The sequence below is a fragment of the Cylas formicarius genome, unplaced genomic scaffold (genome assembly GCF_029955315.1).
Source record: "Cylas formicarius isolate icCylForm1 unplaced genomic scaffold, icCylForm1.1 PGA_scaffold_12__32_contigs__length_19106922, whole genome shotgun sequence".
Lineage (NCBI taxonomy): Eukaryota > Metazoa > Arthropoda > Insecta > Coleoptera > Brentidae > Cylas > Cylas formicarius.
Window position 1 is genome coordinate 10,259,285 of NW_026844225.1, and position 144,179 is coordinate 10,403,463.

At 33.5% G+C, this 144,179-nt stretch overlaps 3 protein-coding genes across 4 annotated transcripts in view; 2 read left to right on the plus strand and 1 right to left on the minus strand.

The window, feature by feature from the left end:
- Nucleotides 1-23,850: 23,850 nt before the first annotated feature.
- LOC132695769 (cell surface glycoprotein 1-like) lies at nt 23,851-34,403 on the plus strand. Its single transcript, XM_060660225.1, has 5 exons — nt 23,851-23,854; nt 23,927-24,095; nt 24,169-24,269; nt 31,977-33,175; nt 33,255-34,403. The coding sequence occupies exons 1-5, from the start codon at nt 23,851-23,853 to the stop codon at nt 34,401-34,403; spliced, it is 2,622 nt and encodes an 873-aa protein (XP_060516208.1).
- A 5,818-nt stretch (nt 34,404-40,221) lies between these two features.
- LOC132708611 (ras-specific guanine nucleotide-releasing factor 2-like) lies at nt 40,222-116,163 on the minus strand. The gene is made up of 21 exons (XM_060681041.1): nt 116,031-116,163; nt 105,445-105,620; nt 71,849-71,980; nt 69,765-69,871; nt 59,665-59,812; nt 51,829-52,306; nt 51,582-51,775; nt 50,147-50,272; nt 49,764-50,091; nt 49,588-49,706; nt 48,231-48,498; nt 47,723-48,067; nt 47,480-47,665; nt 46,653-47,101; nt 46,289-46,605; nt 46,003-46,207; nt 45,853-45,950; nt 45,517-45,799; nt 45,267-45,464; nt 42,491-42,715; nt 40,222-42,397 (listed from the first exon to the last, which is right to left on the minus strand). The coding sequence occupies exons 2-20, from the start codon at nt 105,601-105,603 to the stop codon at nt 42,524-42,526; spliced, it is 4,332 nt and encodes a 1,443-aa protein (XP_060537024.1). The 5' UTR covers nt 105,604-105,620; nt 116,031-116,163; the 3' UTR covers nt 40,222-42,397; nt 42,491-42,523.
- Nucleotides 116,164-131,228: 15,065 nt separating this feature from the next.
- Nucleotides 131,229-144,179, plus strand: part of LOC132708634 (apolipophorins) — a 219,457-nt gene continuing 206,506 nt past the window's right edge. For both annotated transcript variants that reach the window (XM_060681081.1, XM_060681082.1), the window contains exons 1-4: nt 131,229-131,378; nt 132,967-133,014; nt 140,598-141,163; nt 143,396-143,832. In XM_060681081.1, coding sequence (XP_060537064.1) covers nt 131,312-131,378; nt 132,967-133,014; nt 140,598-141,163; nt 143,396-143,832 — 1,118 coding nt within the window. In that variant the 5' untranslated portion in view covers nt 131,229-131,311. The remainder of the gene's footprint in view (nt 131,379-132,966; nt 133,015-140,597; nt 141,164-143,395; nt 143,833-144,179) is intronic.

Consider the following 144,179-nt stretch of genomic DNA (forward strand, 5'->3'; position numbering starts at 1 on the left):
ATAAAAAATTTCATAGAATTTATTTGAAAGGACCAAGCGTAGATACACATAATTCTAAAGAAAAGAAAAGAGAAGAAATGGAGGGGAAGGAAAGGAAAGGGGCACATGTTTTGTAGAAGAGCTTAATATTAGTGCGTACGTAACAACTGCTTTTTGAAATTGACTAATTGGACTGATTAATATTAAAATTAGTAATAGAGTTAATGCAAATGGCTATATTATAGGAATATGATCTTCTAAATAATTCTTTGCGGTGACGGGGTATAACTAGTCGGTGTCTACCACGCAGATTCAAATTGTGTATTGATATGTTAAGAGTAATTTTTCTGTAAAGATAAAAAGGTAATTTTGTTTTAAGGATGTTGAAATAAAGGGAACTCATTCGTAATTTGCATCGAAGGTGCATATTAAGCCAACCCGACGCAGCAAGGTACGGGGAGATATGATCTCTCTTCCTTACCCCATAAATTAGCCTTAGACAGGAGTTTTGAACCTTCTGGACACGGTAACGATCGGACGCATCCAGGCACGGTCCGTACACAGCAATGCAGTGATTAAATTGTGACAGAACAAGTGATTCCCACAGCAGCTTACGAGTTCTCTGACAAAGTACATGTCTACTGCCATAAATTAATTTTAAATTAGCATAGGCAACCCTTAGTTTATTAGTAATATGTTCTCTGAAACGCAACTGCGAATCAAGAGTGAGACCCAAGCTTTTGCATGACTCAGAGAGTGGCAATTTTATGTTATTAAGTTTAATTGTTATGTTATACTTTGCATGAGTTACATGATTATCATTTCCAAAGAGTATTACTGAAGATTTATTAGGGTTAAGCTTTAGGAGGTGATCTGTTGCAATGTTAAAAAAAATTGATAAATCAGTATTGGTGACATCCTCCGCGGTAGCTATTTCTTGAGGAAAAAATGAGTAGTAAATTTGAGTGTCATCCGCATAAAAATGACAGTTGCATTGGTGGAGGGCTCCAATGAAGTTAATAGTAAAAATAGTGTATAACAAGGGACCAAGAATGCTGCCCTGTGGAACACCCATGCGAACACCTAGGAACGATGACTGCTGCTGATTGTAGACAACCCGTTGTGTCCGACCTGACAAAAAGGAACACAGAAACTTTCGAGCACCTTCGGAGAAACCAACGTAATGGAGAATGGCCAAGAGAATTGAATGATTTATCATATCAAATGCCTTACTGAAATCCAACAATATTAAAGCCGTTATCTTTCCATCGTCAGTCGCTCTAAAAATGTTGTCAGTAATGTCCAGCATTCCACTCTCACAACTGTGATTAGGTCTAAAACCAGACCATTATCTAAGTGACTTGGCAAAGTACCCCTGTTACATTTTACAACATTAAGTTTCCTTAGTTCGTTCCATTTCTCTTTGGCATTACAAAACTTAGTTCTCAAATAAGCTTTTTTCTCTGATCTAATGGCCGAATTTGTATAATCACGTAATTGTTTGTAATGCTCGTAATGTGCTGGAAGTTTAGTCAGTTTAAATTTTTTTAGCGCTTTATTTCTCAGCTTTTGTAGCAGTTTTATGTTTTCTGTTATCCAAGGCGCATAGTTATAGTTCTTATTCTTCCTAAAGCGTTTTAACGGCGCGTGCTTATTAAATAGTTCCAATATGCAAGTATTTAAGAGGTTTAGCTTTTGTTCAATGTCACAAAAATAAGTTATTTAACGGTAAATCTAGTAGATCCCTCTTAAACTCCTGAAGATTAATGGTTTTTAATGATCTATAATAAAAACTTACAGGTTCATTATCTGGCAAGTCTAGACTGAATTTTATGTATGTCAAAACGTGATCAGTGATGTTATTGTCGACAAACCCTACATCAGACACGTTTTTTACGTTGGTAAATATTAAATCTAAGAGCGACATAGAATGTAATGCAATGCGGTTAGGTTCTTGTATACATTGGTCCATATTGAAAGTAGAAAACACAGAAGTTAATCTAGTTCCAAGATCAGTATTTAAATTAAGCATATTGATATTGAAGTCACCAAAGCATATTAAGTTATTATAGTCCGAGTATATATTAAACAAGGATTCCTCAAGGGTATTAAAAAATTGTGATACGTTAGTATTAGTTGGCCTGTAAACAGTACCCACGATAAAGGTTCGATTATTTAACAGTACTTTAACCCATATGTATTCAATATGCTCAAGACAAGCAGAGGCCAAAACTTCACACCTTAAGTTATTTTTAACGTACACTCCCACACCGCCTCCGCTCCTCTCCAGACGATTGTGATGCAGAAAATTATAATTCGGAATGCCTACCATCTGATCAACCCCCGCACCCAGCCACGTTTCAGATACACCAACGATATCATAATTGTTACTCAATAACTGGCTTAGAAAAGAGTCAAAATTGGCCAGCAAGGACCTTACATTAACATGTGCGGCACAAAAATTAAGATCCATTGAGAACTAAAGGAGGGAAGGTTAAGAAGGCAGGAAATAATTATCAAATTCAAACGAGCAGTGGAAAGTACGAGGGTACCAAAACCAATAAAGTTGGTGCTGTATGTAACCTAAAGTTAATTTGAAGTTCGTGTATTATACAGAAACATATAAATACTGAAAAAAGCCTGTATCGTACATGTGGCATACGTGACATACCTAAATTACAAGATATAAAAACTATTCTTCGAAAAGTATATTATAATTGACTAATCTCACCATTGCACGAGCGTCTGCACTATGGAACTGAATTAAAATAGCCGGCGGCTTGTTTACTATCGGATTTTTTGCTCCTACTCTATAGCAGTTTTTTTATATCATTGTTGTCATTAGTAATGTTCATCTTTTGTTGAAATACTTTCTTTACGGTGTTCAAAATATTCTCATCCTTTTCGAAATGGACACCGAAAAGACGAATATTCTGATTGCGGCTATGTTGTTCCTGCTGATCAAGTCGTTGTTTTAATTCCTTATTTTCCTGCGCCATCCTATTCACCTCTTTGCGCAAATTGGATACTTCGCTCTCAACCCTCTCTATTTTTGACACAATTTTTTCTTCGAGTTTGGCAAGTAGAGAGCCAATAAGTCGGTCTTGAAAATTTGATCCTCAACAATCTTCCGAATATCCTCAATATCATTCCTTAACAGCACCATTGTATAGGTTAGGTGTACAGCAACCGCACGGGAAACAAAACACTTATGCCCTCACGATAGAAATGACAAAGCAACTTCCACCACAGTGCTTTAGAAGAAAGCAACACCGATTTAGTAGCGAAATTAAGTTTTTCAGTATAAATCAAGTAAATTTGAGGACACACAGCACACCGATACTTTCTACTCCAGCGCCATCTAAATAATTCGTGACAAAGCTTTAAATCTCCGTTCATCTTCTACCCAGAATCACATTCAGAAATTGGAAAAACTAACGTCAACACTAAGGAAACTATCAAACTCTTCTCAACTTCCAAACATAAATGTATCATCGCACCAACTTTCGGAAACGGAAAAATCAGTTCTTTTAAAAGTTCCAACTTTGCCCTTGCCCCACGTATTATCCCAAGAGAAGAAATCAGTTCAAATGTCGAATATATCCTAAAGAAACTACCATCTCAAACAACTAATGAAATTCGATTTGAAAAAGCAAAAATCCTTAAAAAATCAAAACCCTCTAAATCTAATATTATATAGACTGAACGCATTGCCCTAAAATCTCTAAAATCTAGTCCCGACATCTTAATCCTAAAAGCAGATTAAAAATGCTACGGTGGTCATGAACACAACTGCATATCAGGAAAAGATTCAAGATATTCTTTTAGACGGATCATATCGTCAACTTAAAAAAGATCCCATGTCATCTATGGAACGCCTTCTTGAATCCATCATTAAGGCTTCTTCTCTATCAGACTCGGTGAAAAAATCTGTCAGCCCTCTTGACTCTAAAATTCCTCGCCTCTACGAACTCCCAAAGATCCACAAACCAGGATTACTTCTTCGATCTACTGTCACCACCATTGGTTCTCCAACATATTCTCTAGCTTCCTTATTAAAACCCTTTACATGGATAACTGACAGTTTCGTACTTAATTCCTTTCACTTCGTTGAACAATTAAAAAACATTATATTAGATAAACAAGATATTCTAGTTAGTTTCGACTTAGAATCCCTTTTTACCAAAGTTCCTATTCCTGAAACTGTCGACATCATTTCAGATACATTAATATCCGAGAATCAAACCAAATTTTTGAACAAATGTCGGGAACAGCTGTGGGTTCTCCACTATCACCAGTAATTTCGAATATATTTATGGAAGCCTTTGAGAAGAAAGCTCTCGACACCTTCCATCTATAACCAAAATTATGGAAACGCTACGTCGATGATGATGACGTTATTTGTCCTCATGGTCAGGAATCCCTAGTAGACATTTAAGCTCTATACAACCTAACCTACGTTTTCCCATTGAAATCGAAACTAATAACAATCTCCCATTCTTAGATATTCTTATCAATAGAAAATCAGACCTAACATTGAGTCATTGTGTTTACAGAAAATCTACACACCTTATGCATTGTCACAATAATGCATAATAACCCTTACACACAAAATGTCCGCCTTTTATTCTTTTATCAACAGATCACTTAATGTACCACTCTCTACAGAAAATTTTGAAAAAGAATTAAATATTATAAAACAAATAGCTTTTAACAATGGTTACGACCCCTCTTTGATAGAAAAGATTATAACTAAAAAGCAATAAAACAAATAACTCTGAACTCTATCTATCCCATATTAAACACCGAAAAAATAAAAATAAAACAATAAAATTGTGTTTACAGAAAACCTACACACACAGACCGATACCTTAATGCATGGTCACATCACCATCCGGCCCAAAAATCATCGGTTATCGACTTTCTTGTTTACAGAGCCGTAAATCTATCTCAGTCCAAGCCATTTCCACATCAAAGATTTTAACCGTTCCATCACAAAATACACTTCACCACAACCTTCCAATAGCAATGAGGCCGAAAACAATCCCACACTTTTTACTGTTGTCCTTTCTTACATTCAAAACATCACTGACCACATATTGAAATATAACTTCAAAACCAGATTTACCAATTGTCCAAAAATCTTCCGACATCTTCGATCCTTCAAGATGCCACGAGTTTAAAGCATTTCATCATATGCGGCATGGAATACATTGTAGAGACCAGACGAAAAATATCAACTCGACTCAAAGAACATGAAAGAGATTTAAGACTAAGACAAATAACTCATCATCAATTGCCGAACACAATCGCGAAACCGGACATTTTCCATAAAACTAAAATTCTTGCACGTAATCAATTCTTCTACCAACGAAGAATCCCAGTATAGAAATCTATAAGCAACCTAACAATCTTAACCGCGACTCAGGTCTCTACCTGTCACCAATATGGGAATCAGTCATCCGAGACGGTGTTTATGCATGTACAGAGTAAAATGCTAGCCAGTTTCAGTCAAGCTCTGAAGAAGTCAACAGGATGATTGGCGAAACGTCAGCAATTTCGACTCAAAACCCGACTCAGGAGGAATCCAGAAGTTTTATAAAAAGTAACAAATAAGATCTTTGAAATTCGGACCACCCCGTACTGATTTTATTTGGCGCCCTGTACTCAATACGCGTGAAGCAATTTAAGTCGGTTTCTTTTTAAAAATACAAATATATCATTTCAAATGTAGCGGCGTATATATTTCGCGAAAAAATAAAGGGCCTATATAGGTCTGAAAAAGATTGCGGCTATATGGGGGCGGCTTAAGTGAGCTTTGCGATAAACTCTGTCTATATTCACGATGCTTTACTACAACCCTATAGGCAGACGTCTTATGTTTACTAACTACTTCACCCGCTATAAGTTCGCCGGCTGTATTTATGTATTTACGGCAATGATATCAACTAACAATACTAAGTTGTAAAAATTAACAGTGGATGAAATAATAAATACATTTGGGAAATTTGAAACCCCAATTTTTTCATTGACTTTGAATTGTCCAATTGGGTAACACCAATGTCGTGTTAATATCGGTAATAGATAAAGTATGTTCAGAATAGTTTTTGTTACGCCAATGTTGTTTTCGCTGACACGATAGTAAGGTTTCGTTCTGACAGCGAGACATGCCAAGGAGTGCACAGACATGCGAATTCCTCATCAACATATATCCCAATTTTTTTGAAGACGAATGTTCTATCAAAGCCGCGTGAATTTGAAGGTTCAATTCGCGCTCTGTGTTTTGTTATTGCCGATTTTAAATACAGGCTTAATATTATAATGACGATCAAATACTTGAAAGAATAGACGATTGGGAATAAATTATAATGTTAGGATTACCTGTAACTTAACAAAGACAAAGTTAGGAACATCGACTCAAGGTAAAGAGTGTAAAATAAATGCCACATAGGAAACATACAAAATCCAAAAATCGGTAATTGCGAAACTTGTATGAATCAAAGAACATACGAGTATCAGATGGGCAGTACCGGTTTGATTAATTTCGAAACTGAGGTCTACTAAGCTAAATGTTGGGTTATTTGGTATATATAATGTAGTTTCTTACCTTGCATGGTTTTGTTGTAGAATGTGAGTTTAGAGTAAGTTGGGGTTTGATTTTGGTGGTTTTGGTTAGTTAGTCAGTTGGGTAATGAATGCCTGTGTATTTAATCAGTTTTTTAATGAAAGTGTTCCGCCTCCTGCTGGTGAAGAGCAGGCTAATAAAGATATAATTTGGGAATTGTATTTGGGCCGTGTTTATGACGAAATTGCTAATCAGCTTAACTTTGCAACCGTAATAGAGGAGAATGTGGAGAGAATATTTTCCAGAATTCAATCAAACGCAACGGATGTGGACGGCATCGATCTAAAAATAATTTCTCTAATTACACCTAATTTGACACCATTGGTGACGTTTATTATTAACCAATGTATTATTACCAGCAAATTTCCCTCATTATGGGAGGAGGCTAATATAACACCTGTTGCTAAGATAACTTCACCATATCAAATTTCACATTTTCGCCCTATTAGCTTACTCTGTGTAATGTCTAAAATATTGGGTTATATAATGATAATGATTCGAATATTTTGCCCGCCTCCCAATTTGGGTTTAGACCCGGGCACAGTACGATTACAGCACTGCTTAATGTCACTGATGACCTTTTTAGGGCACAAGATGTGTCAAGAAATACTTGTTTGATTTTGTTGTATTATCTTACATTAAATCATAGTCTTATTATAAAGTTAAAGTTCTTGGGTTCGACCCACCCTATGACTATTATGAAAAGTTACTAGGGAGGCAGAGGATTACGTTGGGATTAGCGGTGTCTGCCTTTCTACCAATTTTAAGGGGAGTTCAGCAAGGCAGCATTTTGGGACCTTTATTGTTCTTTATTTACACCTCTGACGTCTCTAGGCACCTAAATAAAAGCTATTCTCCTCAGTATGATGGTATATAGTTATCATTCTCGATCAAAGATGTAGCTTTGTCTTTCAATGGCATAAATGAGGGTCTTGAAGTGATTTCAGGAATCTGCAAAGCCCATGGTCTGAAATTAAATGATTCCAAAATCCAGATTGTTCTTTTGGCAATTTAAAAAAATAGGAAATTATCCATTAGAATGATCTGAAACTTTTTTTAAATGGTACTCCGCTTGAATTTGTCGACAAATGTAAAAACTTAAAGGTAAGCTGCTTTTTGATTCTCACTTGTCTTATTTACTGCTGAAGTCCTACTGGAAACTGAAAGTACTTTACGTGTATAAAGACTACTTATCTACTAAGATTCGGACGTTGTATACTGGCCGATTCTAAGATGGATAGACCAATACAGCTTACAAAAATTTTAAAATGATGCCTGCTTGAGATACAGCTATGGTTTGCGCAAATTTGAGCATACGAGTATAACCCGGCACTCAAGTAATCTCAGTGGTTAAATCTGTCTGTTATTTACGTATGTTAATTATCCCCATTTGATTTGTTTAAAATTGTCAAGTTGTGAATTTAGGTGGCCTTAAGGGACTTATTTATATTTGTTAGTTGTTTTTTCTTGTTAAATTCTTAATAGTTTACTACATTGTATCGGTGGTTAGGTGGAGTAGCGCTGCTAGACCTCGCCACCTCTTCAACTCAATTGTGGTATATTCTTTTTGTTGTATTTTAATAAAATCTATTTATTATTATTATTATTTCCCATATTGAAATTTAGCAACCCTATCGCGTCTCTCAATATATTCTGTCTTTGCTAAGATCGGGCAAGGTGAGTTGTTTCATCCTGTCTTTGCACATTCTGCATTTTAATTCAATATTTTGCCCAATAACGTTTTTGGAGAAATATTTGGTATTAATAGCTTGATCTTGAGCCCCTATAACTAAACTTTCAGTTTCTCCTTTTAATGTAGCACGGATAAGCCATTTCAGACTATTTTCTTTGTGGACGGATTGGTTGTTGACCATCGGTGATGGACATTGGCCGTGTATTGCTTTTCGCATATTGCTTATCCGATAGTAACTTTTTATATAGCCATTTGCGTTCTTGATTTGCATCTGTCATTTCTTTACCCAGTTCTGTCCTGATCTGTGTTGCCGCCTTACTTATGGACTACACACTTATCAGGTGCTTTCTCAAGATAGTGAGATATACTGAGTATAGTAGCTTTATAGGCAGCTTCAACATGTTGCAAGCCTCTGCCGGCATTTTTCCTCGACATATATAGACGTTCAGTGTCAGCTCGTGGGTGATGCATCCCGTAGAGCGTAAGATATTTTCTAGTTTTTCGATCTAGTCATTTTATTTCATCGGCTCTCTCAATTTATCACTCCAAAGCTGTATAAAAGAACGGGGATTGGAAATTTTCCTATGGCTCGTAGCTTATTTCTGCTGTTCAACTGGGTGTTCTCACTCTTTTATTATATTCTTTTTTTAGCCCCTCTTTTATTTTAACATGGTCTAGTCCGTCACTCTCTTCTATCCCAAAATACCTATAGGTCTCTTCGCCCTCAAGCTGCTTAAAGTCGCTCACTATTATATTCTCTTGATTTTTTAGCTTGCCTCTTCTGAATATTGGTTTTGCACACTTTTCTAGCGCAAACTGCATATCAATATCTTTACTAAAGTTTCGTATTGTAGCTATTTGTTCTTCTAAGTCGGTCTCGGTTTTGCGTATCAGTTTTAAGTCATCTTAAGGTGTACCCAGTTTTCGTTCTGTTTAATTCGGTACACAGTAGTATTAGGGGTATAGAGAACAGGAGAGGTGAGACCGAATCTCCTTGGAATATCCCTTTGCTGATTTTAATGCCTGGGATTGTTATTTCCGAGTCTCTCGTTCTTAGGTGCAGTGTGGTACTCTAATTCGTCATCATATTTTGGCATGTCTTTCTAATATTTTCATACACCTAGTTCAAGGCTTTTTAGGATCTAGGAATGAGGGACATTGTCAAACGCCTTTTTATTATTATCATTATTATTATATTATTATTTTTATTGTTATTATTATTATTATTATTATTATTATTATTATTACTATTATTGAATTATCTGTTTTCAGGTGATACTAGTTAAGTATAGGAAAAATTATGTTATTTTCCAGTTTTTATAGCGATTACGCGTGACACGTTAATTTTTTGTTTAGTGGAGTCGATAATTCTTTCGGCGTTAATCGAGGGTGATATTTTTCGTTGCGTATAAACGCGATAATAATGCCTAATAGTCGGGGATGTCTTCGGTGTCTGCCCGAATATAACTAAGTCATGAACGGCAAACAAAATGGGTTTTTCGCGTGATATAAACCCGTCCGGATTTTAACCTTTGATTTGTTTAGGAAAAGTGAAAAGTCCTCCGGAGAACAATTTTATCGTTGATTACATCCATGGCACATTTCGGTCGCATTACCATAAGGAAATTTAAAGACAAACTTTGTAAAACCGTTTTTGCTGGGACTACACCCGACGGTTTAGAAGGATAAGCGAATACAAAGGAACGGATATTTTGCCGGAAAAGAGATTTTAGTCAGTAATTTAAAATAACGCGTTTGTCGCACGCAAATATGAACTACACCTAATAAAATCAGTATACAGGGTGAGCATGATCATTTTATAAGTTTTGTTTGGAAATTCCGGGTGTTGTTTTTTAATAAATAGGCAATTTTGTTTTAGCAGTATTACAATTCCTTGGGCGAATATGAAAGGGGCCATAGTAAGCACAATTTCATATCAAAGTGTACTTTTGGCAGATTTTGGAATCTGATATAGGAATGTCAAAAATATTTGCATAGATAGATAGATAGATAGATAGATTCATTTATTGACTACGTTTCGTACAAAAGGAACGTACAATTGTAGCAAGTTAGAAGTTATGTTCAAGTGTAATAAAATCACATTAAAAAATAACATAAAAACACACATCTAATACGAACAAAATTATACTGTACTATACAGTTTTATAGCGCATCGATACCAGTGACAGTATCAATGTATGCTCGCAAGAAGTAAATACAATGACGTTGTAGGAATTCTTTAATAGTATGTTTACATTTTCTATTGCTCATCTTTTTCACGGTACCTGGCAAAACGTTATACAATTTCAGGTTCAACGAGTTGCTCTCAGACTTCCTCAGTCTAAACCTGGGCCGTCTAAGGAGATCCCCCGAACGAGTTGGATAGGCATGGCAATCAGAATTAGCGCTAAAGTTTCCTTTCGTTCTTTGTATCTCTAATAACTGGTAATAGATATAGATGCAAGGAAGGGGAATCACTTTAAATTTTTTAAAATAAGGTTGACAATGGTCCCTATATCCTATATTAGCAACGACTCGAGTGGCCCTTTTCTGCATTCTAAAAATCTCCACAGCAGCTGAGGAATCACCCCACAGCACCGTGCCATAGCATAAGTGCGAATGCAACAAAGAATAATAGACCATAAGCAGAGTCCTTGTTCCTATCAGGCCTCTCAGTCGTCGAAGAACGAATATGTTGCTGGACAATCTATTTTTCAGGTCTGAGATATGTTGTTTCCAATTTAGACTATCATCGATCCTAATGCCAAGCAACTTGACGGACTGTCCACTATTTACCAAGCAATTGGAGGAAAGCACAATAAATTTAATTTAAGATAATTATTTTCGAACCAGACATTAGCCCTGTTCTCCAACATGCCAACCCTAACGGACAACTCCTCCACACTCTTAGCAGATGTAATGAAGGATTTATCGTCGGCAAACATCACGCAGTGATTGGGGGCCAAGAAATGATAAGGTCATTTATGTAGATTGTAAATAGTAGCGGCCCCAGGCACCCCGCTTACTACTGATTCAAGTGATGAACGGTCATCCTGGTATTCTACAAACTGCTGTCGGCCCTGCAAGTACGATCTAAGGGCGGACCTCGTATACCATATCTATATAGCTTTTTAATAAGAAGCTGGTGAGAAACACAGTCGAAGGCCCTGGATAGATCACACAAGGTCAATCCAACTAATTCACCCCCCTCGAGGCCCTCAACTATCCCACCCACAACTTTAGACACTGCTTGGATCGTCGAACACCCTTCCCTAAATCCAAACTGACCAGCACAAAGACATTCCTTTATCCATATATATCCATATCCTTTATACCAATTTTCAAGCCGCCGTAATATGTTTTTATATTTAATTGGCAGTTGCAGTTGTCTTACTGAAACACTATGTAGGGTAAAGGAGCCTAATTTGGACCACCCCTCATTTTTTCTTTTTAATCAGCATAATTTTAAGCAAATGTAAATATGCCAGAATATTATTCCGATTATATGTATTACCAAAAAGAAAACACAATATTAAAAAGGAAATTATAAATCATATATTTTCTGGAAAAATAAAATTTGTTTAAAAGTTCAGTTTAAGAAACCGGTTTAGTATATTTAACCGGGTGCGTCCTAAATTGGACTGAATATAAAAAACTTCAAAAATACGAGAGATATAGAATATAATCGCATTAAATATTTTTAACAATTTTAAAACAAAGTTAACCTATACTCAGTTTCTACAAACATATTTCTTCATTTTCTGAGAGACATTTGAACATTTGGCATGATGCATGTCTACGACAGTAGTGGATTTGTCAAACCTAAGTTTCACTTGAATTCTTCTAAATCATTTTTGTATGGAGAACTGGGTTAATTTTACTACCTCTTGCTTTCTTGCCACTTTTTTAGAAACTGTTTCTTTGCATAGTGGTAAAGGAGAAATTTCCAATCGAAGTGGATTCGGGCTGGCGTAAAGAGAGTTCTTATGGACCAGTTCAATCTAAAACACCCGATACGGTCTAATTTAGGCTAACCAGCTGAAAATATATTTACAATGACATTCGCATCGGAAGGAAAGGATGATTGGTTGAGTTAAAGATAGGAAAATGTTGAGAAATAAGTCACCTACTAAAATATTCTATAAAATCATAATGATTCCTTATCCTACAATCTGCAGCACTAATGGTAAGTTGCTCAATTTTAACAAATTTCGTAAGTAAAATCAAGAAAACGCAATATTATCGACAAAGCAATCGTGAGCTGTCTCGCGTTCATTCCACGGCGTAAATATTATGAGTTCAACGTATTTTCTGTAAGACGATGCTGCGTTTACTGTTTCTAGCCGAGAAATTGCGGTGATCCAAATTATGGAACTCTCCCCTATTGATTTAATTTTAATCTACTGCACTAAGAAATGCACCAACAAATTATTGAAGATAAATGAGACTAAGCTCGTTGGGACAGAGTTTGACCATTTCAATTTTGATACATCCCTATATTCCTCATTTTCATTCTTTATAAAATTAGTTATTGTCCTATTTAAAAAAGTTTTTATTATCAATTACTAATATTAACGTCCCATATTATCCATTCATTCGACATAATAGCTTTAGAAAGTCTTATAGAGGACGTTTGTTATAACCTTTCAAATTTTACGCATTAACATCATATTTACGTATTACTTAACTAAATTTTTAACATTTAAGTAACAGTGAAGCTGAATAATATAGAAAACTTAACCTCATAATTATCGAATTCCTTAAATTAGTGAAATATTTTATCACACCCAGTTTAAAACACGGTTCATATAAATTAGGGACTTTTCGCTTTTGATTACGCTTTTATTTTATTCGTTGCATGAAACCAAAACGGCACACTATTTGACAAAAAAAAACCTTTTTCGCGTTAAACGTTACGTTATGGGACAAAGGTGATTCGTATAAATCAGAGCTTTATGATTATCAGCGCGGGCCGCACAAAAGGGAGCATATATGAAGCTTTTAATGCGTTACAAATTCAAATAATATTTTTCTGGCAAACATTCGTTACACGCAACGTTTATTTTTTGTTTATTTCACATTCTGAATGCAGTCCCGCGCAGCTTTTAAATACTTAAAGGCAATTATCAATTAATTATGGCAAACTGGCCTTTATTTAAATCGATTTTGTCGTATACAAATATTTAAAAATTAGACTTGCATTTATACCTACTAATGATGGCAGCTAATTAATAGTTTCGCATTGAGCTTTAGGATTTTAAAAATATACTAACTGGGACTATTGTTGATTAGTGACCATATTATTCATTTTATGACAAAGTCGTTCTTCACTTGTTAATCCTAAAAAAAATTGTGAAAAATGTTGAAGGTGTGTCACGTCTATAAGTTTTCTGTTACACTTTAATTTCCTAAAGAATTAGAACTAATTACTATTAATTAATGAAGTATAGACGCGGACACGCCTTGTCTACTCCCACTATTGTACGAAAAATTAACCAATTCATTATCGAAGTTGAACAGAAACTATCGAGTGTTAAATCCAAATTAAAAATATAAAAGATAAATTTCCGTCGTTTCTGCTCGTTTAACCTTCAAGTACGGCAACTGATGCTTTTTCCGGATTTGAATTAATGGCCGTCGGCAACTATGATTTAGTTAATACATGTCGCCACAAATTGGATTAAAATTTTTAAAAGAAAAATGGTCTTCAGTTTTTCGCCCCATGGTGTGTTTTTATTACCATTAAATTAGGCCAGCCTAATAATATATTATAATTTTAATAACTTTGAAATCTACAGTAATTCTTAATTCACCAAATAGTTTTAGGGTATTACAATCATTTTAGGAAAAGAGAGTTTAATAAAATAAAGGAGAGATATGACAGGGAGAAAATGGGGTTCTGAGGTGTTGTTCTGCAACTAAGATCATATTTGTTGAATGGAAAGGAGTACGTGTAGTGTTATGGCCGCAAAAAGACTGTGACAAATCATTGTGGCGTCCCTCGGGGAACTGTACCAGGGCCCTTGCTGTATTCCCTTTTTGTTCTAAATATGCGAGAGCGTAGTGCTATACCTGTGCGGATGACAGAGTAATGTCATATGTGGTGTGTAACTGACTGATTTGCTCAACAGCGACTTAACAAAATATTACAATTGGGTGTTACATGAAAACCGCAAAATTGATTTAAAGAAAACTAAATACGTGATCTTTAAACAAAGCAATGAACAAACAGGTGCTGCGAGTAGTGTTCTTCTCTTCTTAATTGACTAGTAAATTTCGATCAAAATGTATTAAATAACGATTTTAGAGTACTTTTTACAAAACTTCTGTATTCCTCCTGCGTCGGTTTTTTGCAGAGTCGAACTTGCTGACGTTTTGCCAATCGTCTTGTTGGCTTCTTCAGAGTTTGACTGAAACTGAAACAGCAAGTTCGACTCAGCAAAAATCGACGCAGGAGGAATCCAGGAGTTGTGTAAAAACTATTACAGTAGGGAAGTTTCTTTGAAAAACGATTGTAGAGTGTTATCTTCATTATTTAATAATCATATGTATTTTATAATAAATTATGCGTCTGTGATGTCCAATTTACCCATAACTCTCTTCAAATATGCCAAAATATAAATAAATTAATATAAATTTAATTGCATTTTTAAAATTATTCCACAACCCTAACTGCCTGATCAAAATTAACAATGGGCCGCATCCTGGATGAAAATCTGTATTGAAGTAAAAGCAAAAGCAAATTTTTAACAAATAATGAACTAACATATTTGTCACCTGTTCGGGTATTTGTGGGAAACCGAATTTCAGTAAAATACAAGTCCTCCAGAATAAGACTCTAAAGACTCTCTTTGGTCTGTATTATCGGACTTACACAGAGGATCTCTTTAGAGTGCTAAACGTTTTGTCAGTTTCTAGTGTGCTTAAAAATGAGACTATTCACAGTAACGAAGTTCAATCCCACTATACAAGGTGAAGCAACGATACCCATACATTTAAAAACAAAGAAGGTTCTCTGTAATCAATCCCATCAGTGAACTGCCAATCACATTTAATAATCTTCCAGCGATGATTAAAAGCCAAGTATCTTTAAACTAATTTAAAGAAAAATTGAAAGCTTATTATATTATTATTATTGTTATATGTATTACAAAAAATAAATAATAAACCAGTGGTGTTGGAGTGACAACATTCAATTCAATCAATTCAATGAAAATAGGAAACGTCCATTCGGAACTGGCGACTTCGTCTTTGGGAAATATACATTTATAAAACTTGTGGAATATTAATAAATTGTATTAATAGTGTAATTCCAAAAGTGAAAATGACAACTCGAATTCTGATGTCAATATTTAAGAGAAAATTGTTTGGAAAAATCGGTCCGCCGTTTTCAAGTTACACAACTCGACAATAAAACGGAACAAAAGCTTTATGTGAGTACAAAAGCTTTGAAATACTAGCAATTTAGACTGAGATGATTTATGTTCTGAGTTAAGAACAACAAGGGCCAATTTAAAGGCATGGCAACTACAATTATAACGTATCCCATTGTCCACTTCCCGCATATAGTTATTCAAGCAATGTAAGGCTTTGCTATTCACAAGACTTCGGCTACCGATTAATTGAAGACCTTGCCGGTGCAGAGTTCATTTGCATAACGGCGGTTTCGGCTAGGTTCAAATCTTAAAGTTAACAATAGAGATTGTGGCTTTACGAATTCAATAAAGATACGTTATAACCAGGTTAAAAGTTCGCCTAAATTACATTTTCGATATTATTTCCCCGTGAAAATGAAAGTAAAAAAAAAACACTCTCGAAACTTGATTCCTTCAAAAATGAGGTGAGTCAAGATAGCTCATAAACGATACGAGAAAGAAAACCAAAATGTGAAACAACTATGACATAAACAGTTTTAGTTATGCAAAATAAGTCACGAAATACTTAGTTGTTGCATAAAATAATAATAATAATAATAACAATAATATGGTATGGTTCCTTTGAATCCATCTTTCATCGGTCCTCTAAGTATAGGGGAATAAGCCATAAACAGTTTGGATTGAAACCATTATTGCCGCAATTTGTTGTTTACTTAAAAGCGAAGTGTTTAATTAAAATTTAATTTAATTGAAGACTTCATCTTCAAAAATTTTGAAAGATTGTTATTTTTTCATCGACAAAACTGTATGCCGCACCATAGCATTAAATCCGATTTATCTTCATTTTATGGGATCGCAGTAATTTCTTCCACGTCATTATCTTCATCATCTTTCTTATCCGATTCATCAGTTTTTCTTTGTTGGCAGTATTAGGAAAATTCGCTATGGATCTTTCAAATTCTACTTTGCATGGTGAAGCGGTCATGATTTGTGATTGGGAAGATATATTTCCTTTCTCGAATAAATTGGTAATGTAGCTCTCCTAAATTATGGTTATGAACTGCTTGTATAGCTATCCTCAAGTTTTTCTTACATTTTTTTTAAGTGTATTATGAATTCGTTCTCGACATGGCAACTGAAAGCAATCATTACAATTAAGATGGGCTCATTTTCAGGGACAAAGTGTCCCAAATTCCAAACTGTGAACGTCTAACAAAAGTACTAAACTTAAATTTTGTCAGGTCAAATATCGAACTGTGTAAAACCTTTCAACTATCGCAGAAATGAAACTTTAACGGTAAGTCAACAGAGATTTGGTAGTTGATGAGATAAATTTATGATAGGTCGCTTTGTAAAAATATCAAGTTGCTCCATATTAATAGCCCATATTATTAATATCCTCTCTTTTATGCAATTATCCCACATCGTGTAATGTTTATTTAGTAATTTGCCGAATGTATATTAATTAATTTTGTTCGATTATAAGTCTGTTTAATTATGGAAATCCTGATGTTAATCAGTTAATCGTTTTGGCTGTGCCTTTACTGAAAATTGCTCAAATAGTCAGCCGAGTATCACTGATTGAAACTGAAATGTTTCCGGGCCGATAGGTTTCGAAGAAATTTTCGACGCTAGTTAATATCAACAGAACAATTTAATCCGCATGTGACTCTTCCATGTCGCTGACATTTACGCAATAAATTTCGATTTATGCAAACATAAATAAAAGCAATTCAATTAGTTCCCACGCTTTGAGCGAAACAATGCCTCAAAGAAATTTGCATTATCCCGATATTGGAATCATATAAGAAACAAGTTGTGGGGAAACGATAGAAATTCCTATTAAAAACTATTATTTTAACGACTTTTCAAATTTATGCCTCTGATGTTGCAGTTTTGGGGGAAAAGCAACTTGGATCTAAAATTTTCATGCGTTTTATTTTATGATTGGTATTATTAGTACTAGTTCTGTCCACTAGCGCACCAACGGTCGGAGTGGGAGAACACCTGTGGTAGGGAAAGGTGAACTGTTGCGTGTGAATGCGTTCGGTAGGAAAGTTGCCGTTTTGCGCAAATGTCACCGTACGACAGTTGCTCAATCGTAATGTTTTCGGTCCCTTCTCTGTTTTGATTTTTAATTAAATAAACATTATTTGTGTTAGTGGTGCGTTATCTGTCATTTCCTGTGGTCCTGACGTCGACCGGACACGTAGCAGGTATGTTAAATTTTATTTGTATGTTTACGTCAAATAATTGCATTCATTGATTTTTTGTACATTCTTCATAGATGTAATTTTTCAATAGTTCAAAATTTCTTTGAATTAATTTAAATGTGTTTTAAATCTGACCTTTTGATATTTTTTTTCGATCAAGAGCTTGAATTTTATTTTATTCTTTTTAGTTTTATAGGAGATATGATATGATATTTTTTTTGTGTCAAAAAATATATAACTTTATTTTAAAATTTATAAATCTAACTTTTTATCTGTAATTGTCCGGTCAGGTTACACTTTTCATGTTTATTTTACAAATAAAAACGGAATGCTACCCCAAATTTGCTCGACGTACGCCTATGACCTTAAGACTTATTTCGTTTAATAAACGCGTTATTTTCTGTTTAGGGTATTTTTGAAATATTGTACATTAATTAATAAATTAAATGTTAAAAATGGCTATTATTGAATCACAAATTGTTTTACATTTTAATTTCGCGTCTCCCTTGATCGATAATACACATAAGCACAATATATATAAACGAATTTTTTGAAACATATCGGGTTCTTGTTTAAATTATACTGCAACCTCCACTGATTAAGAAATATTTCGTTTAAATGGCTGCTACCTTACATTCTTTTCTTTGCAATAAATAATTAAAGGGGTGTGCGTGCGTATTAATGAACGAAAGAGATAAGTGGAACAACAAAAATTTGTTAATTGATTATTAAAATACCGAATTGTTATATTTCTTTTTTTTTTAAATTAAAATGAAAGAAAATGTTATTTACTAATCGTCATTTTTTAAAATTTTTAATTTATGAGTAAATGCACAATATCTGAAAAACATCAATTGTCATCCTTTTTACAAAACTTCTGGATTCCTCCTGCGTCGGTTTTTGCTGATTCGAACTTGCTGACGTTTCGCCAATCATCCTGTCGGCTTCTTCAGAGCTGAAACTGGCTCGCATTTTACTCTTTACCTACTTATATATTGTTTGAGGGGTCGGAGCTAAAAGAGGGGCATGGTTGATTCCCATATGGTGACAGGTAAAGACCTGAGTCGCGGTTAAGATTGTTTGGTTGTTTATAGATTTCTATAAATTCTCGGATTTGTCGTTGATAGAAGAATTGATTACATGCAAGAATTTTAGTTTTATCGAATAAAATTTTATGTCCGGTTTCGTGATTGTCTTGGGCAACTGCTGGTGAGTTTATTTGTCTTAGTCTTAATGCTCTTTCATGTTGTTTGAGCCTAGTTGCTATTTTTCGTCTGGTCTCTCCAATGTATTCTTTGCCGCGTATGCATATAATACTGTAAACTCCTGGCACCTCAAATGGACGGATCGAAGAAGTTAAGAGATTTTTGAAGAAGTGGTTTTGATATTATATTTCTTTAGAACTTTTGATATGTGGTCAGTGATGTTTTGAATGTAAGAAAGGACCCCAGTGGCAAGTGTAGGATTGCTATTGCTATTGGAAGGTTGTGGTGAAGTGTGTTTTGTGATGGAACGCTGTGCCTTACATTCCATCACAAAATACACTTCACCACAACCTTCCAGTAGCAATGAGGCCGACAACAATCCTACACTTGCCACTGTGGTCCTTCCTTACATTCAAAACATCACTGACCACATATCAAAAATTCTAAAGATATATAAAGTCAAAACCAGATTTACCACTTGTCCAAAAATCTCTCAACATCATCGATCCGTTAAAGACAAAATTCCATATGAGATGCGAGGAGCATATGCGGCAAAAAATACATTGGAGAAACCGGACGAAAAATATCAACTAGGCTCAAAGAACATGAAAGAGCCTTAAGACTAAGACAAATTAAAATTAATTCATCGGCCGAATACAATCACGAAACCGCACATAAAATTATATTGGATAAAACTAAAATTCTTGCATACAATCAATTTTTCTACCAACGAAAAATCCGAGAGTCTATAGAAAACTATAAAGAACCTAACAATCTTAACCTCGACTCAGCTCTTTACCTGTCACCAATATAGGAATCAGAAATCCGTTTATGCCCCTCATTTACCTGCGCCCTCAAACAGTATATAAGCAGGTACAGAGCAAAACACGAGCCAGTATCAGTCAAGCCCTGAAGAAGCCACAGGATGATTGGCGAAACGTCAGCGAGTTCAACTCAGCAAACAACCGACGCACGAGGGATCCGGAAGTTTTGTAAAAAGTATTACAGTATGTGGAAGTTTCTTTGCAAAAAAATCAATTGTCATCAAAAATACGTAAGAGGAGACAAATCATGAAGAGTAAGAGATCCGCTATTTAAGCGTTCTTTTTTTTTATTGAATTAAAAAGAAAAGTGTAACCTAATAATAGAATTGTACACACAAGTTTGTTTTTAAAAAAGCTTGGAGTTTTATGAATAATAATGTTTTTTCTTTTTAATATTTATTAATGTATTTCTGAAAACGGGCCTAATGAAAGTCGTACAGAGAATCCATCATTAGCGGGGTGACCCATTTTGTATATTTTATCACACACGGCAATAGCACTTTTATCTTTTTATTCAAAAATTAAAATGGTCATTGTTATAACGTTTAATTCAATTTGAATTTATCAATTGTCGACATGAAAATGACTTCAAGTCCAGTAAAAACCAGATTTTTTTTTGTTACATTTTTACGTAAGGTATTACGGGAGGGGTAGGAAAATTCCAGGATAAGCTTTCAAAACTTGAAACTTGCCAATCATATCTACATCATACAAATTCATATACTGTCTTCAGCTTGATTTTTAGTGACATTTCAGCTCACTTTGCTTTTTCGAGATATGTATATATTAAATGTATTTACAGTTTTGGATATTGCTGTTTTTCTGCCAGCAGTGAATTCGGCACAATTTGGTAGCCCCCTACTTCCAGGTAAATAATATTTTAACTGAATTTTATAATTGCAGGAATATCAGGTATTACTTCCTTGCTGCCCTAAACACCTATGTCATTCACTTAAGGCGGTTTCCTGGTAAGTCCCGTATTAAATGCTAATTATGAGTTTCAACTTTAACGCGCGATATACATTCCCCCTCCTCCTCCGCATCCCATCCAATTGTTTTGAAATTATTTCAAAATGTTTAACAAAATGTAAATTGCTAAGAGTATTTCTGGCAATAGATTGTTGTTGCGAAATTTCCTTTTGTGATCTTCACAGTTTTGACGCCAAAGTATCGTTTATGTACTTGGATATATTATGTTTGTGTAAAATCTATTTTCTAGGTAGCGGAAAGTTTTAATTAAATGTTGTTTACACAACCCTATGGATTTTCTCATTCCTGTTCGCTCTACGCTGCATCGCCGGTTACCCTGATTGCAATATTGTTAAATTATAGTCAGTTTGTCTCCGTACGTGTGGAAAATATCTAAAAAGAAATCCTAAATAAATAAAGCAATATAGGGAGATAAAAAAACTGAAACATGAAAATTAAGCCTCAACTTGTATTGGTCCCATATAGAGCAACATGTGTGTCGCTGTCGATGGTTATCGAAACATTAAAATGATTTTTAAACGGAGAAAAATATGATATTCAAAATGACTGTACTATCGTTGTCAAGGTGAAAAGTTCGGTATTAGTTTGAACATAATTTGTAGAATATATTTTCATTCCTTCTATTGCTATCATTTTTTAAAGTAATTGTCTTTATTCTGAGAAGCTGGGACTGTTCCCACTTCATACTTTCTGAGTATTTATTATCGTTTTCAGTTATTATAAAGTCATATTGACTTAAATAATAATGATAATAATAAAGGCCTTTATTCGATTTCGAAGGAGATAGCTTACAAAATATATAACTGTGGGGACGGCATCCAACATAGTTGCTTTCATGCAACCCCGTAAAACGAGCATATGGCACTGCACTAAAACAAAATATAGCAAAATGGTAGAATTAAATTGTGAAAGAAAATTTTTTTTTATTAACTTTAACACTGCTAGAGAGAATTCAAAAAAGAAATACATATATACAATTTCACTGCTACTAATTTTATGATCGGTGTCCAATATGATAATTGTATTGTTTAAGTTTTTGTTTGAATGAAGTTAGTGAGGTGATTGATCTCAGTTTTAGAGGGAGTTTGTTGTAAGCCTTCATAGCATTATACGTGAAATTGCGCTGGAACTGTGCTCAAGTATGTTTGGGAACGGTAAACAGCCCCCTATGGCGAGTATTAACCGAATTAACATCTGATCCAGGAGTAAGTTTGTCAAAAAGATACGTCGGACGTTGGAGAGATACTACTTTTTTAATTAAGACTAAAAGCTGCGATTTAAAACGTTCGTCTAACGCTGGCCAGCGAGAATCCTCTAGGCTAGTAGATATGTGATCAAATTTACGAATGTTGTATGAGAATCTGAGACATGCATTCTGAAGACGCTGAAATAGGGCAGGCCAGTATACTACCATACAGTATGAAATGGAGGAGAGAATTAAGGAATCAGTTTTAACTTAATTACTGTGGCCAGAATATCTTTATTACAGTAGAGAATCCGAAGCTTGTAAAACGATTTCTGGATCAATGAGATTATTATCCAAATGCAGACCCAGATTTTTTGCATTCGGCAACCGGCCGTAAGAGAAGGTCCTATAATAAATAAAAATATTTTGTACATTAAGCAAGTGATATATATTTACCTGTTAACCCGCAAGCTAGTTATTTGCGTTTAAAAAAATTACATTTCCAAACTTTTTTTTTATTAGCAACAAACGTGTAATCATTTTCGCGATCGGGATTGAATCGAGTGTTGCTGGAAATGCGATATATATATTTTTCTGCTACTACTAGCCGGATGTTTTGCATACGTTGCTACCGATTATAAAATTCGATCAAAAATCAGTTTTTAATTGGACAGCATTTTAATAGAGGCGGATCGCGTATTGCCGAACGTTCAGATGTAATGTATTTCGTTTCGGCATTAATATGTATGCCATATCGCGTGCTTATTAAAAATAAAAACTAGTTCGAAAAAGCGTTAATGTTACTAACAGATTTAGAACCTTACTCTTTAGAAGATTTTTTTTCTGTACTTCTTAATTACTTATTTATTAATAGATTGTAAGTAAATGAGATTTGTAATAGAATCTAGTATCTTTTCCTATTTTAACGCCGATTTCCTTTGTATTGGATATGTTATTTTTATGTAATGTATTTGTAACATATTGTGAAATAAAGTTTATTATTATTATTATTATTGTTATTATTATTATTGTTATTATTATTATTATTATTATTATTATTATTATTATTAAATTAGATTATTAAAACGAAACAAGTTAACTCTACAAGTTCGAGACTAATTTACTGGTACAATAGCGATCTAAGTTGCCTGCATGATAAGCTCTTACATGTAAAGGCCATGGCCAAAGCGTCTGGCAGCCCGGATCATTGGCAGGAGTATAGAAATTTAAATAAACGCTATAAAAAAGAAGTTCAGTCGACAAAAGCTACAGCTTATGGTCAGTTTGTAAACAACTCTGACAATATTGGTCGGAGCTGCTGGAAACTTATTAACAGTGAGAAAAATCTTAATCGCTGTTGTACCAATTGCAGTATTACTCCCAATGATTTCAACTTATATATTTCTCAGGTGGCATCGAATATTACTGCCAAAATAAATAAAACAAATAAATGATCCAATGCTCTATATGAGAAGGCAATCAAGTCGCACGAGGTCGTTTTTCCTGGATCCGGTTTCCAGTGAATTAGTCTATAGCACAATTCTACATTTGAGTAAGTCTAATTCTTTAGACGTCTACAACCTAAATGCAAAAACAAACCGCAACTTTTTTAGCTGACCCTATAGCTCATCTAATTAACCAGATGTTTAAAACTAGAATATTTCCAGAACAGTTAAAAATAAGCAGGATTGTGCCACTACACGAGAATTGAGATACCAACGTCCCCTCAAATTATAGACCTATTGCAATCATCCTTATAATGGGTAAGATCGTCGAAATAATCTTAAAAGATCGTTTGCTGAACAATTTTGAAAAACACAAACTTTTGTGCAAAGAACAGTACTGGTTTTGGGGCGGAAGGTCCACCACGCATGCTTTGCTAAGTCTTGTGGGGAGCATTGTCGAGGGCTTTGACGCTGGTGAAATAGCGGAGGCCACCTTTTGCTATCTCTCGAAGGCTTTTGATTGTGTGGATCATGGAGTGCTGATGCAGAAGCTCGAGTGGTATGCCTCACATATTATTGCGCTCTTACCTTAGCGGTAGCCTTCAGTGTGTCGAAGTGAATGGAAAATTCAGTAGTTCTGGCTTGCCGGTATCGTTTGGAGTGCCGCAGGGCTCGGTGCTCGGGCCCCTGCTGTTTATACTTTACATCAACGATTTGCCTTCCCACATACCATGTAAAACTACGCTCTAAGCGGATGATACAATTGTTTTATCACGAGCTAGGAACCCATATGAACTTAGTATTGATAGTGTGGCCAATAAGACTAGAGCGCGTGGTTGGTGCGGGTCGAACTCTTAACTTACTTAAACTTAACTACAGTTAACCGAAAATAAAACGAACAATCTTATTTTCTCTTGTAGCCAGGTGCACAATTTAAACAATGCTCCGGTTAAGGTACTTGGAGTCTGGATCAATCGTACTCTTTCTTGGAAAGATCACATTGAACACCATTGCCACAAACTGTCAAGTCAATTGTTTCTAATTAGATACTTAAACAAGTCAATCATTCCTATCATGTCAAGACTTGCTTATTTCGGATTGTTCCATTCTCACTTAGCGTACGCTATTGTTTTGTGGGGTGGTTCCGTGCATGCCCGCAAGGCTTTTCTTGTGCAAAAAAGAGCGATATGTGTGATTGTGAATGCAAAACCTCGTGATCAATGCCGTCCGCTCTTCTCAAAGCTTAATATTTTGACCTTACCATCACTATTTATTTACTATACAGTCACTCGCATACATGAGCTAAAGAACGATATGCCTAAGCACTGTGATCGCCACAATCACTACATCAGGGGATCTGAATTAATTGTCCAGGACCATTCTAGTCTGCGCACATCCGAGTTAAATAAATTGTATATTAATTACTACAATGTTCTGCCAATCGTTGTCATGGATCCGCCATTCACTAAATTTTGTAAGATAATAAAACAATTTCTATTGGAGAACGCATTCTGTACTGCAGGTGAGTACATCCGTGAGAGCGTCAAGCGCGCCTCCAAAATACTAATTGGGAAATTATTTTTTACTAATTCTTGTTTCAATGTTTAATGTTTGTCTACCTGATAATTATGTTGCTCTCTATGAATGTTATTAGAATGTGTTTGGTATTGTGTTAATTTATTTTCATTCTGAGATGTGACTTGCCATTTCTTGTTCTTGTAATGTATTTAATGGCCAATAGAATCTAAAGTCTAATGTATATTATTATTATTATTATTATTATTATTATTACTATAATTATTATTATTTTTATTATGAATATTATTATTTTATTTTTATTTTTATTTTATTTTTACAGCATCGACTTCTAGACCATTAGGTGATTCCTTTGTATTTTATCAGATTTCCAGGGTTCAGTATATAGGGGTGGTGGGTAACATCGATAATGATTAATTATAAAACTAGGATCTTAATAGGTTTAGTGCTAGCTTGTGAGAGTCGTTGTTGCAGTCCGGTCTAGATGCGGTTAACTATGCCAATTTATCTAATAAATTCAAGTGTTTTTGCCGTTTCAGTTTGGTTGGCAGATAGACATCTTCTTAAGTTATTCGGCATTTTCAGTTTTAGGCGGAGGCTTAAGTAGTGAGGGCATTCGGTCATAATATGTTTCACTGTTAACTTAATTCCAGGACAGTAATCACAGGTTGAGGGTGGAGTTCCTCACAGGAGGTACATTGAAGTAATATTTGTATGGCCAATTCTCAGTCTTGTCATTATAGATTGTTCCATCCTAGTCAGGAATTTTATTATTATTATTATCATTATTCAGTATTTGCCCTTGATACAGAATTTTATAAATAATAAATTTGAAATAAATTTCCATGACCTGTTAGGGTTTGTCGAATGGGAATTAAAAGGGTTCTTGCACCATCATAATTATTCTGAAAACATTAAATTACGTGCTCTGTATTTCGCGATCGGTTTGGCGGCACGGCCCTTAAAATGCGAATCATCCGAAAATACGATATTTTCTCAATCTTCAATACTCCAATTTTCATGCTCCAAACACATATTTAAGCGGTCAGCTAATTTTTGCGTTGAAAGTTCTGGAATCCTTGACTGTCTTTTGCTAAATAATTAATAATATTTAATTTTATCTGCTAGCAATTTTTTGGAATATTTAAAATTTGCAATATTTAAAATTTATTATTTAATGTGTTAAACCTCCTGTCTACAGGATGTCCATTTTTCGATACTTTTATAGGTTGCTCAAATAACCATTGTTATCATAACACAGTTACATTTTCGTATCTTCAAATCGGCAATAAGCTGCCAAATTTCAAACAAATCCATCACAAGATATTTGAATTAATTTAAAAGAATAATAATAAAAATAAAGTTAACATCTGTATCTTGGAAATAATGCATTTTCGGACCTACATTTATGACAACTTTTTTCATAAATGGTAAAATTTCAAAGCGGGAAGGAAATTTTATATGAAATCTTCTGGGGAATTTTAAGTTGATAGTTGTTTTAATGGGCAAAGCGTTTGTAACGTGATTAATAATTATTAAATAAAACACTGAAATATACGCTTTACACAGTATCTATCCCCCGTTTCATCTATAGGATTTGTCCATCTATCATTGGGCATTTGGTTTACCCAACGTGAGAAAAAAAAATAAAATTTGGCTTCCGTAAAAGAGCTTTGTGAAAAGTAATTCTTTTACTCTGCGCGAGGTGTTTCTCTGGCCATTATCCCCGTCGGTCCCGATAAAAAATTTATTCTCATATATTTTTCATTGTTCAAAAAATGTGTTTGGCTTGGACAAGTTGAATTTTTTATTTTGGCTTTTTTGCTTGTTTTGATAAATTATCTTACTTAGAGAGAAGAATGATACGTTAAGGGATATAACAAAAAAGTATTACGTTCCTTCGCACGGAATCCGTATAAATTACCGTTCGTCAAGTTTAATAAAATCCGATCGCCGATTTTCTGAACACACGCCCCCTCGCCCGTCCCACCCTGGGCGAATGGTAAACTCCTTCGATTTTAGTGGATCATTATTGTTTATCTGATGTTCGTAACCGAAGAAGAAAAATTATAAGTTGTGAGAAAAAAATCAAGACGGTCCGAAATATTCTATAAATTACATGAAGGTGTATATGATTATTTTTATGAAGTTTGCTAACTAGAAAAAAAACTTTTAAAAGTATTCTTTGACTCTATTTGCACCTTATTAGGTTTTTTTCAACAGCCTTACTGACTTTTATTGCAGTGTTTGTCGTTCTGGTTTCGTTTGAATTCAAAAGTACCATGTTTCTTCAAATGGCATCCACCTTCGTGAAATTTGAACTTGTTTGACAATTGACAATATTTTTTTGAATGTTTATCTTTAGCGATTAAAATGTTATTTGTTAGGAATAGGTAAAATTTGCGCTTTTCCGTGTAGGAAGCCTTATAGCTTGTGACGTGATCTTATAATGTGTTGTTTTTACCAAGCATTGGCCACGATTCGTTATCTCGTTTCCGTTTCTTCCGTTTCGGTTTATTTTTTGCGTTCATCGAGTTGTATGTTTAAGGAGTGTTTTGTCGCTTCGATATACGAATCGTCGCATTCAGAAGGTGTCGACAAAATATACTCTTTCTTTTGATTAAGATTTTTTGGGTTTCAAGAACTGAGACATGAAAAGGCAAACTACTTTCTGCCACCAAAATAAAAAAAAATGCTTCATTGTTTATGGTTTTAAAAACCTTTTTTTTATTTTTATTATCATTAAGGTTATTATTATTATTATTAATATTATTATTGTTATTTTCATTATTGTTATTAATATTATTATTATTATATTATTATTGTTATTGGAGCACACCACAGAAATAAACTTCTAATGTGGTCCCAGAATTGAGAAATAAAAAATTAATTTAATTCTCACACTCACTCACACTCGCAAAATTAATAAAAATTTACTATAGGCCGCGTTATTTAAAGTTTACAGAAAAATATACCGATAGAAAGGAAATTCTAATATATATTTGAATTTTTAAAAACGGGTTATTAGTATTAGCTTAATTAACCTGAATATTGAGTAGCGGTCATGCTAGGTTCTCTAAACGAGTTTCGGTCTCTCTTACAATTCTGGGGCTCGTATACATAGCCGATATTAAACAAACATTGCTTGCCCTGGGGAAGTTGAAATTTTAATAAAAATATGCTGCCGATAAAAATCTTTTGGTATTAACAAAATTTATTAAATCTAGCAGACAATTTTATATAGGTATTAAAACAGTAGAATTTAACATTTCGTTATTTTGTAACCTAATTATTTGAACGATTTTTGATATTTTTCGAAAGATTTCTGCGGTAATAGAGAATTATAATTTGCGCATTTCGGTGAATTGTGGCTAGTTCTTGGCGAAATGAAATTTGTCTCGGAAATTTGCCATGGTGCTCTTATTTTTTGAAATACCTTGTGATTTTACAAATTTTTCGAAATAGCGAAAACTGATAGAAATGTTTGTCGGTGGCATTGTCAATTTGTATTAAATTCATTTCTCTTTTTACCAATTAAGACCGCAAGCTCTATATGAGCATTCCAGTAATATATTAAACATTCCTTAGAATTAAGCAATCTAAAAATTACATTTAAAAAGAACCAGTCATATAAGTGAAATCTTATTTCGACCGTTAAAGTTAAAATGGAAGAGCGTTATACTACATATTAGTTATTAAATTTGTTGGTCTCGGATAGTACCTAGAATATTATTTTTTATCAGTTTTTGTTTTCAGGAAAAAGACGGTTGGACTACTTCATGCAATGTTTTTAAAGAAAAACGCCTTTTTCCGAAAGGATCATTAGGTATTCTTTTATGCGTCCATGCTTTTTATGGTATTCCTGTTATTTTTTTATTTCCATTTTGTTCTGAGTTTAATAATAATCTTGATATCGTTTTTAAACTACGAAGGCGGTATTTGATAAGCCAAATATGGAAATATTTTTTTAAACAAGAATATCTTTAATGGTTTTTTACTGAACAAGATTTCGGTAATGGTAATTAAGTTATGAACATAATAATTATATGTTAATTCCATTTTATTTTGAGTTCAATAGTAAATTTAATAACTTTTTTTTTCTCTTTGAAACTACAAACCAAACATGTAAAAATCCTAGACAAATTTAAATTGTTTTTATAGAACAACGTAATTTTCCAAACTCATTTTTTTATCAGGAAATAAGATAGATCTTTTTGAACATCGGTATTTCTTTGGTCAGAAAATAGCCAATATTGAGCTTGCAGCTTCTGAAACAGCCTGTATAATGGCGATGCGTTGAAAAAACTTGAAGTACCGAAATAAAAAATTAAAACCTGTTGAAATTCGAGACCGCATTGCGAACACGTTACGTTGTGTTAAAAATGTCAAATATTAAAAAATACTGGGAACGCTATATGGTTTTTAAAATTTCAAATGTTTGTAGGTTAGCTAGAATAACTAGAATATAATAATAGTAATAATAAATTATTCTTGCAACACGCTCCCAAGCTATGGCAGTCATGTCGTCGGACACCGTGTATATTACGTACCTCAAAAAATCACGATTTCGTAGTAGCAACTCGATAGATGGGCAACAGGCAAGCCCCGCCCTTAGACCGCTATAGATTAGCACTCGTTTATGTAATAGTTTTGACGCCCTAATTTCAATTAAAGGATTAAATTAAATTAAATAATTTTTTAAAGTTTTTTTTTTATTTGCTTGCAAAAAGAAAACAATGAAATTAATTCAATGGAATACACAGTTGCACCTTTGAAGTCATGGGCGATCTTTTCGTGCCTGAAAGGTGTGTCGTACATTTCTTTATAATTAGTTTTTTGCACGTTGGAAAATCGAAAAATATTGACGTTTAATCAGCCACAGCGTCTTGTTTATACGTTTGCTTCGTTTATTTGTTTTAATTCGGTGCTGATAAAAATAGGCGCAATATTTTCAAAACGTTTTTCCCCATCTGTCGACAACTCGAGTCAGTTAACCGAGGTTTTAGCTTTTTTTCGTAACACGGGAAGCTTGTATTTAAAAAGTGGAAATAAAGCAATGAAAAATGCTCCAATTCGTTTCGCTGTTCCGCGCGACAACAGATTTCGTTACACGATTTTTGAATCGCGTTTTTCGCAAATTCCATTCGCACGTGCCACGTCCCCGTTTGTTCTTTTTTTTTTGGTTAATCTAGCAGCTTCAAGTCGCCGGATTCTTCCATTAATGCAAATTAGAAAAATATTATGTTTAAGAATTGGTTAAAAATTCACTTTCGATTTTTTGTTTTGTGTAACAGAGATTGTTTTTAATTTTTTTAGTTATTTTCATAAGTATTTACTAATCATTCTTGTTAAAATATAGAAATAATGTTCATGTGTGTCGGCTCTGCTCAGAACTTAATATCATTAACTTAAGGGCAAGTCGTTGAAACTCTGTTATGCAAGTCTGCATCCTTTAGTAGGTACTGATGATCTTAGTAAAACATTAAGGCAATAGATTCCAGATCTATTGGGATGCGCGTCAGTATTTTTTTTTAGGTCTTGTTATACAGTGTATTCAATATAAACCATTGGAAATACTGAGTGAGTTACTTAGAGGAACTTCGCAAAATGATTCCAACGTAAATCGTTTCTGTAAAATGCAAGAAAATATAAATAGTTGGATTTTGTATTTTTGTCTGTTTAGGACAAAATACGGCAACTTTGATCTAGGGATTATTATTACATTATAAGGACAATATGAGACACAAGAAAAAACATAAATGCTCTTTCAAATACAAATCATATATATTTAATTTTAATAACAACAATAATTATGATGATGATAATAACAGTAACAACACTAAAAATAATTGATTATTTATTAGAAAAAAGGTAGGTACCTATCAAATTAAACTCGTGCGTGCGCCATGACAGAAGGAAGAGAAGACAGAAAAAATGTAAATTAAAAGTACGAAATGTCACGACTGCTTGATAAGTAAAGTGCATTAAAAAAGCAAGGAACACTTCTCATTGACATACTTATAAAATAAAGAAAATTATAGATATGCTATTAAGCTCTTATGTATTACATAATTTTGAAAAGTGCAGAATAAGCCTTATAGAATTTTTAAAAGACATACAACATGATCTTTAAAAAAAATCTCAAAATTAGTTTATATACTAAAGTTTCTAAGTTTCAAGATAGCTAGTACATTTCTACTTGTACCATATTAATAAGAGTAAATGAGACACACTTTATATGAGAAAAATTCATTAGAGTACCATTCATACACAGATGATGTGGCGATAATGTTAAATCTTATCCATCGTTAGACGTTAACTTTTTACTGCATAACTTTAGAGGGCAGAAATGTCGATCCGTGGCTAGTTAACTTTATAGACCGTTTTGGACTTTTTATTTGATTTCAATACTTTAATATATCAACGATGAGGAATTACATTGCTCTTTTGACATCTAGGATTTAAATTTAATATCCGACGCTAAAATCGTTTTCCAACCAACATCATTTGACGGCAAGCGGGTAGGAAAAATGTAATTTAAATTTTATTTGAATATTTATGTTAGTTATATCTCAAACAAGTATACAAACTATTTTTAATGCAGCAAAACTAAGTTCATCAAATTTGGAGCTTTGAGGTTTGCGTAAGCGAGAAATGGTCATTGTTTGCGCCAAGTTATCAAGAGTCCATATTTTATGAAATTTTCTGACCGCTTTTAAACTATTTTGTGCCGATACGCAGAGTGTATATTCATAGTAATAATAGGATTGGAACTAATCTTTATTTTCCTGGTTGCTTCACGTAAAATGAACCATACAGTGCCCGTACGCATTGATTTTGTTTCAACGTCAGTGTGTTTTTCTAGTTAAATCTGGCAGAAAACGAGCCTGTTTTTCTTTTTCAGATTTAAAGATGTCGGACAAAATTTTTGACAATTTATATTTACCCGCGATAACTAGAGAATTCGGCAATTTTGACGCGAATCATGATCACGAACACGTAACAAATAATGAGAGCGTACTCCAAGATATCCATATTCAACCAATAGAACCTACGGGACAACCAATTTTACTTCCCGATTATCTAAGCGCATTCAATGAACCGACGCCACCTGTATCTACCAATTATCCGAGCATAGCCAATGAACCTGCGGTACCTTTATCTATCGATGATCCGAGCACATCCAAGGACGCGACGCTAAATTTACCTATCGATTATCTGAGCATATTCGATGAAGAGACTCAACCTGTACCTACCGATTATCCGAGCATAGTCGATGAAGAGACTCAATCTGTACCTACCGATTATCCGAGCATATTCGATGAAGAGACTCAACCTGTACCTACCGATTGTCCGAGCATATTCGATGAAGGAATTCAACCTGTACCTACCGATTATCCGAGCATATTCGATGAAGAGACTCAACCTGTACCTACCGATTGTCCGAGCATATTCGATGAAGAAATTCAACCTGTACCTACCAATTATCCGAGCATAGCCAATGAACCTGCGGTACCTTTATCTATCGATGATCCGAGCACATCCAAGGACGCGACGCTAAATGTACCTATAGATTATCTGAGCATATTCGATGAAGAGACTCAACCTGTACCTACCGATTATCCGAGCATAGTCGATGAAGAGACTCAATCTGTACCTACCGATTATCCGAGCATATTCGATGAAGAGACTCAACCTGCACCTACCGATTGTCCGAGCATATTCGATGAAGGAATTCAACCTGTACCTACCGATTATCCGAGCATATTCGATGAAGAGACTCAACCTGTACCTACCGATTGTCCGAGCATATTCGATGAAGGAATTCAACCTGTACCAACCGATTATCCGAGCATATTCGATGAAGACACTCAACCTGTACCTACCGATTTTCCGAGCATATTCGATGAGGACGCTCAACCTGTAGCTACCGATTATCCAAGCATATTCGATGAAGAGACTCAGCCTGTACCTACCGATTTTCCGAGCATATTCGATGAAGACGCTCAACCTGTACCTACCGATTATCCGAGCATATTCGATGAAGACGCTCAACCTGTACCTACCGATTTTCCGAGCATATTCGATGAAGACGCTCAACCTGTACCTACCGATTTTCCGAGCATATTCGATGAAGACGCTCAACCTGTACCTACCGATTTTCCGAGCATATTCGATGAAGACGTTCAAACCTGTACCTACCGATTATCCGCGCATATTCAATGAAGAGACTCAGCCTGTACCTACCGATTTTCCGAGCATATTCTGTAAAGAGACGCAACCTGTACCTGCGGATTATCCTAGTATATTCACTAAACCGTCGGTACCTGTATCTACCTTTTATCCGAGAATATTCAATGAACGGACGGCGCCTGTATCTACCGATTATCCGATCATATTCAATGAACCGACACTACCTGTATCTACCTATTATCAGAGAATAATCAATGAACCGACGGTACCTGTATCTACCTATTATCCGAGCATATTCAATGGACCGGCGGTACCTGTACCTACCGATTATCGTACAATAGGCAATGAACCAACGGTACCTGTATCTACCTATTATCCGAGCATATTCAATGGACCGACGGTACCTGTACCTACCGATTATCGGACAATATTCAATGAACTGGCGGTACCTGTATGTACCGATTATCCGAGCATATTCAATGAACCGGCGGTACCTGTACCTACCGATTATCCGACAGTATTCAATGAACCGACGGTACCTGTATCTACTGATAATCAGAGCATATTCAAATATCCGACTTTACCTGTATCTACCTATTATCCTAGAATATTCAGTGAACCGACGGTATTTGTATCTAAAGTTTATCCGAGGATATTCCATGAACCGGCGGTACCTGTATCTACCCATTATCCCAACATATTCAATGAACCGACGGTACCTGTATCTGCCGATTATCCGAACATATTCATTGAATCGACGGTATCTACATATAAGCAAGCAATTACTTATAAATCTTCCATGAGACCATATTTGCCGTACCAAAATTTTAATAATTCGCCTCTTTCTCAATACAAACAATATCAATCGATGGTTATGCCTGAAACATATCTGACTCCGTTTAGTGCTCAACCCGTGTTATTCAATGTACACCGTCCGATTCTTTCCGATTATATGAATCAGCCACAATATTATTGCAACCTGAAACCCCCTGCCCATCCGCCGTTTCCACAATTCCCTTCACCATTTACTATGGGATATATTCAACATACCACTTCCACCTACACGACTTGGTCTGCAAATTACTCTTCAATTTATGACGGAGGGCTTAACTATCAACCATTCACTTATCCGTACTAGCAAAAAATTTTTTAACTGTTCTCGTTTGACATTCATCAATATTTTTGATTTTCGTTCTCAATACTCATTTTAATGAGCCATATTTTATGTTTTTTTTCCAAAATGTCTACTATTTTCGCGAACCACGAGGCAAATGAATATATTATACTGTGTTCGGTGGTTGCATTGCCTATGAAAATGGGGTCGATTTGGTGATTTCATTTAGCACGGTCTCCTGAATCAGTATTCATTGGAAAGATATCGCCAAGAACGATCGAACGCTTATTCGCCGAAAGTAAATGTATAAAATAACTATTAATTAAAACTCTTCGGCTTTTGTAACTCGAAAATTAATTGTTTAGCTAGGAAACTGTTCCGGTATCTTGAAAATTCCCAAGCGACTTTCCATTCCACAATGCAATATGAAAGGAAAACAGTAAATTCACCTTTATATTGTTTGTTACAATTTTATATTTTTTAAGACCAAAAGGAGCAGATTTGATCTATTCAAAATATCTGGCTTGAATAATTTTAAGATTCTTTTTTATAGTTTTTTTATCAGTATTACTATTTTATGTTGCTGTATGGATTTGTATTAATTTTACGTTTATATGCATATAATTTTTTAACCAATAAGTTAGCTTCTATATTTATAGTTTTTATTATCTTCTTCTTCTCTTGGTCATTAGAATCTCCAACCCCATTTTCATAACAATCCTCAGAATTTTTTAAAATTTTGTTGCTTGAATAATTTTAAGAATTTTATATAGTTTTTTATTGTTTTTACTATTTTATATTGCTGTATGGATTTATCTTAACTTTAATAAATTGCTTTCTACGTAGCCTTGTTTTTTCGTCTGAATTTGGTTTAATTCTGATGCAATTTCTCACGCCGAACATACGATTTATCCGTCTTGACGTATTTAACTCTGCAGGATTTATTTCTAAGCAAAATTCCCAAGACAATGCGTTTAATTCGGGAAGAATTATTATGAGGCATTATTGAGCAAATCTTGCTCGCAACGGTTTTCGCTCGTTTTGAGTAACACGGTTTATAATAATGGAATTTTACGCCGGAGCGCGTAGCAGAAGAGTTGAAAATAATATACTGCGGCACTAACAGAATCCTCTAAACTTGGCCCCGCTCAGGAATTTCGCAACATGACTTCCAAACTAACAGGAAATTTACGGAACAGCCAGTCGTAGCGAATTACTTACGGTTTTCCGTTAAGTTCAACCCCTTTAATATTAAACCGGTCAATGATGGTTTTGGTGTGACAAAAATACTACGAGCGCACCCCAACGTGGGTGGCATTTTGGTTTTTACACATCAAAAACCTCAGTGGTTTAAAATTCCTTGTTGAAAATCAACATATACGCAGTAAATCCACGTTGGTACGGCCTGCGGGATAATTTTGGTTTTGGGGGGGGGGGGGGGGGGGGGAGAACAATATTTGAAAGCTTTATGAATGATTCCGATTAAAATTTTTCAAGTTTCAATAGAAAAAGCGCGCTGGAAAAGGTAACACTGAATTTGTGTTTTTTCCTTTTTATTTTTCGGTTCTTAATTATTCCATCTACATTTTGTATTCCTTTCCAACATTGAGATTGTTTCAGAAAATATATGGTTTTATACTTATACTTTATATACTATGCGGAGTCTACCTTTTTTTACCGAAAATTTGTTTATGAAACGTGATGTATGAAGATTTTATACAGTGTGTCCAGAATTTGAGATGTGACTTTCTTAAAACGTGAATAATAAGCAATAAAATATACTTATTCCTTGTCATTTCAAAGACATTAAAGAAGCAATATCTAATTCCGAAATTAATTCAATTGTTGATATCAAACTCCAACGAACAATACTCTTCTCGATCAAATATGCAACTTAATAATTGTTTGAACTTGATAATTGAATTAACTTTAAGTAGATTTTTCCATTCTTCGAATTGAATAATTTTTGTTTGTTAATTTTATTAAAAATGACAAGGTATAAAAAATGTGTTCAACTCTAAAAATTGTTATGAAATTTCTGAAATTTGGAACACGCGGTATAATGTTCGAAAAAAAAAACTTTCTCACGACGAGAAATACAAATATAATAGAATTTCTGGTAGCCTAGCCACTTAAATCCTGACTATTTAGCCATTAACAAATAATTAATAAGTATTCAAATATTATCTTAAACGGCGGCGTGTCCTTGTTTCCGTCTCACTTCTCTTCGTGCATAATAATCAAGAATGGCTTGATTTCCCCTGAGAGAATATACACCCCGGTCTATTGCAGAATTTAGGTTTCCACTTGAGCCACTAACTATGAAAATAAAATGAATCTCCTTTTGGTTACGTTGCGGATGGATTGTTAATTAATAATGAAATTTGTTTAACGATTCAAGGCGGATCCGGTTTATGGAGTTGCCTCCCTTTCTTCAGCTTTAATTTAGCATTTAGAGGAAGGGCAAAGGCGTTTCGGAATGTATCCGTCAATTTAGAATATCATTTCGGGGATATTCATTCGGAAACGAAACGTCCTCTTACGTAAGTGTGTTAATTAACTCTTCAATTAAGAACTATCGTCGAAAACCATCCATCCCTCTTGGAAACTGATGAGTCGGAGCGATACCGTCGTCTCCTATCTTATCCGGATGTTTCACCCACCCTTGTTAAAGGCAAAGCTCTATCTTTTAATCTCTAAGGCTCGAATGCAAACATTCGTTCGCTTCTTTACTCGGCTTCAATTAATTCGGTTGCTATCATTTATTTCTGTCGATTTTGATTTCCAATTCCAATGATGTAGTTTATAATAAGTATATCACTTCACTATCATATATTCGTCTGGAATTGTTGTACTGCCCGACACTCTGGCTCCACCTTCAGGCCGGAGGCGGAAACGGTGCGGCAATGCTTCGAAAGCTGATCTATAGGGGAGTCTGAATAAAAATACTACATATCTTTTTTTAGTAAAAACTAGCGAAACGCTTAAATATCTCCAAATCTGTTAAAGCTGAAGCTTTGACAGATTTGGATTAATAAAAAAAATTCTTAACATCCTCACAATTTTGAAGGTTTTCGTGCATATGGAACTTTAGGTGTATCAGTAAAAGGGTACCAGAATTCTAAATATCATCGCCATGTCTGACAATATTGCTGTTGGCATTTTTGAATTCTGCGTATTTAAAAACCCCGGGAATTAAATTTTATCGCTCCAGTTTTGGCAGTTTTGAAAATATTTACTTCTTACTAACCAAAACATACCTGTTGTCTTTATTAATCGTTTATTAATTATTTTTATAATTTTATATTTCTTATATCTGGCGACATTACTGATTAATATTTCTATATTTTTTCACACATTGATACTACGCTAAAGAAGAAAGGGGAATATTCTGGGAGATTTTCAAATAATGGTCAACTTTGGTTGCTAATGCCGTCTAAGCTTTAGCAGCAATCGTGTAATCGTGTGTAAAAACGCATGGAATTGATAACGTTTACAGCGAGTCAAGTAAATGTATGTGTCTACTGCGCCAGAGAATGTACCTACAGCTGTTTCTAATGCAAATTTCATTTTAAACAACATTTTTGGGTGACAAAATAAATAAGAACTAAAACTCCAGATTTTCACGACATTATATGACAACACACATAACAATTGTTTCGACAACGCCGTGTCTTTATCAAGTGTAATATTTACAAATTACCTGCTACTATATATATATATCGAAGGATGACAATAAAACCATAATTAATGTTGTGAGGATTTAAGTTCAATAAAGGAGAGGTATTTAAATATAATTGATCGTTAAGGAATACATTTGAATGTCTCATTTTGCTAATCTTCATGGCTTCCAATATATTTAATTTTCTACTTTTTGCGGCTGTATATAAAATATCAAAATTGTCGTCAAAAATGTGTTTTTCTGTGTTTAAGTGTGTAGCATAATTAGAATCTACACTATTGTTTTTAAACGCTATTTTATGTTCGTTAATGCATAAATTATAGGACAAGATCCGCATTTCAACCAGTAGACACCTGATTTTTGTGATTTTTGACCCTTCGTTTTATTGTGTTTTAAAAATTTTCCTATTGTGTTGTTAGTTCTGAAAGTTATTTTTAAACCACATAAATGTGTTTTGAAACTTTTTGACTGGGTTCTCGTATGTATGTAATTATTTTAAATTGTTCGTGCTCTGTATTAGGCTTCGGACAAATAGAGTTTACTGTTGTCTGGATTTGTTTTTTATTTATAATTTTCTCGATAATGCACGGATTGTAGCCGTTGTTCAGTGCAATTTGTTTAATGATATTAAGTTCTTTGTTGCAATTTTCCGTTGAGAATAGCGTATTAAGAAGTATGTGTATAAAAAAGTGAAATGCAGCCATTTTGTGTGTATAAGGGTGAATTGAGCTGTTATGTATGACTGTGTCCGTGTGTGAGGGTTTATATTAAATTAAAAAATCTAATTTGTTTTGCGTTTTCGTAATAGTTAAACCTAAAAAATTAATAGAGTTATCCTGTTCAATCTCGAAATGGAAATTCATACGATTATGTAATGAGTTAATATAATTTAAAAAAGAATTCAATTATCTGTTCGTTCCAACAAAGCAAGCAGACATCATCCACGTATCTATACCACCATGTAAAACTTTTACTTAAAGCGTGTTTTTGTATTATATTTTCCAAGTTATCCATAAAAGTCTCGGCTAGCACAGGACTAAGTGGGTTTCCCATAATCAAACCTTCCTTAGAGACATGACTGGTCTAATGGGCATATCTTGTTTATGTAATTTAACTAAAAAATATAATTTCGGCGGTGGTGGATTCATAATTGTTAATAAATACTTGTCTTCGTCACTAAATAGTATAGAGTTAGTAATTACTTCCTTGACTTGTCTTTGATATAACTCGGTAGGATCGTGTTTGATACATTGGAAAAGTTCTGGTCTGGCTCGTGTAAATATTATGTTATTTTCAGAAGCTTTGTTTTTGATACATTTTACTAGTGACATTTGAGAAATTAGTTGGTGTTTGTTGTTATCTATTAATTGAGAGTTTATTATATTCGCTAATGCATATTTGTTTAAATTGTAATCGTTAATGTCCTTAATTGCTAATTCACAGTCGATCCCTAAACAGTCTCATTCTCTATTAACGATCGAGTGCTGTAAGTTAAAGTTGAAACCTTTTTCCGGAAATGCAACTTCATTTTTAGAAAATGTTGTGTCTATTAAGTTTATGAATCTGTGTAAAATTTGTGGTCGGTATGCTTTGTAATAACTGGCTTGCTGTTAGATATGTTTGTATTAGAAATTAATTTGTCTAACTTTAGCTTTTGTCTAAGAAACTTTTTATTCTAATTATGCTACACACTTAAACACAGAAAACATCTTTGGCGACAATTTTGATATTTTACGTACCGCCACAAAAAGTAGAAAATTAAATTTATTGGACGCCATGGAGATTAACAAAATGAGACATTCAAATGTATTGCTTAACGTTCAATTAGATTTAAATAGCTCTCCATTATTAAACTTACATTCTCACAACAACATTAATTTGGGGTTTAATGTCATTTTTCAGTGTATATAGTAGCAGGTAGTTTGTAAATATTACATTTGATAAAGACACGGTGTTGTCGAAACAATTGTCATGTGAAAATATATAATTTCGTGAAAATATAAACTTTTAGTTCTTATTTATTTTGTTAAATGGATTTTCATCAAGTAAAAGCCACCTGAGTTCAATTTTCGGGCCCATATTTACCTAGTAGAATTGCTATAAAACCTGTATTTCGCCAGAAATGTATTAGGGATTTAAATAAAACAACGCACTCGTAGATAATGAGAGTTATATTAAAAATTTGTGGGGAACACTATAAAAAGATATGTGTACATATTGTCTTAGACGATAAATTTTCTAAATAGTAATGTACTCTTTAACAATCCATATGGTACATGAACACTGTCACAACAACCTCAGTTTCATTCAAACGTGAATTATTTGTTTCCTATAGTTTGACAGTGTTATGACTGGGTTATCCAGTTTCCCAAACCAGTTTTTGCAACAGTGTCATGTATTTCCTAAAATTAATTTAACATTTCTGTACACAAGAAGATCAAAATTTTTGGGTATGTAAGTTGTTCGTCTCTGGACGGAAAAACAAAACAATTTTATTATATATAAGAAATATTAATGAGACCCATATTTCTTGAGAAATTTTGTTTTTTTGGTTTACTATAATGACTATGTAAAACGATTTTGCGTTTTAAATTTGAGGAAATAATTAACATTTCAAGGAACATTAATTAAGCACATTGAAATTTTGAGCAGACGGACTACGTACACGTAGTTAATACGGTTATTATAATCAACATTGAGACATTAAAGTTAAATCCACTTATAATAAGCTCAAAACACTGAACATTGTATCAATACGTCAAAGTTGTTGTACACAACATTCAACGTTTAAAAAAGGTACTTCTAGTAGCGGAACTTCCCAAACGTTTTTACTTTGGAGAAGAATGTAGGTTTTTGACCAAAATACAAAGATAATAAATAATAACTAATGAATATTACACGTAGATATAGTTTTATCGATCATTTTCTCCACATCTACGAGGAATAAAACTTTTTTTTTTCAGTGCAGTTCAAGCATTTCTGTGTCATCGTGAAGTTTTTCAAATTGTTATAAAGAGCCAACATAAATTGAATTGGTAATGTCAAATTGAGATAGGTAGTTAAAAAAATATTTTCGTGCTTAATATCACCGAACTGTGTGCTTCTTGGAGGGACTTACGTGCTTTTTATTAAATTATTATATTACCGAACTTGTATTATATTTTTCACGAGACAAAAATAGAAGACATATTTTAAAATTAACAATATAATATTCATTTGATGCGTAATAACAACCCTAAATTGCATTTCAAACTTGCGTTTTTGACAAATATCACAAACGTTAATTTTGTTTTTTTTTTTGGTACGTTCTTTTAAAGTTTATTGTGGGAAAGGATATAACATTTGGTTCTTTGGCACAATTTTCAAAGTAATTATTGAAATATGTAAATTAAATTTTGGCACAGGTTCATAAGAGTTGTTGTTTTTCAGTAGTTTCTGCAACATCGAAATAAACCCATTTATATACACATATATAGAGCAAAAATTTGTTGAATATATTTGTGAACATGCAATTTTTAACATTTTCTGATATGACGTAACGTGTAGCAGTTGTTGAATGTTAAAATCAATCACAGATAATTGACGTATTTTTATAATATATATACAAAGACTTATTCTAAACTGTTATACTTTCTCTTATTAACACATATTTTTTTTAATATGCATATGTTAAAGTGGCGCGAAAACGTACAATTTCCTACGTGTTTTATTTATTTAAGTAATCACATTAAAATAGTTTTGTTTTTTATTTGGTTAATGATTGTTTAATAATTGGTGCAGAGAAATCCATATAGAGTATGTCTAGATATTACTATATAATTACTTTCATGTTTAAAGGTTAAGAAGTGAGCCCAAATTTAAAAATTACGTTTTAAAAGTTGAAATATACGACACTTAATAAGTATTTTAAAATAATAACTTCTATTCACCTCATTTTAGGCCTGGTGATCTGTTTGAAAAATCAGATATATTTTTCTTGAGGTTATTTAGAATTGCTACACATTATCCTTGTATGAAATATACAGAAATATGTACTTATATACATTGTCGAATGATTAAGAATATTTATTTCTCACTAGGTAGAAGAGATAGTTCGTTAAAATTTGAAAGTCTTTTATGTACATCTACCAAATTTCAAGACACATTTAAATGCAGAAATATACAAGGAACAACATTCAACAACATTCTGCTTCATATGTAACTAATTTGTCAAATTCATCTGTATTCGGTATCAGAATTATTTTATCTGCATTCTCAGATACCGATTGCCAACTTTTTGTTGTTGCGAAGGAATTCAAGCAACTTCTCTTACTATGAAACTATCCATCCAACAAAGCTAGAACGAAATGTTTGTTAGTTTTGGGTTCACGCCAGTGAAAACGGGCACCATACAAAACGAATTCGACCTGAAAAATCGATATTTGCCCACCTTGTTGTAATTATAATTGCTGTCGAAAGTAATTTAACATTTGCTAAGACTTGACTGAGTGACAAGCCGTGCAGATCGAGGTTCTAATTGTAGAGATATGCCATATAACTCTTCGTCGTCCATTAGCAGGGAAGTGTCTAACAAATAGTTGGACACTCTGGTTATCAAATCGATTTTATACGCTGTCTGCTGGAAATGTCGTATTTCCCTGATTACGTGGGCAATCTGAAAAGTAAGGAAAACTTTTGGGGTGTTTATATGTGTGCGCGTGTGTTCTTTTTTCTGGGCTTAGCAGCGACATTAAGGTTTAATGGTTATTTAAACAAATAGTTAGACGTGCAGCAAGTAGCACAGCATTATGATTAACTATGAAACATTCTATATGCAACCCACTGCCTTTTATAACGTCAGAAAAATACGCACAAAATAAACTATTTTCGACGGCCCAGAGTAAAACTGTGAAACTTCTGCTGCAAGGAATGGTACCAAGTAAATTGACCAAAGAAAATAATTTTCTGGTTCACTACGACAGTATTATTAGTATTTTCTTATATATGTGAACTCCTACCATCGGAAAAATTATTGTTGACTAAAAACGACCCAGTTTTTATATTTCCACCAACTTTTGGCTGCTCTTAAATCAGTAATCATTATTGTAGACATAGTTTTTTGGTTTACTATTGCTTGTTTACTTCATTTACAACAAATCTGCTTCCTGCCATTTATCAACATGGTTTTTGCGATCGCGACGCGGGAATTCTGTTGCATTGTTGTTTTTATAGGATACTATGGAAGGTAATCCTAACTGGTGGTGTTTGTTGAGGGTCTCAGAGTGCGACTGTAGTCTAATCGAAAGCGATAACGATAGGGAAAGAAACTAAGCCAAAGGAACCGTCCAGTAACTGTGCAATCGTTGATTTTTTGGAAGTTCGTTAAATATCCAAGTGCTGAAGCAAGAATTTATAGTTGTTACTTGGGTTATAGGATTACGTAGATGATGTTTTAGGTTATCTCTGTCGCTATCGCTTTGGTTTGAAGAGGCTTACCCCAGGTCTATGATAGCAGATAAACGTCGTACCAGTGTGAAGTCATAAATGTCCAAAAAATGGTTACAGCTTCACTGGTTAATTGATTCCCTCTCTCTTCTTTGAGTTAGGGGTCATAATTATTTGATACGGATTTTAGAAGTAATGGTCAATCAGTAACGGAACAGTTTTTAAAACTGTTTGTTAAACCATAGAAGAGGAATGTTTGAGAATTACAGAAAGCCCGTGCTTGGCTTTCCTTTAATTAACATTATGTTACCCCACGGTGAGAATGGGACGATTTTCGGAAATTTTTAATGTTTTCAGGCAGCTCGAAATTGGTTGTTTCATAAAAAAATCATAAACATATTTTGTGTTTTTAATAAACGATATTAATATAAAGAATAATAATAAAATTAGCCCCCGAATTTAATTAAATAATCTAGGAATACGTAACAAAATTTGAAGAAAGTTTAATTAATGTCATGGAGCTATTTTGATGCCAACAGAGAAATACAATAGTGTTTCGCACAGATATAATGAATATTTTATAGACTTTCTTGCGTTACCCTGTATAATTTTAAGTCTGTGCTGTTGTAGACTTTTCTTCAATTGGGTATTGTCGGAATACTTTTCGACGAAACATTTTCCACCCGTATAGTATAGAACCAAAACCTGGCAACAATTGCTAGTAACGAAGCAACAGGAAAAATTATAACGAAATTCGTATCGCGTTCCAGAAGACGATGGATCGCGAAAATCGACCAGGTCCTGGTGGTGATTTCCCGCCACACAAACCACGTGCTAGCGGCGACAGCGCCTCTGGTGCTAGCAGCCACAACGACACGGCTAACGAACGTTTCGGAGGTCCACCGCCACCAACTCGTCGTGGCGAACGCTCTGCAAGTGCCAGAGCTTACGAGGATCCGGCGGAAGACAAACCGAAACGCACCAGAAGCCAGTAAAAATTGGTTTCGGCCCTTTTCATTATTATAATTAATATGACTAAACTCACACCAGCCTACCGCATTTATTATCATTAAATGCTTTAGGAGCAATTGCGACCGATTTTTTAATACGGTTTTCGTATTATAAGGGCACCCAAAAATTCACAGTGATATTAATCTTACGAAACGTCACCATCAAGCGACCTTACGTTCCTTATCGAATTTTTGCGGTATCGTACCAGTGAACCACCATATTATTATTATCAGTGAACCGCATTATTTTGATATTAGTTATAAGTCATTTCCATTTTTCATAACCTATCTTTATCAGTCCAAAATATGTTTGGAAAATTGACCACACGCGAACAATTGCTCTGAAAACATTAGAAATAATTTTATTTTTGTTGCGTTCTTGCTAATGTTAATACATTCATTATGTAAAATTCCGGAAAACACTTTGCATTAGAAACACCATTCATTTGATTGAAAATTTGTCATCATCAATATCATCAATATTATATAATCTAGTTATTAATAACTTTCTCTATTTAGTTATTGTTTGCTCTCTTATTAATATTAGCGATGTAATTCCGGAATACACTTTACATTGGAAACACCATTCATTCGATTCAAAATTTGTCATTCCTCGTCAATATTATATAATATAATTATTAATAACTTTATTGTTTGCTTAGTAATGTCTTATTAATATTAGCGATATAAAATGTAGGCTTTTCGTATAATCTCAATTTTGTAATCAGCTTTGAAATAAAAATATCAAAGTGTAATCTTTTTTTTTCTCACCATCCTCATCTTTGAAAAATTTAATAGTCCTTCGTCCGTAAAATTAGGGGTCCCCTCTTCTATGAACGACAAATCCGTCAGGTACATGCCCAAATACGGTATGCAGGGTGGATCGCATCGATGTAAAGCATCCCTAAGCGATCTAAATCTTCCGTCCGATGAAACGATATTTTGCAACTTTTCTATAGTCTGCTTAGTCTGAAAATACGGAAACAATTTAGGATTAGGTGTCGTTTAGCTGTCAACTTACAGTTTTCGACACTTTTTCCCATGTTTTCTTTAAACGAAAAATTGAAGTGTTTGTGAACGCGGAACATATTTCCAATACACCATTGAAATTGTGCAAGCATCGGGCAATATCGGCGACGGCCGCCCATTTCTCAATTGTAGCTACTCTAGATGTCAAGGAAGAACGTCTGAGAATTTCAGAAGTCACCAATCTAGACACGTCGTTGAAACGTTTAGTCATCATTAGTATATGAGGGGCTTTCTTTTCCTTATCCCCTTTCATCCAAGCTTGCCCCAGAAATTCTCTAAAACATGACGTTTGTTATCGAGGCTTTCTTGAAGGGAAGAAAACGCTTACTCGCTGGCTATAGAAACAAAAATGTGATGCTCTATAAAAGTAAGTTGTTCTGCAATTTCCAAAGCCGATAAAGTTTCGATATTTTCCTGACTCGGTAGCTAAAACTTCAGCTTTATTAAACAATACGATATATTTGAAATGCGAGCCTACAGCAGGTGGCAGAAGAAGCTTCTGAAGGTCCAATCTGGGATTCTCCACTTCTTCTTTAGTTAGAAGTCGAAGAAGTTGAGCAGCCGCTTTGTGTTCGGCGGGCAACAAATTAGGACTGTATACGATATCCTCCAAGAATTCAATCGTCAAGGCTTTTAGACGCAAGTCGTTTTCAAAATCCTGACTGTGCTTAGATATCCAATGCCTGCAAGTAATCTCATAATTAATATTTCGCGTTAGAAGTTGTAAAACCTCAAACGTGAAGCATGTTAAACTTTAAGGTCACCTCAAAACGTTGAGCACTCTCATCGTCGCAGCAGTAGACATGACACTTTCTTTGTGCCTAGCTCTCTCCGCTTGTTCATCTCTAACTTCGTGTAAATTAGTAATATCTCGAGGATTACTAGAGCCTGAAGTAGCTATAGCAAATGCCGTTGCGGAAGTCGATGTGCTACTTCTTCGTTTAGATTGCCTGAATGATGTGATAACAACACCCACTTTGCTGATTTTGTGCGGGGAGTCGTGCTGGAAGCTGGACCGCGTGAGGGAAGATTCGCCATCTTGCATTGATCGCCGCGCGCTGTAGTAGCTCTGGAAAAAGTACTAAACAATAGCCTTAGAATGGGAGTTCGGTTTGAAATACTTCTCACTTGTAAGACGCCGCTAGTGGTCGAAGTAGATATACTTGCCGATCTAGAAGATCCGCAAGAAGATCTATGTATATGACTGTAAGGATAAGCGGGTTTTTCTTCAACCGGCTCCTCACTTTCAACCGAGACGCTTCTTTTGGTTTGGATTTTATGTTTCCTTTCCGAAGCCGGAGAAGTTCCCCGTTTGATAACTCTCTTCTTATCGTCGCTTTTCTTCTTTTCTTCCCTCGGTTTTGTGGCGCTTGCGTCAAAAGACGATCGCTTCTTTTCTTCTGGTTTTTTTCTGTCTTCCGGTTTCAGTTCCGTTTCTTTGAGTATCGTTTTCGGTGGAGATTTTGTAGCTGCTGAAGTTGTTGCCGTATCGGAACCCACATCAGATGGCGATGGGGATGAAGCAACCAAAGTGGTTGAACTAACATTTGACCCTGCAGCGCTCAATACTGTTACGTCTACAAAATTCACATGAATTTAGTGTTTTTTGCTATGACAACACCTAGCTTAGTTCATTAAGTTAATTTTTTAGAGACGATATTTCATTTTTCTATTATTAGGAATTTGAAACTCGTGAAGTTAATACTTCTTCATTTTAAGCGATTAGCGATATTGTCAAGGATGTTGGTAGAAAATGTTTCAAAAAATAGTTTCGTATGGTACTTCTTTTACACCATTTAAGATAGACTTAGTTGTTTTATTAATATAGCTGTTACTAAGCTAATTTAATTTGTTTGAAAATTGTTGGATTCCAAGAAAGTAATGTTCCTTCATTCATAAAAGATTGTGGCCTATCATAGAGGCTATATTAGTTATAGATATATAGTTAGGCATACCTGTTAGAGTTTCGCTGCTACTAGATGTATGCACTTTAGGAATACTAAGATGGTTTGAGCCACCTTCTGCTTGCGTATCGTCTGCAGTTTCGACTCTAATTGCGATTGTTTTTTTAGTTACCGGTCCCGGTTGCGTTGGGCTTGCTTGAGACTTGGTTTTTTCCGTCTCTTGCATTTCTTCGTCATCTGAAATGTTAAAACGTAAAATCATCCTAATTGTCAGTTTAGGGAGTCCTAGGTTACATTTTGGTAATGACGCTTTCCATTGTCTGTGACCTTGGGAATCATAACTAAGTGATCTATCTCTCTCGCTGGCTTCAGAACCATAACCTGAAACGGAGCTAGCACCACTAGTTCTTCTAGGTGTAAACAAACTACTTCTCCTCCTACTATCATCGAACAGTTGAAGAGTATTTTCGTCCTTGGGTTGATATCCTTCCAAAGAAATCACAGAACCTTGTCTTTCGTGGTCCACGTTTGTACTATAAAAAACTTTTTTCAAGCCTTCAAGTACGACCACTCCGTCGGTAAATACTCTATACGTTAGAAGGAACGTATTCAAAAAATCTATCGACAAGAATCTCAGATCTGAAAACGAAAGGGTTGAGTTTTTGTGACGATCCAAATCAGAACTTGTACCTGAGGAACATTGCTGAGAAAGTGGGGTTGCATGCAACACAACACATGAGCGAAATATAAAAATGAACGGTGAAAACACAGTGCTATTTAAAAAATTGTCGGTTTCATTTACCGGTTAAGCGTTGAAGAAGTCTTTCGGGAGTGGCATATCGTATTTGAGGGACTTTGCAAGAGTTTAGCGTTCTGCAAAATCTAATATCGGCTTCGTCCTTAAATAACTTTGGATCGTTTTTTATCGAATGGGGTAAACTTATCGAGCTACTATCTGTCATTTGAGGTCTTATCAAATCGTTAAACTGGACGTTGTCTAAACTTTGACTTATATCCGAAATCCATGCCGCTTTTTCTTGGATCGTTGCTGCCGCCAGATGAACGCACATCTGAAATCAAATAATATATACGTCACTACTACATAAAACAATCAATTGGATTTATGAGGGTCGCCCTAAATATTTCCAGACGGGTTACTTCGATTTCGAATCAATTCTGCTTCATTGATCTAGAAGCGTGCAGGGAGTTTTATTCGGATTAAAGCCCTTTAAACGGTTAAGCTCTCAGCGTACAGATGTCGCCGTTATCGTTTCACCAAACATTTAAAAGCCAATACTACGGTGTTTTCTGTAACCGTCCGTATAATGAGAATTTTGGTTAATTTCCAGTTTTGTCGACGGTTTGGTTTTTGGTTTTAATATGGTAAAAGCGTTTCAAAATGCGCGCTTGTGGCAAACGTGCGGCATAAGGAGACGTTACGATGTAACCCGCCTTATAGGACCGTAGCAGTTTTATTTAATGGGTTTCTAAGAATGGGACAAGTCTTTGAATTGGAAACCAAAAATTAAATATGGCTGAATTTAATATGATAAGTACTCAAAATAGATATTTTCGAAAAACAGGAAATGTTAGTTTGTTAAAAATTTAGTCACATGCTGGCAGTGTTCCCGCTTCTAATGGAAACTAGGTGCAATTTTTGATTTTTGAACTATATTTTGTCCTGATTTGTTTTCCGCAGTCGGTGTCTGATCATTTTTGTAAGATATTTTCCTATACCGAGATGTGAATTACTTTCCTATTTAAAAAATCAGTACAACACTAAAACGTTGACGAATCCATTATATCAAAAAAATGAATCAGGATTTAAATTTCCTTGCTAGTATAAATTTCATGGAGTATTCTGAGTGGTATGAAAAGAAAAACAATGTCCAACGATGTCCTGCAAAAGAATATAGCTCCGCGCTTTCTCTATATCGAAAAATCTCCCCATTTTCCTGAACAAACAAATGAGGAAAGGTTCAAAATATTTACATTTGATGATTACAGGCTTTACTTAGAGTTCGTACTGTATGTATCCACGATTTTACTGAAAAGAATATTTTCGGACGTAATTCAATTAAAGTAACTTTTGCAAGTAACAAATAAAGAAACTTTGAAGTTTGTTTAGTAGCGTCAAACTATACTAAACTATACATCACCTGCGTGGGCTGCAAGGTTGTTTTGTTTTCCACAATTATTTTAAAATCGCGGTTATGCAACGCTGTTGGAGACGAGTCGCTCGCTTGTGAGGATTGACTCGAAACTGATGCCACTGATTCTGAAAGAAAAATTTGAATAACTTAGGGTGATGCCTCGTGTCCAAAATACCAAATACCTTCATCATCCCCTCCTTCCGATGGGTCCTCAATCAACAACGCATCTGCCAGAGCAATTTTTCCAATGTCTGGAACCAAGTGGAGTTTTCCGCTCGACGATCTCGTAGCTATTATTAAGTGGTTAGAGAAAAGGAAACACTGCCTGACGACTTCCTTTTCTGTTTTAAATCCAAGCTTCGATTTTGAGCCTTTGGGTTTCTTCGTGGGCAATTGTATCAAACTACCTTGTCTCACAAAAACTTGATTTACGTCTAGCAGTATGTCGCATCCTTCGACTATCATTCTTTCCACCGCTAAGTTTTTCCGTAGATTTTCAGTTTCCGATACCTGCAACGCAAACGTGTAAAACATTCTTTCACTTTTAATGGGGGAAGTTTCATACTTCGTCGTGCATCTGCCTCGATAAATCTTCCAATTGTCTCCTGGAATTCTGCAAACATTTTCTTTCGACGTGATCGTGAGGTGTGTGCGCAAGCAGTTCATGTAAGGTGATAATATACCTGGGTACCTAAAAAAAAGCAGTCTTCCGAAATCCAAATTTACATCATTTCACCCTGGGAAAATGTACGAACCTGCAAATTTCAACTTATTTGTTTCCCAAATAAGAAAGACGAGTATCGCATTTTGGTCGAAGCACATTCAGAGGAAATTGCGAAAGTAATAAACAGTGACGGTGAAGCAATTTTGGAAAACTCATAAATACGATACGCTTTGCATTAAAAAAAAAGTCGTTGAAAGCGACGTTATTTAGTTTGCGAGGAAAACTTTTATTTCGCAATTTAGATTTGAAAACGGAGCCGGTTAGTTACTTGTGAACTCTGTGTAATATACTAGAAGAGTGGTTAATTACGAACTGAAGTTTTTGAGAATCATCAGTCAAATAGTTTTCGTTACTCTGCTGAGGTTCGTATGACTGGCAGTGAGAGGTAAATTTATATTACCTGGTTAATTACGTTTTTGAGATGCATCAATATGTGCGAAGGTGTCCCAGTGGTTCATATAAATCATATAAACATTGCTGTAACTAAGGGTCATTTATTTAAAAATGTTTCCTGAAGTTCCTATATCTGACAGCGAGATGCGAATTTATATCACCTGGTTAATTACTTAATGAAGTATTTGAGAAGCAGCAATATTAATTTGTAGAGCGGATCCCAATCGATAGACGTGGTGTATCAGTTTACCGTGGCACTGCTTCAACACTCTGTAATACATTTAAAATGAACCGAAAAAATCATATAAACATTACTACAACAAAATGTCGTTTACTTATAAATGTCTCCTGAAGTTTATATCGCTGAGAGTGAGAAGCAAATTTGTATAACCAGTTTAATAACATTCTGGAGTTTTTAAGAAGTTCATAGATATTAGAAAGTGACTAACTGATACGAATTAAGGAAGACTCGCACATATTTTGCATAATTCGCACACGCAAACTTAAACTAAGTAGTATACCAAACCAAAGAAACGCAGTTAGGTATAAAATTATTTTCTATCACCGACCACAATTATACCTGAATTTAAATTCTGAAACTTTAGGTAATAATCTTGTTGGATTGTATGTCAATGACCACCCTTACTTAATCCCATTGGAAAGCAATTGGCCACTTTCTTATATTTACAGCACTGCTTTACTCTTACACTCTATAATGCAATTAAAATCAGCAGAAAAAATAATGTAAACATCGCTGTAACTAAGTGACATTTATTTAAAAAAGTCTGCTGAAGTTGGAATAGCTTCTAATAGTGAGAAGCAAGATGATGGCACCTGGTATAAACAAAATTTAAATTTCCTCGCTTGAAATTCATACACTCACCTGATGCATGGGGTAAGTTAAAAAAGTTTCCAACGATCGGCCACTACACGCAGGTTTAGTTTCTAATCTTTTCAGCATCGCTGAGAACGCTTGAGACTGCTTACACTCGGTTAAAACCTGAAGGGAATAGTGATGATTCCTTACGTATTCTTGGTAAATACTCAACATCGGAAGCAGCATCGAAAATAAATCTCCTACAAAAGACCGTCGCTGCTTGATGGGAGCAATTTGTATAGCGTCGGCTTACCTAACACTAATGTAGGCCAACTTTCTAGTCTCGAAGTAAGCCCTTTTAGAAATATCTGATGTAGAAATAACACTGTCTCGCTATTTAGGAAAATCGAATTAACATCTTCATGGGTGCACGGCGGCTTTTTAGACGAAGCCGCCATTTTGAATGGCCTGAGGAAACAAGTAACGAGTACTTCCATTTGTTCCATGTATTCTTCCTCAGCTTCGACCATCCGGAATACTAAACTGTTTCGTTTTCTCATACTTTCCGCGTGAGGACTTTTGATATACTGTTCAACTATTTGTTTCCATCTACGCCTGCAGAGCCAGCCGCGGAAAAAGCTTTGCACTTTTTTTATTTTCCTTAATTCGGTCGAATCTTGATCTAAGCTCGCAAATTGTCCGCATAAACCGCTCGAAGTTGAAGTGCCTTGGCACGAATGCAAGCTGCATGTTGATTGATTCGTTCTCCATTCCCTCTTTAAAGCGAACAACTACCAAACATTACGTCGAGTTACTTTTTTTACATTGCTGCAGTTTTCGATTAAAATTGAATACACATTACTATGTTCGTACTAAAATTTGCATCTCAAAGATTCTTATATAAACTAAATTATCATTTTAATTTTGATGGCAATGGGGGAAGTATTGAAATTATCTACTACTTCTTCGTTCGTGGAAAAAAAACGCTAGAGGTGTTAAATGGAAGCTTCTAAAATTTCTCAGTAAAATCTAGTGTAGTCCTTTAAAAAGTTATTTCTGGTTACGTTGGACTGTCTGGATACAAAAACTTTTATATCACATCGTAACTCCAAAAAAATAAAAAAGAGATAAACATTTTTAGAGTTCTAAACTTGTATTGCAATAAGTGCTGAATCATAGTCCCTTAAATAATCATTTCTAAATTATATAACAAGTGATGTATTGAATAAATTGTTGCAGATGATGTAAAAATATTTAAAATTGTCTATAGTCAAGATAACTGTCGCCTTCTTCAGAGGGATCTTCAGACTGCTGACTGCTGGTGTAAATTCTGTTGAGTTTACACCAGCCTGTTGGCTGCCATTGAATATTGACAAATGTTTTTCTGTTAGTTTTTCGAACAGGGTTGGTTGTATTGGTTTCCATTGTAATCTAGGCAATATAATAATAAAACGATGTTATAGCTACAAATATTTGTTAGTTTTATTTGATTTGATAAGGTTTCGTTTCCTAACCATATCGTTCAATCTCGTTAAAAATGTTAGGATTTATATTCCGAAATGCTAGTGAGTTTACAAGCAAACAGTCTAAGCTGCAGTATATAGAATTCTATTTTCACTGAATACTCAGAGAAAACTTTTAAAATTTTCAGCTATTAAATGTGAAGGCTATTCAAAATACGAGCTTTAATTAATCGTAGGAACTGTACATCAGATAGATTTTTGTTCTTAAGTAAATTATGAACTGTTTTCAATTTTGGTTAGAAATCCACTCTTTCAAGCACTGAACATTTTTAATTCTATTTGTAGTCAAAGTTATACATACTTTTTCATTAAAGGATAAATTTTTCATGTGACTATTTTAGGTACTGCTATTTTTTGATCTTAATTTTTGTTATTTGTATATATATATATATATATATATATATATATATATATATATATATATATATATATATATATATATATATATATATATATATATATATATATATATATATAATTCTCTGTATGATTGCTTTTGTTTGGTTCAGTTTTTACTATATCGTTATATTCAGTACATATTCAGTATTCGTTATTTTCATTATTTGTATATCTTGTCCTGGTGACTATTCTTAGCGGTATGATAAGTGTTAGACAATAAAGCTTATCATTAATATTATTTCTAGTTAAGTTCGACAAGCTCGATTATTTACAAGAATTTTTAAATCACATGAAAATATAGTAATACTTATTTAAATTAATATATTGTAAATATTTATTTTGAGTTACGTTCGACAATCTTGGCTATTGATAAGAACTTTTAGATCGCACCTTTAAAGTCTAAGTAAGTGGGAGGTGAAATTCCTCGTCAAATATTTTTTACTTTCCAGGGATTTTAATTGTATTATTCTTCCAAGAAAAGAGGGTTTTAAATTTGTTTGAGGCCAAAACCGTGTTTAACTCCGCCTAGATTATACACTAGTTTCAGAAACTCTAATGCATAATCTAGCTGGTTCCAAGCCCAGTAAAGGAGGAGGAGGCACACTCACACAAACACCACACACACTTTCTGGCTGATAAGGCTCATGCCGTAATTGTAGTATTTTCAAAGCCCTAAAATTTCGCATGACCTTACCATCCATTTCTATAGTATTTGATAAATCCGTTGAAAGCATTTTTATTTTTTCATGGAATGGAATGGAATTGTTGTATCAGAGCTCATTAGGGCTGGTAAGTGGTGTCAACAGATTCACCAAATACCTCATTAGAGTTTAAATAAACTAATTTGCGTATTCTGTCCTTAGATGAACGATTGGCTTACGTCAGCTTGCGAACGTCTGTTTTTCGTGAAGGTGAGTATCGATAAATATGACAATAATAAAAAAAAATACTGCTGGTTTGGATGGAATTAGTTTTCCGTTTTGTTTTTAGCAAAATACAAAACAACCTGTCCTGTTGTGATTATTTCAACAAGACGCGATTAATAATGGAAAGAAGAATGCTGCGCTTTATCCTTCAGACCGTCTTCCACATTCATTAAAAAGGCATTGGTGAGTTATGTAGAAATTAATAATTTGTCAAGAACATTTAATTAAAACTTAATTGTAAACGACATAATATTTTCTAGTCGGCACCGGGCAAAATGTCATTTAAAAACATTCCGCCGTGTAAAAAAGAAATTGGCCAGTTGGGATGGAAAAAGTTTGCGAAATTTAAACAGATTATTACTGTGCTTCGCAGGGGTTTAAAAATTTCGCGTTTTAATCTTGGAGAGAAGAGTTGCTTACCGCAGCCTGAAAATCATTTCGATATTAAAGTCGAACGGTAAACGGAAGTTTTGCCTAAACTTTATACGGATTAGTACAAAACCAAAGGGGCTGGAAAACGATCCAGAATCAGTATGAAAAGTACGAAAAGTAGTTAAATTTCTTTTTATTATGTTGAAATATTTGATTCCCCAAGGGTGTGCGCTATTGAAATATCCCACTATATTAACTATTGGGTAAACACATATATCGTTATTTTTTTGAATTTCCCTACCTCCATTAGGTGTGATCATCAATTTCCGGCATACCCTCTACCCTAAATGCCGTCAAAACTTAAAAAAAAATGATACGTCAATTGATGGCGAAAGTAAATAATTTTTAATTGCCACCAAAGGAAAAGTCATGGGGTTTGGTTTTGAGCATACCAGGGCAGCGCCAAAATTTCCCGGCCTGAATATGAAAGAAACAAATTAGAGTAACAATTTTTTATTGTTTTTCAATATAATCCCCTTAACTTCAATTCGCTTATTACATCCCTTTATTAATAACTCAATCCCTTTAAAAAAAATATTCTTTTGGTTTGTCTGCAAAATGAGCTAAAACAGCCTCTTCTAACCCAACTACGTCGTTAAACGGCCGTCCACGTAATTCAAATATCCACACAAATAATAGACGCTGGGGGCCATATCTGGACTATAAGGAGGATGATCTATATGTTGCGACCCACACTCTAAAATGGCGACTTGTGGAACACTAGCAGTATGGACAGGTGCATTATCGTGCAAAAGACGCACGCCTCTGGTCAGTTTTCCTCGCAATTTATGTGATAATGTCGCGTAATACTTACCATTGACAGTGGTATTAATTTTTTTAAAATCTATTAAAAGAATTCCTTCACAGTCCCAAAAGATCGTGGTCATCACCTTTTTTGTTAACTGGTAGACTCTGAATTTCCTTGGAGGTGCTTCACCCTTACTACGCCACTTCATTTATTTTATTTTTTTTTCGATAGAGGGTCATAATAGAGAACCACAGTTTCATCACCTGTCACAATAGTTTCTATCACAGGCTTCGGTTCCGACCCACAGACCGCGCACACTCGACACGGCGTTGTTTTTGAATAGCTGAAAGGTTATTCCCATCTTGCACTAACCTCATGCATACCTAAATGATCGTGCAGGATTCGACGGACACTTGTATCAGAAACCTTAGTAATTTCTGAGATTTCCAGATGTATTATCGTGCAAAAGACGCACGCTCATGGTCAGTTTTCTTTGACGTTTTGATGAAAATTTACCACTGACAGTGGTATTAGTTTCTTTGAAATCTTTCAAAAAAATTCCTTCACAATCCCAAAAGATCGTGGCCATCACCTTTTTTGTTGACTGGCAGACTCTGAATTTTCTTGGAGGTGCTTCACCCTTACGACGCCACTCCGATCGAGGGTCATAATAGAGAACCATAGTTTCTATCACAGGCTTCGGTTCCGACCCACAGAGTTCCAAAAAAGACCGCGCACACTCGACACGGCGTTGTTTTTGAATAGCCGAATGGTTTTTAGGAACCCATCTTGCATTAACCTTATGCATACCTAAATAATCATGCAGTATTCGACGAATACTTGTATTAGAAAGCTTAGTAATTTCTGAGATTTCCTTGACCTTTAAACGTCGATCACTCAATACCACCTCTTCCACAATCGCAATAATATCTTCCGTTATAGCCTCCACTGGTCGACCAGTTCTTGAATCATCTTCAAGGGACTCCTGCCTCATTCGAAAACGTTTTGCCCATTCTTTCACTACAGAATACGAAGGAGAACTTTGGCCGTACACACCATCCAGCCTTTCTTTAATAATTTTGGTGCAAACCCTTCTTTTGTCAAAAACTTTATGACTGCTCTATACTCATTTGCGTTATTTGCGACATTTTTCCGGATACGTCTTGTTTAAAATTCTGTCAATAAAAAGCTATTTAACGCAAGACTTCATTTTTTTTTCGCAGCTTACTAAGATATATATTTAAAAGAAGACAAAGATTTATCGTGATACTGGAGCTGCATCTATGTCAAGTCGGGAAATTTTGGCGCTAACCTCGTAACTTTTAAAATATGTTCCACAGGATATATTTCTATTACAATAATATCGTGTTAGTTTTTGATTCCGTGATGCACTCGAATAGGTAGGATGTCACCAAAGCCAACAAACTGAGAAGGCTTCTCAAGGTGCATGATTGACGAAGATAATTATCCCCATATTAGGCAAGACAGAAACAAAAGGATCCATTGTCCAAGTCTCCCGGATTTTTATTTGTCGTGACTCTTCGAATACTTCTTGAAGTAACCTTTGAAGGTGTCAGTCGTGATAACATTTTCCCAGGAACTTTTTATACCATTTTCTTCTGAAGTAGCTGAACTTGTTCATTTATTTCTCCAAATGATTGGCGCGGTTGGTCGATATTATTCATTCCTTGTACACACGTTAGTTTCTTCTCTTGACTCGCTTCACGAGCGATTGAATTTCGTCCAATAAAAGAATGCCTTTGCGCAAATAATTCGCGGAAATTGAGATAATTGAGACTTACGATCACAGGCCGCGGAAGTAACTTTTGACGTTTAAGGCAGAAATCGTTTTCCAAACCGACCGTAGTTTATATTTATTCGAATGATGCTGACGTAACGCAATTTCCGATGAAGTTTCGCGGAACTATCATCATATTTCAGGGTTGCAGCTTTCTTCCCCTTCGCTTCGAATTGGGACGTATATTTCAACTGAATTATTCTTGCGTCGTGTTTTGCCTGAGATCAGGGCTGGCACTTTCGCCTTTTAGAGATTTTGTCAACGACAAAATACGTCTTTTTAAATTTAATAAATTTATATGCATTGGAAAAGAGATAAAGGATATTCGCTATCAACTGTCTCGTGAAAAAGAGAAAATTTATTGTATTGCCGCTTTCTTCTTCCTTCCATTGTTGTAAGTTTGCAGGAGACTGATTCGTACTTTCTGATATCGTAAACGCCCTCGAACAGGATTTTTGATTTATTTGGAGTTTATTTTGTCTTGTTAGTCTAACCATGCGTCATGCACACCGGCAAAATTAAAATAACTTAGGACAAGAGAATATGATAACTTAAGCCAAATTGAATACATTTGGGACATGAGTTTTAAAGCCTAAATCTATATCTAGAAATAGTTCCAAATTTGGTCAAATAGTATAAGACAAAATTTTTTTCATTAAAATCTAGTTGATGGTCCTCAAAAGACTCAACAATGATTTAAGAATCTTCGTCGATATTCTAATTCTCTGTCAATATAATAATATTGTTCAAAGATCTAAGAAAATTGTGATTTTCCATAAAAAAAATAGGGCATATTAATTACATTCGCAGTATTTTGGCTGTCTTAAATTACAAAGTGGTTGATATGATCACCCTGATAGGTCTGATCATTTTTTTATGCTGTTTATGCTTACACCTGGAAATTAGGACCCGTGCGGGTTATTCAAATTTTTCACCACGTTAAAAAATGCCTTGATATCTCACAAATGCCTCACATCAACTGGAATATCTTAACAAAAATGCACTAATATTTCGCGTAACATTTCTACAGTATTTGATGGATCCATTGCAATCAAAGATAAAATTCTCTGCATTTTTCTTTTTTCATATAAAACCTTTTTGCTAAATATTTTTTTCTATTTTTGCTTAATTTCCAAACAGTTTAGTGGTTAGTTTTATGTCGCACATAGTAGGATTAATATGCCATATCTACAGAAACTATGGTTATAAAGAAATTGTGTCGTATAAATTTTCCTTTGTACAGAATGGGCCAAATTGAAAAATTTAAGTTAAACTCCCCTGTTTCAAAGGAAATAAACGAAAACTAATATCGGTTACTTTAGCTCGATTTTTTTAAACGGTAAAAACTCATATGGATATCAATACGTTTTCAAAGTTTGCTATAATTTATTGGTTATTGAAAATTTTTTGTTTCTATAAAAGCAATCGAAAGAACCTGAAATTACCTTGCTGAAAATATAGCATGCTTATGGCATTTTGCACTTTGAACAAATAGTTTTAATTTGTTTTGGTTGTGTTGTTGTGGTTGTCAATGACGTCGAAAATAATGCAGAATATTACATTTAAAGATCCTGTTGATATTGCCTTTGAGATATTTCATCACTTTTTATTAGAAATCAAAATATACAAAATTAACTTCTTCAGGATTTCAAGCAATTAATTCAAAATACTTTCAAATTTTAACTCCATAACGCAAAATTGTCACTTAATGATCAAACCAAAACCATCAAAATTCGAATGTGCCTTTTGATGTCTGACAACTATTATCTCAAATTAATTGACGTCTTGATAGCGAGACACGTTTTTCAAGAAAACCGCAGAAATTGGTTTTGCGTTTTATCCAGACAACTTGCCTAGTCCTGTCCTGTGCCAGGGACCCTTAAAATGCCTGGCGTCGTTATTCGAATGTCAATAATTCAGCGCCCAAATTTATAAAGTGGTAAAAAATTCACGGAGGCTTGAGTTTTTCCGTTATTTATAACTGCAATTTATTTTTTTTTTTGGACGCAAGGAAAATTCGCTTAAATTTCACTTTCCGATAGAGAAACAACGAATTGCACTGAAAGTTTGGTTTGACGCCGTTGAGAAAAAGAAACTGCTGAATAATTATTTACAAAAACGTTTTGTATCTGCCCTGAAGTATATTCATAGTTTGTCAATCAATCGTATCTGATCTGAAACTTGTTAGAAATATGCAAAAATTTAAGAAGGCTTTGTTAACAAAATATTCATTTCATGCTGCCTAAAATTTTGAGGAGTAATTATGATTAGAAATATAAATGTCGCTGAAAAATTAAAATCACATATTCAAAGAAATCATTACCTCAGCTCTGAGCTTCTTAATTTCTGCTGCCAACTCCTCGCATTGCTGTGTATACTGCCATTTGGCAGTTTTCTCCGATTCAACAATCTGCAACAGGTGTAAATGTTTCTGCTCTAGTTCCTCCCTTTGTAGAAGCAATTTGTTGAAGCTGGAAAAAATTAATATTTTTTTAACGTTTTAATTGTAATTTACCGACGTGTGTTTAAGGTAACTAATTTGGTGAGTGTATCAAGCAATGATAAGAAATGTTTTGTTCATATTTCTACATACATGCCAAAAAAATAAGTAAATTCATATACGAGGTTAGCGCCAAAATTTCCCGGCCTGACATAGTTGCAGCTCCAGTATCACGATAAAACTTTGTCTTGTTTTAAATATATATCTTAGTAGGCTGCGCAAAAAAATTGAAGTCTTGCGTCAAATAGTTATTTATTGACAGCATTTTAAACAAGACGTGTCCGAAGAAATGTCTCAAATAACGCAAATTGAGTATAGAGCAGTCAGAAAGTTTTTGACCAGAGAAGGGTTAGCTCATAAAATTATTAAAGAGAGGGTGGATGGTGTGTACGTCTAAAGTTCTCCTTCGTATTCTGCAGTGAAAGAATGGGCAAAACGTTTTCGAATGGGGAGGTCAAAACGGAAGATATTGTTGCGATTGTGGAAGAGGTGGTATTGAGTGATCGACGTTTAAAGGTCAAGGAAATCTCAGAAATTACTAAGCTTTCTGATACAAGTATTCGTCGAATACTGCATGATCATTTAGGTATGCATAAGGTTAATGCAAGATGGGTTCCTAAAAACCATTCGGCTATTCAAAAACAACGCCGTGTCGAGTGTGCGCGGTCTTTTTTGGAACTCTGTGGGTCGGAACCGAAGCCTGTGATAGAAACTATGGTTCTCTATTATGACCCTCGATCGGAGTGGCGTCGTAAGGGTGAAGCACCTCCAAGAAAATTCAGGGTCTGCCAGTCAACAAAAAAGGTGATGGCCACGATCTTTTGGGATTGTGAAGGAATTTTTTTGATAGATTTTAAAGAAACTAATACCACTGTCAGTGGTAAATTTTCGTCAAAACGTCAAAAAAAACTGACCATGAGCGTGCGTCTTTTGCACGATAATGCATCTGTTCATACTGCTGGTGTTGCACAAGCTGCCATTTTAGAGTGTGTGGGTTCCAACAGATAGATCATCCTCCCTATAGTCCAGATGGGCCATATTATTTATTATTACTATTATTTGTTTGGATATTTGAAAAAGGACTTACTTAACGACGAAGTTGGGTTAAAACAGGCTGGCATTTTGCAGGCAAACCAAAAGAATATATTTTTTATGGGATTGAGTTGTTAATAAAGAGATGTAATAAGTGTATTGAAGTTAAGAGGGATTATATTGAAAAATAATAAAAAATTGTTACTGTACTTTGTTTCTTTAATATTTAGGCCGATACATTTTGGCGCTGCCCTCGTACATTTTTAAATTGACTAATGGGATTATCCAGATTTTTGGATTATAAGCCTCCATAAAATAGGGATACGTACTTCTCTTTTGTTTTGTTTCATGATTTGTAAAATGAGAATTTAGCTTCGTTATTATTTAGCTTTTGTTGTATTTTCCTATTGAACTGAGAAGGCTTTTACTTGATGAAAATCCATTTGATCCAAATGAATAAGAACTAAAAGTTCAGATTTTCATGAAATTATATATTTTGACATGACAATTGTTTCGACAACACAGTGTCTTTATCAAATCAATCAAATCAAATCAAATCACATTTGATAAAGACACGGTGTTGTCGAAACAATTTTCACGTCAAAATATATAATTTCGAGAAAATTTGAACTTTTAGTTCTTATTTTCCTATTCTTTGTGGAAAGAAAATAAAATAATGTTGCTACCATAAGGACGCAGATATAGTTAGTTATTCGGTTTGTGTTCTTTACGGGACACAGTCGCATTTATATTTCTCTCTTTATTTGTACATTTCTTACTGGAACGTATCCACATATAACATAAAATGCATGGCAAAGTTAAATCCCGCTGATTTCATTATGTCGTATGTGAATAATATATTTCTGCTCCTAAGAGAAAAGTGAAACCAATAATATTTGGTATCATATTCTATCAGCTCATAACATGTTTAGAAACATTCGTTCGAAGCTAAATATTGCTATTTAAATGTAACATTTTTGCCATTTTCAGCAATTCCAATCGATTTTTCATTCATCCACTTTCTAACAAATACGCAGGCCAGAAATGGAAAGTCACTCACTTTTCCCCCACTACCTGAATTTTGGGCATACAACAGGATTACAACCTGACCATGTAGTGGTCAGCTGAATATATTTTAAAATAGCATTAACCCTTTTAGGATTTATATTCCGCAACTGTTTTATTTCGTCAAACTCGTGACTAAAGTACCAAATACGAAATAAACATCATTCGTGCATAATTTGGTATTTTAGAGGAGGTAGTAGGAAAAATATATCAAAGCAATTCCATTCTAGTCCAAAATGACCATTGAATTCCCCTTGAAAAAAGGTATCGAAAATATATATTTCGACATTGCTCATATACCGGATCACGTGGACTTTTCGTATGCATAACCCATAATATAGTCGTTGCCCAGTGAAAAATTCTTTTTAAAAGACAACTATCGATTTTTAATCCCCATTAAAAATGTTATACTTTTTTCCAACTTTCCTTTTTTTTTAATGAACTCTTCCTATATAGTTGGAAAAGCGATTCCAAACTTGCCTAAAATGAGAACCTCCAAGGAAGTAGCAGCAAACTCTGTAGTTGTATTATTTACTATAAGCAATGTCTTTAACAAATTCTATAACGGTTTTAGTACAACTTGTGTACTTCCTAGTAATTCCTACTTCATATGTGCACGAAAATTAGCAAAATTAGATGAATTATGTTTAGTTCGATGAAATCGTGTGATATATTTGTTGGCAAACTTTATACAATTTAGCCATCATATGAGCGTAGGAAGTACAAGCAAAATTTATTTTATCATATATTGTTCGCTGCCTCATTTAATATGTATTGAAACTTGTTAGTTAACTTAGACAAATTCCAAACTTTGTCTTTTGGGTATTAGTTATTATTGTTCCTATGAACTAGCTACCTATTAATGGCATGTATTGTATTATCGAATCGAACTCAATATTACTGGTATCATAAACCGAAATATAGAGGAAACCGTTCGTTAAATGCATCGAAATTCAAAAATTTCAAGTATCACGATTAGAAACTTACTTATCGTAATATTTCTCAGGGATGGAAAAAGACGTATATCCGTAGTTCATGTGTAAAGTCTGTTCATAGATATAGGAAAGTGAGCAACTGATAATTAAGGAACGAACCGCGCAAGCTGTAAGAATGAAATATGGCCGAACAGGTCCGTACTTTGCTTAGAATTTAATTATTTGGGGTTTTATTCCATTAAAACTTGCCTTCTGTCAATTTTTTTAATCTAAAACCCATGTTTTGAGTACACTTCCATAAGGTAGTTCTGCCACATTTAACACCGGTTTCATCTTTTTCAAGAATATTAAACACAAGTAGGTATAAAATTATTTTCTATAACGGACCACAATTTTACCTGAATTTAAATTCCGAAACTTTAGGTAATAATCTTATTGCATTGTATGTTAATGACCACCCATTCAAAAGGAAGTGGTCACTTTCTTATATCTATGAACAGACCATACCATTCACATCAATACAGCTTTTGGTTAAAAATTACCAATACCCTCTTCTGGAATCACGGATCCAGAGATGTAAACAAATATATGTAGATTTAGATCTGTCATATCCCAGACATGTAATAAATCTGGTGACCTTCGGAATCATAGAAGAACTATCATAGAAGAAATACCAACCGAGGACTGTAGTCCATAAGCTACAATGTTCCGATAAATAGAACTTATCGATGGTCGAACCGTAGCTACACTGCGTTCATGTGCGATTGTGCTGGGTTGTGAGGGCATTAAGTCTTAGAAGCCGTTCTTCGAGATCGCCGATCCTTTGACCTTACTATTTCATAATACACGTCACTCACCCAAATGCAATAAAACTGTATAGCTCTAAGCAATTGATGGTTAAAAAAAACGATTTTTTTTTTGGATCTAACACACAACATCCAGTTCCTAGTTGCCTCCAAAAAGTACTTACCACGTATGCACTCTCAATATTAATGGGAAGATTATCCTCATTACAGTTTTGCATTTTTGCATATGTTATCACGGATAGGTAATTAAGTCAACTTTATTAATGTTTTTTAAAGAGAATTAATTAAACGCTCTACAAAAATGGTCTTTTATACTTTTTCGATAAATCCGCATCAAAGATGGAAGAATTGAATAAAAAATACGTTTTTGTTCTGAATTTTGTTATTGACTACAAAATAATTATCGTGAAATGTTTTCATTTATTCTTATAGGAAATTAAATGCTCTACAAAAAAGTCTCATGTGGTTTATCGATTACTCGAACCATTTTAAAGATATTTGCATTTTAATCCCAATGGGTATTTATGGCTTTTAATAAATATTTTTAATTTTTCACTGAATTAATAAATTTGTTGCTGGAAAAAAAGTTCTTTATTCAAGAAATACCAATAAATGAGTTAATAGAAAAAGAATTTTGTTCCACAATTTGAAATTTTATATATTAATAAATACAGTATTAATACAAAATATACATTCTTTAAATTTAGTTATACAAATCGACTTTTATTACAGCCCAGAAATAGTCCTCAATGTTCCTTGACAGGTTGCAGCAAGTATTGAAGCTGTTGATTACTCCACGCTCTGCTACAACTTTGATTTTTTTTTAAACACTCTTCATTTTTCTTATTACTCCCATCTGAAGCCCACAATGCAATATCAACATCAAAGAACTCATATGGTAGGTCTAGAGTTTTGAACAAATTCAACGATTTTTGAGAAACTAAGTCACTCAAATCCTCTTCATTAATATTAAGATCATACGTGGTAAGTACTTTCTACAGATAACTAGTTTTTGTATGTCAGATCCAAAAAAATTCGTTTTTTTACCCACCCTAATAGCTTAAATTTTTCTATGTTACACAATATAGAAACATGAAGCAGGTGATAAGCAAAGTGGTTTCAGTTTAATCACGCTATCAAATAATCCTTTCAATTTTTTTCTTCAATTTGCATCAATTAACACTTTGATTAGTCAATTGTCGATGTTTTAATGTTTCGCGAAACGTTATTATAAAATAAATATTCTCGATAAACGTCGGCTTGGCTTATTTCGCTTTTCGCCATAAAATGATATTTGTTAATTAACGAATTTATTGGAAATGATGCAAATAATGTAATTTTATTAAGCGCACACGATTCTGATAGTCCATTTTTGTTGCCCCGTCTGAAATTGGTTTTCCATTGTAGTTTGCAAATACCTACGTGAAGCTAACGCATTCGCGTTAATTGATATGAGATTTTTACGTGCTCCTTTTTGATCAGTTCGCGTTGTAATTAAACTTGTACGGCGATTTAAGCGTATCAAAGGGGTTGGATCTGAAAGTCGCCATTGTTAATTGTCCTTTGACGTCGATGTGTGGGACTGTCACTTGGTCGACCTTTTTGCTAGTATTTTCAGAAAACAAAAACGTCAGTATAGCGAAGAGCCGTGTTGAAATAGCCGGCTAATTTGCTTTTTACCTCTGATATTGAGTTACGTCAAAAAGGCCTATTACTGATGGTTTAATGTACATTAATTTTGTGTGGGTGTTGGGTAAAATGACCATACGTCCCGTTTTGAACGGGACTGTCCCTTTTATAGGTCACCTGTCCCGTTGTCCCCAAACAAAGCTCCGGGACGCAAAATTGTCCCGTTTTGTGAAACAGCGCGAAAATTTAAATCATGTAGCTCACGAAACACGCGCGGGCGGGGATTCACAGACGATTCGCATCACTGTCGATCGGTGATTCCCCCCGCCCGCCCGTGCACGCTGTTCGTTACTTTTTATTGTTTATTAGGCTATTGACTCACCCGCACTCAGACTTCTCGTTATTGTTTTGTTTGTACGTAACGTTTGTTAAGTAGTTTAGTGATAAACTACTATATAATTATTTTTTTATATTATTTTGGATTTTTGCCTATAGTTATGCCGAAACGCAAGTGTTCATTTAATGTCAACTTACAAGCAAAATACCCTTTTATTAAGCAAACTGATACTCCTTCAGATGTCAGATGTGAAAAGTGTCGCACAGAGTTTAGTGTTTAGTGGTGCTGGTGATATTGAACAGCATTTGAAGTCAGAAAAACATAAAAATGCCGATCGTGCCGCTGCTTCCAGTTCTTCAATGTTAAACTTTTTCAAGAACCCAAACGCGCCAACTTCAAAGGATTTGGATATTGCTGCTGCAGAAGGCGTCTGGGCTTATCACACCATACAAGAAAACCACAGTTTTCGTTCCAATGATTGTGCGTCGAAATTAATTCAAACATGTTTTGATCCGAAATTCACATGCGCGCGTACAAAAACCGAAGCTATTGTGGTAAATGTTTTAGGGCGTTCAGCAATCGACAGTTTAAAAGATGATCTTAATAAGTCCAATTGTATAACAGTTTTAAACGACGCTTCAAACCACGTTAACAAAAAAATTTGTCCTTCCGTAGTGCGCTTTTTTCAACCTTATGAAGGCGTGCAAGTAAAAATTTTAGACATCCAAGAGCAACCAGGTGAAACTTCTGACATCATTGTAGATTATTTACATCAAGTATTAATAGAAAATAAATTGACAAAAAAAGTCGTGGCATTTTGTGGTGACAATGCTAATATCAATTTTGGAGGTGTAGCTAGGCGAGGAACTAACAATGTATTAGCCAAGTTACAATCATCTCTGAAAAAACCGTTGATAGGTATTGGATGTGGAGCCCATATAATTCACAATGCAATAAAATCCGCTGCAGATGATCTACCTTTAGACTACGAAAGCATTATTGTCAAAATATATTCATTTTTTTATATTTACACGGTTCGAGCGGAAGCTCTCAAGGAGTTTTGCGCTGAAGCTGAAATAGAACAACACCAAATGTACAGTTAAACCAGGTGGCTTGCGCTTATGCCTGCTTTGGAGAGAGTTTTAAAAGTGTTCCAACCGTTAAAAGACTATTTTTTGAGCATTGAAAAATGTCCCAAATTGTTGAAAAACTTTTTTGAAGATCCCACGTGAGAACTAGGGCTTAATTTTTTACGCGCTCAGTCAGCAAGTTTTCATCAAGCTGTATTGAAGGTCGAGGGTCAGACTGTATCGGCAATTGATGCGGCAAAAGAAATCAATCATCTCAAAGACAATTTGGCACAGAAACAGATGAACCAGTTTCTTCCATTTACTGTTCGTAGTTTAATTGTGAAACTAAAAGATAATGGCACTAATATTAATGAAGACTTGGTGAAAAATACGGCAACAGAATTTTATAAAACTAGCCGTGAATACTTGAAACAGTGGACTTGCTTTCTTACTAAAGAAATAGAGATATTTAATTGGGCAGATTTAAGAAAAGTACTCGCATGGGAAGATATTCAAAACGCAGTGGATATATTGATTGAAAAGGGATATATTCACTGTAATAAAGATACAGAAGTATTTGACGAATACACATTAATTTCAAACTACGTCACTACCCAAAAAATTACTGAATGGGGTAATTTAAAAGTCTCAACAGAAACCCGTTGGGTGGAACACTTTCGTTCTAACAATTTTAAACATGAAAATTTTTGTATTTTAATTGAATACATTTCATGTCTACCTGGAACAAATGCTCCAGTAGAAAGAGTCTTTTCTCTCATGAACAAACTGTGGACATCCGAAAAAAATCATTTACAGGTTCCAGTGTTGAAAGCGATGTTGATAACTAAGGTTAATGTAAAAAAAACGTGCCAAGAATTTGATTCTTATTTAAAGTCATCGCAAACTCTATTAAACCAAATTTGTTCCTCTGAAAAGTATAAAAACAATTAAAAAAAAATGCGTTACATATATTTTAATAATTATTGACAGATCAAAGTTCCTTGATTAGTAAAGCTGGTGATTGATTTTAATTTTTCACAACTTATTTTTTAATTACTTAATTAATATGAAAATAATTATAGTGTATAATTCCATTAAGTAACACTTATTCTAAATAAAGAAAATTAAAAAGTTGTGTTTATTTTCTTTGTTAGCCTGAAGGCTAAATGTAAAGGTCTGGCGAGAAATTTAAATTTTAAACAGTTTTTAAATATCGATTTAGAGTAACGTAAATAAATATTTTTTAGTGTCGCGAAATCGAAAACCCTATCTAAGTTTTGACTAATTTGGTTACAATTAGAAAAAATACTGTTTAAAATTTGAATTTTCCGCCAGACGTTTAACGTGAAGCTTAAATTTTTTTGTCCCGTTTTGAGTTAAAAAATAAATGGTCACTTTAGTGTTGGGTCACATTAAGCAATATTAAAAGTTTTATTTAGTCCTTCATTTATTAAATTTTTATTACTTCGCGATATTAACTAACTATTATTCATTGTTTCATTGTATTAAAGAAGTATTTAAACATCGTATATCAAATTTCTATCGCTTCAGACTGAGGGAAAAAGATATGCTGCTACTTTATCAAATACGACTAATGATAGTAGAGGGTTTAACGATTTAATGTGGTTTTTAAGTAAAGATTTTTAAATTATTGGGTATTGAATTCGGACAATAGGAAGAAGAATAATTCTGATCTATTTTTGACAAACAACTTTTTTCGTTTTGGAAAAATAGGGTACTGAAAAAGTATAATTTCATACATTTTCTATTTATGATTAATTAGGCAAATGGTAACTAGTACCATAATTTCCCAAAAGAAATTACGAGACCCTGTTCAGCATCTAACGTAAAAATAAATTAAAAGGAAATTACCTCTCTTGCAATTTAATCGTGTTTTTTTTTGCGATGTTGCTCTAACGAAGTAATTGATTAAATGTATACAAAGTGAAGTACCTTATTATTTTTCACTGACAAACAGAAAACAAATTGAATTTTATACAATTTTTTTGTCTCAAAGTTTTGTCGGAGAGATTACCAAACACCTTTTATTGGGTTTCTTTTGCATTAGATTAATTTTAGAGCAGAGAATTACTTTAATTTTTATTGAAAGCGATAATTTATTTATGCTCTGTAGCTAGAAACGTACGAAATTTTGATAATTATTTATAAAGAAAGTTCACACAGTATATTCTTTGTTTTGAGAATCGAAAGCGCTTAATTTATGCACAGACATAATTCCTCCATTAATATTTTGGTGAAAGCCGTCTGAAGCTTTTTCATAATGAATCAATGTCGTGACTATTTGACAAAATAATCGCTTAAATATTTCGTTCGACCTAGAATCCCTTTGGCTTTTTACTAGAATATCGGATTTCTAAATAATGCATTCCTCATAAAGCATAAATGGTGGAAAATCGATATAAAGTTACTTAAAGGACAGATTTAGGTTGTAAACGTAAGCGCTACTCGTATAAAGAAATCCGGTGCAACAGCTTCTTCGGTATTTTTAAAAACTACCTCTACATTTTGTAGGACACAATAATCTGGATAGCGAGCATAGTTCCTAATTGGCTCTCTAATTTAATTTGCAAGGCTAGGATAACTTGTTTTTCGGAGTTCTACAGGGAAAATTCGCTTTATTGTTATCCCCCCCGTGTGTTTGTTTTGGTTCAAGTTATTTTGCTGTTACAACATCATTATGGGACCATTACGATTTTGCTTAAAAGGGTATACGTTTACATTAGCCACGATATCTCAAAATTGTTATATTATTAACTTATATGCTTCGGCATTATCGGTTTATAAGTGTATATATTAATAATATTTATAAGTTTATAAATATTATTAATATTATTACTATGACTACTATGCTTAATCAAAATTCTAGACGCGCGTTGGGCTAACCCAGTTATAAACACTACGCCTAGTTATTCAAAATAGATTATGGTAACATTTTTTAAATGTGATTTACGGGAAACAGCCTCACTGTGTGAGTTAAAACGAATGTATTAAATAATTGCAGTACACTTTTTAAACATTAATAATTTACCTTGCATCCCTTATAGCTTCTATCCAATTCTTACAATCCATCTCGCTGGATGCGCATAGTTCATATTGCCTGATATTTTCTTTTCTGTAGGAGATTGCGAAACAGTGCTGAAAGAAAAATAGAAACTTTTGAGTTGGAAATATTCACGTTGGCACATGTGCGCGTACGGGGAACTAATAAAATTCAAGTTTTCCTAATTACATCTCGCTTGCTTGTGGGATGTTCTATTCAGCCCTCGTTCCCTTTAACTGAGTTTCAGTTTGTTGTTGTATAATTAATATCGGATATCTAGTTTCCGTCCGCTGAATATTAAATAATTAAAAATACACTTTCGTAAATATTTTCTTGGAATTTGACGTTTCGAAAGTGACGACAATTCTTAAGGGCCTCGGCATTAACACTAGAGTTGAAAACAAATAAAAAAAAACAGCGAGAGATACCGGAAAACAATTTCCACAAATTAACGCCTGACTGTAAGAAGCGGGAAGATTAAAAATGTTCCGGTCTAAAAATAGATTTCTGCCTTTCTCGGATGTCGATTGTTCACATTGGGAGAAAAGCGTTTGGTTTTCGGAATCAGTTTTTAATCAAGTTTTAAAATATATCTTGAAATGAGATTTGTTTTTCGAAATATTACGTTGCTTTTGGCTACGTCTTTTTTATCATACCCTACTGTCGAAAACAAATTAAGCTCAATGCTAAAGTATAAATGAATGGATATAAATAACAAATATCAAATGTTTTTCAAACCTCGTTTTGTCCTTCTTTTATTATTACAAGGGTTAGGATTTTATGTAAAAAACATCTTTTATATTATTAATAAATAAAAATATTGGGTTGATATATATATATATATATATATATATATATATATATATATATATATATATATATATATATATATATATATATATATATACATATATATAAAATGAAGGGCATAATAGTATATAGATGGTAGAAAAGAGCATATATTTGACATATTTTATGGAAAAAGCATACACATTTATGGGCATATTTTAAGCATTTTCTGTGTATAGAGATCCGAACTCTAATTATTACAAAGGCTGTTTTTGTAATGTTCTACAAAGGCAACGTAGCCCATCTCCTTTGATGTGATGTTGCACAATGTAATTTCCTGAAAAGCTAGGGAGATTGTAAAAATGTAGGTAATTGATTGCTATGGGTAGTATTAACAATAGAAGTTAATTAATGTTTTCTTTTTATACAACATTGAATCAATATATGGTTGGACGTTATTTGTTAAATTATATTGAACCTTCGATATTTCTTTTGTTAGCTTATTGATTGATAAGTTACTATTTCAATTAAGTTAATTGTTTCGCCAGGGCTAAAAGTTTAATCTCTTTAGAACTGCCCAGAGGCCGAAAGTCTTTCGATTAAATCGAGAATTTCAATCGGCTTTATAATGTGTAATTACGTAAATGTGCAATATCGTTGCGATTTTATTTGAAATTTCTGGTTGTTCTTAAAAAATAGAGGATGCACTTTTATTGGACGGGTTTCCGTTTTCGAGACGTTCAAGACATTAAAATCGATAATCTCCAATACTATCCCGTATATACGAATAACCATAACTCATGATATACGTTTATGGTATAGCAAATTTTTTATTATTATATTAAATCTATAATAGTTTATAATGCTCTAAAAGTTATAACCCCTTGAAAGTTTGTGTCAACATAAATAACCGTAGCGATCTAATATAGTTAGTAGGACATGCAGTAAAGGTAGATTCCCTCAGTAGCTTATATTTAAATGTACATACACAACAGTCTATTTTCTGCTCCTTTGTTATATCTAATTGGTCTAAAATCGATACTGTAAAACCATTCAAACATCTACTTGCTTGAATATTTAGATTCCTGCTCTAGGAAAGACAGGTATCTGTCCTGATTTAAGACTCTAAATGGAAAGCAAACCTTGCTAAGTTTAAACATGTTTTCTAATTAATTAATTTGTGTAAGCAATTAAGTAAGGGCATTATTAACATCTTACATTATCGAAATTTTCGATATCGGGAAACAAATTTGTGCCAAATACGATGTGCAAGATATATTTACCTGTTTGTCGAATTTATCTTTGGACTTGGACACACTTTCCGGAGTAATAAGTCTCTCGCAGTAGCAACCCTCCAAAAGTAGAATTCCCGAAGGCCTGTGACAATGTTCGGTATCGTAGTAGAAGAGCATATTCTGAAAATATAAATCAATATAGTTTTTTTTCTGTTCTATAGTTTTTATCCGTCTGGATTATTATCTAAATATGCAGGTATTTGTTTATTTAACTTTAAACACATTAGTACTTCGTGGTGAATATGTACAGTGCATTTAACCGACTACTATATTTTGGCTATTTAAATAAATACAGATTATGCGGGTTGATGTTTTACATTTTATCAAATACTCGACTGAAATTTAATTATTTTGAAAAGAGGCTTACTGCAAATCCAGAAACAGCGTAAATTTTCAATATTTTCCATCGCGTTAGATATCCGATAACGTTGTTCCGAATAGTATTTTAACTCGCAAGTACTAAAGTTTATTACAAAACTCCCATTTCTAGTTTTTTCATTATTTTGATCAATACACGTAATACACAAGTTGATTTCTTTATTCCAGAAATTACTAATATTGTGAGTCATGGAATTGATTTTTTTTTGTAAAATAAATAACACTAACAAAAAGGAATAATTAGTTTGTTTTAAGAAAACAATTATTTTTTAATATTGATTAAATTTTAAGAAAATAATTAAAGCAATAATTTTGATAGCACTAACGACAATTTATGAAATGCCATCTCGATGGCCTAGTTTTCCATTTATTGGAATGCATTTTTCCAATCTTTTAAGGTTCTGGATACCCGTCTAAGTTTCCTGACAGGCTTATCTTATTCTGGCCCAAAGTTCATATCGATTTCTGTTCCTTGTTTTATAAACTTTGCTTCTTATCAGTCATAAAAAATAAAAATTGAGTGGTGTAATATCAGGGGAGCTGGGAGGCCAGAGTTGAAAAGGACTGTTTCGTCCTATACAGCTCATAGGAAGACGAACAGCAATCCTTGAATGTGAAATTTGCCCATCGCAAAAGTTAACTAAACGACCAGCATTTAATGATCCATTAAACAAAATAGGTTCTATTATTTACTCTCCCAAAATTTCACACCAGAGATTAGCCCAGTATCTACACTTTTGCGACTCTAAGCAAATATTATGGACACACTCTTTCACAGAAAATTACGATACGGCATCAACAGTTTATGTCATAAAAATTTAAACAGTAATTTATGTTTTTTGTAATCAATAGTTTAGTACTGTAAAGTAAAACTGCTGACTCAAACAAAGATTCTCCATTATTAGCAAGTATCAAATTTCTAGTGATCGTAAATTCACTTCCTTTACAAATTGTAAAATTTGTCGCCCCATAACTTTTGAATAAAATTTAAAAATCTGCTGTAGCCATTATTGCCAGCTTGTATAACATATAAAACTAACCAAAACTTCGATAATTGTTTAAAGAAAATTTCTACCACGTTTAAGAGTTTAGGTTTATATTTAATATTTTAACTGAGAAATTACATTTAAAATGTAAAAGATAAATTTTAAAACTCCTTTTCCTAATAATATACTTTTAACTTGATATTTCCTCTATTTTGAATGAATGAATGACTTAAAGATTACGACCCTCTCTATAGAAAATTGGGCGGTTTCCCGGCTCATTTCTCTGCTCCAATCATAGAAGTAATTAAAAAAAAAATTAATTTCATACGAAATTCTAATTCGAAGAGATTTTAGAAGCTATGTGGAGTACATTGAAAATGAAATTCCTTACGACCACAAAAAGTTTTGCCAATTTGTGTCAGTTAAAAGTTACTCCTTTGTTCCGCCTCAGATGATTAATAAAGGGTAATGCGGAGACATGTAATTTGTTTGCGAAGTTGTTTGACGGCACATTTGTTGCTCGAAGACTACATTGGACACCGTGCCTCAGCTCATACGCCGAGCAGCGGTGCTTTAAGAGCCCTTTCTCTAAGCAACAGTGAAGTACTCGAAGTACTCAACCCGCTGCATCCTAACAAACGTTGTGGTTGGAACGGAATTTCGCCATTTTTCGTAGTTTATTTAATTATTGGCTCGCGGTGTCTTTCCAGAAATATGGAAGCTATCTGATGTCGTTCCGGTTCAGGAAAATGGTCCAAAATACGGTTAATAATTATGGTCAAAAGTTTTAAGTGTTCGCTAAAATTTTCGAGAAACTTGCAAATAAATCCTTTTTTAATTTGGTAAAAAGGCAAATTATTCCAGAACAATCTTATTCAGGTGTCATACACTTTGCCATCTCCAGGATCCCTCAAAATGTTTTCAGCATAGCAAATTTTGTTTGTATGTTGAAGATGTAAAAATTTTAATATTCAAGGCTTTGGATCGTTCTGTAGACATAATAGTCTTTTCATAAACATCTAAAAATTCTGTGTTATATCTTTTACTAGAAACTGGGACTTTTCCCTTCAACTACTCTGTAAATAACAGCACTCTGTAAAGAGTAACAGACTTGAAGTATGTGTGATGCTTTAATAATAGGCAAATAAATATTTTCAACAGGGCTTACGCATGCCTTAGCCTGTATTACTGGAATGTTTTTAAATTTTGAAGCATTTGAAGTTCTAGGAACAATGCATACGAAAATAGGATTAAAAGTTTTGCAGAGCAAATTCTTGAAATGCGTCTCTTATAAAAAAAAAGTCTTAACTAAATAGCCCAAGACTTAACCACTGAAGAATGCATTATAAACTCTTAACAATGGAATATCGAAGAGTAAACACCGACATTCTTTTCTTGCATAAAATTTTAAATGACAGCGTGGAGATATGAAAACCATGCCTTTATTTAGTATTCCCTTGAAAAATACCAATAACCACCAAAAGAGCTGCAAATATTCAATGCTTAGAGCTTAACTTGTTCACAATCTCACATGATTCCTTAAAGTAGATCCTAACTGTTAGACTTTTGAATAGATCCTCATAATTTATAATTCGAAATCATTTCATGACTTTACTAATTTAAAGCATACTACAAAATAACTTAATAAATAAATAGAATAATTCTATCTTCTAATTTTCAATAAATAAATGGAATGAAATCTAAAAAAGGAGAAAAAAAACTTGTTCTTTCCTTCTCCAGAAATAAGTTGTTAACTAAACTTTGCATATTATTTTTAGTTCTATTGTAGTTCTTACCAGGACAATGTTGTAGGCTTAACCTCTTTTTGCCCTAAAGTGCAAACAATAAATACATAAATTGACTGTTTTCCTTTATCACAACTAAAATTCAAACCCGTTTAGCTTCCGAGTGAAGGAGCATGGGTAATTATACACCTACGATCTTGGTTAATTTGTATTTAGTAATGGCGACAATTGGGCCTTTTGGTTTGTTTACGTTTCGAGCGAAATTCAAACATACCGAATTGAAAATCGTTCAACCCTCTCTATAATAATGTTTCGAAACTGGATACGGGAACTAAGCAAATAAAAATTGTGGACTGTTTTCATGGGTCTCTATTGGCAAACCTAATTAAAACATTTGAACAAGGATTTCGCTGTATAAAGGTTTCTTTTTATGAGACGTTATGTTTAATAGATTAAGACCAAAGTGCAATTATTAGAAGCGAAAACCAGCAAACGATTGTAGTATGTTAATTTTCAATAATTTCATTTTCATTTATAAGCTGTGAAAATGCTGCTGAACCGTTGAGATTGTACAGGGATCGGTATCCTGCGAATCCCAGATGTTTACATAGTTAATTCAAAGGGCAAGGGACACACAAAATACCTCCACAAAACGTGCAAATGGAAGAGGAAATTATAATTATATACGGCCATGTCCCATTAAGGCACAGTAAAGTCTGGGGAGAAGACTAGTTGTACCCTTTTCATGTACATGTTCAGACTTTAATGCCACAAAATCACCCGCAGCGCGTACGTTATTGCCCTCTTATAGCAAGATTGAAACGAAGTTTTGTAAAGAGGAATTAATAACTTTTGAAAACACCTATGTGTGGTCATTAGAAAAACGAATTTTCTAGACACGTTTTCTCTAAATGCTGCTGCCGAAACTTTTGATTACTGGCAATAAAACGTAAGGTTGCAAATTATTTGTAAATATATATTTTTTAATGACTAAATAATTTGTTTTGAAATAACATAATTTTATATTTCGCATTCACGTCAATTTTGACAGTAGTTTAAATATTTAGTGCACCGAGGCTATTCAACATGCATTCTTTGGAATATATCGCTTTTTATGTAAGAAATAGTTAAAAACTAAAACTGAATTTGCAAGTAAATCCAGCCATATCGCGTTTCGTTAAAGCATACGATGACGACCTGCTGCAAGCTACATTGCTTGAACTTCAGGTTTTAAGTTTTTTGAAAAGTTTGATGTATTTGGATCAAAATTAAGATAGCTTGCGTATAGTAATTCCATATTATCTCTTACAAATATAAAATCTGGTTAACAACAGTCCCTATGTGCATGGCTTTGAGTAATTTTTTCATATCGGAACAAATTCTTCGATAATTCAGTTTATTGGACAACTTCGCTGTCGAGTTCAATATTAATAACCAAAGTTTTAAAAATCATCGAATCGGAACAATTTAAATTGAAAAATTAAATTTTACCATGAGAGGAAATATATTCTCTTAAGAGAAAAGAGGACAGAAACTGAAGCCTCTACTTTCTCCGAAAGTGTGCTCACCTGTTTATCAATCGATCAAAAAAATAGGCTACGAAAAGACTTAAACTTTGACGAATAATTTAAATAGAAATTGTTTCCGAAAAACTTTCCTTTTAGCATTTCTTAAGAATTTTATTTTTATATGAATAATGCTTATCGGAGTAACAACTGTGAAAAGAATTTGTTTGTGAGGGGCACAAAAATGAGAATTATTTTGTTATTATAAGCCAAAGATTCGAATTTTTCGTTTTATTAGTTTGGCATTTTTTACATCACTTTTATTAAAATTTTCTAAAACTGGTTTTTCAATATATCCAAAAAGCACGAAGTAACTAAGGCAAAAATTCGTATAAAAATAATATAACGGGCGCAAAACAGTTTCACAGTAACTGGCATTGCCATTTTCTATTTTCGATATTTTTTGCATTAAAGTTTTCCAAACCCGATTTTTCAATATTTCCAAAAAACACCAAGTAAGTAAGGCAAAAATTCGTATAAAAATAATATAACGGGCGCAGAACAGTTTCACAGTAACTGGCATTGCCATTTTCTATTTTCGATATTTTTTGCATCACTTTTATTAAAATTTTCCAAACCCGATTTTTCAATATTTCCAAAAAACACCAAGTAAGTAAGGCAAAAATTCGTATAAAAATAATTTAACGGACGCAGAACAGTTTCACAGTAACTGGCATTGCCATTTTCTTTTTTCGATATTTTTTACATTACTTTTATTAAAATTTTCCCTACCCGACTTTTCAATATATCCAAAAAACAAGAAGTAACTAAGGACAAAATTCGTATAAAAGTAATATAACGGACACAGATCAGTTTCACAGTAACTGGCATTGCCATTTGCTATTTTCGATATTTTTTACATCACTTTTATTAAAATTTTCTAAACTCGATTTTTCAATATATCTAAAAAACACGAAGTAACTAAGGCAAAATTCGTACAAAAATAATATAATGGGCACAGAACAGTTTCAGGCATAAAATTAAATTAGAATTTGATACATAAAGCAATTTAAAATTCTGTAATTAATAATAAAATCCTTTTCCATATGACGCGAAATTTTTGCAATGCGCTCTGTATCCAAAACAATATTTTTAGAAGCATTCGTGTTTTTGTTACTTCAAATGTTTCGTATATTTCAACCAGTAACCGAGTTTAAGCGCCATTTGGTTATTAATAACGAAAAGCTATTTACATATTAAATAAAGCTACTTTTTCCTGTCATTCATCCACTCTAAAAATTACCTTCTTGAAGGGTATAGAGCTTGAAGCTAAATATCGGTGTTCTCGCCTCGGGTCCCACTTTAATTCTCAAACATTTTAGTTTGAATAGCGTTTGTAAATAAATTATTATTAGCCTATCCGACTGAATAGAATGTCGGCTATTTTGAAACTGTTTTGTTTCTAAATGTCGCAAATATTCCTGGTTCACAGAAGACTGTAGGTTATTGAAATGATTCGTTTTTCTTTAAATCAAGCGGTGTGTTCGTTTTTAATTTCCGTAATTAATTCAAGCCTAATCGGCAGAAATGCAACTGATTGTTTGCTGTAATTGCCGATTACAGCATTCGTTTAATTAATTAGTGCCACAATGTAGTTCAGGTTTGTGCCTAATTAAATTCATATATACGAGAATTTATAACCGTCAGTTCTAAACCGAAAGTTTTAAAGGGCATTTCGGAAAGTTATATGAATTTCCTTTCATTTAATATAGATTTTTTTTCGTTGCCATTTATACCGGTTATTATAAATACTTTTATTTAGTTGTAAAATGTAGAGTATTAATGTCACATATTAACAGAATTTCCCTTTATTAATAATGTCTTTAATTATAATCGCTTTTATTTAGCTTTAAAACAAAGGATATTGTTGATTGTCAATTTTGATGTATCCTTTTCAATCTAATTATGTCAACAAATGATCATTGTTATATATTTTTTTCAAAGAAACTTCCATAGGCTACTGTAATACTTTTTACAAAACTTCTGGATTCCTCCTGCGTCAGTTTTTGTTGACTCGAAATTGCTAACGTTTCGCCAATCATCCTGTTGGCTTCTTCAGAGCTTGACTGAAACTATGAAAATGTTGAGAGATTTTTGGACAAGTGGTAAATCTGGTTTGGACGTTATACTTCTTTAGAACTTTTCATATGTGGAGTGTGAAGGACCACAGTGGCAAGTGTAGAATTGCTTTCGGCCTCATTGCTATTTTAAGGTTGTGGCAAAGTATATTTTTTGATGGAAATTACTAGAGAGAAAAGCAGAGGTAAGGTGTTTGAATTCTGGGTTCAGTGACTCGAGCTGAGATAGTTTTACAGCTCTGTAAACAAGAGAGTTGATAAACGATGATTTTTGGGCCGGATGGTGATGTGACCATGCATTAAGGTATTGGTCTTTGTGCGTGTATAGAGTTTAAATGTCTAAGAAATACTACTAGGGTTTCTTGACCATGAGGCAAATAAGAAAGGTATCATCGACGTAGCGTTTCCATAACTTTGGTTTCCATAAATATATATCACTGGTGATAGTGGAGAACCCGTAGCTGTTCCCGACGTTTGTTCAAAAATTTGACTTTTATAAGAAAAATATGTTCCCGACATGCATTTTTCAATTAAGGTGAGAAGGTTTCGTTCCAGATTCTCGTACTTTAATGTATCTGAAATGGTGTTGAGAGTTTCAGGAATAGGAGCTTTGGTAAAGAGGGATTCTACGTCGAAACTAACTAGAATATTTTGTGTATCTAATGTAATGCTTTTTTTGTTCAATGAAGTGGATGGAGTTAAGTACGAAACTGTCAGTTTTCCCTGTAAGGGGTTTTAGTAAGGAAAGTAGAGATTTTGTTAGAGAATATGTTGGAGAACCAATGGTGCTGACAATAGGAGGAAGGGGTAATCCTGGTTTGTGAATCTTTGGGAGACCGTAGAGACTTGTCGTAATATTTCTGCAGATTTTAAAACTGGTAACGCTTAAAATTAAATAAAGGGCATCTTAGCCTGGTTTTGTTGCTTCACTCATGTCCTACTTAAATTTAAAATGAGATTTATATGATGATCAGATCCCGTATGAATCGATTCATATAAAAAGTTCCAAAGTATCTGCTAGCATTTCCAGTGCTTGGTATAATGTCATTGATTAGTTATCAGCTAAAGAGCTTATAAAAAAAGAGAAGATTTTTATCACTATTTAAAAATGTGAGTGGTCGTTTTATATATATTATATTGTTGCCATTAACCCCATTTTCCACATTGTTTTTATTAAAATATTTAGCTAAGATTGAATTATAAGGACCTTTTAATGTCTAATTATTAAAACGGACAATCTGTTTCAGAGCTTACTTACGACTTAGCGAATGCGATGATAAATCTGTGTTTTGTTTTCATTATTCTATAAGCACAATCCGGATTCAAAGAAAATGGGGTGTATGAGAATGATCAAAATCATTTTCAGCATTGGCTAAAAATTATAGTTCTACGAAACTTAGGCATATTTAAACAGATCCTTTAAATCTTTAAGTATGCCATCGTGCAATTATATTATAATAATTATTATTTATTATTAATTATAATAAATAATCCATTTTATGGATTTTGTATTGTTTGAACTTTTTTTGTCCAAGACAAGTTTAATATTTTCGCGATTTGGTTCAAAATCCAAATTTCTACTTTACCAAACCTTTTTGGGTTGTATAGATTTTCAGCATATTTTGTTAAAGCTGTGCATTTGTGAGTAGAACGAAATGTAGAACGTAGAAATCACCGTCTATGACGTATAACCCGACGAATTGTTTTAACATATTGATTAAAATGTTTTTCCCATATTTTCCAAAATTAAATTGGAGATCGGCAAGTGCGTGTTTTTTTTTTTTAATTTGTGACTTTGCTCCATGATATTTATTCTATTATATAGGCTTTGTTGACACGTTTCCTATATTATCGCTTACTCAAATCTCGATTTATATTGCGGCCATTGATGGTTTAACGTCTCGGTAGTAATAAAACGATATTAGCTTATTGCCGCTATCGTGACATAAAAGGGGTTGGCCCTATAAGCTTCTGTAATGGCTATCGCGCATAATTTCCTTCCGTTTAACATTCGATGTGCTTCGACTACACGATTAAAGCAAAAATCCATTATAGCTCAGATACAACCCTATATGTAATGTGATTAATCTATCGGCCAAACATCAAAGTCGGTCATTTAAAATCGGAAGCTTTCTCTGTATGTAGTCGTATCGTAATTTTCAATGTGTTCATCATGACTTTAACGGAGTTAATCGAGGAATGTGCCTTTTAACGCTCGAATGGACAATTCCAAATAAAATATTTATCTGTCTTATATAATAATAATAATAATTATTATTATTGTAATAAAGGTTTTTATTCGAATTGTAAACAATACACCAATAACAAATTAACAATTTGATAAAAATGAGAAATTGAATATAATAAATATTAGTATACTGTTGAATCAAACCTAAGGAAAAAGATAATATATAAGTTGTAAATTATATCAAACAAAAATAATTAGAGTTCCCGCGAAAATCAAATACAAAGTTGTAATGATATTTCATTTCATTTAACACAGAGTTACCTAGAGATTTCTTTAATTTTTTATTTTATTTGGCAAATTATTTTAATATGAAACAATATTATATGAAAAGGGGCATTTAATAATTTCAGTTGCCTGCGTTGACGCAGTAAGCATTTCCTTAAACCGTATATTAAGATTATGTACGTCAGAGCGATAGCTTATTTTATTAGAGAGGTATGGAGGACATTTTCCACTTTGTATTCTTGTACCACAGAATGAAAAAAGTCTATTTTGAACTGAGGTGGCTTTGACTTGATGAAAATCCATTTAATAAAATACAGGTTGAAATTTTCACGAAATTATATATTTTCACATGACAATTGTTTCGAGAACACCCTGTCTTTATCAAATGTAATATTTACAAAATACCTGCTAATGTATATACCGAAAAATGACCATAAAACCTTAATTAAAGTTGTTTCGAGAATTTAAGTTCAATAAACGAGAGGTATTTAAATCTAATTGATCGTTAAGTAATATATTTGAATGCCTAATTTTGTTAATCTCCATGGCTTGCAATAAATTTAATTTTCTACTTTTTGTGGCTGTATGTAAAATATAAAAATTGTCGCCAAAAATGTGTTTTGCTTGTGTGTAGCATAATTAGAATCTAGACTATTGTTTTTAAACGCTCTTAATGCGTTTCTTGAAGGATCTACCTGTTTGTCCAATATAAATTTTAGGACACGATCCGCATTTCAACCTGTATACATCTAATTTTTGAGAATTAGGACATTTCATTTTATTATTTTTTTTTTATGATTTTCCTATTGTGTTGTTCCGAAAGGTATTTTTAAACCACATTTTGACAAATGTTTTGAAACTTTTTCACTAGGTTCTCCTATGTATGTAATTGTTTTAAATTGTTCGTGTTCTGTATGTAATAGAGTTTACTGTTGTCCTTCACACACGGACACAGTCATACATAACAGATCAAATCACCCTTATAAACACAAATTTCCTGCATTTCACTTTTTTATACACAGACTTCTTAATACGCCACTGTCAGCAGAAAATTACAACAAAGAACTTAATATCATTAAACAAATTGCACCGAACTTCGGCTATAATCCGTTCATTATTGATAAAATTTTAAATAAAAAACAAATCCAGACTACATTAAACTCTATTTATCCGAAACCTAATACAGCATACGAACAATTTGAAACAATTACATACATAGGAGAACCCAGTGAAAAAGTTTCAAAACATTTGTCAAAATGTGGTTTAAAAATAGCTTTCAGAACTAACAACACAATAGGGAAATTTTTAAAAAACAATAAAACGGAATGTCTACAATCTCAAAAATCAGGTGTCTACAGGCCGATCTTGTCTTAAAATTTATATTGGACAAACAAGTAGATCCTTCAAGAAACGCATTAACGAACATAAAAGAGCGTTTAAAAACATACATTTTTGACGACAGTTTTGATATTTTACATACAGCCACAAAAAGTAGAAAATTCAATTTATTGGAACTTGCGAATCCCAAAAATCAATCTTAGACAGGAAATTTCAAGCTTTTGAATTCGGCCTTTATCAAAATAGTGTACACATGACTGCAATTAAGAGATTCTTAGAGCATTATTTTATGTTTCCTCCTTAAAAAATCACCATTTTTATAGATAAATTTATCTTAAGTTCACTAATAGGCGTAATTATAAAAAAATATTGGCAAATATCAATGCCTGATTTAATCTTTAAAGTTTTATAATTGTCCAAAATATACAAGGTGTTTCGTTAAGATACAATATTGTTGAGCCAAAGTCATTGAAAACTTTTAAAGTCATTTTAAAAAATTCAACAATGTTTTCTATCAATAGCATATTTTATTTTATCCATCTAATTGAGCAACGCCAATATTAAAAAAATTTGAAAGAATAATATTCCCTTGTCATTTAGCGACTGTTTTTGAAGGTAAGTTTTAAAGCACTTCTCTTTTTACTACTCACAATCTTTTTATCAACCTAAGATCAGCATTAGAAATAGGTACCCGCTTATATAATATGTATGTTAACAATTATGAGCATTTATTTTTATTATTTTTTACAACATACTATAGTTCAAGATTCTAAAAATAAGTTACCCAAACTAGTACAGATCCCTGATTAACCGACAGATACAGAAGATTCACTAGAACTTGAAGTTTCATAAAATTTGATTTTATATTTTATATATTATATTATACAAATATATTGATTCACGGATGGAAAAATGTGAATACAATATATTCCGGGATATCATCGGTTCATTTGTTGAACTCCGACTAGAATCCTGCAGACGTTTCGCCAAGCTCTCAATTGGCATCTTCAATGCTCGCGCTCCTAAAACACTTCGAACACTGGGAGGTTATTGGCGATGCGTGCGGTATTCATAACCTGGGCCGAAGGTATATAACGAATCTGTCAGAACACTGCCTGAAAAATGTACGTTACGTACAACGGGAAATTATATCGGCAAGTGGATGGAGCGGCAATGGGATCATATCTTTCACCTGTGATAGCCAATCTCTTCATGATTTACTTCGAAAAGAAAGAAATAGAAACGGCAAATCTGAAGCCAAAACTATGGACAAGATAGGTTGATGACGTATTTGTTGTATGGTCTTTTGGCAAAGACGAGCTGTTGAAATTCCTAAACCATCTGAATTCCATCCAAGGATTCAATTCACAATGGAACTTGAAGAGGATAACAGTCTGTCCTTTCTAGATGTACACATCACAAGGACCGAAGATGGACACTTGGAACACACTGTCTGAAACTGAAAACCAACACACACCAATAGATATCTGACCGCTGAGTCTCACCACCACCCATCACAGATACAGGCAGTGGCAAATACATTAATTGTTCGGTCCTTCAGGCTTACGAACAAGAAGAACAGAGATGATGAACTGAAGAAAATTAGTACCTGTTTTCGGCAAGACGGATACCAAAGGTGCAGCAGGGCAATAAGCAAACAACAGCAGCCGCAACAGAGAGTACAGGACGAAACCCAAGAGACATCAAGATATCGATAGATATATATCTGGTGGTATCTTCTGATCCTGTTGTTTGCTACGTGAATCTGTAAATACCTTGCAATTGGATATAGATAATTAACTGAATAAAATGCAATTTAAATATACAAAATACTTATATCAAACATGAGTACATGCCAATGAAAATATTTATATCGATGTTAATATATTTCTTCAAAACAACAATTAATTAACAAATAACTTTAGAATAAATAGATTGAATAATTTGCATTACCGAAATCAAATATTTATGTACGAAATAAACTCGTGGCGATCATCAAACAAGTAATGGAAATGTAAAATATCATTTTATCCGCGCATATTTTCCCGTTTAAATTGTTAAACCGATTGATTTTCCAACGCTATACAGCAACACGTTTTGCTTTTTGTATTTACGCATCAAGCTATTTAAATTTTTTGATGCTGTGCCTTTTTAAAGGACACCCGTTTATTGTTTTTATCCGTTTTTCATTTGGTTAGCGATAAGCAATTTTTTAATCAAATTACCCACAATAAATGAAGCGAAAGAACGGCAATTCGGAAAAAATATTTGTCATTTACCCCGTAACCTATTAATAACGCCGAATTTTTATACAGAACAGTGAGATTTTCCAAAAAAGTCTAGGGAGTTTGTAAAATGAACTAAATATGATTAAATGGAGGTAAATATTAAAATGTGACAACATTGATACATTTTATTAACCAAAGTGCTAGCAAATTGAGACTCCATTTTTAAAAATATAAATAAATAAAATGTATATAAATATAAATAAAAATTCACTTTCGTAAATTTTATTATATTTTAAGATATTATTGATATAAATAGGTCGTGTTTGCCAAGGGTAGATTTGATATTGGTCAAGAAATTTTTTTCAAATCCGTCCATTGGTTTTGTAAGAATCTAGATTATTTAATTGCGTTTGCGATATATGTATCTATTTAAAAAAAAAAATTGTTAAATAGGGGAATAAGTAAAAAAAAGCGTTACATTAGATACACAAGATATTCTGGTTAATTAGACGTAGGATCCCTTTTTACCAGAGTCCCTATTCCTGAAACTCTCAACATCATTTCAGACATATTAAAATCCCAGAATCTCGGCTTAATATTTTTCGAGTAATAGTCAAATTTCTAAACAAGCAGCTATTATCACCAATCATCGCGAATAGCTATATTTATCGAAGCCATTGAGAAGAATGCTCTCGACACCCTCCATCTAAAACCAAAATTATGGAAACTCTACTTCACAATAGCCTTTGGCAGTTTCTTAGACAAACGAAAACTGATGTAATTTTTTTAAATTTAAATTTATCAGTTTTTACCGTTGTTTTCTAGACGATTCCACAATGTTACGCGAGGATTGCTATGTCGAAATAGTAACTGGTTGGTATAATTCGATCAATATTATTGAAGACTTATGGGTGAGTGCTAATTTGAATTATGGGAAAAAAAATTAATTTGAACTGTGTTGTTCCTGCCCGATGCAGCAGTTAATAACTATATATACTTTTTCACAACAATAGAATCCGTATTAAATAACAAAGCCAACACTAACTTACTGTTAATAGGAGACATCCGGAGATAAGAGTAATAATGTTATTTACAATATTGAGGAAGTTTTCGGGACTCGCAACGTTTACAGCGAGTTTTTGAAAAAATACACCACCCAACTCTTGTGGTGAAACTGGAGAATTTAGGTGTGATCCTCCTCAGGAGTTACTTGGGCAGAAGATATCAGTATGTTGTGGTGGTTGTCAGTAGTCGCATTTCTGCCCGTCACTGTTTACCATTTTCCTGTATGATGTTGGCCAGTGCTTTTTAAGTAATACTTCACTCGCTGCGTGCTGCGTCTTGTTGCAGAGAGACTTGGCAAATTTCTGAGAATTTTGTTCTCTGAATAGATTGTTTGTTAATACTGAGAAATGTCACTGTATTTTATTTACTCGAAAATTACCACAACTGCAAGTTAAATGTAATTTTTATATAAGTAACTACGAGCTGAAATTTTTGGACTTTGTGCCTAAGCATTACAACAGACTCCGGGCTTGTTTTTAAGATGAACGACGAAAATGTTTTTAAAAATGCTCTAATTTTGTTATTATATATCTTTCTTTTAATCCTTACATTCTTCGAACCAGCAAATGTTCGCTGTATGTGGATATTATTCAAACTACTCTTCCAACTATCCAATTATCAAATGTACCTGTACCTATAATAAAGTTGCGAGGGCTTTGAAGCTTTTAAACTACACGTGAGACGGTATACCAATTATTGTATTGCAATAAAAACTGTAATTTATGTCTTAATTCGCCTTTGCTTGTAGAAAATAATTTCATCTAGTCTGCTTAATATCCATTATTTTGTGATATTTTCAAATAACACAGAACTTTTTCTTGGAATTCTATTGGTCACTTCTGGGGTAGGGCAAGGTTCAATTATGTCGCCTTTATTCTTTTCAATGTATGCTTCAAAATTGTTAATTTCAACAAATAACTGCTGCAACTCAGTTAAATTGTTAGTAGAATTTTGGGCAATATGAGTATAAAACTACACTTTTTACACTTACATCTGGGCTATTTCTTGCCGTGAGTGACGAGAATGGTGAGAGGTTCCACCAAGATATGAGAGAAATGGACCGCAGATATCAAAGTTGATTACTGCTGCTACTGCAACTACATATCAACAGTTGATTACACGAAGCTTGAAGCCGACGTTTTCTTAGCAAAAATACGTTAAAAAATTGTATGTGAACCCTTTTCCGTATCCAAAGAGTACAAAATGCATGTTGTAGATTCATTCACAATACTATCACGTGAAACAAATCCACATATTTATCCCACAAACTAATTATGATTTCCAGTATCCACTCTAGCAATACTTAAACAACAATCGGTTAAAATGTTTAATCATAAACCCGCTTTATTTAGAAATGATTTCCCTACTGTGCTGTTAAAGCTTGCAATTTACTACCTCCTTCACTCAAAAACCTTTCTATAAATTCTTTTAAAAGCCACGAAAGAAAACTTTTGCATTCCCCTGATTTCTCCTACTAAATTATCAAGAGTTGTTGTTTTCATCTTCATCGTCTTGATGAAGAGGCTAAACTTAGTGGATTTTTCCTTTTTTTGTGTCATTTTTCTTCTAGTATTGTTTGAATTCGGTGTTCTCTATTCAATGAAGACAATTTATCATTATTATTAATATAAACTACAGCAAAATCCCATTTTTTATGTTATGAATATTATTTTTGCTTATTATTATCTCATTTTAGTATTTGAGAAGGTACTCCAAAATACATCTTAGATTTTTTCCAAATGTTAAAGCAGAATATTATATTATCATCTCTTCTGTGATTTCCTTTTTGTTTATCCTTAGAAAGTCGTAATTATTAAATTAGCTGCTCTGATATCCCACCCGATTAATAAAAGGCACTACAACGTTTTCAAACAAATTACGAAAAAAACTTCGCGAAACGTATTAATCGGGTGCAGTTAATTAAACCTTGGCCAAGCTTTTTTTTCTGCCTCGAAATTTGAAATTCCGTCACGGCAAACGAAGCGAGCGCCTTCTAGACATTTAAATCCTTTTTCGAAGGCAACTTTATATTTCGCATTTAATAAATCGCCTCGGCGGAAATAAATAACCTTCCGACGTATTTCTATTGGGAGGCAATAAATAAGATGTTTGCGATCTTACTTAAACGGCTTTCTTTTTGAAACGAGATATTTTCATTTATTTTATTTCGCTAAAACCACGAAAAATACGCTCAGTGGGTATGGCGAAAAGATGTTAAATGATGAGCGATAGACGGCCGAGGGGAAATCGATAGTCTCAGATGACGCTATCAATTTTTAACTCAACTATCCCGATGTGTTGGGGTTCAGTTAACGTCAATTTCGTTTCAATCAATTGTGAAATTTCGATCTTCCTGCGATATCTTATTCCGATATCGTTTCTCTTTAACCATCCCGTATACGTGGGCGAAATTCGGGAGTCAAGAAACATGTCCCGGGGCCCGTATTATTAAGCCCTATAGCTGCTGCGGTATTGGAAACAACTACATTACACCCATGCACCTTCTGCGAAATGGGGAGGGCCATTTCAATATTATTGTTCCTCACGTATTTTGTGTTGATTTTAATAGAGTCACTAATGACAATTAATTGCAATAAGCTACATCAATTTTGGTGCATGTTGCCGTGGTACCAAGTGGAGAAAAAAGGATTTTAAACTACGCAGAGAGACTAGTGCTTAACCGTCGTTGTAAAATAAAAGGCTCATCTAGTATTGATCTATTGGGAAATTCGTGAGAATTACGTCCCAAAAAGGTGACACTTTAGAAACCCATCTGGCCATGACAAATTCAACGATATATATGGGTATGTTTTCTTTTTAAAACACGTCTGCCTTTTTAACTCCACATTATGTCAATTCTGCGGATTAAATTCCAAAAGTGTGGGCTAGGAATTTCATAATCCATGGTGCTGAATCAGATCAGAGTTTTATTTAAAGCGACAACAGTATCAGCAGCTTGTTCACTCGTTTCTTTGAGGCGCTTAACATTCCTTGACGCTGTTATGATACGGTTGTGGCCTCCCCCATAAGCATTGTTCCGCTAAGATTTATAGGAAACGCTGAGCCTTTCCGTTTCTACTCCTCTGCTTTTTTAATTCAAAATCGCATTGGTAGATCCGGGCAGTAAAAGGAAAACCTTACTTCTTTATCACCCCATAGACCTAAGCAGATCTTAAGATCTCATGTACATCAGTAGAAACGAATCATGCTAAGCAGTTTTCAGGATCAAGCTCACCATCCTGGCCAGATTGGTCTCTAAAGTCACATGTTGTCACTTATTATGCTGTGACATTTTTGGGGTAAAAACCTACTAGCCGAGCTAGGAATTTCGTAATCGATCAAAACCAGGTAATGGATCAGATCAGTGTTATTTTTTAAAACGACAGTGAACTTTCTTAGGTAGACCCGTTTAAGAGGAGCAAAAATGACCTTTATTTTTTTAAATATTTTTATTCTTTTATTCTATAGCATTTTTGGATAGTCCTTTCAAAGACAAATTCAAATATATACATGAGTATGGGTCTGGCATCGTTTTGAACTTATTAGCGATCATCTTCAGAATTCGGGTTATGTTTAAACCATCATTGTTGGGTTGCTTTTTAACTTTTTCAACTTTTTTCCATCTATTATCTTTATCAATTTCCTTAAACGGGACACACTGTATTTTATTGGATTTTGGAATAGTCACTTTAATAGCAATTTCAATTATTTAACATAGTACGGGACTTTGACTTACAGCTTTTTCTTAATTGGCAATTAAACATAAATTCTTTTGCATTCATAATTTAAGAATTTTGTAAATATGGTCCTTAAATGGAAAAAAACTTTTAAAAAATATTCACATTCTTAATAATATACAACACATGTTTTTAAAAAATATATTGAAACCTGCCTGTTAAAAGACAAAGACAAAATTGATGATATTATTAATTTTGACAGAAGCATCGCAGTAGCTTTGAAAACAATAGGAGTTCTCTGTTGTGGTAATATTATTGATTTTTGACAAGTATTATAATATTTTAAGCGTATTTTTTCATTTTTGTTTTGTATTTTGTATAATGTATACGAAGGAGGAAAAAGTTGACGTACTAGAATTTTACATCGCCAATAACAAAAGTCCGGCTCTTGCTCTCAGACAATATAGGGCCAAATTTCCCCATAGGCGAGTTCCAGGAAAAAAAAAAACCAAAATATACGAGCAGTTTCGAACAAATGGCAGTGTTTTAGTGAAAAATGCATTTTGAAAATAGTCTACTCCCCCTGCCTTGCCGCTTCAGATGTACACAGTTATGAACCATTTAAATTTTTTTTGCAATATAATGATGGATAGGCATCTTTTAGATAACATATTCCAAAATATAATTTGGATGTACGTCTGCGATGTTATTTAATCGAAAAAATATGCATTGTTGGAGTTCAGAAAATAACAAATGTGTTTTTGAAGTAAACAAGCAAGGGCAAAAATCCGTGGAAGTAAATATTTTACCAACAAAATTTAACATCCGTACGAAAATTAAACTTATTAAGGAACGAAGTTCGGCCACTTATAAATAATAATATTCCCCAAAGAGTGAATTCAAATTTAGTTTGGTTTTAGTTAGCTTAGCATCGAAGAAAATTTCAAAGAGTGGATAGGACAAAACGGGACCATCTCCTGGCCAGCGAGGAGTCCAGATTTGACGCCGATTGACTTTTTTTGTGGAGCACATTAAATATATGGTTTACAAAGATAAACCGTCAGCAATTTTGCAAGGTCAGCAACGACCTCGCGCGTCAATACACTATCTGAATGAAACGAATTACGTCTCATATTCCCCATATACATACCATTTAGAAATAGCATATACTACTTGTATTCTTCAAAACGACGGACATATTAAAAAACTAATTTAATTCATTTTACTAATTAAGTAAGTAATATAAATTAGTAGTTAATGTTAATTTTTTGTAATCATTTTACGTAGACATTTAACCGTAGAAATGAGTAATTTCCGAAATTTGGAAACATTGTGCAAAGCTTAATGTTCTGTTTTTAATTACGACTTCTTAACAATGCTCTCAAATGGTTGTGAACAAGTTGATAAGGAGCTAATTTGTTAATAATTTAAATCTTATACCCAGTTTTTAATTTTTTCTGACAATTAAGCCAAAACGGTAAGTTGGAGAATTGTATTTGCTGTTAAAGAGCTATTAAGAAAATTGAGAAAAGTATCATTTTGAGAAACGTGGCGCATATTTTAAGAAAATATTTTAAATTTGATCATTGCCTTAAGAAAAGCATTATTTCGTAAAAACAATAGATAATAAAAATAAATCATCATTTAAACCAAATCATAACGCCCAATACAATTTAAGAATATCAAGATGGAAAGTTTGAATTAATTTGTGAATATATACGAAAAATCAATTTTTAAAATTCAGATTGGCTAATAGCGTTGATCTCAATTTTAATACTCTGCGTTAAAATTTTGACCCCTAAGACTAAGAACAAATAAAGTAATTTAATTAAATCACAGAAATGACCGCCTTTTTTTTTGTTATTTTGTCGCGACATCTATAGAACCAATTATAACCGCAAGAGGTCGCCAGAGGCGTTCCTGTAAATTGTGATATTTTTCTTTCTTAAAAAAAAATAAAATTTTGGTTCCAAGAATTACGTGCATATGCGCTCCACAGCATATATTCTGCTATATTCTGTATTTTGCAAACGACACGCATTTCGATGAGTTTATTATTAGTCCCGGTCCTTCCATTCAATTTAGTTTTCGATTGCGAAATTTAATAATCCACACACTGCAGGAATAATGAAGCCGAAATCTGAGCATCATTAACTGATTGGAAGTTAGCGTTGGAGTGTGTGAAATTATGAAGCTTTTGGCGAAACGTTAAACTGATGATGTTAATGGAACATGTGTTCATTAGTCCACAGATACGCCTTTATAACCATGAAATATGGAGGATTAAATATTGAAACTTTAAGTTACGGCAGATTCACGAAATTAAAATTAATTTAACATTAATTTGACCGTATTTGGTGGATTTTGGCAAAAATAATATTTACGCTGGCTGTCTTATTTGTTCATATTTTCCCGTTTGTAGCTTTTAAAAGTAATGCTGTTCTGTGCCTTGTGATTTAAATAATGAACCATATTAACAGATTTTAGGGTAATGAGAGTCATTATTTCTATCCGAAAAATATATGTCGATTTATTTGATTCCACCCTCAAGTATCTTTTCTATTACCATTGCTTTCTTTCGAAGTCCAATGCACTGCACTGGCACTGCAAGTATTTTGTTAAAATCATCGGAGCTCTTTTGCTTGAAAATATGCCGCGACCTTTATAAACGAAAAATCAATCCGGATTTAAAAATCTTTTTTTAATATTTGACGATGCAATATTGACTTTTCATGTGCAAACAAGGTAAACGGAATTCATTAATGCAGCTATTTTCATAAGAGAACTGTTTAACGAAAACTACAAAGTAGAGTAGAATCAAATGTCTGCGACGATGCGAGGAACAAAATTTAATAATTAATATTTCTTAGAGTTTTCCTTGTCTTTTTTAAAATCTCTTGCTTCGGGGTAGCCTTTTCCTTTTCCCATTTGCAATTTTGTACGAGAATGTCTTCTGCGTTTATTTCCCGTCAACGCAGTAAATATAGAGTCTGACTTCAGCTTCTTATTAGATTTGCCCTGGCAAAAAGGATGACGATGTTTTCAACATTTATAAATTCGCATCTGGCATCCGTTATAGTATATCATGCAACAAGTGCGGTAAACGGCATTTGACTCACGGGAGAGATAAAAACGTGTTGCATTCTATACTTTTTTTACGACCGTCAGGAATAAATCACAATATAACAAATTAAAAAGACTAAGAGATTATCGAATTACTGAATTTCGTACCATTCAAACAACATATTTACCAGTTGGTTCTGGTATTGTTGTCTCTTTTTAACTGTGTACGTTAGACAGAGAGAGATGTATTATTGAATATGTCATATAAGCAACGTAACACAAATTTAAAACGTTGCGTTGTTTATTTAACTTTTACAAGTGATCATTAAGTAGTTTATTTAACAAAAAAGACTGCAATTGGAAGAAAAATCATTCAAGGATAGAGCTTTTAAGAGGATTAAATTTTTAAGACCTTATAATCAAGAAAAAGTAGGTAATACCCTACAATTTTGTTTTGTTTGTACTGATGAGACATGGATATTTGAAAATGGTACAATTGGTCTTGCCAAGATATTAATATTAAAACTGTAAAAACCACTAAAGTTCATACGAACGGTATGTAAAATTTCTGTGGGAAACTTAAATTATAAATCTAACTTTACTAGCCCGTGCGGTAAAGTCCCGGAAATGTCCGAAGTGGCGCGGATCCGTGGCAAACGAAACTGACGTGGTAGATCGGTGTGTAATTAGAAAAAAATAGCTGAGCTGAGGTAAAAGCTTTCTATTTGTTTTAAAATAGTATACTATGGAAAAATATAAAATAAGTTTTAAAAAAGTAGAATCTCGACTATGTTTTTAATCGCCATATTTCTATTTGCAATAGTCGAATCGTTGTATTAGAAAAGAGTTTCCCAGAGACCCGTAGGTCCCATTCCCTCAACCTCCCTGTTAATTGTGGACAGTAAAAACAGTACAATAGAATTTCGATCGTTAAATATTTGGTCGGTTTTGATGTCGCAATGCTGTTCTAAGATATTAATTGACAATAGAAGAACAAAGAACTCAAATTTGATTGTCAATGCCGGTTTATTCTAAACGCAGATAGTGATATTTATAGGGGAATACAAGAAATATATGAAATATACAGTGACATAAATTAAATTTCAAAATCAGAAAATGTCATCATCAAAACTAATATGCCGGAAGACTCTATAACCTTTAAACGGCTGGAGTTAGCAATTTGACATTTGGAAAGGTTAATTTTTGGATTCAGGATAGGAAGGTTTTTCTCTTTTTTTTTGTTTTTTTAAATTTTAATTATAAAAACTATTTTCCCAGTCACCCGATCTTGTAAATGGAACTATTCTTTACTTGTCTAATGGCCAATAGCATTTAATGTATAACTATTAATTTTTTAGGATATCCTAGTTTTTTCAAATAGCACCCTAGTGCGAACAAACCCCTTTTAAAACGGGTATTTTTTTGCAACATTTTATTACAAACATTTTCAAAAACCGATAAAAAAAAGCTCACAGGAAGGAAAAAACAGGTAAGTAAATACATTTTTAGAAAAACAAAATATTAGTTAGGTGACTTTGCTTATATTCATTATTAGTTGTCAAGTCGGTAAAATTAAAATGCTGAAGAAACTCTCGACAAGCTCATGCAATGGAAACAAAAAACAGGTTAGTATTTAAAAAAATATAAAATTTAAGGGAGCGTTTCTTCTGAGGATTTGGGTTTTTTGTTGAAATTGTTTTATTATGCAAAAAAGTTAATATGCTTTTGGAATGCGGGGGTACAGTCAAAAACTAACGAAAGTATTGTATGTATACGTACGTCATAAGCTACAAGCACTTTTTATCGGCAACTCAGAAGAACAAGAGAATAGAAATAATTTTTTTTCTTTTCAAACCTTGCTGAAAATACATATTTAATGCCACGACAAGGGGTAAATCATCTAAGGAGTCTTCGATTTCATTTTTTAGGAATTTCAAAAAAAACAGATCCAATGATTCGCCGTTCTATCACTCCTGCCCATACATTGATTCCGAACCGTTCTTAAAACTGTCCAGGACTAATAATTCTTTGATAATTTATCTGTTGTTCTTTCCGTTAAACATAGCATTAGTTGAGAATCGTGACTTGGTAAACAAAATTAAGTTAACGAAATTATTATTCTTGTCATGTTTATACTTAAAAGAATGACAGCCGTGTTTTTTTTTAAATTATGGCCACAGATTCCCTTGAGATGTCTAATTTTAATGCCACTTCTCTTACCGACGCAGCTGGATTTACGTTGACGTATCCCACAACATTGATTTCCAATTCTTTACGGGCTTGTCTAGAGTTTTTTCTGCATTCCCCGTATATCAGAAACATCAATTTCAATAACACGACAAAATCGATAATCAGATAAAAATGTACAAACTGTCAGAATTTCCAATCATGCCGACTTGATGATGAATAGAAGGAAAAAAAATCAAAATAAATAAGAACTAAAAGTTCAGATTGTCACGAAATTATATATTTTGACATGACAATTGTTTCGACAACACCGTGTCTTTATCAAGTGTAATATTTACAAACTACCTGCTACTATATATACCGAAAAATGACCATAAAACCTTAATTAATGTTGTTGTGAGAATTTAAGTTCGATAAAGGAGAGGTATTTAAATCTAATTGAGCGTTAAGCAATACATTTGAATGTCTCATTTCCATGGCTTCTAATAATTTTAATTTTCTAATTTTTGTTGCTGTATGTGAAATATCAAAATTGTCGTCATAAATGCGTTTAAGTGTGTAGGATAATTAGAATCTAGACTATTGTTTTTAAACGCTCTTTTATGTTCATTAATGCGTTTCTTGAAGGATCTACCTGTTTTTCGAATATAAATTTTAGGACAAGATCCGCATTTAAACCTGTAGACACCTGATTTTGAGATTTTGGATATTTCGTTTTATTGTTTTTTTTAAATTTTCTATTGTGTTGTTAGTTCTGAAAGCTATTTTTAAACCACATTTTGACAAATGTTTTGAAACCTTTTCACTAGGTTCTGCTATGTATGTAATTGTTTTAAATTGTTCGTGTTCTATATTAGGTTTCAGATAAATAGAGTTTACTGTTGTCTGGATTTGTTTTTTATTTATAATTTTATCTATAATATACGGATTATAGCCGTTTTTCAGTGCAATTTGTTTAATGATATTAGGTTCTTTGTTGTAATTTTCTGTTGAGAGTGGCGTATTAAGAAGTCTGTGTATAAAAGAGTGAATTGCAGCCATTTTGTGTGCATAAGGGTGATTTGAACTGTTATGTATGACTGTGTCCGTGTGTGAAGGTTTATGATAAATGGAAAAATCTAATTTGTTTTGCGTTTTCGTAATAGTTAAGTCCAAAATATTAATAGAGTTATTCTGTTCAATCTCGATAGTGAATTTTATACTATTATGTACAACAATTGTCATGTCAAATTATATAATTTCATATAAATCTGAACTTTTATTTCTTATTTATTTTGATAAATGGATTTTCATCAAGCAAAAGCCACTTTAGTTGCATAGAACGAAAGCCACCTAAGAAATATTTTGTTTTTATAAAAATGTACTTTTTTGGTTTTTTCCTTTATGGGAGTTTATTTTTTAACGGATTTTGAAAATTTTGGTTTTAAAAAGTGTTTGTTTCCGCTCTTTTGCTATTTGAAAAAACTAGGTTATCCTAAAAAATTAATAGTTATACATTAAATGCTATCTGCCATCAGACAAGTAAAGAAAAGTATCGATTACAATTTTTCCCGTGATCAGGCGATCCGCTAAATAGTTTTTATGATGGTCACTAGACCTAAAATTAAATAGATATTTAAAAAACAAAAAAAGGGAGAAAAAAGTGCAGAAAAATATGGGTTGTGCCATTTGAACTTCGAAAGTTACTGTCGTTTCCGCTCTAACCGGAAGTGCAACCATTGACTACATATTACCAAAAAATTGGACATTCAGCCTAGATTAACCCTTTCAAACTTCAAATCGCTATCTCAAGCCGTTTTAAAGTTATATAGCGTTCCCACTTTCTGGTGTCACCTGCTATTTAACATTTTTATAGGTCTAAAAGACGCCATCTTAGCAGAAACATGTCACCCGTTTTTTAAATTCAAGTCAAGTCATTTAAATGCTGAAGTTGCAAATAAACTTGATAGCTGTTCACTTCAGAATTATAGCCAATAACACTGTCGAGGAGTCTTAAAATTTAGTACTGCGTTTACAACCACTAGGTAATACGATGCACAGATTGTCGTATTAGTTGTGGTCGCGGATCATTTATTGTACGACCAAAAATACCTCACAGTACCTCAACGGCAGACCTTCGCAGGACCGTGGTAAAACCTATCCCAACAGATGTTTATTCTGCATTAAAAAGGTCTGCCCTGGACAATAACGAATATTAAAGACTTGACATTTTTGTTTCAAACGTAAATAGACCGTTTTAAATTTGATTAAGCATTGATGTTGCTGGGTATTTTCGAATAAGTGGGAGCGTTTATTTTAACATTAGGTGATATGTATCCTTCTTGAGAGTTTAATTTAAATGAATATATGTTACGGAGGTATTTTTTGACTGTAATCCTTCCAGTAAGTACGTATTTATGTACCTGACTCTCGAGCTTTGACCCTGCGAGGCTGTTTTCACGGGATAGTAGTAGGTAAGTAAAGTCTGTTCATAGATATAAGAAAGCGACGAACTGATACGAATTAAGGAAAGACCCGGGCAAGCTGTAAGAACGAAATATGGCCGAACAGGTCCGTACTTTGCTTAGAATTTAATTATTTGGGGTTTTGTTAGGAAAGATACTAAACAATATTTATTTATCTATTTATGTAGCTGTTTATGTTTAAATCTAAAATAAAATTACACATTATTTTTATTACCTACTTAAATTACTTAAAATTATTCACATAATATATCAGTATCACTATCGGTATCATCGCCTGTTCTAATTTTGCAATATGGATATACGATTGTTCTGCTTTTTCTATATGTTTAACAGAATTTGCTCGACTTTGTGGAGGGATGTAAAAAACTTCGGTTTCTATAAGTTTGAGGATATTGGAGTTAACACGGGGAAAAACATTGTTACGACGTACGAGTATGGCAGATTTCAGTTGGTGCCAAACATGTTCAATGTGATTAAATATACAGCGGTAAGGTGAAAGCCTTAAAACTGTATGCTCTAGATTTTTTGCATAATTATCACAGACGTATTCCTTTTGTAGGTTCAAGCTTTGTAGAACCTCAATTAAATGCTTTTTGGTATAATCTTTGTGAAAATAAATGTCGTTTCGTTTCGTTATTATACATGTAGTTTTGGATTCTGATTTTGTGTCACATGAGGAAGAGGTTTTAGCCAACTGTCTACTGTGATAACTTGCATTGTCCATTACAATTACTCTATTAGGAGGAATGTTTGGAACAAGTTTGTTTTTAAACCAACTTTCGAGTAAATCAACGGTGGTGTCTTCATGGTAATCCAGAGAAGAATCTTTAATATTTTTCGCAGACAGAGAAAGTCCGTTTGGAATCCAACCATCTTTAGAGCCAGCATGCAAATTAATTATTCTTTCACCTCTTTTTGATGGCGCGTTTGTTTTACACTTATCATTTGAGTCAACCCAAACCTTTTCCGGCGTATCATAAGTGGCGAACCAGGTTTCATCCAAGTAAATAATTGGCCTTTGTTGTTCTCTGTAAATCCTAATTTTTTCTAAATATTCCAGCCGACATTTCCGAATTCTAAAGGATTCCATTAAAACTTGCCTTTTGTTAATTTTTTGTTTAAATCTAAAATCCATGGGTTGAATACGCTTCCATAAGTTAGTTCTGCCACATTTAACACCTGTTTCATCTTTTTCAAGCCTCCTAATTAACATATCTAATGGAGGCACGCTTTGTTCCTCGTATAACTGGTAAATTTTACGCCGTATTATATCACTTTCATCTACACTCGAGAAAATGTCAGTATCGCTTTTTTTTCCTCGCTGAAATGAGATTATTCACAATTTTCCATACAGTTGATGTTGGAATTTTCGTCACTGTGGCCGTTTCTTTTAAAGATGCTTGCTTGCTGCCAGCACGTTCAATGAGAGTCAAACAAACATTGTTTATAACTTCCTTAGTCTCAATAGAATAGTGTTTTCTACATTTGGGCGGGAGCATCTCCTGAGATACACTACACTCGCACATATTTTGCGTAATTCGCACACGATTCAGCACACGCTATATTACACACGAAATAAGAATGATTACTAATAAACTTAAACTAAGTAGTATACCAAACCAAAGAATATTAAACACAGGTAGGTATAAGTTTATTTTCTATTACGGACCACAATTTTACCTGAATTTAAATTCCGAAACTATAGGTAATAATCTTGTTGCATTGTATGTTAATGACCACCCTTGGATAATCCCATTCAAAAGCGATTGGTCACTTTCTTATATCTATGAACAGACCATACCTGTGCTTGATTTATCTTACAGGTAAGTTTGAAAATTATCATTTTTGTCTTTTGTGCCTATCGATTAACAACATTCTACTCCTTGTATTTTTGTGTCTTCGATTTGTAAACAACAACCGATATGAAATCTTGAGATTACCCCCGTATCATTGTATATTTAACCCGATTGAGATGCTTTGGTAGGCAAGAGGTAGCTAAAATATCAGTACAAAGCTGGTCTAACTGTGAAAAACGAGTAATAAAAGAAGAACATATTTATCGAGAACGATTAGTGGCGGATTTGATTATTGAACTGGGTGACGACAGTAGTGATAGTGACGATTTTTTAAGTGATTTTATTTTTATTATTATATATAATAATTTCTATATTAATAATGATACTATGTAGACATAGAACGTAATAAATTGTTACTTTGTACAAATTTTTTTATATACATGCTTCAGGAATTGCTCTTTCAGGTAAGATTTTCAGCTCGTTAGTGTAGGTAGATAAATTCCAAGGCCGGGCCTGGAATGGTTACGGTAAGGGTCTGCTCGGCAGGGTGTTCTATAAGGGGCTGCGGTATTGGAGTCGGTTGTAAAAACACAATATTTCTGGTCATGGTATACAAAGAGCTGACGAGCTACTCTCTGCCACGAAACATTGCCGGTATCTGTCCTCACTCCCGCAAACACAAAGCCTGAAGCGCTTATCGGCCAGGTAAAAAAAACTTGGATTGTTAATTAGCCCTCTCGCGTCGTCCCGAGCGGTTTGATGTATTCGCGTCAATAGGAAATCGGCGTGTCTTATGGTCTACCATTGGTTACCATTATTTAAATGGATTTGTAATTTAAAGAGTTCGGAATACCCTGCAAGTAATAGGAGTCAATTGTGCGTTCACGACACAAAGCAAATGCTCTAGTGATTCGGGGAATCGCACGTGTGGAATACTATTACAATCGAAGGAACTCAAATTATGCCGCTAACCATTTAGCGCAGTGTTTCACGCTACAGGAATTACTAGGTCAAATCTTAGGGTGCGTTAATAAAGGAAACCAGCCGATTATATACTAATTCTAGCTGCCAACCGCATGCCGTCACAATCCAACGGTTGTTTTGTTTTCCTAAATGTGTCCCTGATGTCTAACTGGTTAACGGATCATTATAATAACAATCTATGTTAGCTCCAACTAATTATTAGGCTCTACCGAAACTAATAAGGTTAGCGCCTAATTGATTCTCCCATATCTTCAGGGAAAAGGATGTATTTTGCGACATCGTGTCCAATATCTCAAAACCGTTAAAAATTTAAAAACGATTAGCAATTGTTAGAAAAATTAAAAAGTTATAAAATACAATAAAGATACGTGAAAAGCGCAAAGTAAATCCTGCTGGATTTTAGATGGCACTTAGAAAATGCCTCGGTCATAAATAAATATAAAACGTACAAAAACATAAAACCGTAATAGAATAAAAATAAATCTTGGCGGTTTAGACTTGCCTTTAAAAAGGCTTCGGTTATATAAAAAGGAATCGGTGAGAAAAGTTTAGAAAAGGGAGGATAGAGTGTCATTTTGGGGTTTCGTAGAAAACTTTACAACGCGATCGAGTTGTTTCACAATTGATTTTTTCCTTATGTTATTATATGTGCTCAATCCGTAGATCGCTTGAGCGTTTGTTAGTTTCGAAAATCGATGAAATCGAATTTTCCAAAGTATCTGCGCTCGTATAAAAATTTTATATCTCGGAAACGGTAAGGGATCGCCGTTGGTACAGAAATGATCACCGTCAAAAAAAAATTTTGTTTGTCTGTCCGTTCTCCGTTCTGCTTTCTCGTCTTTTGGTTTTTCCTGAATAACTTTCGAACCGTTGGAGCTACAAAATTGAAGTTTACCTCCGATAACACGATAAGTGTCCGAAATTTGAAGCAATCGACTTCATATTTGGCACATATATGCAGCTTTGCCCCGTGACGCAACCTATTGAACAAAACTACAAAAAACAAAATTTTTCAAAAACTGTTTACGAGACCAAAGAAATACTTGAATCAGAGGAAGCAGAAAATACGGGTCTATAAACTTTTATTCGTAACAATTTTTCAAAAATACACAGGGTGCGCCGCAAGTTCAAAAACTGAAAAATGGGCCCCCCTATTATTGGATACAACTTAAAGACTATGATTCAGATCTCACTTTCTTTTATATTGTGATATATCCCGCATAGAGGGCAAAAATTTTTGTTAAGCTTTTCACCTATTGCACAGAGGGTTCCCGATATTCCGTGCTAAATGAGAAATGTGTTAGGTGTCCTAAATTTGCAGATATCAACTTCAATATTCAAATTGAATTGAAATCGCTATTTCGGGGGCTGTCAAGACGCCATGACTTCATTGATTATTACGGCGCACTGCATGGTTTCATAAAAAAATTATTTTCTCGAAAAACATTTACTATTTTCAAAAAATTCTTGAACCAGGACGTGTGGAAAATCCAGGGCTGTAATCTCCACTTTGAACAATGATTGTATCATATACAGGGTGTGTCGTTTATATCCTAAAAATTTCCGTTTTTGCTTTAACGGACGATAAATAAAAAACCGTTAAAGATGGGATAATTTTATTTGAACCGTATCGTAACCCGTGTCGTGAGAGTTTCAGGTTTCGTCAATTATACCGGGTGCAAATTTTGATATTTACCGATGTTAGCTGTAACTTTGAAGTTCGACGAGATGTGAAGGACATTTTATACAGGGTGCATGCACAATTAAACTACATCGATTTTGCGAAAGTTCCATAGTGGTCTGCAGGAGCACGATAGAAAAACAATGCGTCCCTTTACCACACGAAACCGCGAAGTTCTTTCCATTTAGAATAAAAAGCTGCTTCGCGCTACGCGCTACGAACATGCCCCGTCCAGTGACGATTTTTCGAAAGCAATCTTGTTTTGGACGCAGTTCGATTGTCGTTTTTACTAGAGAAAAGGTTGATACCTCAACGACAGTTTTCTTTGTATTGTATGACACCTATGCAGTTATGACATACGGTACTGAAAGTGTTTTCATTCTTATTTGGGTTTAGCAGTCAACATCCATTTGCACTTATAAGCACTTATAAGACAACGAAAAATCGAAGCAGAAGAAAAACTCAATCATCATTTACAGATGGTAAAACATTATGAACAGTTTGCACGGAGGAAGAACCTCATTAATGAACATTTTCAAAATTTATGTGAGAAATAAAAGATATTACTATTTATAAATCATTAAATTTAAAATGTTTATGTACTAATATTTATAATAAAAAATAAATTTATGAATGATCTATACTTCTATTTAAAAAGTAATATATGTTTAGATAAATATTTTCTATGCAACTGCTGCATTTTCGCTTTCGTTTTGAAGTAATTTAAAGTTATCTGGATTTTTAATCATTTAAAATTGAACGGTGGACTAATGATTACCAACTTTAATAAGACCACTGATACACATAAACACAATAGGTACTCAGTACAGTTACAAAAATGGTTCAGAGCAACGACTGTAATAAAACATTTACACAAAAACAAGTCTCTATAGACACAAATTATTTTTTCTTTTGTTGATTTCAATGATACAATTATTACCGCACTTTAATCATTATACGGGTTGCTTATAAATCAAGCTTACTAAAGTTTCGTCAATCATCCTATGGACTCCTTCAGAGCTTAATAGAAGCTGGCTTGTATTCTACTCTGTAGCTGCTTATATATAAACGCCGTCTCGGACGACTGATATTGGTGACAGTTAGAGACCTGAGTCGCGGTTAAGATTGTTTGGTGGCTTATAGATTTTTATAGACTCTCGGATTTTTCGTTGGCAGAAGAATTGATTACATGCAAGAATTTTTGAACCTTGTTGATATTTTCCATCCTGTCTCTCCAACATACTCTTATCTCAAACGGAATTTAGCCTCTGACGGATCGAAGATGTTGAGAGATTTTTATTAACTCTGGTTTTAAGGTTACATTTTTTAATAACTTTTGATTTGTGGTCAGTAATGTTTTGAATGTAACGAATGACAACACTGGCAAACGTGTTGTTGCTTTCGGACTCATTGTCTTTGGAATGTTGTGGTGAAGTGTATTTTGTGATGGAATGCTTAATATCTCTAATGTGGAAATTAGAAGAGTCAGTGACTCCGACTGAGATAGTTTTGTGACTCTGTAAACAAGAAAGTCGATAACCGATTATTTTTTATGCCGTATGCGTGCGTAGGTTTTCTGTAAACAAAGTGACCCAAGGATAGGTGTGATTTTGTATTAGTAAGAATGTCGAAGAATGGGAGGTTATTATTTGTTTCTGATTCAGTGGTAATAGAGCGCGAAGTTGCGTTTTAGGGAAAAATATTAAAAAATTCACTTATTAAGTAAATCAGTAAAGAGAAAATGCTGGAAATTATTTTTCATTATCTGAAATGGTCTCCAAGTTGGGTAGCTGCGAAATTTTAACGATGCTTAATGTAAACACTGTTTTAATGCTCAAATTCAAATATTTTTTTATTAGATTCTTTTTACAATATCTCTAAAAGAAGAGTGAGTGGTGGCCGTGCTCCGAAATTTCCAGAAAAAAACACTGGATTTTCATATACTTGGAATCGTTAAAAAGGGCTTTTACCCTGCCACCAGATGGCGCTTTCTGACATAATGGCAAAATAATAATATCCTGAAATAAAATTAAATGTAACTATGTGAATTTGTTTACGGCACTAGATAGTCAAACAAGAGCCCAACAACCTAGTGAAAACCGCATCTCAATATCTTTATCCTAAACTAAAACCAACTTACCAAAAATAGGTATATAGGTTTCCCAGAGATCGCCACACAACAAAAGCATCCGCGTATCGAATAATTTAATTCGGCTGATGGCCATTGAAAGTTTTATTTTAGCTTATCCTGGCAGCCATTTGAACATATTATAATTTCACCTTACTAGAGATTAAAGTGCTTATTTCTGGCTAACGTACGTCAATATGAAACTTAATTTATATAGAAACTAATAGGTGTAATTTGTTTTTCAAAAGCCGTATCAGATTAGGAATGCGTTGATAAAAGTGGCTTCAAATTCTGAATAGGAATCTTTAAAAAAAACATTAGGTGTCACATTTCCAGTTTCAATATTCTGTTATGATCGTATACCGAATTTGATAAAGTTCCCTTGCCCAGTTCTCCGGGCTGAACATGAATTACTCTGTATTTATAAAAAGCTTGTAAATAATTGTCAATGAAATGTTAAATGGTACATTGTCCTCAATGTCAGGTATAGAATAGAATATCATGGACAGATCTGTTCGGGGCATAGTTGCGTGAAGAACCCCTTATATAGACAGCGTTAGCATGTCAAAAAATTCTTAAGGCAGTTTGCCAGCCCAACATGGTTCGCCGCTGGGTCATTTCGTTTAGTTTGTAGCGGGCCGCCATCAGAACTATTTTGTACTTACTGCTATTATCGTTAAGTATGGTCGTACTGAACGTAGTTATGGTTTTATTATTCAGAAATATTTAGAAACAGACTTTACCACAGAACTGGTTGGCTAACCATTAGCAATCAGTCCCCAGGTCCACATTAGATTATTAGAAATATGGTTAGGTGCGAAGGTTAAGTTGATTTGACAGTACAAACACAACCACTTACAAAATGTCCTAGTTCCTCTCTGGTACTTTAGCATTAAATAATTTTAAATAGGTTTGTGGGCCCAAAGCTATTGTAACGTTGCTAATTAAACATACTCGACCTAAATGTACAGACTTCCAGTATGTTAATGCCTGCTGCAAAACACGCATTGCGTAATCCCGCTGATTGCTCATTCGCCGTGGAAACAAGTTTTACGGTAAATTGGGTATAAAGTAAATCGTTGACAACAATTTCGGATGTTTAGAGGTATTGCACAGGCGTCAAAATTATCTTACCCACTGAATTTGATTATAACGGATTAACCAATTCCTGGGCACAACATTCCGTTGGTTATGCGGCTGCAGGCGCCCAAAATGGTTGTTGTATTTAATTGCGACAAATTAGAATCCGTCGACACTAAGCAATTGGCTCTAGCAAATGTGGGCAAAAACTCGCAAAGGGATTGCTTTCGTTTCATCGAGTGCATGCGGTGTAATTTTAAATGGCTACGACGTAACGACGTCTGGAACTTTTAGCCGTTCAGGTCAATACTTGCTAAAATCTGAAAAATTGTAAGCCCTAAAAGCGAAAGCAGAAATCGGATCCGATGGAGATATCTGCTTAACTCGAGGAGATATCAGTTCGTTTTTATATTTTTCCGCCCATTAAACGCTGCTTGTTTCATTCACAACTGGATATTCCCCAGACCATCGACCGACCCACGCAGACCTGTCGGGACCTCGTTAAGTTTTCGATGTTTTTGTGCGCAATTCGCTTTAACTTTAGGTCTGAGTGTAACCAAGAATAACAAATTTACCTCGAAATAAGCTTTTTCTGTTTTTTTTTTCATGGGCCACAGATCATTATATCGGTAATTCCGAATTTGTCGTTGCTATATGGATTACTTACCTGGTACAAAACAAACCACCGCATTTGCCATTTTGTACTGTCCCCGGATTTCTTGTGTAGGTAGCCAGCTTGTGAGTGATCGAAATTAGCTCGTTCCGATAGCATTAGAAGCTGATTTTCGTTGAGCCGTATCGTTCTTTGCATCTTCGGACTTAACATTTTGAATTTTTATTATTCTGGAAAAAAAAAACGATTTTCACATAACGTCCATACTAACACTATATATGAAAGCAGTTTGAGCAGTTTAATTACACGACAATTTAGAAATGAAGAGGCCAATTCGCAAATGGTCAATGCTTTAACGGACTTAAAGTGGGCTTATTCGGCCATGGAAGACATCGGAATGTAACATAATGAGATGCTACTTAGAACAGAGCTTCGTGATAGATCTCTAATACAAAGCATTCAATAACGCTTACAATATTCTGCAAAAAAACGGTTAAATGTTACCATACTGCAAAGTACAATTACCAACAATTGCAAATGTAATTACTATTTACAAATCTTCTGGATTCCTCCCGGGTTGATTTTTTATACGGCAGATTTGCTGACGTTTCGCCAACCATCTTTGTGGCATCTTCAGAGCTTAACTAAAACTGGTTTGTGAATCTTAAGAGTCATGAGGGGTGGCAGATTTTTCACGGACTGTAATAGAGAAGAAGCCTTAACAATAGATTTAAGGTTCGTTCCATAGGTGACGTGGGATTTGTTTGAAGTAAGAATATCTTGAATTTTTTCCTTATATTCACTTGTGTTCATTGCCACCATAGCCGTTGCTTTATTTTAGATTAGATTAGATTTTAGAGATTTTAGGGCAATGCTTTCAGGCTTTGCAATATTAGATTTAGCTTTTTTTAAGGATTTTTGCGGTTTCGAATCGAATTTGTTTGAAATGATTTCATCTTTTGGAATAATTCGTAGGGCCAAAACGAAGTTGGAACCTTTTTCAATGATATGATGGTACATTTACCACAATGTTTCGTAGTTGAGAATAGTTTGATTTTTCCACTAGTGATGACATTATTTTTTCAAATTTTTGAATGTGTTTGTGGTTAGAAGATGAACGAAGATTTTCAGCTTTCAGGGTATCGTACTCAGATGGCAACAAGATAGAAGCAATTTCAAGATGAAGAGACACAAGAGTCTTATTGATTTCTTCAATTTTTTACCAGTGTGATGAATTCTTTCTCGAAGTAAAGCAAAACTAGATTTACGTAGGACAACGTTGTGGTACAGAGTAATCTTACCAAAGCAGATTTTGCAACTTGTCCAAATATCTCTCAACATCTTTGATCCTTCAATGACAAAACCCATTAAATCAAAGACATTGGAGAGACTGGACAAAAAATATCAACTAGGGTCAAAGAGCCTTAAGACTACGACACATCAACTCATCAGCAGTTGCCGAACATAATCATGAAACCGGAGATCAAAGCTTATGTAATTAATTCTTCTACCAACTAAAAATCTGTAGAAATCTACAAGCAAGCTTAACCTCTACTTAGATCTTTATCTTTCACCAAGATGAGGATCATCATCCGATACAGATAACATCTGAAGAAGCCAAGAGGATGGTTGTTGAAGCGTCAGCAAGTTCGACTCAGCAAAAACCGACGCAGGAGGAATCCAGAAGATTTGTAAATAGTATTACAGTACTCTGTGGAAATTTCTTTGAGAAATTACGCATGAAAACATAAATAAATGGGTTGTTATTCTTTGTTGATTACACATTGCAGTACTGTAGAGCAATCATTTACTTTTTTGCTATAGAAGTTGAAGCAAAGTTTCTCTCTGATTGCCGCTTGGCGGAGAATGGCCATCAATAGTTAATGGTGAAAAACGGAATTGTCTTTCGAAAGTCGTTTAATCTATTTTTATTTTTAAAGTTTATTTTTAAAGTTTAAAGAATTCGGATCACCCGTATTTCTATGTACTCGGTGTTATTTATGAAGCTATTGTTCTGCATTGTGTCTATGGGTTTTACATAAGCAAGGATCTATTAAGACTCCCGCTATAATTATTGGTTTTTATTTGTGAGACTCTCCAATTCGTTGTCTATATTTGTTCTCCATCCATTTCTTGATAAGCTTTCGCTACCTTGATGATGTCCTTGCGTTGTGATCCTATACTTGGATGTTATTTCGATTTGGCATTTGACTTTTATGTTCCACTTTTTTATGTCAACGCTCCATCAATAATTAATAAATCAATAAATATTTTATGCCAGACCTGACTCGACGTTGTTACAGAATTACAGGTTTGTTTGCTGAAATCTAAAATTTAACAGATCAATGGGTCTGCGTATATATGAAAAAAAAAACAAACCGCTCACGAAATTCGAATGCCGCTTCGTTTGAATTATGAATAAAGTTCCGTTCTCCGTCTGCCTTTGTGTACATTCCGTTCTTGTTTTAAGAGGAAATAAAAGTTTATGAACGTTGTAAACATCGGCTTAGTTTGGCCAACTTCCGTAAGCCGTTTGTTTTTCCGATACAAATTATGATATAAAAGATTCCTGCTATTCCTCTTCCTGTCGAATCATCTACTCCAAGATCCAGTCACGAAGTTGTCTTTTAAATTAAGCAGTTCACAAAGTCGTAATTTTATGGGTTATGGTCCAGAAGTCTATACAACATTTTCATAAATTGCTTAGTTTTTAAAATACAGGGTAATTTTGGAAATCTGAAGTTTTGGGTCACTCCTCGTATCTCGGGTATCTTATGAAATGTCGGATCCGACATAGATTTTTAGGTATATTTTAGTTTTTTCTCTAAATTAGTTTTTTTTTTAATATAACATCCTATATCTTATAGGCCAATTTGCTTCCGCTTGATATGAGCTTCTCAAAAATATGGGATAGTATGGGATTATTGGTACAAGTGACCTCAAAAAAATGAATTTTTTTAATTTTCAGGAAGGTTTTTGTGGTAGGCCTTGGAAAAATGATTGATTTTGGATATAATTGGATAGGTAATAATAGGCCTAACGGACGGCCTGCCAGGTCCCCCGTTTTAAGCGTTTCAGATTTTTTTGTGGCCGCATTTACAAAGTAAAATAAATGTGAACCGCCAAAATAGTATCCGAGCAGCTTTTGAAACTTTTAGAACCTCTTATTATTCTGAAAGCTTTGGAGAGGATTGAAACTGTGTGTAGGTTGTTAGAAAAAATGGTCTACATTTTGAACAGTTTTTTTTAGTTTTATAAATTAAACTAATTATGTTCAGATTTGCAAAAAATGCTAATATTTTATAATTCTTATGTTCGTTATCATTTTAAATAATTGTTTTTAGGTTCTCGTTTTGGCTTAAAAATATAATGTTAATATTAAACTATGTTGGCTTCATGCACATAGTGTACATAGAAATAATTTAAAACACAGAAACAAAAAGATGGCTTTTTGGTAATGGCTTTTAGATAATATATCAGTAAAATATAAAACGATTTTTAAAATACGGGCGATATCATGTCAATTTATAAACTTCGTATATTTATGAACAAAGAATTGTTTGTATTTACCTAGATAGCATCTATATTACAGTTGTGTGAGGCGGCCTGTCTGTCATTCGAAATGATGTAATTAAGGTTGCACATAATAAATTACATTTTATCAATTACTAAACTTAAAAATTTAAATATAAAAATAACATTGGACCACATATAAATCTACTTAAGCAAGTATCGAATATAATTGCCTGCCAATTAGCTTGAGGAATCTCCATGGCTATAAAATATTTGCCAAAAAATGTAAGCTGGTTATATTCTCGATTTAATATATCTTTATAATCTGCGTTACTTTAGATATTCCATTGTTTTATGTTTCTTTCATCTTTGTTTTTTTTATTGTTTTATTTCTTTTTAGTACCCTTTGGCTCTAATATAGTAATTTAGTAGTTAGTACAGGTCGTTTGTGTTCAAGTTTTGTTATTTTTTTTTACCTAGTGCACTTCCGTGTAAAATTTTTCACAGAAATGCATAAATAAATAGAATATTTCCACGTTTTTCTCCACTCTGAAAATTATCCAAGTGAAAATGTTTCAGAAGCGCAAATTACGCAGTTATTTGGTTTTGTTGATTTTGGGTGTTTTCCCGCAAAATTAAAAGCAGTTATGGACAGTTTCATATATATGTCCCATCATAAATAAAAGCTAAACGGGCTTGGACATATTAATTTATTCCATGGATGTGGGAAACACGCAATTGTTAAAAAATGTTAATGTGTGTTAAGAAATGGTAATGTGCTGCCCATAACACTATAAAGCAAAGCCAATTTAACCTACTTTCGACACATTTTAAGATTCCTTCTACGTTTTGGTGAGTAGCGAAGTTTAAATGTTTTCGTTTTCAACAGTATATTTTCATTAATTTTATTTACTATTAGAGTTTGTGTATTACAAGATGAGTATGATACATGAAAAATAACCGATTCGATTGATTTTATGAGAATCACAAAGAAACAAATAGCGATCAGAAATATATAGTCACTTGTAGAATATGACGCCTGGATGTATGCTGAACTGAGACATTGACTCTTATTGTTTTCTCAAAGAGAAAGGAATTCGGTTTAAACGCATAGTCAAAGAGTGGTCTTTTTTCAGAAAAAATGGAAATACAGAGGAAAGGAATTTTTGCCGTAACGTAAGCGTTCTCCCGTTTTCCGAGTGGTAATACCGTCAAAGAAAATTTCCGTAAAGATACTCGACGAATTTATTTTGAAGGATACGTTTTATTAGAAATATTTGCGGATAAACTAATAACAATGAAATGCTTTGTTGGAAACAAAGGAGCAATGCCGTTGTTACACTTAACAAGCGGACCTAGGACTAAGTAGATGTTCAGATTCATTTTAATTTAAAAATTCTTTCGAAAGTGGCGGCGTTAATAATATGATAAAAGATAAATAAGTAAATCCTTTCGGGGAATGGCGGACTTTTCGGTAACCAAGGCCCAACAATTCACAGGTAGTAATACTCTTAACATGTCCTATAAATCTAAATTTATCTCTGTGGGAGCATTAATGCAGTTTTCAGTATTAGCATTGTCAATTGTTATTCTAGTATTGTTGCGGTATACGCTATTTGATAAAAAAACCCGATCTATTTCAATTAATTGTAACGTTTTCAATGTATTACTTATAAACAGTACATAACAAAAATAATTTTGGATAAATTTTCGGTCTCAATTTTAAGTATTTTCGATGTGATCAAAATGGGCATGTAATGAGATAACTTTAAATGTTCATCTATTATTGTACTGATACTGGTTTCATATTGTCTTCTTATGCCTTTTCACTTTTCCTTCTCTTTCTCTTAGTTTAATTTATTTTTAATTATATTAAATTCTGCAATCAACGTAATACTAGCTATATTTTTGCACATACAAATTGTCTGTGATCTAAGTGCAATATGAATCAATTGAGTAGCACCTAATTTGTAATGTTAGTTCTTATTTATTATTGTTGTTATTGGGACACCATTCCAGTTGTTTTCTTTAATGGTGCAATTACAACGCTATTTCCAGAATGGTTGTAATGTTAAAAGTTAATATTGCACCTAAATTTTACCTTTTTTTACAAACAGGTCTATATTGTTTTGGAGTTTTTTTTAATATGGTAAATTAAAATAGGGTACCGGTAAATTAATTTTAAGTTGTGGCAAAGTTAGAAGAAATATTTTTTAAATTCTGATATCATTTTTCTACATATCTTATGGTTATTTCCACGAAGGTGTTGTAGAGGCAGAATATAAATTTATGGTAACCGTTTCTTACGATTACCTCAAGAAAGTCAAGACGCTGTGTCATATCGTGTCATTAAAATGCAATTTTACGCAAATTTTATAATAAATCGTCACATTTGCATCGCAAGCGATAACGCCATAATTAACAGGATTAACCTAATTACGGCATGAAGCCCGTACTTTGGAAAGTCTCACAATTTAACAGCTAAAAACAAAAGGAATATATTTTTCGTTTCACTCTTTGAAGGAGTCATTGAAAATTATTTGACGATGATGTCGCAATTAAAGCAAATGGCGATTATTAATCGTTTAGTTATTATACGTTTGGATAGAATATTTTCCACTGAACAAACCAAATCTGATGTTCAAAAAGGACTATAAATATTTAGTTAAAATGTTTCTTTTGTTTGATGCGCGATTTTTGAGTATGAACTTTTCAAATAAAGTGTTTAAAAATTGTTTAAAAAATGCGTTTATAAACTAGGTAAACTTGTTGAGAAATGTTTAATGAAATGAAACACAAATAAAATATTCATTTTAATTTAATTTAAGTAAATGAAATGTTTGGTTTTAATTTCGATGACAACACGGTACTAACCTTTTGTACCATTTTAAATCATTTATGTCACACACCAAAGAAATGATATTTACTGAAAATTACCCTTATTTGACTTTATATGACTTGGATTATACTGTTAAGAAAGAATTTTTATTTGAATATTTCGCCACTTTGTTGCCTCAATCTCAACGCCACAACACGGTGGAAAGATTGTAAGTTGCACTATGGAATGTTTGATGATTTTGCCGCTAAGAACAAATGTCATTTTTAATATTTCAGCTAATATTTCCATACTTTTTGTATTCAATTTTAATGACACAAGAACGATGTTAAAATTTTAGTTTTTATTTTTAGTAGTTTTAGTTAATTTTGTCTAGAAACGCATCTTATTTAAAAATTTAAAATTGACATTGGTTTACAGAAAACGCTTGTTGAACTCCAACTGGAATCCTGCAGACGTTTCGAAAAAATCTCACTTGGCATCTTCAATGCTCGCGCTACGAAAACACTTCGAACACTCTCGGAACGCGAGCATTGAAGATGCCAAGTGAGATTTTGGCGAAACGTCTGCAGGATTCCAGTCGGAGTTCAACAAGCGAACGGATGATATCCCGGAATATAGTGTCATCACATTTTTCCATCCGTGAATCAATACGTGAAAAAAAACACACATATATATATATATATATATATATTTATATATTTATATATATATATATATATATATATATATATATATATATATATATATATATATTTCGTTACTTTGTGTACTCAGTTTTAATGACACATGAAAGTTGTTAAAATTGTGTAAAATTTTAAGGCACGCTTATGAACAAGTTTGACTTAAAAAGCATTCTTATATTGATCTTGTTTTACGGCATATGATTTTGATTGGGCCGTTAAAAACAAATGTCTATTTTAATATTTCAGCTTATATTTCGGTATTTTGTGTCAGGTAATATTTCGTTACTTTATGTACTCAATCTTAATGGCACAAGAAAGTTGTTAAAATTGTGTAAACTTTTAAGGCACGCTTAGGAAGAAGTTTGACCTAAAACGCGTCTTATATAAAATTCATATTGTTTTACTGCGTACGCTTTTGATAGTGCCGCTAAGAACAAATGTCTATTTTAATATTTCATTTCATATTTCGTTACTTTGTGTACGCAACGCCGCAAAGTTTTGCGAAGTTGCCAGGGGGTTGGTTACCTGTTACCTCCACTACTGCCGAGCTTTTTAATTAATAATAGCTTTCCTATATAGCATCTTAATCACAATTTCCGCTTAACTGTTTGATTTGATTTCATAATGTTGGTAAGATAATTTTTCGATGTAAAATATGATATGATCGAGTAAACCTTCATTGCGTTTCCGAACGGAATGTCATACGAGCAAGATTAATCCTCGAGGTTCAAATTGGTAACGACATTTCTCACCCGCAAATCCGCAAAACGTGGCATTAGTTCCCGTCACGGAGGCATTATTACTATGTCCTCTTCTAAAAAACTTTTAAACTGTCAGATCTAGGAACGTTTTAATTGTGTTGCTAAACGAATTTCCAATTTGAAAAATCAAACTTTCGTTGTTACTGTACACAAAAGTTTCAACTTTGACTCTCGCAATGATTTTGAGTTCTGAGGGATTTATTGAATGAATGAACGAATTAAATAATAAATTGCGAAAGAAGGATTAAAACTGTCGAGGCAAACAGTGCAATTATATCGAATGGAACCGATTTCTATTCCAGGCAGCTTAAGGGCTTTTCGTTACAACACGAAAAATAAGGGACTCTTTTATTAATAAAAATTGCCTCCGGGACCACTCATGGAAAAATGTTGACTTGGTCGCTTCAAAAACCAAGGCTCTCAAAGGTAATTAAATGTTATACGCGTGGGAGGATAGTAGTCGAGGCTTGATACGCGTTCATTGAACAGCGACAGAACTATCAATTTTTGAAAACCGACTTTTGGAAAATGCTCCGGGATTGTTGTTAATTATTATCGAAATTAACAAAAAAGAATTACTTTGATGAAAATCAATTTATCATAATAAATAAGAACTAAAAGTTCAGATTTTCACGAAATTATATATTTTTACATGACAATTGTTTCGACAACATCGTGTCTTTATCAAATGTCGCACATTTGATAAAGACACTGTGTTGTCGAAACAATTGTCATGTAAAAATATATAATTTCGTGAAAATCTGAACTTTTAGTTCTTATTTATTTTTTTAAAGTTAATTTTAGAGTACAAGGGTAAGGAATTTCGGAGGAATTTCAAGGTGTTATAGAACATTTTAAGCTACTTATTGGAATTTCAGGATGTTCAAAGCACGGAAAAATTTTGAAATGATTCTTTTAAAAAGAAGATTATAAGTTGCTATTTCCAAAAATATCCTGAGAAAAGCTTGTTTTGCAGTGCCAGTAACATAAAAATTTTGCAAATATCCCATCTATTTTTGAACATTTTCACGAACCAAACTAACTAAAACAAATTTATTTTACATGCTCGTTAATCTTTTTGCGAAGGCTAGATTTATTTTTTTTTACTTTGACATGCGCATTTGGTGATACGTTTAGTCTTTTTTACAAAATATTGCATGTGCATTGTACACTATGAACACTATGAAAGAATTCCAATGAATTCTAGAAGAATTGCAAAGAATTCCGAGGAATTACGAGGCACTCTGAAGCTTACTCCTAGAAGTTTTGGAGGAATATTTGACTAATTTTTCTTGCATGAAAATATTATTTATTTATACGTTGTTAAACGATGATATATATAATATATATGTATATATACAATATAATATTATTGAATCGTTCTCGTTCAACATCATAATATTATTGAATGGTTCTGGTTCAAGTTCGCATTGAATTAACGGCAAAAAAATACTTAAATGTAATAATGAAATAAAGAAAAATAGTTCAAAAAATAATACGAAGATTTAGCCCAACAAGCAAAAACATGAGAGAAATTTATGATTCGAAAGTTCGCATCCAGAATTAGCGGGGATTCATTTAGCCCTGCTTTTTAGCAAATTTATAATACGGTTAAGTCGTCGTTATTACATTTTCCAGCAGCTTAAACTGAAGTTTAAAATTTTTGTTTTGTTTTTAGCTTGTTGCCATTTTTAAGCGTTCACCGACTGCTCGTGAAGTATAAAGCAATGCGAAAAATAAACGTGTGGGCTAAATACATATTATTTTCTGGTCAGCGTAAAAATAAAAACGCATTAAGGCTCGGCTAGTACGTTTATCGCTTCAAATGAATTTGCGTGTCGATTTCGTATAGGCGTACTTTTAAAAAAAGTGGCAACAATGGCCCCTTTCATGGAAAAAAAATGAGTGACGCATTCTTCCGAGAAAATAAAAATCCGCGTCCCAGAGCGGAGTCCGTTGTATTCTACGGTGAGCGAAAACGACCTTCGAAGGATAACACTGATAACGTCAAAAGGAAATTTCCGGATATTCGTTGGGAAAAGAAATTTTCCATTTTGTACCGTCCCCGACATGGGCTTGATATTTTATCGGCAAAGTAATCCCTAAAATCACTAAATTATAAATAAAAAACATTCTAGGGGAACTAAGCCAGTTTTTTGCTATGAATTTTTAAAAGTTATTTGCAATTTGCTCCACTTTTTCATTAAGGTTTTTCTTAATAAATATCCACCAAGGTCGCCAAAACTTAACATGTATGATTTTTTTTGTTATTGAATCGAAAGGATTCGGCGCAGGTACCATATTTGCATTTTGATGCGGTTTTAGGTTCGATATGTGTCGGAGGAGCCGATTTTGGCTATTAGATAAGTCTCAGCATTAACATTTTGTCAAAGAAAAAACTTTTTTTTTCTTTAATTTATCTTTTTTTTTATCATAAAGTGTTGTGTAAAAAGTGACAACTCGAAATAATTAAATCAATTGTCAGAGCGTTTTTTGCACTTTTCACAGTCAGATCAAACTCTTGATCGATTCACTATTTCAAAAAGTCAAATCGTGGTAGAAAATGTTTCAAATGCGCCTCTCACGTTGAGCGTGCGTAAGTTTCTTTTTGGAATTCATTACGTTGTTTATTGCCGCGCGTGAGTTAGAAATTAAAATTGCTCCCATTCTCCGTATACGTTTCAATATTTTGTTATATCGATAGACTTGTGTCGACCATAAACGTGAGTGAAAATACCGTTCTTCGAACGGCCGCGAAAACTTTTCAAATTTCGCTTTGCGCGTCGGAACGGTGAGTTAAACATCCGCCAAAATTATGAAATAAATATATATTTCGAAACTTACCGCAAGACGACGGAAGAAAATTTGCTTTATTTGCAGTGTTGACTGAGCAGTATAACACGCTACCAAAGACGCTCTGTTTGAACTTCCCCAACGATGGAAAGCATGATATAGACTGGAAAACTGCCCTTTCCGAGACTTTAACCGTAAGGGAAAACTGAAATTCAGCACGCACGCGTACTTGTTGCGCTCCGAACACACCGAAAATGTCGGTCGATAATATAGCCCACCTACTTTCCCTTAAAGCAACAAGTAGCAATTTATTGTGGACATATCAAAAATCACGCACGAAATTTGAAAACACAAAGTGCCAGGTGCCACCTATCAAAATGGGTCCTCGAAATTTTCGGCCAATGCAGTCTGCGCCAGTCCGGACCGCTCGGCAAAATAAATAAAAAAAAAAAATCTGAAACTTCCTGTAGGGTTGGTCCTCAAAACAAGCGCGATTTTCCCCATTTTTTAAACGATTTAAGCATTAACTTCCAGAGTTTTCGCCGTTCATTATATAAAGCGTTACTGTTCAAAACTTTCCACATTATTTTGAAAATCTTTTATACAGTGAACTGCTAAAATATAGAATCATTTAAAAATCAGGTATTATATTTCAAGAAATATGCTGGCACACCACCATCATAATTTTTTATTGCCAATTTTTTGCAGCAAACAAAATATGCATGGTGGACCGACAAGTCAATACCAAGTTGTGGAATACTTTATACAAAACTTACAAATACAAAATGTCGGTTTTTGTTGAGTCGAATTTGCTGACCTTTCGCCAATCATCCTGTTGGCTTCTTCAGAGCTTGACTGAAACTGATTCGCATTTTACTCTGTAACTGCTTTTATAATGTTTGAAGGAGGCGGAGCTAAATGAGGGGCATAAACAGCGTCTCGGATGACTGATTATCATATTGGTGACAGGTAGATACCTGAGTCGTGGTTAAGATTGTTAGGTTGCTTATAAATTTCTATAGACTTTCGGATTTTTCTTTAGTGAAGTACTGATTACATGCAAGAATTTTAGTTTCATCAAATAAAATTGTATGTCCGGTTTCGTGATTGTGTTCGGCAATTGCTGATAACTGTATTTGTCTTAGTCTTTAGGCTCTATCATATTCTTTGAGCTTAGTTAATATTTTTCGTCCGGTCTCTCCAATGTATTCTTTACCGCATATGCATGGAATGCCGTAAACTCCTGGCATCTCAAATGGAATTTTGTCTTTGACGGATGAAAGATGTCGAGTGATTTTTGGATAAGTAGTTAATCTGGTTTTGACGTCATATTTCTTTAGAACTTCTGGTATGTGGTCAGTGATGTTTTGAATATAAGGAAGAACAACAGTGACAAGAGCGGGATTGCTTTCGGCCTCATTACTATTGGAAGGTTGTAGTGAAGTGTATTTTGTGATGGAACCCTTAATATATTATTAGAGAGAAGAGCAGAAGTAGGGTGTTTTAATTCTGAGTGACTCGGGCTGATATAGTTTTGTGGCTCTGTAAACTGATTTTCTATTGGTAAGAATTTGTAAGAATGGGAGGTTATTATTATTTTCTAATTCAATGGTAAAATAGAGTTTAAATGTCTAAGAAAATCTACTAGCGAACGTTTCCATAATTTTGGTTTTAGATCGAAAGTGTCGAGAGCTTTCTTCTCAAAGGCTTTCATAAATATATATGCGCTGACTGGCGATAGTCGCAAACTCATAGCTGTTCCCGACGTTTGTTCAAAAATTTGACCGTTATAAGAAAAATATGTTCCAGACAATCATTTTTCGACTAAGATGAGAAGGTTTTGTTCCAGAATCTCGGATTTTAATATATCTGAAATAGTGTTGAGAGTTCCAGGAATAGGAACTTTAGAAAACAGGGATTGTACTTCGAAACTAACCAGAATATCTTGCGTATCTAATGTAATGTTTTTTAATTGTCCAATGAAGTACGACACTATCAGTTTTCTTACTGCTGACAATAATTCAAAGGGGTAATCCTGGTTTGTGAATATTTGCGAGTCCGTAGAGACGAGGAAATTTAGAGTGATAGATGACGTAGGATGACGTAAGATTATCTTGAATCTTTCCTGATATTCATTTGTGTTCATGAGCACTATTTCCTTTATCTGCTTTTAAAGATTTAGAGATTTTAGGGCAATGCAATTATTCTTTGCAATATTAGATTTAGGAAATTTTAATTTTTTAAGAATTTTTGCTGTTTCAAATCGAATTTCATTAGCTGTTTGAGATGGCCGTTTGTTTAGTTGAAATGATTTTCTCTTTTGGCATAATACCTGGGGCAAGGGCGAAGTTTTGAAAGAACTGATTTTTCCGTTTCCGAAAGTTGGTGCGATAATACATTGATCACAGTGTTTGGTAGTTGAGAAGAGTTTGATGGCTTTCCTAGTGTTGATTGATGTTAATTCTTCAAATTTCTGAATGTGATTTTTTGTAGAAGATAAACGAATGTCATGAATCGTGTTTGATAGGGTATCGAACACGGATGGCGACAAATTGTTGATTTTTTTCTTCAAATTTCACGCATCTGCCTTTCTCTAAGGAATAAAAGACAGGAATTTAATTTTGAAATGGATAGGTAGTACTAATAAAGTTCTTAAATTGTCAGAATTACATTTCTGTCAGTAGCGAAAGTCAACATGTCACATCTCAATGAAACTCAGAAAATTGAAATTTTATTTTTTATTGAATATGAAGACAAAATAAGAACTCAAGAAGTTTTTTGTTGTTTAATTTAAAATATCCACCAAATACACATTACAATATCCACAGGGAGAAAAAATTATAGACGCAGGGCATGTGAAAGAAATTAATTTATTAGGTGTTGAACATGGCCACCATTAACTTCGTAATCGGTTTAAAAAATCTTCCAAAACATTACCCAGGGTATTTTATTAATTTGCCTTATTTCGTATCCAATTTTAAATTTTGGAATTTTCCTCATACTCATACACTGGAGAAAAATCTATTTACCTGGCATATCAAACTGATATGCATTTGGGAAAGAAATGAAATGATTTCTAAGAAATTATAAATATTGGGCTCCAGTAAAATTTTTTTACTGAAAATCCCTGCCTAAGCATTTATTTCTTTTTGTTGTTCTGTATGATTTTCTCTCATCCTGTTGAGATTATTTGAACGCCAATACCTACAATTTACCATTTAAACATAACGCTTCTTCATCACTTCTGACGATTCAAGAAATCGATTTGGTAGACGATCTTTTACATGTCCTGTTCCTATAATTTTCTTCTCAATTTTATTCAATGTGAATCTTTTACTAACTTCTTGAGTGCTCGTTCTGTGTCCAAATTCAATATATATTAAAATTTCAGTTCCCTGGGTTTCATTTAGATGCGCTATATTCACTTTCTTTACTTTCAGAAATGTAACTATTGCAATTTAACTTTTCTGTTCATTTCAAAATGAAATTTCTGTTTTTTATTCTTTTGCTGATAAAATGTAAAGAGCTATGCTACGTGCTATACAAATTTAAATTATTTAAAAGAATAGTGTTTCATTTAAATAAGGAACGATATATGGTTTTCAGTTATATTAGTTTTTTCGATCATTACAGTTTAACTTTAAATAGTTCCGGTGTGAAAATTTATTTAATTTAATTCAAATCTTTCCAATACTTAAGGGTTAGGTAAGCGAAATTTTTAGGAAAGTAAGAACTAGTGACCCGCCATTTAAATCGGTCCACATTTTCAAAATTATTAAACTTATTTAAAAATTGTTGTATAAAGGAGAATGATTTAAATTTAATTAATTTAATTAATCTATTTATTTGGATATTTAAAGTAATTTTAAAAATAAAGGTACTTAACCTTGAACAGAATTAATATTTTTTGACAACCCTCGTACTTAGACTACTCAGAACTTTTTTGAAAGCACTGTACGTGGAAAAATAGATTCATATTAAAATAATAATAAAGTAAAGTAATATAATAAAATAAGCACATATAAGAACCTTATATTGAACATCTGAAAGTTATGTAACTAATTATCTACTACTGGAATTATAATTTTATGCGAAAATAACCTAGAAATATACAAAACCAGTTATACAGAGTGTTTTTGAAATTTAAAATTAAATTAAATTCAAACTAGTCAAGTAAAAATATAAAAAAAATCTAGCGGTGGCATAATCTTTAAGAAACAAAATCCATCCCCACAACTAAATAAATTTTGCGTTATTGTTTTCCTTTTATCAGTTTCCTTCTTCAGATTTTGAATCAATATTTATTGTACAGTATTAAACATTGAAGAGTAGATTCCTGTCATCATAAATTATTTAGTTCCAACGATAATTGCTTAGGTTTCTGCGTTACAAATATTAAGTCGGTCTGTTTCAGAAATTAAGACTAACTGAAACTTGCAGGTTTCTTTCTGCTATTATAATTTAATCCATATTTGATGTGATCAGAGGAAAGGTGGAAGGCGGCATCTATTGACGCGCTTTGGAAGTTCTCAGTTCGGAATTCTGAAATATCTTAAATGCAGATTTCCGTATTCAAAGCACTAAACGCACAGCTTTAGAGATTTTTTATGTTAGTAGATGTAGATACCACCCATGTAGTTGTGTTTGATATATATGTGCTATAATGTGTTTGAAACTGAAGACTCGAAAAACAAACTAGAAAACAATAAATTCTGTTTTTCGCTGTTTTCATATATTTACCATGAGTAAAATTATTTAACGTTATCTTTTTTTTTTCTTAAACGAATGTGGAAATGTGGATTTTGTTTTATGAAGTATAATTCTTCAACTTCATAAAGCGGGCAATTTTAACCGTTTTATTTAAAAATTTAATGTTTCATTAAAGACCTCACACAGATTTTATGAATTTATGACTAATTTTTGTTCCATATACACTGAACTGCGGTTATAAAGACCCTTTAGGGACCAGAAAAAGAGTACTATATAAGCGGAAGTATGCTATAAAAAATAAAAAAAAATGCAGGTGTGTACATATTTCTATTTTATATAAAAATAGAAAACTAATAAACACTAATCTGGTTACTAAAAAACGAAAGAAACTAAACTACCCAAATTAAAAACTTATCTATCTACATGAACTTTACAACATACAAGTAAAAATACATACTTTATTCTTTTTGAGTAAAAAAATTCGTTATTTTTGTTTGTTTATTTTTTGTCAATACAAATTTTATATTCTTGGTGTGCTTCTCAACCTTTCAGGATGGCTGCATAATATCATCAGTTACATTACCAGTAGATTGTAAAAAAATTGTAACAATTTTAGCGGCATAAAACGCTTCAGAATAACTTGGTCCTTCGTCCTGTTGAACATCATCGTCGCTTTCGTTATCAGAGCTTTGAGGATCATTTGGCAGAAAAACTTCAGTAATAATAGTATTCTGCATTAATGACTCCATTGTTATTAAATGATCATCAACAGTTGAACGCTATTGCGAAACCAATTACTTAGGGGGACCTCCCAGTCATGGTTGTTATTACTTTTGTACTTCTCGAACCACTGAACCAGAGGTAAGTCGTCTGAATAAAACTCATCTTCTGATTTTATCAGACCTCCATATCGAAAGCAGTTTGTAATAGTGGTTGAAGTAATATCATGCCAACATTGTGCAAGTAATGTTATGGAGTCTAGGATAGTGATGTTGGAAGGTTCCTTATTTTCAATAAATGGATCAAACATTCGAAAAAGATTATGGCCTGGTCCATTGGCTAGACGACTGAGGTGTTATTTGGAGGCAAAAACTCTAATCTGATATTTGAAAAGATGAAATTTTTTGGATTGTCAACCAGAAGCAATAGTTTTCTATTCTGACTTTGTAGTTTTTCATCCCAATCCTTTAAATAATTATAAAAAATTGCTGAGGTAATCTACGCTCGCTGGTTTCACTTATAAATGACAGGTAGATTTTTCACAATAACAAGAAGTTTCCTTTTTTCGCTTCTTGCCATATTTGCACAAAACCAAACGGTGTACCTCAACTTCGGCCTCTTCCCACCCAAAAACTTTTCTTCTCTAAATTTGAGGGTACGATCTGGAGTCATCTTGTAAAATTGCAAAAGTGAAAATATCCTCAGAGCTGTGCAATACTGGGCCACTTATCCTCTAACCAGTGCTGAACATCTCCTGCTTCACCAGAAATTTTTCCGACATTGAACTGAGGTGGCTTTTACTGGATGAAAATCCATTTGACAGAAAGAAATAAGAAGTAAAAGTTCAGATTTTCACGAAATGATATATTTTCACGTGACAATTGTTTCGACAGCACCGTGTCTTTATCAAACACATCACAATTGTCATGTGAAAATATATAATTTAGTTAAAATCTGAATTTTTAGTTCATATTTATTTTTGTTAATTTTTCCGACGTTTATGTTGTTACGAACTTTAAATCGTTCGAGCCAACCTGTAGAACAACTCAAATCCTTACCTTGTAATAGATTTGTAACTCAATTTCAGAACAGGACCACTTATTGCAATATTTTAGGATCTTCGAACCTCGATTTCTAATTTTTTTTTATCCCGTGCTATTTACATTCACTTGCTTTCTTGATCTTTTCTGGATTACTCCAAATTGTAGATATGTAGATATATAGATAATGTTGTTTTTCCCAAGTTCTTTTGTTTAGCAATTCCCGCTTTACCGATGCCACTCTCAATACTTCTGATAATCTGTATCTTTTCTTTTACAGTTAAAGACTTGCGCCAATCCACCATTTAACCATGAACTAGCCTACCTTTCCATAAAACAATAAAATGGAGACTGTCGGCCCGACACTCACGTTTCAGAAAAACCTCGCAGGTGATTACTGAAAAATCACCGATTTTTTCGGGGGACCACCGCTCGATAATCCATTTTTAGAGTACGCTCGTACTTTACAACCTGAAGTGTAGTGAAAATATTGTACTTTATAACCGTAGTAGAAGTTATGTGTGGTACGTCATATCCGATGAAAAATCAAGAGTATTTTGGCCGGACCAGTAAAATATATCCCATGTACGTTATAAACTGAGCTTACTGAATATTAGTATCTTCTTAACTGTGTTATGTTAAATGATTTTTTAAATAATATGGCAATTGGTTTGGAATCATAATGTTAGCAATTTAGGCAGCACACTATTTGGAGTTGCCTGTGGGCAATAAAAATTAATATCTATTGTATATTGGGATAGATTGGGTTCGTGGAAAGGTTAATACATTTTACGCTGTCATTAGCCAAGATAAACCTTAGATAGCATTTTAAAAATACGTTTCCGAGTGAAATTCTAGCAACGCAATTCGACGAAGTAAATTAACCTAGATTTCCGTACACCTATCTCTCACCCAATTAAAACAGTCAAACTAATTAACAGAACTATTTGACGAGTGTGCAATATACGAAACAGTTAATACGCAGTGTCGATAAAACATTTGTTTCAGACCCGGATTTTGCGTACGGCTATGAAGTTGTCCGACCGTGGAAATCATGTTTTTCTCCTTTGTCGAGAGCTTAACCCTCGACAAATCGTTTTAGGCTAATTTTCCACCTTATCTAATGCTCTGGGGCAATGAACGCTGATAGACCTCCTGGCAAACGTAATTTGACTACTAAATATTTCGGAATTCACTGCTTACACATACGAGGTTAGCGTCAAAATTTCCCGGCCTGCAGCTCCAGTGTCACGATAAAACTTTGCCTTCTTGTAAATATATATCTTAGTAGGCTGCGAACAAAAAATTGAAGTATTGCGTCAAATAGTTTTTTATTGACAGCATTTGAAACAAGACATGTCCGAAAAAATGTCGCAAATAACGCAAATTGAGTATAGAGCAGTCATAAAGTTTTTGACAAAAGAAGGGTTAGCACCTAAAATTATTAACGAAAAGCTGGATGGTGTGTACGGGCAAAGTTCTCCGTATTCTGTTGTGAAAGAATGGGCAAAATGTTTTCGAATGGGGCAGGAGTCCCTTGAAGATGATTCAAGAAGTGGTCGACCAGTGGAGGTCATAACGGAAGATATTACTGCGATTGTGGAAGAGGTGGTATTGAGTGATCTGCGTTTAAAGGTCAAGGAATTCTCAGAAATTACTAAGCTTTCTGATGCAAGTGTTCATCGAATCCTGCATGATCATTTAGGTATGTATAAGGTTAGTGCAAGATGGGTTCCTAAAAACCTGTCAGCTATTCAAAAACAAAGTCGTGTCGAGTGTGCGCGGTCTTTTTTGGAACTCTGTGAGTCGGAACCGAAACCTTTGATAGAAACTATTGTGACGGGAGATGAAACTATGGTTCTCTATTATGACCCTCTATCGAAAAAAGAATCAATGGAGTGGCGTCGTAAGAGGGTGAAGCACCTCCAAAAAAATTCAGTCAACAAAAAAAGGTGATGGCCACGATCTTTTGGGATTGTGAAGGAATTCTGTGTCCTTTGCACGATAATGCACCTGTCCATACTGCTGGTGTTGCACAAGCTGCCATTTTAGAGCAGATAGATCATCCTCCCTATAGTCCAGATTTGGCCCCTGGCAACTATTATTTGTTGGGATATTTGAAAAAGGACTTACGTGGACCGAAAGAATATTTTTTTAAAGGGATTGAGTTGTTAACAAAGAGATATAATAAGTGTATTGAAGTTAAGGGGGATTATATTGAAAAATAATAAAAAATTGTTACACTACTTTGATTCTTTTATATTCAGGCCGGGAAATTTTGGCGCTGCCCTCGTACCTTCCTTAACTTCGATATTCCCGGGGGCAGTGTTTTAGAAAGTAATTTGAATATGTTTCAATCTATCGATCTGCGAAACTTTATTGCGTTTTGCTGTTAAATTTGTTGACGGGAGCCCAATTGTTTAGCGAGTCGCTCGCAGTTATTCAAGAATTTGACGGCATTCAGGGTAGAGGGTATCCCGGAAATTAATGATCACACCAATTAAAAAGAAATTTAACTAAATACTCAAAATAAATAAGAACTAAAAGTTCAGATTTTCACGAAATTATATATTTTGACATGACAATTGTTTCGACAACACCGTGTCTTTATAAACAATTAACTAAATACTCCCTGCATGTAAATAATATTTATTATATATAAATAACAAATAAGAACTCTTTATGTACACCGTGTGTCAAATAAAACAACCCGCTATACGATCTGGAGATACGAAAAAAAGTTTCGTACAAAAGTTTCTTGGACTCTCCTGTACATTTAAAATATTATCATTTTATTGTTATTTTAAATGGAACACCCTATATATATCGACATTTTTGGAATCCCTGGTTAAAATAAAGGTCACTTTCTTAAGAAATTTCCATTCGAATTTTGAATAGTTTAGGCTGAAATTGAAGTTATGGGTTTTGTTTTTTTCATATTTTGATTGCCTCATATAAAATTCTTTTGTGACGCTGCCGATCCAAGTATTGCAATGAAAATTTAACCACAGATTTTGGAGATGATGCACTACTCAATCAGTTTGACAGATGCGCCTCAGCTTATAGAGGGTGTAACAAATAGGTAGTTTTGGCGAATTTAGTTAACAAAATCTCAAGATTTTCTAATGGAACACGCTATATTTTTATTCAGATATGAATTCTAGGACAAAAAACAAGACAAATTTGTAATTTATCTTGTATTTAAATTTTAGTTACTTTTTGAGATATTCGAGGTTGTTGAATTTAAAGCTGCCCACATAATGTCACTTGTTGGCACTATTAGATATTTAAATAAAGAGATTTTGAGAAAAATCGACTATATACTTTGACAGATTTAATAAAACTTCATTCATATTTAAAGAAACATTTTATAGGTAATTATCTAGCTTGATTGAAAATACCTAATAACAAAAATAAATTAAAATTTATAGGTCAACCAAAAAAACTATAACTTACTTAAAATGCAAATAAAATATATACTTACAAAAAACTTGACAACCATGAACTTTTTAAATATAAATATGAAAAACAACAAAAAAAAAACAAAAATGTCAAAGTTTGTTTATACCTTAATGCGGCAAAAAAAGATTGTGATGTCATAGCCATTTTACATTTTTAAGTATTTTGATATTTTTTTATTGTTTTGATGCCAAATGAAACGAGTATTTTAAAAGGAACATTTTTAACTAAACTTTATTGACCGAATTAAGAACACTTTTGTTTATAGATTCATTTATTCAAATTTGTTGCCTTGGTTAGTTTAATTACTTATTTTTGTTATTTGGTATTTTCAATCAAGCTAGATAACTAACCATTAAATGTTTCTTTAAGTATGAATTATGAAGTCTTATTAAATCTGTAGTCAGCAATAGGTTTTATTCGCATATCTGGAGTATTATATCTTTAAAAGAAGTAGGATCCTTTTTTTGCTATTTAAAAAATTCCTAATATTGCCAACAAAACCTCGAAAAATTTAAATATAAGATAAATTACAAACTTACCTTATTTTTTATCCTAGAATTGATATCCGAATAAAAATATATGGTGTTCCATTTGAAAATCTTGAGATTTTGTTAACTGAATTCGCGAAATGGCACCACATATTTGGGACACCCTGTATAAGTTGAGACGCATCTGTCAAATTGAGTAGTGCATTATCTCCATGGTCTGTGGTTAAATTTTCGTTGCAATACCTGGATCAGTAGCGACACAATAGAATTTTATATGGGGTAATGAAAATATGAAAAAAAAATATAACCTCAATTTCTGCCTAAACGATGCAAAATTCAAATAGGCGTTTCTTAAGAAAGTTACCTTTATTTTAACCAGGGATTCCAGAAATGTCAACATATACGGGGTGTTCAATTTACAATAACAAAGTTGGTGTCGGATTGGACACCATGTATCAACAAAATTAGTATATTTTAAACCTTCAAGAGAGTCCAAGAAACTTTTGTACGAAACTTTTTTTCGTATCTTCTATGGGTTTCCAGATCGCATAGTGGCTCGTTTTATATGGCACACGGTATACAAAATATAAAATATGTGTTACATATTTTAGCATGTTAACATGATTCTTTATTAATTTGCATTTCTTGTGAGCATACATGCGAATAGATAGTATCATTACCTTAAAATATAGTTGTTATTTTTTTATTCGACTTCGGATTTGCATTTTTATAACAAATTAAGATAAAAGGATTCTGAGTGTCTAAGAGTTGTGCAGGTTTGCTATGCTGCAGAATCAGGGAGTGCATGGGATTACTTGTCGTACCTCTTCAATATAGTCAGTGATAATGGTCAGTTCTTCAGTCTCTATGGTTACATTATTAAAGACTTCAACTAATGAGAATTGTTCCAGATCTTTCTTAATAGAAGTCCTCCGTATCTACGTTGCAATCAAATTCAGTTTTAAAAAGGCACTTCTTTATTGTTATCGGTACCAAATGTCGCCATGCTTTCGAAATCCATATTAAAGCGTTGGTTAGAGTAAAGTTTGGTTTAAAGGATAATAAATCAGGCAAAATCAAGAAGATTTGTGAATGGATAATTAACAATACCACTTTTGTATGTTGTTTCTTCATGGGGTATTGTTTTGACGTTTTAATTTTTCCCAAAAATCGAAAGAAACGTCCAATAAAAAATACAAAATATTGTACTATAACACATTATTTTCATATTAGATGCACTCAAAATATTTGATCAAACAACATGCAGGGTAAGTTAAAAAATAAAAAAATTGCATAATAGTAAAGTACCCTTATCTCCAAAAATTGTGCAATATGTTACAAAGAAAACTGATTTGGAATTAAAGGTTATGCGTTAATTTGAAAACAGGACTTGCTAACATTTTTGTTCGAAAGATATTGATAATTTACTTATTTTTTTAAATTATTTTAATTATTGTAGCAAATTTTTGTTGCAATTCCATCTTATTTGTAAAATTATCTAAGATTAACAATTAACAAATTTTATATTTTTTTCAACGATATTTAATTCCACTTAAAAAAATTTCATAGAAAAATGTAGTTACAAATTGTTAATTGACAAACATAAAGTCCCAATAAAGTAATCGCCGATATCCATGATATAAAAAGATGAGATGTTGAAGAAAACATTATGGCAGTCTTGTTGATTGTTATTGTCAAATAGTAATTGCTAATCATTTGAACCAATAAGTGCGACAGTATTAAAAAAAGAAAATTGTTAATATTTTTCTATCAAAAAACTTTTTGTTATCTTAGCAGACTCTGTTTTGAAGTTAAGGCGAAAATTATAATTTAACTTTTATTTTTAACTTTTTGCTTCATTTTTAAAATAAGGGTACTTCACTTTTGTGCAGTTTTTGTAATTTTTGTCCTACCTTGTATGCTGTATAACTTGCAAATATTTTAAGTGCACCTAATGTGATTATAGAATACACTAACTTTTGCAAATGTTAGAATTTTAGTTGTGCAGTTAGTAAAAAAAAAGACATAACAGTTTCAGTCAAACTCTGAAGAAGGCAACAGCAAAGCAAAGCAAAAACCGACGCAGGTGGAATCCAGAAGTTTTGTAAAAAGCATTGGAGTAGTCTATGGAAGTTTCTTTGAAAAATTAAAAAAAAAACATATTTTGCATACTACACACACACTACACTGCACAACACGGCACAGAAAAAAATTATATTAAAAACAAATCTTTTATGAAGCAAATAAAAATTTTCTTCCGATATCCCACCGCGAGTAAAATTTGTGAAATTGAACTATATTCGAATCATTGGTTAAAATGAAGAGATTTGATTTTTCTTAAAAAAAGTCTAATAAAACTAAGATTATATTAACTACATTAAACGCCGTAAATATACATACAGTTATGTAATATATATTCTAATATATAATATTGTTATCTGTACATTAATTACGAATCTGCGCTAAATTAATTATTTCTTGATAAATGTTCGGTATAAACGCCGCTGTCTTGGTGGGACTTAAAATAAATTTTTAGTAGCAAAGGTTTAGTAAACACGTCTGGAATGATGAAAAAAAAATTTAATAACCCGTATCTCGGTAACGTGAACATATTTTGGTATACAAAAACTGGGGTATATTTTACACGACCCTTTAAAACGTGCTCCCGATATCACCCTGTATAGAGCGGAAGCGATAAACGGAAAATGGAAAAACGCCTTAACAGTTTATTAAATGCGCGACACAAAGAATTCGTCTCCTTTTGCCGATACTCAGCAATCGCTTTCGAAAATCCAGTTAGAGGCAATCGTTAAAAATCAAATAAAAAAGATAATATCAAAAGGTGAATGCGGAATATTTAAACTTGTTTCAGCTTTATGATCCTGTTTGTAATGGAAAACTTATTTTCGTTCAGTTTATAAGATTTTACTCGATATTGAAGAGGGAACTGCGGAATTGAATTTTCCTTGTTTATTTTCGGTACTTCGTAACTACGACAACGTAATATGATTAAAGAATCGCGACATGCGCTAGTCGTATTTAAACGATACGCATTTTTTTTTAAATTCGATTTTAATTGGAAGGCCACGATACGAGACGTACAGATTGTACAGGGTGATTCACCTTCACTACCTTAAACCTGTAGATATTAAGCAGAAATCTGGATTTCTGTGTAGCATTTCCTGAGAAGAGGATAATTTCTTACTTTCTACGGAGATTTTACTTTTTATTATTATTATATTTATTCCCTTAAATTCGAGAATAGTGACCGTAAATTTAATATTAGTATATTCGTCTAAATTACTACAAAAACTCAGTGACACTTTTACTTTCTCTAGTTAATTTTGTTCAAATTTCAGTTAAAATCAAGTTGTGGACAACTAACAAAGGAAACTTTTCCAAATTTGAAGATGTTAATGTCTGATATATCACCATTGTGGCTCATAAGACGTGGATATTAAATTTTAATTTTGTAGCATTTTTATTAAAGAAATATAATAGTTAGTGAGTTTTCCAAACAGAAAAACTCTTAAACCCACATGTCCCGAGAATATAAACTTGGTTTAACTACATAATTCAAAAGACGAAAAATTTATTCAAAAACAGCGACTATTCAAAAGGCCCACCTTATTAAAAGAATAATAAATTATAACTATTTCCATCTCAGGTTATAGGTTTTGAATATAAGTTGAGAACAATTATTTTTCTTCCTTTTGTTTTCCGTATTATAAGTTGATAAAAAAATAGTAATAAGTCTTGTGAAAAACCTCTTTGCTTTTTTTTAATTTTATTATATTATTATCATTATTATATTGTATTTATTATATTATTATAATTTTTATTCTACCACCGAATTTTATGATATATTACTAATTCATTCATTTTGGTTTTTGAAAAGGAAGCAATCTCCTACATGGGCAAATGTTTAGAAAACACATTTTAATGTTAGTTTCCCAGAAATTTTGAAAAGAAAGGCGTGGATCGTTCTATATAATTAAGCCGACATTTTCTCGAATTGCATTTTAAATATTAACGAGCGCAAAGTCCCTGGGCTTTAAAGCTCAATTCGAATTTGCATATTGTTTGCAATTTTTTTATCTCTTAAATGCTGTAAGTTATCGCTGAATCATGAATCAACGCAAACACATCCTGGATATTATTTTTGCGGGGAACGTAAACAAATTTGGAAGAAAAATGGGAATAAAAGCGATAAGTTTTCGAAAATTTCTATTAACTTCAGCTTTAAGATAATACCTTGTCAGGACCGTATTGCATGCTTTACATTCACAAGTTGCCTTCGATAACGCTTTTATTGTTGAGGGATTGACTCTTTCTCAAAAATACTGTTTATTAAAATTACTTGGCTTTTGCTACACTGTACTGCATGATCGTAGAATTATTATTGCGATATTGCGATTCATATTTCAAGTTTTTATTAAATTTTGTTTGAATTGAAGCGTGCTTGCATTCACTAATGCAAAATAACGATGTTAACGGGAGATATTTAATAATGCAATATATTAATATTAGGACTAAACTTAATTGTCGCACATATCAGACGACTTGTTTTTAATATTAACAAATTTAAAACGAGAAATGTAATTCAAAGAATCTTATTGAAATAGCCAAAAACAAATACTTATATAACGCAAGAATAAAGTATTCGGATAAAAATGTCCATTTGTTCTTAATACGCCACTGTACGAGGAGAAGGATTTACTCAATAATAACAACTAGCAGCCTTTTGAACTCGCGATAAGGAATTGTCAATTTAGGGTCTCTTAATGACCTCTTACGGACGGCTCGACTTATTAAGCAGCGTAGTTTTAAAGCGTACCGTCCATGTCGATGCATTACTTTTAGTGTTTAATATAATTCGAAACACGTTGAGCACCTAAATGGTGAAATTGAGATGAGATCGTTTTTTGTTTTAGTGTTCGCGTGCCAGCAAATCGCTTCTGTCTACACAGAACATGCCAGTAAGTTTTGTGAAGTTTATATTTGCTTATATTTTTGATCGTTTGTTTCATTAACGCTCGTACGAAATTTTTATGGCACGTGTCTTAATGATGTGAATTTTCCAAACTTCCTGCAATATTCGTTTCAAGTCGATATACGTTCAAAGTAAATTACAAAATAAATCTTAGGCCTTAAACAACACATTATTCGACCAAAGGCACCAGATTCAATTAAATCAACATGTGCATCCAGAACGATAATCGACATTATTCGATTCATGATATTCATGTAGATAGAGACGTTTCGCTTCACATTAATAGTGAAGATTTGCTGTCAGTATATGTTGTAAAGTTTCATGAAATATTCCTGTATAAAAACAGTAATTTTAATACTCATTGCTCTTCTTTGGTATTGGAGCTGGATGTCAACATCTATTTATTAAATAACCTGAAATATATTTTTACAGAATCACAAATGCTCAAATGTTTATTACGTTCATGTTGAGAGTAGAATTAGATATGGTCTAATTACGGTCTGGATGATAGACTGATTGGACAAATGTGTTCTACGTCCTGTAAAACATATTTTAAAAATTTTAATATTTTAACGTTATACAGTCTGTATATATTTTATCTTAAACAATAATTTTTGCTCAGCGAATACAAGAATTAACGACGACTTGCGCAAATAAGATCCCAAGTGTAAGTGGTGTGCTTGTGGTTATCGAAAGAAATAAAAATGTGTGATCATTTATGTGAATTAAAAAAAATGTTGAAGAAATATTTTGTGATGAAATTCCCGTGCTCGGTAGAAGAGTGTCTTTTTCATTCCTTATTTAAAGCTTATACTGTTTATAGTCCTGGATAAGTTGGATTCTCTTTACAAACATTGTATCATGTAATTATCAAGTGATTGCGAAATTGGAATGATGATCAAAATCTTCGAACGCAGTGTTTTATAATATCAGTTCCCGTTAAGGTTAACCCCCCCGCTTTTACTGGGTTTCGACTTAAACATAAAAAAGGTATACTTAAACAGGACGACAAAAATATTTTTTTAATCAAGCCCAAAACCGTTCGGAGGTTAGTTTATTCAGAATTAATGGGGGTGATTTTTTTGAAGTCGGATTTTCCAATTACGTATGAAACGGCAGCACCTCTTTGAAGTGTTTAGTTGGAATTAACATCTATTTATTTTAAGCTTTAGTTAATGTAATCGATGTATGTTACGGATAAAATTCAACCTGTTTCTGATCAATCAATTGCAACACGATCGGGGGATCATTTTTTAGTCACGCCTATTTTTAACAAACGACTTCGTACGCGGAGGATTCATCCTACGAATTTTTATTGAAAATCGCTCGTAAATAAATTATAGAAGTCACAGGAATAGAAAATGCAATATAGTGGAGTTTCCTACGTCTTGTAAAATCCGAAATATTAAATTTTATTGGACCATCCGAAGGAGGAATCGCACGGAGAAGCTATTAACCATTCAGATTTTTTTTATCGGAATCTGACTCTATGACGATTGATTCGATATTAGTAATTAATTGGCGTACTTAGTTGTTTAACGAAATTTTCGTATATTATGTTTTTTTTATTACAGATCCATTGGAGAATCCTTTTATATGTGGAGTTCCAGCCTGTCTATCGGGTAAGTTTCTCCTTATTGGACAATATACAAGGTATTCGGAAATGTTGAACAAAGAATTAAATCGTTGATTCTCCTCAATAAATTAATTTTAAAGTCACATACTATTTTTCAGAAACTCAAAATAACGGACTTGCAGGGTGATTTACACATTTTTTTAATATTAATTTTTTCCGAGTGACTCTAGTATCATTTGTTTTCCTCTGGCAGTTGTGCATTGAAAGAAAGATTCAAGAAAACAAAATTCGTTATAGTCTCTTCAATTGACAATAGCAAAAATATATTTGAATACAAAACAGCTTAATGTGAGACGTGGATTCATCAAACTGAATTAACAATCCGTTACTGAGTGATTATTTTGCCCAGCAGTATCTTTTTTTTAAGATCGTTAATTATTGTTTTGCTCAGAAGGAATTTTCCAATCGCTGACATATCTTCTTAGAATTCTCATTACGTGTTACTCAAACTCAACGAAACAAACAATAGATACCAAGAGAATTCTGATAAGCTGGTTTCGTATTTGTAAAATCACGGGTGGTTGCATTCATTAAGCATAAAACTCAAAAGACCACATTTCGCATAAAACATACTTGCCAAAAGTGGTTCCCCTCAAACGTTTCCTAACTAACCACATGGTTTTTTCATGCAACAAAGCAGCAAATTGAAGCCAGAGTTCACTTCATGTGGAAGTTGATTATCTTGGAGATGTCATATTAACGCATTTCATAAGTTGTAATCTCTTGTCAATTTTTTAAATGTCCGTATGCAGAACTTCCGTTCCACATTACTAATTGTTTGCAACTTTTTATATTTTCATAATTTCAATTCAAGGCTCCATTTTCCCAGGACTACCGCCAGACCTGATTTTTTTTTTATATTTTATGTCCGTTCGGTATGCTTATGATGGCTCAATTTAAATTTTATTGTCGCCATATTTTGACTTCCAGAGCTAATTATCGTTTAGGTCTTTAGTAACACCTCCCCTTTATGCTGTTTACTATGAATTGTTTAGGTGACTTGTAATTGGGCCAGCTACGTCTAATCCATCTTCGATATTTTTGTTTTTGTTAGGTTGGTACACATGCCCCTAACGTATGTTGACAGTTTCAGCCAGTTTGCACGTTTACTTTTTTTTTCGTGAGACATGTATTGTGTGCTCGGCGATTTTCTGCTATCAACAAAAAATGGAACAAGAAATTTGCATATAATTTTGTGTAAAAAATGGTATATAGTGCTGCAAAACAAAAAACAATTATAAGTGGTGCAAGCTGTTCCAAGATGGCCGGGAAGACGAACTTCGCTCTGGACGTCCCAGAACAACTGATGAAAGTGTTGAAGAAATGAAACAAATAGTGTTGAAAAATCGTCGAATGGCTATTAGTGAAGTGGCTGAAGACGTCGGCATCTGTATTGGCTCGTACTATGCATTTTTTCCTTAAGTTTTGGGCATGAAATGTGTTGCGGCAAAAGCACCGTCAAAGTTGCATATCTCCAGAGCTGTCAAATGACGTCAGACCGAAAACAGCACGTCAAGAGAGATAGGTACATAAATTTATTTAGCCATTTTTTACATAAAAAGTTTTTACAACAAATGGCGCGTCAGTAGTACAAAGGAAAAAAGGAAGATTTACGCTGACAACTTGTGGTTGTGGATAAATAAATGGTATAAACAGAGTCTAAAGATAGAAAAATAAACCAATTCCAGGCGTGAAAGCAATATGACAAAATATACAATATACAATAGACATACACTATAAAAGTACAATACATAAATTATAAAGTGTGAAAACTATGGAATCTAAAATTTAACAGAAAACATGAATATAGATAGGTAGATAATAAAAGATATGTTGATCAATCTGGAATAGTATGGTACGATGAGATCTGCCTGTCTTGTGTTGTGTGCTAGTCTGTCAGAATGTCTTTCAAAAGATTTTCATGGATGTGGGTCAGTGCACGGTAAATGAACAGAGTAGGAAGTGTCATGATTTTTAGCCTCTTGAAGATAGGGCGGCAATGTGCCAGAGGTGTTGTTCCGTGAATTGTGCGTATAGCTCTCTTTTGCATTCGGAAAGCTTTGGCTGCATGAACAGAACCGCCCCAGTTTAGGACTGCGTACGACAGCAAAGAATGAAATAAGCCATCCTCAACATCATCGTTGGGGCAAAGGATTTAAGATGCCTCAGCAGATAAAGTCCAGTGGACAATCTGTTACAAAGGAGTTCGATATGTGATTCGCATGTCAACGATCTATCCAGTGTGACGCCCAATAGATTAATTGGGACTTAATTCAGATGACTGACTCTACTGCCTACTACGCTGAGTTTGACTGTGATTAAGAACAAGATTGTTGTAGCTGAACCAGGTCTCCGTGACTTCCTCTGCGCCGACACACTCTTCCGCCAGATGAATGGGATTCTTTCCCCTTATTAGGAGGGCAGTATCGTCTGCGTAGAGCGTAACATGATGGAGGATGTTTAAGGGGAGAACATTAATGTATATAACGAAAAATAGGGAGCCTAGGATAGAACCTTGCGGAACATCAGATGTTCGTCTCTCCAAGTTCCGTTGATTTCGACCAACTGAGATCTATTGTTCAGGTAAGACTTAAACAATTCGAGTGGAGTGCCCCTCATACCATACCACTTCAACTTCCGATACAATACATTGTGATCAATACAGCCAAGTTAAACAATGTGACTCTTACGACTTCAGTGCCATCAAGACCAAGTGCCACCTCCTCGACAAAGTCCACAAGAGCAAGAGTCGTAGATTTCCCCTTACGAAAACTAAATTGAGAAGTGCTGAACAGATTCTTTTTATCGAAATAGTCCATGATCCTGCTCTTCAATCTCACCTTGGCCAGAACCAGGATGATTACGATTGGACGGTAATTATTTGGATCGCATCGCATATGGACAGGCACAATTTTGGCACTTTTTAGTTCGTCGGGAAAAATGCCCTTCTCCAGAATTCTGTTTACTGTGAATGTAAGAGGACCCTCAATAATAGGCAGAACCCTGGAATTGATGTTGTAAAGAGAAGATTTTTGTTGTTTTCATTTATTAGTTTCCAACAACTTTTGCTTAAGTTGCTAGAATTATTCTAAGAGTTCTTATCACAAGGTTGTACGGCCAATGAAGATTATTAGCTAGAAGTTATGCGCCTTTTGCAAGAAGCAATACCAAGGAAACGTCCGGAATTGTGGGAAAACAATTCATGTATTTTGCATCACGATAATGCACCTGCCTATTCATAGTTGCTAACTTCTTGACCAAAACAAAGGCACAACCATGCCTCAGCCACCATATTTACCCATGAAAGGAAGGAGGTTTGGAACGAGATAAAGAAAAAATCGCTTGAAGAACTCAAGGCTATACCAGAAAGTGTATAATATATCTGTACTTTGAAGGGGATAAATAAATTGTTTTGGATAAAACTTTACAGTCACCTTACTTTTTGCGGACTTAAAATAGAATTCAAATAGATCCGTTATAGATTTTGCAAAAACTTTGTGCGCATGCCCCAACATTTTGCCATTTAACAAATTTACAAGAACAACATACCATGTTTTTCAATATACTAGCTAAAAAAAAGTAATTTATAGCCACCTAACTGGTATAAGCAGTGAATTATTTGGAATAAGAATACAATTTTACTGGACATGAATAGTATTATCCCAACCTCTCAACTAATTCGGCTTTGAGGACGTCTATGACACTTCAAATATCGTCGTAATTGAACGCAATTATGAGTTTCTACCCCAGGTATTGATTTAACATCAATAAATTTTTTATTTAATGTTATTGGTAATAAATTGATAATGTTTGTTGCCAGGTCATAATTTTATAAACTGAGGAAACCACATCAAACATTGAGACAGACCTGCAAAGTTATAGTATTAAAATTGTAATTTTGCCTTTTCTGTTAGTTTAAACAATTTGCGTTAGTTTTATGTGGTATTTTTATTTAATGTGGTTAGGAAATTCGCACAATACAGAATAATCGCTATATTTGTTTAAACCAATACGATAAATATATTAATGTGTGTGAATTGGACCGTGAACATCACTAATTGTTAGTTTATTAAAATAACATTTTAGGGGCACATGTACAATTATTTATTTTTTGTTTTAATTGGAAAACTGTAACGTTAATTTAATTTGTCGAAAACTAATTACGATCATATACTACAGTGAGAAATATTCGATTCGAATTGTAAACCAGTCGTTTTCAATTCATTGTGTGTTGTATTTAATATCTTTGTTACCGTTACGTAACTCGCTGGACTTTCGAGTGGTTGATGGGGAGAAGGGGAGGATAATACAGCTACAATACTTTTCGTACTTGAAGTACGTTACCATTATTGCCGCAAAATAAATCCGGCAAAAGTTTTAAATTGGGACTTTAAAAACTTTGCAATAAAGAGTAATATGAGCCCCCACGAATGTCTTCAAGTAACTTGCATAACAAGGTAAATAAGTTGTTATTCTGTTCGGCTTCAACTTTTTCGGAAAATCGGACGAATCCGCTCTTGCGGGTACACAATTTATGTAAATTGTGTACATAGATATCACCTGGAAACACAGTAATGTTAGGTGTTATGTTGGGCCATACATTTTGTGAAAAAATGTTGCAGACAGCCCGCAAGAGTATACAATGAGATAACAAACCCACATGGACGATAGTATTGTGTTCTCGGTTGAATTCTCCTAGCGTTATCGCAGAACACTTCGTCATATTCTTATGTACGGACAACCCGCATCTCACTTGTCGGAAGCAGTGACTCGCTGATTACGAGACACCATTTCCTTTCTCTAGATAAGTTTTGCTTTGAAGATTACTTTATTTTTCTCGATATACTAATGCCTCCTAAAGCATTCCCCAGATGTTGCAAATTTTCTTAATTCCTCAGTACTTCGGCATATTCATGGCAGAACTGTATGGTTTGGCAAAATTTGTTCTCAGTGCACTAGATGAGATAGTGAAATCATTACCAAAACCGTCTAAGAAAAATAATAATATTAACTAAAAATGCGTTTATCTGTTATCTATTTTCCATTCATGCACTTTCATAGCATATTCAGTTTTTTTGATTTACCAGTTTAAAATAAAACCAAACAGTAGCAGGTTTACATTTGTAATTTATGTCTTGATCGCCTTGGTTTTATACAAAATCATAAGATGGTGAAATGTAGCCTTCTGTATTTCCGACATTGTCTTTTTTCCTATATAATAAGATCATTTTATCTAAATCGTAAGAGGATATCCGGGAAAATTGATGAGGACTATTGACATAAGCATGATCTGATGTCCCTCCAGATCAAATTTTGTTATTAAGGCAAGTTGACTGAAATTGACAATTGCTCTCTTTAAATGATTTTTATTGTTTAAACAATTAACGAAATAACAATAACCCAGATGTTTTATGTTAACTTCAATGCTCAATATTTGGTTTTTAAATAAAAATATCTTAATCTCCTTTTTTATAATGAAACAATGTACTAGATATGCGAAGGCTCTTAAACAACGTCATCGTTGAATTTTTCTTCATCAAGTAGAGAAAAATCGGTTGAAGCCATTGCCACCGACGCACTATAGGTGTAAATTTACAACATAAGGCACTTACTACGGAAACGAATCTCTATACGGTAAGCCATCAGTTTAAAGTTGTATGCAACACGTACACCGATGTTTGTTTTTCCAGACTAGTCTAAAGGTGTATTAGAATCGGGGCTGTTCAATATTTCAAATCATATTTCGTTTATATGCCAACAAGCAGGATAGCAGTGATTCATTTGTCTCGTGACCAACATCACAAACTTTTTGAATAAAAAGTCAATTCCATGGGATTTGAGCCCAGGTATTCTGGACTCTTCTTCTCTATATCTCTGTATCTAGTAATCCTGTACCTGTAATTTTCCTGATTTCTTTTCTACTTAATTGAAGGTGTTACCATTCTTCCTTCAATATTCCAGCGACATTCTGCCAGCTAGCATTAGCTTTAAGAGAAAAAGAAAAAACGCTTGGCAGGCAAATTTAGATCAGTTCTCCTTCTACCTGATATAATATTTACATTTATTGTTTGATGATAAACTTGTATTATTTCGCATTTACTGGTCCAATAAATTAGCAGCGTCGGTATCGACCTGATGACTGAGAAAACGAAAGGCAAGCAATTATTCCGCTGTAATAACAAACTGCTAGGCTTGTGGACTTCGATGTTGGTGAATGGCGTTAATATGCTGACAAATCGTTAGTAATGTTATCTGAAATATTCGTGCGTAATGTACCGGTTTGTATGACTTGTTGGGCCTACAAAATGGGAGCTCGTTGGTATTAAAATAACGCAACTGAATTTATAAATAAAATCTAAGCAAAAATTCGTAGAAAAAATATTTAAATTATCTGAATGCCACTAAGTTGATGCCAATTCTTTACTATTAATTAATTAATTAAAAATCTTATTTTTATTTCAGGAACCAAAGATTTGTTTTTGGGAAAAATTATTATAAATAAATAAGAACTAACAGTTCAGATTTTCACGAAATTATATGTATTTTTTTTACATGACAATTGAACTGTTAGTTCTTATTTATTTTGATAAATGGATTTTCATCAAGTAAAAGCCACCTCAGTTCAATTTTTATACCTGGTATACCTTCGATGGAAAAATCAGTTCATCTTCTTAAATGATATTGATATATAGCATTTTATTTCGAATTCTCTTTTGCCATATTTTAATTACAAACTGTTTCATTCTTCTTTAAGAAGCACCCTTTTTCCAACTTTTGAGTTATTTCTGGAGCAATATTCTTGGTGATATTTCTAGACCACTAAATAGAACAAGTTAAGAGAAGAAAATAAGTCATTTAATTTGGTTAAATATGACTATCGGCTTCCTGGATCCAAAGTTCCTTTACTTCAAATATTTTTCATCGAACAACTTGATCGAACAAAAAGCAAAAATTTAACAGCTTCTATTTCGATATTAATAAATGCGATGCTTTTTGGGCTTTTATGAAAAGCAAAATTCTTATGAGGTCGACGTTTAAGCAATTTTATTGCCATCTTCAGTACTAATAAGGATGATAATCATAACGAATAACGAATTCAGATAATTTGAAAATAGTATAATAATGAGGTGTTAATATTTACATTTAATATATGTAATGTAATATTTTTTTTATGGAATAGCAAATTTATGTTCCTTGCTTCCTGCGTTATTTGTGATATAATGAATGGTCCACGATCTACTGTACATATTCATACGGAAAAAAATCCTCATAAAGAACGCAATAAAACTGCAGAATATTATTTTTCATAAACATTGTCCCCGCATCAGTTCATTCATACCTTATATAGTATTAAGAAAAGAAGAGTGAATTTAGCTTTTTGGAGAGTAAAACAAATATATAAATAAATTTGCGCGTTTTATGGGCTCTCAATTCTGTACTTTCCAGAACGTTTTCCGTGGCATCTCTAAAATCTACCTAAAAGATCTTTAAATTGTTTATGTTAATGTTTGTTCCCGTTCCGAATACAAATTGACGTTTGAACCAAATTACGGTACAATTTATTTTCAGGTGACAGCAAATTTAAATACGGCCCAGGAAAGTACCAGACTTACAAGTATTCGATAGAATCGAGAAGCGTGTTTAACGGGACGAGCAAGAATGAGTCGACTTTATATATTGAGGCTGAGGCGAGCCTTAATTTCCTCACACCTTGCGACGGTGTCCTGACCCTATCCGAGGTTAAATTAAGCGAAAACATCCCGAGAGACAAGAATGAAATTCCGGAACACTCTAACAGTCGATTGTTTGCTGACATGATAAGTGAACAATCATTGAGGTTCGCATTTAAAGATGGGATTATCACGGAATTATGCCCGGAAAAGGACGAAAAAAGCTGGCCTTTAAACTTTAAAAGGGGAATCTTATCTATGTTGCATAATAGCATGAAAAGGTTCGATCTTGATCACACCACGAACGAAGAGGATGTAAGAGGAATATGTCCGACCACTTACACAGTAATTGGACCTAAGGAGACGAGTCTGCTGATAGAGAAAACAAAGGACTTGAGTTCGTGCATCGACAGGGCGAAATTCAATTCTATAGTTCAGTTTTCTGCGATTCCTAATTTTCAGTCTGTGAGTATAATGTTGATAAATTAAGCATTAACCCTTCTTATCTTTTTATTTTATTCGTAAATATGATTTCCATCAAAATATTTTCCTTTTAATAGTTATAAAGACGTTTATCCCAATTGTTGTTGATGTCATTTGATATTATAATTCTGATTATCCATGATCTCTTATCATAATTTTCCCTTATATTGGAAATTTCCTGTTGAGATCTAATTACAAATTATTAATAAATTAACCGAGTATCTTTGAATTCTATATCCTGTTCCCCCACAAACGTATTCATTACATCTCAGTTGCAAAATGACAAATTTGAAATTGTTAAAGCGATGGAATTTAATTCCGTTTTCCAATATTTGGATTGATATTATTAGTAATTATAATTAACGTTGTTTTCTAGTCATGATAGAATGTTGTTTCGCTCATTCACAAAATTTACCTATGTCCATTCAACTACAATTATACGACGTGCTATCAATGTTCAAATCAATTCGCGTGATAATAATAAAGCAACCGCGATTCTAAATTTGGTTTGATTGCCGCTTTTCATTGTTTTTTGGCCAAGGTTGCGGGTTTATTCTGCGAATATTCCTATAACTTCAGTTCCAGCTAACCGACAGTAGCAGTAGCAGCTGTGTTACAAGAGCAATATATACCAACCATTAATCAACTGCTATCGCTTTATCAATTTTACCTTAGTATATCAAAGAAGACTCCATAAGTCGGAGTTGTGCTTCGAAATTACATTCTAGAGGCAAATGAATACAGAACAAACAAAATTTTTTACCAGTTTTTAAGATGTTTTTCAAACATTTTGGCATTTGGTGGGTATTAATAGTAGTCTTTATTAATTCTATTCTTGATATGCAGCGTGTTTCAAAATTAACAGTTCATGTCAGTCTATTAGAAAAATTTTTGCTCAAATGACAGCAACTCCGTTTTTGACAATTTCTTATCTTGACCAGTTTTATCTTTTCAGCAGGTTTATTTCAACTCCATATGAAACAAACTTGCTTTTCACGTTTTTTTCTTGAAATAAAAATGTATATATACTTTGTTTTAATGGTGAACAATATTAGTTTACCATTTTTTTGTCAACGTTAATTTTTATGTGTATATAATGGAAAACTAACAAGCCGTCAGAGAAAATCGAATAAAGTTTTAATAATAAATTAGTAAGACCATGAAAGTAAATTTCATTTTTTTCATAGTATGTGTTATTGCTTAATTTTATATATTTGCTTTTCAATTTCTTGTAAAATGCATTACAACGGCTCGATTGGTTTTGTCGAGTTTCATTTCCTTTTTATGCGAAACCAAGGCATGTTCCCAGATTGCTTTGGCAGGAAACGCCGCGCCTATTTGCCAGATGCACTGAATAGTAAACAAAACCAGACAATCGCTTTATTGATCCGTAAATTCGAATGTTAAAAAACCCCTATCAAAAACTCGAGCATTAATGGTTCATATACTTTTTTTTAATTTTAGTTATTAAAGTCGAACGGGGTAACGGATCCGAAAGGGGGTAGTAAATTTTTTATTTTGTGGGTAATGGAAAGCTGGAAATTAGTCGCTCAAATGAAATCGGGTGTTATTAAAATATATGCCATACCAAATATCCCGCGATTTCACGTGAAAATACTGAACGTGATTTTACGATCTCGTTTCTGTAATTCGCAGAATTATTCGTTTATACACATTTGTTTGAAATAAATTAAGGCTAAAATTAAATATGTCCTTATATCTATACCGTTGTAAAAGAACATTATATTATATTATAGGAGATGTAGAAGAGATTAGCGTTGAAAATCGTACAATTTATTCAATAAATTATATTACACTTCAATTTATAAATAACGGCAACATCAAAACAGTTTCTTCGGATTTCAAGCGATCTCTTGTTGGAAAGTTTTAAGTTATCAGCTTTCCGCGTTATTTCTTCGATTTCAATCACACGTTCGATGCGGTTACCTCATTTTGCACAATTCATTGTCTCTATTCCGTCTCGCAAAAGGGTATCAACGTCCCCCATTTTAAAAGTGATGTCATGCCTTGCTACAAATACTGTTTGGTGATGCAAGTGTCCTTGTGAAATGCGAAAAAAGCTCTGGTCTGTATGCAGAATGATGCAGGCCCTGGTTTGAAATATATAAATAAAAAAAATGAAAATAAATAACGATTTATTTCTCTCTCACATTAAGAAACAGAGTATAGCTAACCTCGCTTGATGTGTTTTAGCGGACGAAAAGTCAAGACCTCTTGAAGTCGAAGAGCAAATGTACCTTATCGATCGATCACCACATTTACAACGAGATCATCTGCGAAGAAACTCACGTCTTGGAACCGTTTTCCAACCAAGCGGCCGGTGCGAGCACCGTCATCATCCAGCGTTTATCTCTCGTAGAAGAAGGCGATAATAAACGTTCTGACGAGCAAAGCGAAATTATGAGAAGAACATCTCTGAAATTCGACCACGCAATACCGAAGCAGCCGACTAGCGGTAACATAAAAGGAACGAGAGATTTAATGAAAAAATTATGCAAGGAGAGTCACAACGAATTGCACATTGAGTTTTCCGAATTGTTCGGGCGATTCGTTTACGAACTACGTTCGCTTAGCTATCCGGCTTTTTCCACTTTGTATTCCCATTCGAGGCAAACCTGCTCAACCGCCACGTAAGTGTAACTAATATGTTTTTTATATAACAAAATTTTATATTTATATTTTAGTTCTGAATTCTGTTTCTTCATTCATATCATTCCTCGATATTGTAAAATACAGATGTATGATACATATGTTTTTCCGCAGATCATCCCCCAAGCCTGTGCCTCTCTTAGTTCCTTACTTAGAGTTTCCCAACCTCTCCAAGCATTTACCGTTTTCTGCGCCCATTCCAGGATGCAGAAATTTTTTTAAAGAAACTTCTACAGGCTACTGTAATACTTTTTACAAAACTTATGGATTGCTGCTGCGTCGGTTTTTGCTCCGTCGAACTTGCTGACGTTTCGCCAATCATCCTGTT

Excerpts from the sequence above, each read along its gene's own strand:
- LOC132708611 (XM_060681041.1), bottom strand. The coding sequence starts at position 105,603 with ATGTTAAGTCCGAAGATGCAAAGAACGATACGGCTCAACGAAAATCAG. Across the intron at positions 48,068-48,230 it reads ACTTCTTCAACGCTTAACCG|ATCTGAGATTCTTGTCGATA; the intron begins GTAAATGAAACC and ends TTTCGTTTTCAG. Across the intron at positions 46,208-46,288 it reads AGAGTGCTCAACGTTTTGAG|GCATTGGATATCTAAGCACA; the intron begins GTGACCTTAAAG and ends GATTACTTGCAG.
- LOC132695769 (XM_060660225.1), top strand. Across the intron at positions 24,270-31,976 it reads TTTGCCTTCCCACATACCAT|ATTTAAAGATGTCGGACAAA; the intron begins GTAAAACTACGC and ends TTTCTTTTTCAG. Across the intron at positions 33,176-33,254 it reads TCGATGAAGACGCTCAACCT|ACGTTCAAACCTGTACCTAC; the intron begins GTACCTACCGAT and ends TATTCGATGAAG.